This window comes from Aquarana catesbeiana, linkage group LG04 (genome assembly GCF_042186555.1).
Source record: "Aquarana catesbeiana isolate 2022-GZ linkage group LG04, ASM4218655v1, whole genome shotgun sequence".
Taxonomy (NCBI): Eukaryota; Metazoa; Chordata; class Amphibia; order Anura; family Ranidae; genus Aquarana; species Aquarana catesbeiana.
In genome coordinates, this window is record NC_133327.1 from 43773803 (window position 1) to 43917981 (window position 144179).

Sequence of the window (144179 nt, forward strand, 5' to 3'; positions counted from 1 at the left end):
GTAAATTCAGGTCCCAACACTTCTCTAAGCAAACTTGGCCTCACTCACACAGTGCAGTTTGAAATGTCTTGCAAATGACAGAATCTTCTGACTAGAAACTTTAGTCCCACATAGCTAGCAGCACTGGCAGAAAAGAATCATATAAAGTAAATTGAGTGGACTTAAAGTGTACTTGTGAGTGTAAAGCTGGATATTGGTTTGGAAAGCTGGTATCTCCAGGTGCCTGAATTTAGTTTCTTTCTGAATCCAAATCCCGGGATACATTATAATGGAAATTGCAGACTGAGCATGCATTCTCATTGTGCATATCACCCCTCTGCCACCTGTACCTTTCTGTTGGCTAGTGAGGTCACCACTTGCAGTTGCTGGCTAATAGGATGGTGCAAGCTGTGGAACAGGTAAGGCAATATAGCAGCCATTCAGGCCCTCAGATATAGAGTTCCTCCTTGGAATTTAGAGCTCTTGAGGCACTCTTATAGTTTTTAAGGCATGGGAAAGGTTAAAAAAAAATCTGCCTTATTTTAATTTCTCTTTGTGTTCTTGTAGGATATATTATCTTCACTGGTCACTGTGGTCAATAGTATAGGAAGTGAGATGAAATCCTCCCAGACAGAGCCAAGACAGTATTAAAATCATTTGTGCCTGGGGGTCATTGCTAAAAATAAAAAGCTTAGAAATGCACACAAGGTCATAGCCTACCAGTTGTGTAGCTTTTCACCTGGGCATTGCTGCAGTAAAACTTCCCAGTGCCCACCCGATACCATTTTTGGCAATCTGTTAGTCTGGGAACCTCTTTTGCCTGCCTGTTTGTAATGCAGGCGAGATATTCACAAATACACCAAATCCAGGCCCAGTCACATACAGAAAGCCTTGTGGATCAAAGTGTCAGTGCTAAGTCCAGCATAGCCACTTCATCACAACCACCAGTCAGATTTAAACCAACCTTGGAGGTTTAATCAGATTGATGATACAGAGAGAGAGGAGATGTACAGCAATATTTTTTTTAACAGTTCATTGGTTCACTGGTTTGGCTTTATTCATGACCAGACTTGTTCTTTAAATTAGAATTTTATTGTAGACTAACCTTGATCCTCACATAAAGACAGCTTGTTGATCGTATCATGCTCTGGTGCATATGACCATAAGAAGTCTATATATGGTTTCCTTCAAGAAAATGTATTATTGTTATTATAGAACCATGGGAATTAACTTAAATAGAAATGAAATGAAGTGTTACTGGGATGTATGGTTGAGGACCTGGCCCATGTTTAACGTATAATGAACTGTCATTTGCTGTATTCTACATTTCATAGAATGTTTGTGTAAAGTAAATAATTGACATGAACAGGCACTATGGAATTTCAGATGTATTCTTCTGTATTTATGATGGAACTGTAGCATAGTACTTAAATGTTAAAACCACATAGATCATAAAGATGAATGTCAATTTTGTAGTAAATACATAACTTATATATTAAGAGTGTCATCTCTTCCTCATACCTTTGACTTGCTTTGCTCCCTTCTAACCTAAGCATTCCTCCATCTTTATGATTGCTTGCTCCCTCTTCCCTAAGTACATTTCAGAGGCTGGTCTTCTCCTGCTATGTCATTTCATATGACTAGGTCTTGTGTGACCATCAGAGGAGGAAGGACTGTGCTACTGAAGTGCCTATCATGGCACCTTGAAGATTTTGAAAGACAGCAGGACTCAACAAGGTGAGGTCCAAAAAATGCCTAAAGCAGGACACAGCATAACTTTTGTCCCTGCAACAACTCAATAACTGTACATTTTATAACATTTCGTTTTATTGAAAATGAAAGTATAAACATACATAGCAATAAAAGCACATTGCTTAGCAATTAAGTTACAATTGTAAATATGCAATCAAAGCAGTAGATGATATTACAGCGACTGGTAAATAATTATTATCAGGGCACAATTACTGAAGGAATAGAATCACAAGAACTAAGTGAGAAGTTAACTGAGCATTTTCATTCCTGACGTTAGTCATAAGACAAACATAAGATCCCGTGCTATAGCTTAGGTAGAAATAATTACAGCGCTTCAAAAACTAAGCAGCAAACATTGTAACAATCTTCAATGGGTAACTTGTTTTGTCATCTTTTATAAAGAATACTTTCATCTTAATGTAGAAAATAAGAGAAAAAAGAGAGAGAGAAAAACAAACAAAAAAAAAAAAAAAGGGAGATGAAAAAAGGAAGAAAAAAGAGTAAAAGAGGGGAAAAGAAAAAAAAGAATGAGAGGTAGAAGGAAAAGAAAGGGGGGGGGTTTGAAGAAATATATTTAAGTCCCTTGATCTCAACCGAACTCTGATGGACTTTGGGGCAGGACCCCCATAAGTAAAGTGACCAAAAGGCATCAAGCAGAATCCTGTGACATGGTGACATTGAAATCCTGTGAATATTTAAAGGTGAACCATGGTTGCCAGGTCCTATGGAACCTTTCGATATGGCCCCTGTCCTGTGCCAGCGTGTCCTCCATTTCGCAAATATCCCCTACTCTATGCAGCCAGTCTGCTGTAGAAGGTACTCTCGTGGAGTTCCAATGTAGTGGGATCAAGGATTTGGCCGCATTAAGAAGATGCTTAGTCAAAGAGTGCTTATAGCGTTTAAATGAAAGATTCGTTACATGTAAAAGACAGCAAGCTGCAGTCAGGTTTATTCTGGTTTCTGTAATTTTTTTAATCAGGTCCCTGATTTTAGACCAAAAGTTTGGAGAACGTGACATGTGCCTTATTCGGGAAGTACACGTTTGCCAAGGTCACTGGGGTGTCTCCTAAAGATCCCTTTAGGAAAATGAACCTATCTTCGGGGTCAGAAATTTGGTCAGTCAATTCAAAAGGCGTATTTTTGCTGATTAGTATTGAAACTCCCTTGGACCTGGATTCATTATTAGTAGCGTGGAACGCCCTCGTAAAATATAAATTTGTAAGTTTAGGGACATGATGCGTCTTAAAGTGTGTTTCCTGCAAATAAACAATTTGCGGCCTACCTTTTTGGAGTTCTCTCAAGAGGGAGGTGCGTCGTCCAGGAACGTTCAGTCCTCTGATGTTGTGGGAGATTACCAGAGGATTTTTCCCCAGCGATGAGTAGGTCATGCTGAGGGGTCAGGAGGAGGTGGTCACGAGAACACTCTGTAAGGAGACAACTACAAAAAGTTGGTTAAACAACTTGCCAGTATCAAAGGGTCCTAGTCTTAGACTCAGTTGGAGCAAGTCTTGGGAGATCTAGGTAAGGGGTTGAGAGAGAGAGATAGACAGAAAGAGAGAAAGAGGTAGAGGAAGAAAGAGAGAAAGTTAGATAAGGAAAAGAAAGAGAAAAAATAAATAAGTAAATTGAGGGAGCAAATAAAATACTGGGGGATCCCTCACCAGGAAGTGTTCCCACTGCCCAGGAGGGGGAGCCCACTGGGTATATTAGTGAGCCCCGAGACCTGTGGCCACTCTGTGGGGGAGAAGGGAGTCGTCAACGACCAAGTGGGGACACACTAATTACTTAAGTAAGTGTGTAGAACTGGGTATTAAAGAGAACTCAGTGGAGTCACACACAGCCTTAATGAATTTAACTCAATGAAAACAAAAAAAAAAAAAACTGAACCAATGTATACCCGACCCAATTAGTAATCGTAAGTTCAGGTAAAAGTGGTAGGAGGTCCTACACAGCAGGAGCTGAGTACAGTTATAAATTTCTGTGCTAGGGTCCTCCTTAAGCAGACAGACAACTTCATGTGAAGCTCTAAAGGTGCTGTCCTCTGTCACGGAGAATCAGAACTCAAATCTTGTAGAGGCATCAAACCATAACTTATAACTTAGAGTGAACAGTTAAAGCAGATACAACTGGGGTATTTTAGAACTGCACAACGGTGCAGAAGGCCTCACATTTTGAGGGCGGAGGGGATTGTCCATCAAGTCAGTTCCATGGAGGAACTGTAAGGTGCAGGAGGTCGGCAAAGTGCACATGAATTAGGTATCAATGAGAACGCTGGTAAGCACTAAAAACAGATTAAAGTGCAAGTAGCGAGTTATTCAGCCTCCTGGTTTCTGGCATTATCTGCCTGTCTTCTCGGGGTTCCCAGTTTGGGGTTTCCATTTCTACTATATTTGGATTTCTTGGAAAGCCTCTTGTCAGGTGTGGAGAGAGGTGAGCTTGGTGGGCTTCTTTCGATTGGTGTCTGTAGAAAATCTGCGTACCACTCTGGTAGGTCAATCTGATCCAAATCCAGTGCACTGCAGAAATCAGGTAGGTCAGTAGGCGTGCACAAAGTGTGTTGGTGACCATTATATGAGACCAAAAAACAAAGAGGTGGGGGTTTTTGGGACTTTAAATGAGACATGCAGCTGGGAAGGTGACACAACATGGTAATGATATGAATGTCTGATAATTGCACCATAAATGCGACCGCATCGTATTGCATAGTAATAAATACATAAACAGTAAATTAAAATAAATCAAGGAAACTTTATTTCATAATAAGGTATATATTGTTGAGACATCATAAAACAACATAATGGCATAGCAGCCTATTATGGTCATCATGGTACCATAGTAAGAATTCATCAGACTAATATTTGCATACGACTGCATCATAGTAATAATAATGTCTGGTGAATGGACCACATTAGTGACCAAATAGCTTGCATGTATACAGAGTAAGAGAGTATGACATATAAATGAATATTCCATGAGTATGAACCAAAATGGCAAGGTGACCCATCAACATAGCAGCACGATGTGGAACGCGATGGTGAGATAAAAACAATTACATTTTGAAGTTGTGTGTCTTCACAGTAATATAATAACATAGCAATTGGTGGAATCCAAACGGCATAATCTGGTAGAAATGTGGAAGGGCTGTTAATGTGAATAGCATCTAAAGGGCGACTTTGTGAGGAATTGTAGAAAGTGAAAATCACATCTTCATGTTCTAAAGGGATAAGAAAACTAAAAGTGACTATAGAAATAAATAAATATGAAGTAGAATATTTAGCGTTGGGAAAGTGTGTGTGAATACCAGACTAAACCAATAGGTATAGCGGTTGCAGTATTGAGAAAAAGCAGAGGGAACAGTGAAAATTGTACAAATGAGTGGTAATGTAATGACCAAACAGGGAGGAATATAGTCAGGAGAAATAGAGTTAGAGTGCCGCCAAAAGCTGTCACCCTTCTTTATTTTAGCCGCCCACGTGGCGTTGGCGGTTACCTATTGGCGGCACTCTAGTCTATATCTATTCCCCCTAATTGGATACACATTCCCCGCTAAACACTTTCTACCGGTGGCCACTTAGTTGGCATTTTGGTGTTCTGGGAATCTCAGGTAATACTATGGCTTCTTTTGGCCTCCACTATTGTTGTTACATTTTTTCCTTTGGCACAGGCATATACATGCAACTCTATTTCTCCTGACTATATTCCTCCCTGTTTGGTCATTACATTACCACTCATTTGTACAATTTTCACTGTTCCCTCTGCTTTTTCTCAATACTGCAACCGCTATACCTATTGGTTTAGTCTGGTATTCACACACACTTTCCCAACGCTAAATATTCTACTTCATATTTATTTATTTCTATAGTCACTTTTAGTTTTCTTATCCCTTTAGAACATGAAGATGTGATTTTCACTTTCTACAATTCCTCACAAAGTCGCCCTTTAGGTACCGCCTCAGCTCCCGGGGTTGTTTGATCTTTATCCCTGACAGGCTCACACCCTCGGTGCCCTCCACCCATCTACATAGGTTCTTTGTAAGTAACCTTTTATGGTTTTTAACCATCACTGCTACTTTAAGATCATATTACAACAATTTTCTCTACCTGCCCTGTGATCAGCCCCTGAGAATTTCTTTAATATCTTTTATAGACAATTACATTGCATCTGCTCCTGAAGATTGGAAAGATCCATGAAACGCGTAGAGCTCTTAGATGCTATTCACATTAACAGCCCTTCCACATTTCTACCAGATTATGCTGTTTGGATTCCACCAATTGCTATGTTATTATATTACTGTGAAGACACACAACTTCAAAATGTAATTGTTTTTATCTCACCATCGCGTTCCACATCGTGCTGCTATGTTGATGGGTCACCTTGCCATTTTGGTTCATACTCATGGAATATTCATTTATATGTCATACTCTCTTACTCTGTATACATGCAAGCTATTTGGTCACTAATGTGGTCCATTCACCAGACATTATTATTACTATGATGCAGTCGTATGCAAATATTAGTCTGATGAATTCTTACTATGGTACCATGATGACCATAATAGGCTGCTATGCCATTATGTTGTTTTATGATGTCTCAACAATATATACCTTATTATGAAATAAAGTTTCCTTGATTTATTTTAATTTACTGTTTATGTATTTATTACTATGCAATACGATGCGGTCGCATTTATGGTGCAATTATCAGACATTCATATCATTACCATGTTGTGTCACCTTCCCAGCTGCATGTCTCATTTAAAGTCCCAAAAACCCCCACCTCTTTGTTTTTTGCATGCAATTTGGGGATGGAGGTACATTTTTGTAAATGTCCTCATATAAAGTCCCATTTAGTTAGTTTTCCTTTTTTTCATTATATGAGACCATCAGATCAAAAGGGAATTGCCATGAGTAGCTGAGATCTTTTTCCCGGAGTTTCTCCAGCAGGGGGCGCAGAGCGCGTCTATTTTGCAAAGTAATCTGAGATAAGTCTTGAAATAGCATGATCGTTGCTCCATTAAAGACAATTCTCTCATTTCTCCTTGCTTTTCGCATTATCTCTTCTTTTAGAACAAAACTTTGTAAGCAGCAGATACTATCCCTTGGTGGGGCTGCGTCCGGACCTTTCGGTCTAAGGGCTCTATGTGCTCTGACAAAGTCAATTTCCATGTCCTCGGGTCTGTCTAATAGGCTATTGAAAACCCTCTGGAGGGCAGGGGTTATTTGATCATGTTTGACCGATTCCGGGATCCCCCTCACCCTGATATTGCACCGTCTGCCCCTGTTATCGAGGTCTTCAATGTGTCTATTCATGGTTATTAGATGCTGGGATTGCGTCAGTGAGGCCTTCTCTAGTCTGCCTATGGCCTTGTCCCTGTGTCTTCCTGCTGTTTCAGCCGCCGTCATCTTCTCATTGATAACCACCATGCTAGTCTTTAAGTCAGTGATAGCGGCTGAAAATGTGGCTTAAATGTCTGCGGCTATCATGGACATATCTGCGTATGTTAAGGGGTGGTCTGGCCTAGACTTACCCCTGCCTAAGTCCTCCGGAGCCGACTGGGAGTCTTCACTATACTCCTCCTCGTTGTGAGCCGGCGCCATTGGGTCTCGTTTTGCTGCCGCTGGCAAGTGGTTTAGTTTTAAAGATATCCGCTATGTTAGAGGCCGAATGGGACACCGATCCACGTCTCGGGCGAGATTTGGGTGTGTAATATAGCTTCTTACCCGACATCTGGTAGCTCTGGGTCGGGTATTAGGTTGCGAGCAGCTGTGTGTGCTGAGGAGCTCTGTTAGTGTGCGGCCATCCTCGTCGCGCGCCAAGCCACGCCCCCAATAACTGTACATTTTATGATACCCTTTAAATCACTGTAAAATGTCTACACTTTCACTTTAAAGAAAAAAATATGTAAAATATAGAAAACTCCTTTTAGTGCACATATGTGATCCTTCAAAAGCCATAAAAATGTTTGTTTTCTGTGGTGTTAGCAGGCCTTTTTTTCTCAAACAATAGGTGCTGGAACTCAACCATGACCCACCAAAACCCCTCCACCCACACACACCTTCCAAATCACATCAAATAGTGGGTGTGGTCAGTCAAATTTCACGAACAGTAGGAAGGCCTTAAAGGGGCATTAAATAACAGGATTGTATTACATACAGAGTGCAGAGTTCAGGGGAGTTACACACAGAGTGCAGAGCTGTCACATGTAAACACAGAAACCAGACTTCTGTGTTTAAAAGTGATTGTGGTGAGCACGCCCCCCTCCCCCCAAGGGTATAAGCCAGAGGTGGGGGAACTGAGTTCCAACTCAGTTCCCCCACCTCTGAAAGTTCCCCCTGAAAAAAAGCCCTGGGTGTTAGAATATCTACTTGATGCATATCTGGTCCCACACACCAGAAAAAAAAATCCATAAACCAGACTTGCAATAAGAGTGGCTGCTCTTAAAGGCTAAGGAAAATTTTGAAGACATTTCTCTCAAAGTTTCACACTCTTCCCCTCTTCCAAAGCTTCATACTTGTCTAATTATGGTACCCTGTCTTGTTGTGATTTATCTTCAGCTGTCTGGTCCTTTACTTTCTGGGTCTTCTCCAGAAAGATCAAAGAAATCCCCATGGAGGTCTATGGGTTCTATTATGCTGTGTAGGCAGTGGGAGGACAAAGAAAATCTTGTGGCTGTGTACACGGCCAGGCCCAGCTGCAGCACACTCCCAAATGCCATGCAGGCGTGTGGAATGAGAGGGAGGCGCTTGTGTGGCGTTTGGGAGTGTGCTGCAGCTGTGCCCATATAGGTCTCATTCTCTTGTGGCTGATCTATCCTGCTTTCTTTTCCTTGGACAACATGCACCACTTCGGACTACAGCTTTTCACATCCCAGCATCAGGTAGCACTCTGGCTTATGGTATTCACCAATAGTCTTTCCTGGTACACAGTGTAATCGGTTTTATCAGTTTCTCTTGGTGGCATAGTCCCTCATCTTTCACTATTTTTCTTTTATCCTCCACTTCTTTCTGTTTGGGCTTCACTGACACTACTATGTGTACAATTGCACTAACCCTGCTGTATTGTTGAGTGCAGGATAGATTTTACATTATGTACCAATACACATATCAATATTTTTCACAGAAGTTCTTTCATGACGGTTCTGTCAATATCCATGGTCACCTATGGGGATCACTATTCTATGGATATCTGTCCTCCTTTGATGTTGCCTTGTGTTGGGCTGTGCATGCAGTTCACACTGCCACGGCTCCCGGTAATGATGCCCCTAGGGGGTTTTCCAGTTCTCAGTGCTACACACAGCTGTTTTGTAAGTAACCTAGAGAATGGGGACCCCCCAGCTCATTTTTTTTCCTTCTTTTTTCTTTGACAATGTCAGATTATATATAAATCCATCTATTTCATCACATATATACACCATGTGCACCTGCCACGTACCTGCTCCTAAAGAGTGGATCAATGCACGAAACGCGTCTAGATTTTTCGTATGCCGTGCTTTAAACCATCATGTGTTTAGTAGATTATATGCAACCTCTCATTACATTAATCATGTGGTTTTAAGATCCTACATTAATTTTTTGTAACTATGCTATTTATACTCAATGATTTCTGACACTTAACAGAGAATTCAATAGGTTACGTATCTACAACTTCTTCAACTGTTATGCGTTATCAGGTTTTATATGCATGTATATACAGTATCTCACAAAAGTGAGTACACCCTCACATTTTTGTAAATATTTTATTATATCTTTTCATGTGACAACACTGAAGAAATGACACTTTGCTACAATGTAAAGTAGTGAATGTACAGCTTGTATAACAGTGTAAATTTGCTGTCCCCTCAAAATAACTCAACACACATCCATTAATGTCTAAACCGCTGGCAACAAAAGTGAGTACACCCCTAAGTGAAAATGTCCAACGTGGGCCCAATTAGCCATTTTCCCTCTCTGGTGTCATGTGACTCATTAGTGTTACAAGGTCTCAGGTGTGAATGGGGAGCAGGTGTGTTAAATTTGGTGTTATCGCTCCCACTCTCTCATACTAGTCACTGGAAGATCAACATGGCACCTCATGGCAAAGAACTCTCTGAGGATCTGAAAAAAAAGAATTGTTGCTCTACATAAAGATGGCCTAGGCTATAAGAAGATTACCAAGACCCTGAAACTGAGCTCCAGCACGGTGGCCAAGACCATACAGCGGATTAACAGGACAGGTTCCACTCAGAACAGGCCTCGTCATGGTCAACCAAAGAGGTTGAGTGCACGTGCTCAGCGTCATATACAGAGGTTGAGTAAGCGCTCCGCAAGAGTGTGAAACGCGTCAACTGATTACCTGTACATTCTATCCATGGTGTCTTGTACATGATTTGATCCTGATTTTACAATAAAGAAATTTCGTTGGATTATATTCTCCTGGTGTGCGGCTGTCCGGATTTTTTCCTCCACCTATATACAGAGGTTGTCTTTGGGAAATAGACGAATTAGTGCTGCCAGCATTGCTGCAGAGGTTGAAGGTGTGGGGGGTCAGCCTGTCAGTGCTTAGACCATATGCCGCACACTGCATCAAATTGGTCAGCATGGCTGTCATCCCAGAAGGAAGATGATGAACAAGAAAGCCTGCAGTTTGCTGAAGACAAGCAGACTAAGGACATAGAATACTGGAACCATTTCCTGTGGCCTGATGAGTCCAAGATAAACTTATTTGGTTCAGATGGTGTCAAACATGTGTGGCGGCAACCAAGTGAGCAGCACAAAGACACTTAAGTGTGTCTTGCCTACAGTCAAGCATGGTGGTGGGAGTGTCATGGTCTGGGGCTGCATGAGTGCTGCAAGCACTGGGGAGCTGCAGTTCATTGAGGGAACCATGAATGCCAACATTTACTGTGACATACTGAAGTAGAGCATGATCCCCTCCCTTCGGAGACTGGGCCGCAAGGCAGTATTCCAACAGGATAACGACCCCAAACACACCTCCAAGATGACCACTGCCTTGCTAAAGAAGCTGAGGCTAAAGGTGATGGACTGGCCAAGCATGTCTCCAGACCTAAACCCTATTGAACATCTGTGGGGCATCCTCAAATGGAAGGTGGAGGAGAGCAAGGTCTCTAACATCCACCAGATCCATGATGTCGCCATGGAGGAGTGGAAGAGGACTTCAGTGGCAACCTGTGAAGCTCTGGTGAACTCAAATATTGACACTTTGGGCCCAATTTGGACATTTTCACTTAGGGGTGTACTCACTTTTGTTGCCAGCGGTTTAGACATTAATGGCTGTGTTGAGTTATTTTGAGGGGACAGCAAATTTACACTGTTATACAAGCTGTACACTCACTACTTTACATTGTAGCAAAGTGTCATTTCTTCAGTGTTGTCACATGAAAAGATAGAAGAAAATATTTACAAAGATGTGAGGGGTGTACTCACTTTTGTGAGATATTGTATATGAATTCTACTGGGATACTTATTATTATTATTATTGTTATTATTATGTATTGCCATTTATACTCTGATATACTGTACTATACATCCAATTTTGACCTTTTTATTTAACTGCATGCTTCATTTAAAGTCCCACCCCCTCCTCTTTCTTCATATTGACAGGGATGGAGGCATATCACCTTACTAGGTCACCCGTCTCTTTTACCAGCTATTTATTTGCTTATGATGCAAATTAGTACATTTTAACAGATATGTGTTTGTGGTGCCATCCTTTTTTCGCTAATCAAATATTACTGGACTTAGGATGAGGCGCAGCCTATTAGGTTGTATCCATAGTACCACCATAAAAATCGACTTCCCCATATACCGGATCCTTTTTATTTGTGTCAGCTGTGTATAAATCTATTTGGTGGGAATGGACCCACACAGACTGAATCAGTGGCATCACTTGCAAGGAGTATGCAGTGTATGGCCACCATAATACAAAGCTGACACTATAGGGTTGTTCTACTAAAGGGAAATAGACTCATTTTTTCCAGAACTTAGTGAATGTGGTGAAGCTCTGCTGATTTCCATCATCCAATCATGTGCAAGCAAAAATGCATTTGTTTTGTTTTCCTTGGACCTGATTGGGAATTGTTTACCAAGTGGAGCTTCAGCACATTTCACTAAGCTCTGTGAAGAATGAGTGCAACTCTAAAGTGCACAGTCTATTTTCCTTTAGTTGATCAATACCTATATGTGCATCACAGCTTTTTGCCCACATTTTAAGTTGGTTTTATGGCCTCTGCCTGGCATTAAGTGCCATGTTTTTAAATTTGATATTATTTCCAAGCCTCTTTACCAATGCTATAATTAAAACAGTCGTCTTTGATCTTTGAATGCACTTTTTTTTTTTTTTATTTAACACGCACAAACAATCATACATACATATTCTTAAAACGTTTTATAAAACAAGTTTAATTCTTACCATGTCTGATGAAAAATAAGTCTATTTTTTTCAACCATAATCAAAAGCACTTTTTTTTTTTTTTTTTTTTTTTTTACTTTTACACACAATTTAGCAAAAAATAAAAGCCACATAAAAAATACAAAAGAAAGCCCTCGAATGCTGGGAACACATGATTTTAATCATATGTTTCAGCAAAATGAAAATATCTATGGCCTATTTAAGAATATAAAATAAAAGGCATCGATTGGCAGTTCTGCAATGCTAAAGTTTAAAAGTAAACAATGTAATCCTACGATGTACCCCATAACATAGTCAAAAAGGTAATAGATTGTGCAAAAAATTCAAACATTGTGAACATTAAGAACAGAGAAAATGGATCACCAGCCTTTCTTAGTCAAAAGTTGCACAGATCTTCCAGATGCATCTTGGGAAATCAGTTTCCAAATCAAGGGCAGGACAGATTAGGGGAAAGATGCTCCTGGAAAGTCCAGGAAACTTCTAAGTCATGGGACCCCATACACCATTTGGTCCTCATTAAAGTATGTCATTTGTACAATGAAAAGGAAAGATAAGATATTTTCTTAAAGGGGTTTTCCAAAACTTCACAACCTGCTTACACGAGAAAGAAATTAATACTTAATTGGTTTTCAAACAGTGACACACTAATCAAATTTCAATCACTGTTTGGCCAGCTTTATCCTTGTCTTTATGGTGCCATCGGAATTTTGGTTAAGAGAAAATCACTTGAAAAATGGAAGACCCCTTTAAGAGTAAGTAAGGCCATAGATGATGCATTGTATGCTGGTCCAATAAAAAAAAAAAAAGTTTGATTCCCCCCCTTCAACACACTCTGTGTTGAGGGGGGAGTCCCTTCCATGGAGCTATTGTATTCTGATAGCAAAGAGAGTTCCCCGCCATCCGAATACAAAGAACAGGCCCATAACTAAAGGGAACCTGGGTGAAGGGCCAGCATGACTGGTGGGACAGCTGTGGGGTGAGCACAGGCAAGTTCCTGTAGGAAGTGGGATAGGTTAAAGGGGGGGGAGTTATGGTCATTGGTGATGGGGAGGAGTGGCCGTAGTTAATTTTGACCCCTGCAGAGGGAGGGGTCAACAACATAGGTAGGGAATCTTTCCCACCCTCCCTGTTGTTTGGCTGTATGGGGTGTACGGTTGTGTGTATTTGGGGTTATGTGGGCATGGGTCTCTGGTTCGTGAAGGTTGGAATGGTGGAAGGTAAATAGGATATGGTGGGGGGACGGGTTGGACCTATCTCGGTATGGGTACCCTCCCTATCTGGAAATAATGGGCTACCGGTCATCAGGCTGCAGTGGCAAGAAGGTGGCAATAGTTTGTCCCTGAGCTGGTGGGATCACGGCTAGGGGCCAGGATGCTGAGGTGGCGGTGGTGCAGCCGATGCGGTAGAATACCTTCCTTAACGAATCTCAGACAGAGCAGTAGTTTAAAAAGTTGGAGTTTTATATATGTGGTATATATATTTTCAAGTTTTTATATATATATATATATATATATATATATATATATATATATATATATATATAGTTATATTTAAATGGCGTTATTTTTATAAAATTTGTTATTTGTTAACAAAGGGGCTGGATGGCCATTTAATCCAGAAGGTGTGGTGTGCTTATTTTACTAAGTAAGGTAAGGTAAATAGTTGGAGGGTTATAGTTGTAGGTGGAGCATACGGGACATCAGCTATACACCAGTCATGATCAATACAAGAGATTAGCTTCTGTACAACCAGCTTGCCCATAGATGGATCGAAATTTGTCTGTTCCCTGCTGAAGCTGCTAAATTTCGATTCTTCTATGGCTAGCTTAAGACTAAAAACATTATTTAATAATAGTTTATATAATTGGATCTACACATACAGCCAATTTTGCTCATTGCATGGTTATTGCTATCACAAAGTGCTGCAGGGACCAAACTGCATTTGTACAATTACTGACTGTTATAAAACGTGATCAATATGGAAATTAAATTCTTGCAAGTCATAAAAACTACAATCATCCACTTTCTTATCAGTACAGTCTCATCAAACTTGAAAGTGTTAATTTAATTTTATTATGGTTTTGTGGACCCAATTGTGTCTGTTCAGTGTATCTATATTTTCCAAGTGGGATTTACCTAGTTTACTATAGCTGACTACCAGGTTACCTAAAGGCTAACACTGATCAGTTTTTTTTTTTTTCCATTTTTGGCTTAAACGATAAGTTCACCTTTCTAAAAAAAAAAAAAATAAATAAAAAATAAATGCACATTTATTTGCAGGTAAATAAAAATGCATTTATTATTTGGTAAATAATAGGATAAGGTTGACGCTATTTATACTCTATTATCATATGCATTTTTTATTTCTTTATTTTTCTTGTTAGGAAGCTGTAAAACAATGCACCCGTGATCAGCAGATCGCGGGTACAATCTCAGGCTTCTGCAGACTGTCTGTGTATCTATCTGCCCATACACGCTAATGCCCTGTACACACGATCGGACTTTCTGATGGAAAATGTGCGATCGGAGCTTGTTGTCGGAAATTCCGACCGTGTGTGGGCTCCATCGGACTTTTTCCATCGGAATTTCTGACACACAAAGTTTGGGAGCTGGCTCTAAAATTTTCCAACAACAAAATCCATTCCTGTAAATTCCAATCGTGTGTAGATTATTCCGACACACAAAGTGCCACGCATGCTCGGAATCAAGGAGAAGAGCCGCACTGGCTATTGGACTTCATTTTTCTCGGCTCGTCGTACATGTTGCACGTCACCGCGTTCTTGACGTTCGGAATTTCCGACCAACTTTGTGTGACCGTGTGTATGCAAGACAAGTTTGAGTCAACATCCGTTGGAAAAAATCCATGGTTTTGTTGTCGGAATGTGCGACCGTGTGTATGGGGCATTAGGCTGCATTCACACTTCAGTGTTTTGAGTCGCGGGCAGATTTCCTGCGATTCTGCCCGTGATTTGAAAGCGCCCGATGTGTGAATGACAAATCGCGGGAATCACATTTGAGATGCCATTCGTGACACCTAAAATCGTGGTGCGTGTCTGCGGTGATTGTCACGCAATAAATCATGCTGCAATCGCGGCAACCAGCATGGCGAGAAGCATGTTGCCCAAAAGTAACTCCTGAACTTTCTTTGAGCGACATGCTTCCCACGACGTGGGTTGCCGTGATTGCAGCGCAATTTATTGCGTGACAATCGCAGCAGACCTTCACTGTGATTTTAGGTGTCATTCATATTAATTTGTCATTCACACATCGGCGCTTTCAAATCGCGGGCAGAATCGCAGCAAACCTGCCCGCAATGCAAAACACTGAAGTGTGAATGCAGCCTAACTGAATGACAGGAAGAAACAATGATCTACTAGAGCGCTCACCAGCTACCTGGTAGTTCAATTAGAACTACAAGCCATCAGCCGCAAAATGCAGCGGAAACACGGCATAAACGCATATGTGTTTTTACCACATTTTTGCAACAGAGCAGTGGGAATGCAGCCTTGGAAACATGTTGCTATACAGCACCCCCCCCCCCCCCACTCCTGACAACGTGCAGGGGATCCTCTCTCCTCACCCACTGTCACATAAAAAATAATAAGTGCATATATTTTCACCTGCTAAAACATGTGCTATTATCTCATTTTTTTTTTTTTTTTTAAAGGCAAACTCATCCTTTAACTGCTTGCGGACCAGTGCATGACGATCGGCACAATGGCATGGCTGCGCAAATGGGCATACAAGTAAGTCCGCTTTAAGAAGCAGCATGCTCCGTGACCGTGCCCGCGGGTCCGCCGGTGTCCCGTGATCATCTCACAGAGCGGCAGAACGGGGAGATGCCTATGTAAACAAGGCATTTCCCCGTTCTGGTGTGAAATAGGGGGCGCTAGAGACCAAACAAACATATGCTTCTGCCATTAAGTGCACTCACTAACCAAATCAGTCTCAGTGGACTGGGTGGTGCTGATTGTGCTGAACTAGTGATACCACAAACACATGATTTATGCTACAAAAATAATATAAAATACAATGAAAAAATAATAATTAAAGAATCCAGTGAAAAGAATTTTTTGAACAAAATTAGTGCAAGTGAAATGAATAAATCGTGATGTCTAATAGTCCCAATCCATTGAAGAGATCAGAGCAAAGCAGTTGAAACCAACATCACAGCAGACACATGGATCCTCACAAATGCAACAATTTAAGCGTTGATATAAAGGTTCCGTCACCCAAGAGGAAAAACACCTGAAGGTAATAGATATCTGCTTACCAGATACCAATGACTTCTTTAACTAAAAAGAAAGTCATTAGTGCTTGTACAGGATTGTGCCTGTTCACATGAAGGCTGGAAGGCTGGATGGTACTTTAGGCATTGAACCCTCCCGTCCCATTCATTCAGGATAGGAAATATGAGAAACAAAAAGGAATCCTCATAGCGTAAAACCGTTTAATATATAGAATTAAAGAACAATAAAATAGCCAAATGGCCTCTTACATTTGGCGGTGCCTACCCGGCACTGGGACTGCTCGCATGTCAGGGTGAGTAGAGTCAGGAACCCTTCGCATCACATCGCACATGCGGCGTGCGTTCCACTCCGTTCCCCGTTCTGCCTAGTGACAAGACAGAGATCTACTGCTCCCTGTCATCGGGAGCAGTGATCGCTGTCATGTGAGTGGTAGCCCATCCCCCCACAGTTAGAATTACTCCCTAGGACACACTTAACCCCTTGATCGCCCCCTAGTGTTTAACCCCTTCCCTGCCAGTGTCATTTACACAGTAATCAGTGCATTTTAATAGCACTGATCACTGTATAAATGACAATGGACCCAAAATAGTGTCAAAAGTGTCCGATGTGTCCGCCATAATGTCGCAGTCACGATAAAAATCGCAGATCGCCGCCATTACTAATAAACAAAAAAATAAATAATTAAAATGCCATAAATCTATCCCCTATTTTGTAGACGCTATAACTTTTGCGCAAACCAATCAATATACGATTATTGCGATTTTTTTACCAAAAATATGTAGAATACATATCGGCCTAAACTGAGGAAAACATTTTTTTTTTTATATATATATTTTTTGGGGAAATTTATTATAGCAAAAAGTAAAAAATATTGCTTTTGTTTCAAAATTGTCGCTCCTTTTTGTTTATAGCGCAAAAAATAAAAACCGCAGAGGTGATCCAATACCACGAAAAGAAAGCTCTATTTGTGGGAAAAAAAAGACGTCAATTTTGTTTCGGTGCAACGTCGCACGACCGCGCAATTGTCAGTTAAAAGAGACGCAGTGCCGAATCGCAAAAAGTGCTCTGGTCAGGAAGGGGGTAAAATCTTCCGGGGCTGAAGTGATTAAAATCAATTTTATAGATCTAATATGTTCTGTTGTCCAGTAGGGGACTATTCAGGCAGGTTGAACAACACCGCTTGATATTTGAGTGTAGCAGAGGCAGCGTTGTGAGCTCAATACAGAAAGTTAGTTGGATTTCTGGGAGGATTAACAGGTATCTTTCCTGCACTTTTAAATAGACACGCATAAAGAAAATGTGTATGTATTGCTGTTTTATTTGCGTGGGCGGTGGGGGTTTATAGTTAGTCATTTCAAAAGACCCTATTGGTGATATCCCCAAATCTTCTATTAATGGATCATTTTAATTCACGGGTTCGGTCATAGGTTAGCTCGCTGCAATACTTTATATGGTTGTAACTTCAGATTTACAATGCAAAGCAATGAGTCAGGATTAGTGAAGGTATTTTTAAATGCTTCCATTGTGCCCCCGGCAATAAAGATCAGTACTTCCCCTAACGTTCCAGCTCTTCAGTAAGTAACAATGGCACAGCTTCTGTTTATAGAGAAAAATTCTTCCTAAAGGATTTCTAAACCCAAGAACAAAAAAAAAAAACAAAAACAAATAATTGATTGCAGTTTACCAATCCTTAAATTTGATGTCTATATTTGTTTTTTTTTTTCTTTTATCAGGCTAAGAACATTTTCTGCAAGTATGGATAAATATCTGCTTATCCCAACAAAGTTCCAGTGTCCTTGTAAGGCCCCTTACACACAGGGTGAGCTCCATTGGAGTCCTTCTGCTCAGCGGAGAATCTGTTCGCTGATCCCCACTGAGCAGGTGAATGTCAGGTCTGTGCCCATTCCGCTTATGCAGAGCAGACACAGACAGAGCCCGCTCTCCTCTGTGTGCGGTCGGATTTAAACGGACCATTTACACCCAACGGCCATCAGATCTGATCCACCAGATGGATGGGGAACGGATCCCCATCTGTCTGTTTTTAACAGATAGGATGGGTTTGAATGTTGGAGGGTGTCAACGGACACATGTCCATTGACACCCACCGCTCCATAGAGGGTGTGATCGGGTCCGCCTGAAAAGCTGACAGGTGGACCCGATTGGTCTGCTAGTGTGAAAGGGGCCTAACTGTCTGTATACTGAACTGAGATCTTAAAGTGATACTAAGCCCTAATGCACCTTTAACAAACTGCTGCAGGTGATTGTTTAGGGGTTAATAGCGAGCGCTTGCCTGCTCGTCTGCTGTGAGCGGAGTATCGGCTGAAAGTGATCGCTCAACTACATAGTTAAATACCGGGACGCTGCACTGTGAGGCCACACCCTTTGAAAAAGTCGTGATGACGAAACGCGGCGTCAGGGCGTGACCTTACGGCGACCGGATACTACGTCACAACGTTTTGCATTCCAAGGCCCAGGATATCAACCAGGAGGGAGGAAGTGCTGGATGCAGAGACCTACTGTCTACACCGGACTATACTCCTTCCCCTTTTTTGGAAAAACCTAGGGCAAGTGCGTGATAGTAAGCTCTTTAGCAAATGACCTTGAGCTACATAACCACAGTTGGACTGTCACGTCGTTGTGTTATTGGATTTTATTTAAATAACTTGAGTTTGCGAATAAATGTTAAAACGGAATTAGACTATGTGAAGTCTTTTTTATACACGAGGATTTCAGAGATGAGGCTGAACTACCATATTAGGACATCTAGATCTACAGTCCATAGGATGCTGTTTGGGGCCTGTTACCCTTTGGGTTCTGGTGAGTTTGAACCCCTTGCGGGTGTGTGGAGCACGCGGTGGTGAAGTGTTTGGTGAACGGTGCACTCATCAATCTACTACCAGTTACACCCTGTATACCCACTAGAGACTCTCTTTTCATTTCAGTTTTGTAATTTTGAGTGATTGCAAATTAATCTATCAGGTTTATAATATCTGCCTGATAGAAGCGCCGCTTTAATGTTTTAATTGTATCTCATTTGAGGTTTTAATCTTTACATCTTTTCTGATACTAAGCCCTCGTTCACATTGAATCGATTTCTCCAGTGGCGGCTGCTCCATTAGGGGCGCAGGGGTGCCACCCCCCCTAATCCATATGCCCGGCCCCTAATCTACATGCAGGGTGCCAGGCGCATGGATTTCAATAGGTTTTTATTTTTTTTTAAGCACATGATTAGAGCCTAAGGCTTCAAAAAAGGGTGGGGTCAGGGCGCAGAGCACTGCGCCCTGAGCCCACTCAGTTGTGTGACAATAGCGAATTAATAATCGATATTGTCCTCCTGCTTCTCCTCCTGGCCAATCAGGAAGCGGGCCTTAAGACCCGATTAGCCGAGAGGAGAAGCGCCCATATTGGCCGCTGAGGAGGAGAAGCAGGAGGAAGCTGCTGAAGCTGCCCACGACCTAGATGGAGTACGTGCAGGGCTGGTGGGCGGACGCATCCTATTGCCTGCAATGGCACCGTTTCAATCTGCATGAAGGTGCACAGATGTCTTTCAAGTAGCGCCTGAAATCGATGTAATAAACATGATCTGTAGTCCAGCCCATGTACACTTACGGTTGGGGGGCAGTTGCATTTTTACAAAGGCAGCGGCTGGGGGTGTACACATGTTGGGGTTGCGATGTTTGGTTCACAGACAAAATGTTATCCCTTTTGGACTACCATCTGCCAAACTTGATCTATTCAAATGAATGGGGCTGTGCTGCACCACCAAAGCAGTAGTGTGGCATTTAGGGGAATAAAACAGATGACAAGGAGGTGACATCACTTCCACACCACCCGTCAAATGCCTCTAAAAAAAACAACTGAGCGTGGATCACTTTTCAGAGGAGCAGCAGTCCTTGCTAATTGTGTAGATGAGCCCTAAGAGAGGAATTTATCTTACTTAGTATTGATTTCCTTTGGCTGCTTGTCGCTTTTCAAGAAAAGGATGTAAAGGGAAATCTCCCCAACGGGAGAAACACACCATAAAATAAACTGACCGAAGTTTAACCTATTCTTGCTCCGAAGATAAAAAAAAAAGTAAAAATTGTTTATGCATATACTTTAACAATATATGGAACCGTTAATTTCAAAGTTACAGAACCATATTTTTTATTAGTTTTTTTTCTAATTATAGAGAACAAAGTATGATCACCCAACGGAACCAGACCGCACATTTTTGCAGTTAAGAAAAGATTTCTGACTGGTTACCGTGGGCAAAATTGCTTTTCACATAATCTTAATGTATAATCCTGATTCCTTACAAGTAACGTGTGCTTATATCATATTATATAACGTGCTTTATGTGTTTTTGTGACCAATTATAGGGGAAGTCATAGTAGAATACCACAGTTACCCCTATGCTTTCACTTAAAGGAGTAATATTAATTTCCGATAGATTGGTTGGCTGGCTCATCCAATGACTTCTTATATTTCAGGAACTTCAGCTCTAAGAGCGTTGTATTTTTGTTCCCAGCTACTGTATGCCCACCTTCTGCAAGGATTATGAGAAGGTCTCACTCTCTTAGAAATACATTTACTCTATATCAGGGGTCTCCTAGCTACAGCCCACAGGCCACTTCCTGCTTTCTCTTTTTTTCTGGCCCACAGCTACAATCAGTGTGCAGAAGACTAAGGATTCGGGTCAGCAGATGCTGCCTATGGTCTCTACTTCAATCCCTACCCAGACTCTGTAAGGGATGACTTTAATGGGAACCCTGATGTAGGGGGACTTTGATGGGGATCCTGATGTAAGACATGAATCAGATATAAGGGGACACTCGGATGGGGACCCTGATGTAAGGGGGGCTTCAATGGGGACCTTGACATAAAGAGGATGCTAATGGTACCCTAATGTTTGGAGGAACTCTAATGTGACCTTAAAGTGGATGTAAACCCTCACATATACCCAGTGAAGTGAACAGCCTCAGATTATACACAGAGATTAAACTATTCTCCCTATATAAGTTTTACATGCATATCTGCTGTCTTCAACTTGCTATATTCTTTAGAAAGTTCATATTGTGTAAGAGATTTTCTCTTCCTGTTCAGCACTAAGTGTGAAGTCTGGGTACACAGCCAAGACAGCTGATTGGAGGAAAGGCACTCACCCCCACTCCACATAGGCAGAGACTCTCAGAGCTGTTCTGTAAATAGTTTAGCTGTCTGCTAATCTATTTATAGCAACCTCCCAGACACAAATTTCAGCCTGGTTTTATCTCAATTTACAGAGCTTGTCAGAAGTTATCATGCTGACAACAGAAGAACTGAGCAGGAGAAAGCCAGGGGATGAGTGCTTTGGAGAGAGATAAGAAAACACTGCAGATATATGTGTCCAGCTGAAATTTCATGAATTGGGTTTACCACCACTTTAATGTAGGGAGGAACTCTAATGAGAACCTTGATGTAAGGGGGAACTCTCCTGATGTAAAGGGGAACTCTAATGGGAACCTTGATGTAAGGAGGGAATCTAATGCGGATTGTAATTTGAAGGGGACGCGGATGGGGATTCTGAAGTAAAGGGGGGCTATAACGGGGATGTGGCCCTGAAAAGTTTGGATTCTGCTCTATATTATGGAGAAACTATTGGGGCCTGTGTCAATGGGCTTCTGTTTGCATCAAAACTTCAAAACTTGTCTCCATAAACAAATCTGTGGGGATGCAAACAAAACTTGGAGCAGGTTAAATGGAGGTCAGAAGGAGCTCAACTGCAGGTAAAATGCACCTGCAATGAATTCTGAAGGATCGGACCCACCAATATTCACCCAAAACAAACATATCACTTGCAGTTGGACTGACCCCTGGCAACTGAGCTTATGTGTAATGGAACTCTCTTTTAAATTCAAGTTGTCTTTGTTTCAAAATGATGCTCTTTTACTTTTAAAGGTATAGCTGATATCCTCTTCTATTAAACACAACACAAATACTTTCAATAAGCCATTAAGATTATATTCCATATCCACCATCGTGCTATGGAACTCCATCCATGTATGTGTCCTATCTTGATATTTATAACAGTAGATATGCACATGAAAGGTCCTCTTGAATAATTATGAACAACTGATTGTCCAGTTTGGTCAGTTTGGATTTGGGTTCACTGCCATGCATTGCTACATACTATGTGTCACTGGACACAGTGTCAAGATATGTGATTGGCTGGTGTTTATATAAGGCAGCAAAATATTATATCTGTGTTAATGTAGGAGCCACTGGAGAGCTTCCCAAGGATCTAGCAGAGGGAGAACCTCCGAGAATTGATGTTCATTTTGGTAACTCCAATAAGTTTCAGAGGAGTCGAGAGGCCAAAAGAGGACATCATGGGGAAGTCACAGAGCAGATCAGATAGCTCATCCCTCTCTTCCAGTTCATAGGTGGCATCATTCAACATTCTCCGATGAAGGTGACACGTCTGCTCGATCTTTAGCTTGTTGATGTCGCTTCGCAGCCTCATGAGCTGTCTGGCCAACTGCTGGTCCTGGAGACGCATTTCTGTCTAAAGTACAAAACAACAAAAAATATCTTGATTAAAAGCAAGCAGAAGCCTCTGAGGACCGACACAAAAATACAGGGAAGGGCCAGCAACCAATGGCCCTCCTCTTTAAAGCAACCATGACCAGGTTATCTGCAAAAGCAGGAGGTTAACAGACCACTGTATTTCCGGCAGATCAACAGGTATTCTAAGTACTTGCAGTGAGAGACAAAATGTGGGGAAATGCATGTATTGAGGAGATATAAATATATTTAGGAGATATAAATAGATATAAAATATATTTTTTCTATACAGATGCTTTAACAGTGAGTTGTCACCGTAGACTGGTGATCAAATTTACCGCTCAACTACAGTGAAGAAGTGGAAAAAAGAGTGGTCAGGGACCTGAATATGTTGTCAGGCACAACCACATATACTGTGCACACATATATACTGTATATATATATATATATATATATATATATTAGGGCTGCAGAAATTAACGATTAATTTCTTGATTAATCGTTAATTTTTTTGATTGATCAAAATTCTTTGGATCGGTACTCACCTCTCCACCGGGCTTCAGGGAGTTCCATCGGAGATCCGGTGACATCACGGACATCGACTTCACTGGACTCCTCCCCCCTTCCCCAAGTGCCTCTGCTAACGAAGGCCTGACAAACCAGAGCTGGTATGTGCTGGTTTGGTTTCAGAGATATTGCGCATTATAGTTGATGAAACCTCTCCCACTTTGCACCACGTTATTACATTTTAAATTATACAGTTTGTTTGTGCTGATTTGTGCCACAAAAACAAACTTTGAGATATTGGACATTCAATGTTAACCTAAAGCCCCGTCCACTTTGCACTATGTTATTACATTTAAAAAAAATATATACCATATTTATGCTGCATTGGCAGGAAAAATAAGCATACTGCTATAGTGTATTTTTTTTTTATATAGCACTCTCATTTTGTATCAGAAAGAGTGATTATGGGACTCATTTATGCTTTTTAGCCTGAGTTACCCTGAAAACCTAAAATATACCTTTGAAGTTTTTCAGAAGATCTTTTTAGAGCTAGATGTGGGGAATCTATCTTCAAAGGTTCACACTTTAACCACTTGCCGACCAGCCACCGTCATTATAATGAGAAAGGTCGGCTCTCCTGCGCAAACCGCCGCAGGTGTACGTTGGTCTTTGCACAGGAGATAGCGGGTGCGCGGGTACCTGCCTCGTGCCGTGGGAGCGTGCCCACAGGTCCGGCGGACTCGATGTCTGCTGGCGATCCACGATCGTGGTATACAGAGGCAGAACGGGGAACTACCTATGAAAACAAGGCGATTTGCCGTTTTGCCAGATGACATGTCAGCGATCTTCTGTTCCCAGTTCCACAGCTATCTCTGTCATGTCCCTGGTAGCCCACCCCCCCTAAAGTTAGAACACACCCAGGCAACACACTTAACCCCTTAGTGTTAACTCCTTCCCTGCCAGTGTCATTTATTCATTTACCAGTGCATTTTTATAGCACTGATCAATGTAATAATGTCACTGGTCCCCAAAAAGTGTCATTTGGGGTCAGATTTGTCCGCTGCAATGTTGCAGTCCTGCTAAAAATCGCAGATCGTCGCCATTACCAGTAAAAACAATTAAAAAAAAGAAAAAAACCTAAATCTATCCCTTAGATTAATGAATAAACGGTCCTTCTATGTGTAACGTCCTACATACACACAAACAACCACCACTGCGCCTCGGAGCAAATCAATTAAATGGTGATAAACATCAATTGGTAAAGCCTATCTAAAGCTGCCACTTAGTGTATAATAGTATCTAAAAAATATTTTTAAATCTTGTGACGTGATAATGATGTGTTGCAACCCACGTGAAGAATAAAAATGTGGCGCTATTCTAATCACTCTTTCCGTAATATTGCCATTACAAGTGAATATCCTAAATTCATAACCCTTTTGTTCAAAGGGTGTGAATCAAACACATAATTAGTGAAAAATAGTGATAATAAAAATCAGAAAATACAAACAAAAAAAAAAAAAAAAAAGAAAGAGTGATTATGGGACTCATTTATGCTTTTTAGCCTGAGTTACCCTGAAAACCTAAAATATACCTTTGAAGTTTTTCAGAAGATCTTTTTAGAGCTAGATGTGGGGAATCTATCTTCAAAGGTTCACACTTTAACCACTTGCCGACCAGCCACCGTCATTATAATGAGAAAGGTCGGCTCTCCTGCGCAAACCGCCGCAGGTGTACGTTGGTCTTTGCACAGGAGATAGCGGGTGCGCGGGTACCTGCCTCGTGCCGTGGGAGCGTGCCCACAGGTCCGGCGGACTCGATGTCTGCTGGCGATCCACGATCGTGGTATACAGAGGCAGAACGGGGAACTACCTATGAAAACAAGGCGATTTGCCGTTTTGCCAGATGACATGTCAGCGATCTTCTGTTCCCAGTTCCACAGCTATCTCTGTCATGTCCCTGGTAGCCCACCCCCCCTAAAGTTAGAACACACCCAGGCAACACACTTAACCCCTTAGTGTTAACTCCTTCCCTGCCAGTGTCATTTATTCATTTACCAGTGCATTTTTATAGCACTGATCAATGTAATAATGTCACTGGTCCCCAAAAAGTGTCATTTGGGGTCAGATTTGTCCGCTGCAATGTTGCAGTCCTGCTAAAAATCGCAGATCGTCGCCATTACCAGTAAAAACAATTAAAAAAAAGAAAAAAACCTAAATCTATCCCTTAGATTGTAGACGCGATAGCTTTTGCGCAAACCAATCAATATACGCCTATTGTGATATTTTTTACCAAAAATATGCAGAAGAATACATATCGGCCTAAGCTGATGAATAAATTAGTTTTTTTATATTTTTTTGGGATATGTAAAAGTAAAAAATGTTTTTATTTTTTTCAAAATTGTCAGTCTTTTTTGTTTATAGCTCAAAAAATAACAACCGCAGAGGTGATCAAATAGCACCAAAAGAAAGCTCTACTTGTGGGAAAAAAAGGACGTCAATTTTGTTTCTCTACAACGTCGCACCATCGCACAATTGTCAGTTAAAGTGACACAGTGGCTTAGTGAGCGAACAGGAAAAATCTAAATCAATTTAATATTTGGTGTGACTACCCTTCAAACCAGCATCAATTCTTACACTTGCACACTTTGTACACTTGCACAAAGTCAGGGATTTTGTAGGGTTAGAGTTAGGTGTATGATTAATCAATAACACCAAGCAGGTGCTAATGATCATCAAGTTCATATGTAGGATGAAACTCAGTCATTAAATTAATCAGAAAGAACTGTGTAGGAGGCTTAAAACTGGGCGAGGAACAGCCAAACTCTGCTACTAAGGTGAGGTTGTGGAAGACAGTAGCATGTCACAGGTTATACACAATGGCAAGAATGAACACCCGCAAGGTCTCTCCCAGGCAAAGACTTTAAAGCAGACTGGGGTTTCAAGATGTGCTGTTCAGGCTCTTTTGAGGAAGCACATAGAAACAAGCAATGTTGAGGACTGTAGACACTGTAGACACAGTGGTCAAGGAAACTTAATGCAGCAGATAAAAGACACATCATGCTTACTTCCCTACGACATCGGAAGATGTACAGCAGTGTAATCAGCACAGAATGAGGGGAAACCAGTGGGACCCAGGTACACCCATCTACTGTCTGGACAAATTTGGTCAGAAGTGGTCTTCATGGAAGAATTGCAGGCAAAAATCCATACCTTTGACGTGGAAACAAGGCTAAGCAACTCAACTATGCACAAAAACATAGGAACTGGGTGCAGAAAAATGGCAGCAGGCGCTCTCGACAGATGAGTTAAAATGTGAAATATTTGGCTGTAGGAGGAGGCAGTGTGTTGGCGAAGGGCTGGAGAGTGGTACAATGATGAGTGTCTGCAGGCAACAGTGAAGAATGGTGGAGGTTGCGTGTAAGTTTGAGGCTGCATTTCTGCAAATGGAGTTGGAGATTTGGTCAGGATCAATGGTGTCCTCAATGCTGAGAAATACAGGCAAACATGTATTGATCATGCCATACCGTAAGGGAGGAGTGCCATTGGCGGACAATTTAATTTGCAGCAGGACAGCGACCAAACATGCCCCAGTGTCAGTCCTGGAAGTGATGGTTTGGCCCTGATCTCATAATAATAGAGTCTGTCTGGGATTACAGGAAGAGACAGAAGGATTTGAGGCAGCCTACATCTACAGAAGATCTGTGGTTAGATCTCCAAGATGTTTGGAGCAATCTACCTGCTGAGTTCCTTCAACCTGCAAGTGTACCTAGAAGAATTGATGCTGTTTTGAAGGCAAAGGGTGGTCGCACCAAATATTGATTTGATTTGGGTTTTTCTTCTGTTCATATACTTTCTATTTTATTAATTGATAAAAAAATAAACTATTAACACTTCTATTTCTGAAAGTATTTTTCATTTACAGCATTTTTTCACATGTGTCTAAAATTTTTGCACAGTGCAGTGCATATATAATAAAACAACTTTGTCTGAAGTTTGGCTTTTCCCTAAACGAACAATTTTCTCATGCCTTAAGTTGAATTGCAATTTTTAGGGTGGTGTTTTAAGTGGAAGATAATCCTCTCCTTGGCCTGTACCCAGACATTCCCCATTTGAACAGAAGATGTGACAGTTCCATTCTTTGTGGGAAGGTCTGACTTGTGTTGCAGAGACGTCTCTTGGATCATCTAGACTCTGACATCAGATGCTGTTTCTTCTAAGAGATAGCAGAGAGCAGATTGCTGGATCCCCATCAATACAACAAACGTTGTCTGGAAAACCTTGCCAAGAAACCAGACCAAGGGAGGCAGCTGCACATAGAGCGCTCTGTTCACAAACTGACAGTGCAATTCATTAAAGGAGGAAAATACAGCCCCGACTTTGCTAAAAAAAAATAATGGGGCACCTGTATCATGAGTGTCTTTGTCTGCTGTAACTCCAGAGCAAAAGTAAAACCATTGACTAGACTGCTAAAGCTGTTCGAGAATCAAGGACAGTGCCAAAGTTAGGAAGTCCATTTACTTCCAAATTAAAGTATCTAAACACTAGAACTATTGTTTTATATCTTACCAGACCTTAGATTTGATGGGTGCATTCGTTTTCTTTTTTTCAGACTTTTTTTATTGCTTTATTTTCAACTGGTAATCCTGCCGGTAACATACTTTCTCTCCCAACGTGACAAAGTTCCATCACTGCTCTCTACCTATCAAAAAAGCACCATTGTCACCCAAGGACAGGATTACACAAACCTTCACAAATCATGTTTTTCCGAAATCTTACAGCCAATCAGGAAGACAAGGCCGAAAATTATTTCTCCGCTAGTTTTGAGCTGTCCTCTCTTATGACTCGACATATATATATATATATATATATATATATATATATATATATATATATATACTTAAATATTATTTCAAAAATAATTATTAAAATTGAATGTAACCAAAAATGTAAACTTAATAAATGAAATTTAATTCAAATTTAATAATACATTTATATTTTCATGGCGCGACTGGAGTCTTCCCCTTCACAACCTCCCCCTTCTTCCTTTTTTCCTCTTCTTCTTTTTCTCTTTTCTCCTTTCACTCTCTTCCTCTCCTTACTCATTTCTTTCTTTAACAGGCCAAAAAGGACCAAATAAAAAGACATTCATTGATAGGGAAATTCATTCCTCATATCTTTGAATTCAATATACCTATGACACTCTGTGGCCAGACCAGAGTTGGACTTTTAGTGTGCCTTGGGTGAAACTCCAGCCTTTTGTTTGCTGTTCTTTGCTGTACGTTCTTCTCAGTATTACACCTCCCTGCACAACTATAAAAAGGAATGCAATGGCAATGGTTTGCAACCACTTTGGGTTATGTCCCTTGTGCTGATTTTCCTGTTTTTTTTTTTATTTGGTTTGCACTTAGATTTTTTTTTCATTTTATTAAAAACTTGTTATTATTATTATTATTATTATTATTATTATTATTATTATTATTATTAATAAACAAATATATATATTTATATATATATATTTGTTTTATTTATTTTTTTGGTGCAGGTATTAACCACTTCAGCTCTGGAAGGTTTCACCCCCTTCATGACCAGTCCAATTTTTGCATTAACTGACAATTGCGCGGCCATGCGATGCTGTACGCAAATAAAATGTATTTTCTTTTTTTCCCGCAAATAGAGGTTTCTTTTGGTGGTATTAGATCACCTCTGCGGTTTTTATTTATTTATTTTTTAATTTTTATTTAATTTTTTTCACGCTATAAACAAAAAAAGACCAATGATTTTGAAGACGGAAAAAAACAATGTTTTTGGTATAAAACATATCAAATAAAAAAAATTAAAAAAAATACATTTCTTTATCAAGTTAGGCCAATATGTATTCTGCTACATATTTTTGGTAAAAAAAAATCCCAATAAGCGTATATTGATTGGTTCGTGCAAAAGGTATCACGTGTACAAACAATGGGATATTTTTATTTTTACTAGTAAGCAGCGATTTTTAGTGGGGCTGCAACAGTGCGGCGGACAAATCGGACAACACTAATGCCGTGTACACACGAGCGGACTTCTCGTACGTCTGAACGCCGAAGGACTTTTTCGACTAAGTTCCGACGGAGTTCCGACGAAACGGACTTGCCTACACATGATCACACCAAAGTCTAATCGTTTCGAACGTGATGACGTACGACCGGACTAGAATAAGTAAGTTCATAGCCAGTAGCCAATAGCTGCCCTAGCGTCATTTTCGGTCCGTCGGACTAGCATACAGACAAACATTTTTTTCTATAGGAATCGAGTCCGTTGGAAAGATTTGAAACATGTTCTATTTCTAGGTCCGTCTGAATTTTCCACAGAAAAGGTCCGATGAAGATCCGATGAAGCCCACACACGATCGTAATGTCCGACTGGATCGTTCCGTCGGACCTTTTCTGCCGGAAAGTCCGCTCGTGTGTACGCGGCATAAGTGACACTTTTTGTGGACCAGTGCTATCAGTGCTAAAAAAAATGCACTCTCACTGTACTAATGACACTGGCAGGGAAGGGGTCAACATCAGGGGCGATCAAAGGGTTAAGTGTGCTCCTAGGGAGTGTTTTCTATCTGTGGGGGGATGGCTTAACTGGAGGAAAATAGAGATCTTGTGTTTCTGCTTAGCAGAAACACAAGATCTCCATATTCCTCTCTGACAGAATTGCGGTCTGTCGGTGGGTCCCAGCAGACAATGCGTCTGATTGGCTCCCGCTGTGTCCAAACACAGCGGGAGCGGGTCGCCAGACAACGTACAGGTAAGTTGTTTCGCGCAGCTGGGCTGCCCTGCCGCAGTAAATGTGCTGTCTGAAAGCAGTTAAAATTTCTTAGCTTAACGCATTCTCTGAATTTAGGTAAAAAAATGTTCCAACAACAGTATCACCTTCCCCCTGTGGTAAAGACGGGCAGAATATCGGCTGGTATCGGCGGGTTCAAAAGAAACACCAGCTTGTCTGTAGGGATGGGCTTTATGTTCGGGTCGAACATGAGTTAGACTCGAACATTGGCTGTTCGCCCGTTCGCTGAATAGCGAACAATTTGGGCTGTTCGCGGCAAATGCGAAAGCCGCGGAACACCCTTTAAAAGTCTATGGGAGAAATCAAAAGTGCTAATTTTAAAGGCTTATATGCAAGTTATTGTCATAAAAAGTGTTTGAGGTCCCGGGTCCTGCCCCAGGGGACATGTATCAATGCATGCCAGGGGAGCAGTGATTTTAATAATGCTTAAAGTGAAACAATAAAAGTGTAATATTCCTTTAAATTTCGTACCTGTGGGGTGTCTATAGTATGGAGCATGTTTCCTGTGTTTAGAACAGTCTGACAGCAAAATTACATTTCTAAAGGAAAAAAAGTCATTTAAAACTACTCTATAATGAATTGTCGGTCCCGGCAATACAGATAAGAGTCATTGAAAAAAATGGCATGGGATTCCCCCACAAGGGAACCCCGAACCAAAATTAAAAACAAAAAATGCGTGATGGTCCCCCCAAATTCCATACCAGGCCCTTCAGGTCTGGTATGGATATTAAGGGGAACCCCGCGCCAAAATTTTTAAAAATAATGGCGTGGGGGCCCCCTCAAAATCCATGCCAGGCCTGAAGGGGAACCCCGTACCAATTTTTTTTTTTAAATGGCGTGGGGTCCCCCCAAAAATCCATACCAGACCCTTATCCCAGCATGCAACCTGGCAGGCCACAGGAAAAGAGGGGGGGACAAGAGAGCGCCCCCCTCCTGACCCGTGCCAGGCCACATGCCCTCAACATTGGGGGTTGTGGGGGTCTGCGGGTGGGGGGCTTATCGCCTTTTCACAAAAAAAGTGTCAAAAAGTGTCAAAAATTTTTCAAAGACAAGAGACGGTTTTTGACAATTCCTTTATTAATGTCTTCTTCTTTCCCCGCTTCTTCTTCCATTTTCTTCTGGTCTTCCTTCGGTGTTCTTCTTCTTCCTCCATCTTGTTCCTTCCCCGCTTCTTCCTCTATCTTCCTCCTCTTCTTCCTCCAGTCTTCTCATCTGGCATCTTCCTCCGGCTTCTTCTTCTCCCCTTTGTCCTCCGATCCGCCTCAATGGGAGTCTCCCACTGTGTGACGCTTCTGTTCAGGTGACAGCTCTTATATAATGTAGGGCGGGGCCCCCCAAGTGACCCCGCCCCCCTCTGACACACGGGGTCTTCCATATGGCTTTCCCCGTGGTGTCAGAGGGGGGCAGGGTCACCCATTTACTGGAATCAGACTGCCTGAAACCCGGACACATTATTCAGACTGGACTATGGCTTTTCAGCAGGGTTGCTGGCTGCAGTTGTCTAAGCTGAGAGTGTCTGTTACACTTTCTTTCATGCTGCCCAAAGCCAGCACTAACAATCCTCCCCAAGCACACATACAGATGGGAGAGGAGAGAGGGCTGGATCTGCACCTCTTCCTCCCACCCCTACCCCTCTGGGTCTGCACACACTCCTTAGAAAGGGAAAGTGCGGGCTGGAAACTTGAAGTTCAGCAGCCTCAGATACATCTGGATGAGAGGTGCTGACTGCCAGGGGGCGAGTGAGCTCACCATCCATCCCTGTCTGTGACTGAAGTCTCCCCCTTGTCTCTCCTGCCTCTGAGTGAGTACACTAAGGTAAATCAGAGTTCTCAGAGCACCCCTTACATCAGAGTTCCCCTTTACACCAGAGGCCACAGTGTTCCCCCTTACATCAGAGTTCTCTCTGTACATCAGAGTTCTCAATGTTCCCCCTTAAATCAGGGTTCCCAGAGCATCCCTTATGTTAGAGTCCCCAGAGTTCTCCCTTACATCAGAGTCCCCAGAGTTCTCCCTTACATCAGAGTCCCCAGAGTTCTCCCTTACATCAGAGTCCCCAGAGTTCTCCCTTACATCAGAGTCCCCAGAGTTCTCCCTTACATCAGAGTCCCCAGAGTTCTCCCTTACATCAGAGTCCCCAGAGTTCTCCCTTACATCAGAGTCCCCAGAGTTCTCCCTTACATCAGATTCTGCAGAGTCCCCCCTTACAGTGTAAGAGAACTCTGCAAGTTCAGATGTAAAAAGGTAACTCTGTGGCCTCTGATGTAAAGGGGGACTCTTGTTTTTAATTTCATATGATTAGAAATGTTCTTTAATAGCAAAATATATGTATAGTTTATACTAGAAAAAAAAATTGCTGTGTGCCGCTAAAGTGTTTGGGTTTGACTTGAAGAAAAGGTGGCAACCCTATATCTAATGGGCATGCTGGGATTCCTTCGTATGAGTTGACTAGATTTGTGACAGGTTCACTTTAGCGTTCCTAATTCAGAAAGGACAGCTCTGCCTCTGTCTGGTGGTTTTTTATAGGTTTTAGCTTAATACATTTCACAAGTAGTGGCATTTTATGTGTTGTGTCTGCAGTTTATATGAGCCGTTCCCAAGTAACAAATGGAATTCTGTCCACCTAGACATCTTCCAACTTAAGATCAGCAAGAATTTCTAAATTAGAAACAACTAGACAGGAAAAATAACCTCAATGTCGTTTTTTGAGGTTTAAAGCTGAACTCCTGACAAACAGCTAAATACACACATGAAATACATATAAGGAAGCTGTTTTTTTACCCACCTAAAGATTTCTATTTGTCCATGAAGTCTTGAGATTTACACAGCTCTGCCACACAGCACAGCCCTGTCCGGCAAAGCAAAACAAACTGATTTTTTACTGCTGCATTTAAAGGAGAAGAACAGCAAAAGCTCGCTTGTGGATTACTGAAGTGCAGTTTGTTCTGCACTCCTGTGACCCATTTTCAGCAGACAGCGGGCTGACGTCACAGTGCGGGTCCAGGCTCGGGAAATATTGCCACCATATGGTCGGGATCTGCCCACATGCCCTGATCAGTACCCAGCTCAGCCTCCCTTCCTGGCCTGTGATTGCACAATGAAAGGAGAAGCAGCAGACTGATGAGCTCACCTTTCTTTCACTCTGCTCTCTCCGCCTATCAGTATCCTCCATGCACTTCAGCACAACTGTTTGGTTTCTTCTATTGCTTCTCCCTCTCCCTGTATGGGCTCTGCTGTACATTACCTGCAAGAGGCTGATACCAGGTAAAAAAACTTAGGTATTTACGCTGCTTGCAATATACATTTAAATTGTTATCAAACCCACAACAGTAAAATCAGTCTGTATATGCCAGGGATATGCAATTAGCGGACCTCCAGCTGTTGCAAAACTACAAGTCCCATAATGCCTCTACCTCTGGGTGTCATGCTTGTGACTGTCAGAGTCTTGCTATGCCTCATGGGACTTGTAGTTCTGTAGCAGCTGGAGGTCCGCTAATTGCATATCCCTGGCATATGCAGTAAAGCACGCTTGTTATACTCACTGTGGAACCTAAGGGGTTAATCCTCTGCATTGTGTAAAAAGGCTGTTTGCTCCTGTCTTCTCTGATCCTCCCTTTCTTCCACAGTCCCCAATCCATCTCCTGATAGAACAGAGCCTTGGGGGACAAGCTGCACATGCTCAGTTTGGTGTGCATTGCTAGAGAGTTTTTTTTTTCTTTTCTTGGGAATGTGCATGTGATCAGCACAGGGCCAATCAGCACTGTCCAGACAGAGGCTCAGGGGTCCTGCAGCCTCGTAGGAAAATTAGAGGAGAATGGTAACTTCTCCTACAAGCTTTAACCAGACACTGATAGAAGTCACAAGACTGCCATATACTGCTGATGAGAAAAGGTATTTATCAGTCTATATTTACTAAAACAATTGCATTTCCATGTTTTGTGTACTGCGGGACACCAGATATAGTGAATGCAGGTTCCTGAGTTTAGTAACACTTTAACCACTTCAATACTGGGCTTTTTCACCCCCTTCCTGCCCAGGCCAATTTTCAGCTTTCAGCGCTGTCACATTTTGAATGACAATTGCGCGGTCATGCAACACTGTACCCATATGACATTTTGATCATTTTTTTCCCCACAAATAGAGCTTTTTTTGGTGGTATTTGATCACCTCTGCAGTCTTTATTTTTTGCGCTATAAACAAAAACAAAAAAACACAATATTTTTTACTTTTTCCTATAATAAATATTAAAAAAAAAAAAATGTCTTCCTCAGTTCAGGCCGATATGTATTCTTCTACATATTTTTGGGGAAAAAAAATAGCAATAAGCGTATATAGATTGGTTTGCACAAAAGTTATAGCGCCTACAAAATAGGGTATAGATTTACGGCATTTTTGTAACTTTTTTTTACTAGTAATGGCAGCGATCTGCGATATTGCGGCGGACAAATTGGACACTTTTGACACATTTTTTGGGACCATTGACAATTATATAGCGATCAGTGCTATAAATATGCACTGGTTACTGTATAAATGTCACTGGCAGGGAAGGGGTTAACACTGGGGGGGTGATCAAGGGGTTAAATGTGTTACCTAGGGAGTGATTCTAAGTGGGGGGAGGGGACTAACTTGGGGAGGTGACCGATCGGTGTATCTATATACAAGGAACACACGATCTGTCTCCTCTCCCCTGACAGGACGTGGATCTGTGTGTTTACACACACAGATCCACGTCCCTACTCTGTGACAAGCAATCGCAGGTGCCCGGCGGACGTCGCAGCTGCCGGACATGGGCATCGGCTCCCGAGTAATCTGGCGGCACACACGCGCCCCCTAGACTGCCAGGAAGCCGAGGAGGTCATATGACGGCCACCCAGGATGAGAGAGCCACCCTGCGGCCGTCATATTACTGTACGGGGGATGGGAAGTGGTTAAAGATAAATTCTAAGTATGGCAATTTTTACATAGTTATAGTCCAGCTTGCACCCTTGTAAATATATAAATAAATAAATAAATATATATATATATATATATATATATATATATATATATATATATATATATATACATATATATATACACACACAGTATCTCACAAAAGTGAGCACACCCCTCGAATTTTTGTAAATATTTTATTATATCTTTTCATGTAACAACACTGAAGAAATGACACTTTGCTACAATATAAATTAGTGAGTGTACAGCTTGTATAACAGTGTAAATTTGTTGTCCCCTCAAAATAACTCAACACACATCCATTAATGTCTAAACCACTGGCAACAAAAGTGGGTACACCCCTAAGTGAAAATGTACAAATTGTGCCCAATTAGCCATTTTCTCTCCCCGGTGTCATGTGACTCGTTAGTGTTACAAGGTCTCAGGTGTGAATGGGGAGCAGGTGTGTTAAATTTGGTGTTATCACTCTCACTTTCTCATACTGGTCACTGGAAGATCAACATGGCACCTCATGGCAAAGAATTCTCTGAGGATCTGAAAAAAAGAATTGTTGCTCTACATAAAGATGGCCTAGGCTATAAGAAGATTGCCAAGACCCTGCAGCACGGTGGCCAAGACCATACAGCGATATAACAGGACAGGTTACACTCAGAACAGGCCTCGCCATGGTCAACCAAAGAAGTTGAGTGCACCTGCTCAGCGTCATATCCAGAGGTTGTCTTTGGGAAATAGACATATTAGTGCTGCCAGCATTGCTGCAGAGGTTGAAGGGGTGGGGGGTCAGCCTGTCAGTGCTCAGACCATGCACCACACACTGCATCAAATTGGTCTGCATGGCCGTCGCCCCAGAAGGAAGCCTCTCCTAAAGATTTTGCACAAGAAAGCCCGCAAACAGTTTGCTGAAGACAAGCAGACTAAGGACATGGATTACTGGAACCATGTCCTGTGGTCTGATGAGACCAAGATAAACTTACTTGGTTCAGATGGTGTCAAGCCTGTGTGGCGGTACCAGGTGAGGAGTACAAAGACAAGTGTGTCTTGCCTACAGTCAAGCATGGTGGTGGGAGTGTCATGGTCTGGGGCTGCATGAGTGCTGCCGGCACTGGGGAGCTACAGTTAATTGAGGGAACCATGAATTCCAACATGTACTGTGACATACTGAAGCAGAGCATGATTCCCTCCCTTCGGAGGCTGGGCTGCAGGGCAGTATTCCAACATGATAACGACCCCAAACACACCTCCAAGACGACCACTGCCTTGCTAAAGAAGCTGAGGGTAAAGGTGATGGACTGGCCAAGCATGTCTCCAGACCTAAACCCTATTGAGCATCTGTGGGGCATCCTCAAACGGAAGGTGGAGGAGCGCAAGGTCTCTAACATCCACCAGCTCCTGATGTTGTCATGGAGAAGTGGAAGAGAATTCCAGTGGCAACCTGTGAAGCTCTGGTGAACTCCATGCCCAAGAGGGTTAAGGCAGGGCTGGAAAATAAAGGTGGCCACACAAAATATTGACACTTTGGGCCCAAATTGGACATTTTAACTTAGGGATGTACTCACTTTTGGTGCCAGTGGTTTAGACATGCAGCAAAGTGTCATTTCTTCAGTGTTGTCACATGAAAAGATATAATAAAATATTTACAAAAATGTGAGGGGTGTACTCACTTTTGTGAGATACTGTAATATATATATATATATATATATATATATATATATATATATATAATCACCATACCTGCGGGATCCCCATGGAAGCTGGGAATTGCTGTAGTATGCACCACTACCCTGTGATCTCCACTTGCTTCTGGGTCCTATTCTGAGCGGCTGCATTGTGGAGGTTACTCGTTCGGCATGGGCGCCATTTAGGGAACACTTTGCATTTTGACTGCGTTGGGGGGAGGGGGTGGGTGATGCCCGGATCTCCACATGGTCCAATCGGAGAACACTTTGCATTCACTGAAAAAATGCAAAGAATTCTCTGAATTGTGCTCAATGGGGACTAAATATAGACAATTAAAAATGTTACCTTGCCATGAGGGAAGAAGGTCATCTAAAAATTTGAAGTTACTGAGTTAGTATAGGAGCCAGCCCGTGTCCCAATTGGAGAGATTTGCCCTGACTTCCTGTCCAGACAGGAAGTGATGGGAAGTCTTTTTAACAGGGACAAAACAAATATACATTTTTAGTAAAGTGAGGGAGGGTTAGAACTTCCAACAATGTTTTTATTGTTGTCTGTGCCTTCCTGTCCCAGCGACAATTACTCCTCTCCATTTCTTCTGCGGATGTCACAAGGACAGGAAGTATGGGAATATCCCTCCTCCATAGAGAAATAGAAACCTCTCCATTCAAACCTAATAAAATGTGCCTGGAGTCATCCTTTAACACGGGCCCATTGAATCAGTCACGCTTTTTTCTTGTTAATCATCTTTTCAGCCTGTGAAGCAATCTTTCGCTTTTCTACATTATTAATAGAACCTCATAACCATTAACAGCAGGAATAGAACAGCAGGGAATATTGGCTTGATTTAGTCTAATTGAAAATACATAATTCATAAACGGACAGAAATGGATGTATAGTGGTATTATGATGAAATGGTATAGCTAGGTATTTACTGGAATGGCTGGTAAAAATAAAAGTTATTACCAATATGTTAATAATATGAAATTTATTATAAGGTTTTCTTTTATGCTTTCTTTGTTTCCAGTTATGCCTCGCCACCCTCCCTATCCATGCGTCCTGCCCCTTTCAGGACGCCGGGCGCGTAAATTTTTTTTTGAAGCACCTGATTAGAGCCAGAGGCTCTAACAGGCTTCATAATAGGGTCGGCTCGGGACGCAGAGCATCTGGAGCCCACCCAGTTGTGTTGCAACAGCAAATGAATATTCGCTGTTGCAACACTGATCTTCCTCCCGGCCAATCAATTAATAAAGAGGGTATTTGGGGATTTTGAATGAGGTTCAAGACATGGAGAAGTGTTTATTGACATGGAAAGTGTATGAATATATGGGTCATAGGATTGCGCATAGGTACAAATATAGCATGAACATAAGAGACATATAATCATATCAACTTGGAAACTCATGACAATATGGCAGTGCATATATCTAACATGGTACATCAAGGATGCGAAATGATGTCAACCTACAAATACATGACAATAATGAAGATCAGTGAGCAATTTCCATGAGTCCATATATATAACACATTAGTAGAAGCGGCATAATGCATTGAAATGGCATGATATCAATAGGTAAAAACACAATTGTTTGGACTTGGTTAGTTGCTGGTGGTGATGTGTGTCGGCATCCTAGATTGACCGACGCGTTTCGTGTTTACACACTCATCAGGGGCGGATGCTCCCAAGTATCTAAAGAAATTAGAATATTCAATCTAGTAAAGCACTAGTGATAGCAAGCAAAGGCAATTGAGCCCATCCTAAGTACTTACATATAGAGAATAATGAACAATGGGGGTTTGTTGCATATGGGACCAGGGCCAACAGAAAGGTGTCCGTCCCGGAAGCTGGAGTATTGTGGGGCTGCGTGTAGCGGCGTATTGCACAGAGCTTCCCAGAGAGAGGTGAACCACTCTACATCATGTGCCATGGTGAAGAGAAGGTGCGAGAAACTACCATAGGATCTAAATTGAATGGATAAGAATCTAAGTTAGGTATTGTAATACCGCTAAATAAACCTGATACCCGTCACCCGATTGGCTGAAAGGACATGAGATCCTATTGGACGCCCAGGAGGAGGGGAGGAGATGCATGGTGGAAGCGAGAAGGAGAAGAGCCGCTGGCCAATGCCTGGGTGCCTGGATCTCTGCCGCTCCTCAGATGCCCGATCCCTGACGCTCCTCGAAAGCCCGATCCTAGCCGCTGCTCTTTAAATGCCTGCCGATGCCCGATCCCCGCCGATGCCCACTACCTAGATGGGGTAAGTGCCGGTGGGCCGCCTGGCAGACAGTGGGGGGGGAATGGGGGGGTTGTTTGCCGCCCCCCAAAACAAAAAACCACCAGCCGCCACTGGTCCTGACCTCAACCCAATAGAACACCTTTGGGATGAATTCGAGCGGAGACTGCGAGCCAGGCCTTCTCATCCAATATCAGTGCCTGACCTCAAAAATGCGCTTCTGGAAGAATGGTCAAACATTCCCATAGACACACTCCTAAACCTTGTGGACAGAAGTGAAGCTGTTATAGCTGCTAAGGGTGGACCAACTAAATATATCGAACCCTACAGACTAATGCCATGTACACACAAGCAAACTTTCCGGCGGACTAGGTCCGACGGGATTAGTCCGGCGGACAATGCGATAGTGTGTGGGCTAGACCCATAGCTTTTCGGGATAAAAATCAGACGGAACTAGAAATAGAACATGTTTAAAATCTGTCCGACGGACTCAAAGTCCGACGGACTAAAATTGGGAAAACTGTTCGTCTGTGTGGTCCGACGGACCAAATACAACGCAAGAGAAGCTATTGGCTACTGGCTATTGAACTTCCTTTTTTAGTCCTGTTTACGTCATCATGTTCAAACCGAACGGACTTAGTCCTATCGTGTGTGGCCACGTCCGTTGTTTCGGAAAGACCTTCCGACCCAGTCAGAAAGTCCGCCGGAAAGTCCGCTCGTGTGTACGCGGCATAAGAGTGGGATGCCATTAAAGTTCATGTGCGTGTAAGGGCAGGCGTCACAAAACTTTTGACAATATAGTGTAGATGTGAACAAGCTCTAAAGGTGCACCCAAGATTAAATACTCAATTAAGCTGCTCAGGTGACATTTTGGAGGCGACAAAAAAGTAATTCAATTTTCACTTGAAACGGTAGGAAACCGCAAACTAAAAATTTATTATATTGCAGCTTACCAATCATTAGACGTGATGGCTACATTCTTTTTCCATTTTTAGGCTTTTTCCCTCCCTGCACCTCCTGTATTACTGAGACACCACTGGATTTATGAGCCCAGCAAGCAAAGCAGACAGCAGCATTGTCAGTCTGGGGAGGGGGGATAGCATTAGATGCATTAGCAGATTTAGATATGCTAACAAATTGGAGCCAAACTCCAGCTAAAACTTTATAAGCAGTAGGGATGAGGCCGATGTTCGAGCCGAATAGCAAACAATTGGGGGGTGTTTGTGGCAAATTCAAAAGCGGGTGCCTCCCATGGAGGCAGATCGGTGGCGGCGTGCGGCTTTTTTTTTTATTTTCTTTTTCGGTCCATCGGAGCGAGAAAAGAAGAAGATGAATGGACTTCGTGGGACACTTATTTTTTTTTTAAAAGACTTGTCTCAAGCCATGTCTTGTGTTTTTTACCATTTTCACACATTTCTTGTGAAATGGTAGGGGTACATTTGTACCCCGTTACCATTTCACACAGGGGGGGCCGGGATCTGGGGTTCCCCTTAGCTTCCAGATTCGGATAAGCCCCCCCACCCACAGACCCCCACAACCACCGGGCAAGGGTTGTGGGGATGAGGCCCTTCTCCCCATCAACATGGGGAAAAGGTGCTTTGGGGGGGCGCTACCCCAAAGCACCCTCCCCATGTTGAGGGCATGTGGCCTGGTACGGTTCAGGAGGGGGGTGCACTCTTGCCCCCTCTCTTTTCCTGCGGCCTGCCAGGTTGCGTGCTCGGATAAGGGTCTGGTATGGATTTTGAGGGGGTCCCCCACACATTTTTTTTTTAAATTTTGGTTTGGGGTTCCCCTTAATATTCATACCAGACCCAAAGGTGGGGGAATCCCAGGCCGTTTTTTTCAATGACTTTTATCTGTATTGCCGGACCAACAATTCATTATAGCTGCGAGTAGTTTTAAATGACTTTTTCTCCTTTAGAAATGTCATTTTGCTCTCGGACTGTTCTAAACACGGAAACATGCGCCACTTTACAGGCATACTATAGACACCCCCCAGGTATGATATTTAAAGGAATATTTCACTTTTATTGTTTCACTTTAAGCATTATTAAAATCACTGCTCCTGAAAAAAACGTCTGTTTTTAAAACTTTTTTTGCATTGATCCATGTCCCCTGGGGCAGGACCCGGGTCCCCAAACACTTTTTATGACAATAACTTGCATATAAGCCTTTAAAAGTAGCACTTTTGATTTTTCATGTTAGTGTCCCATAGACTTTAACGGTGTTCACGTGTTCGAACAAATTTTTTGCCTGTTCGCATGTTCTGCTGCGAACCGAACCGGGGGGTGTTCGGCTCATCCCTAATAAGCAGTTACAGCAAACCTTTTTCTTTTCCTTTTGGGATAAAGGTTTTACATGAATAAATAAAAGCTGACCGTTGTAAGCACCCCTGCAAGCGTTAAATGGTTTGTCTCGGTAACTGATACATTCTGCTGGAAAGACTTACTGACCAGATCACCAAAATAGAAAAAATGAAGTCTAAAAAAGAAAACTAACGCAGCCATCACAGCTAAGGAGAAAAGAAAATTTGGTCGAATTCAGTTGGCTTTTCTTCCAGGACTGGTCATACTTTTCAATGAAAGTGATTGTTTACTGATCAAAAGCATTGGTTAAAATTCATCTAAATTCAAAAACAAAACATTTATAAATTGTAGCTTACCAGTCCTAGATGTGGTGGCTGCATGGATTTTCTTTTTTTTTTTTATTTATTGTCACCTGTAATGTCACTATGTAATGTTGCAAATAACACACTCCCTGTCCCTTTCTGTCTACACCAGCGTTCCTCAATCTCCTAGATGGAATTAACTTCATATCAGAAGCCCCCATTCACATCAGAGGTCTACCCTTCACATCAGAGTCTCTCATTCTTGTCAAAGTAACCCCTTCACATTAGAGTCCTCCCTTCATGTCAGAGGCCCCCATTATGTCAGAGTTCCCCCTATACATTAGAGACATCCTATACATGAGAGTAGCCCACATGACAGAGTCCATCCATCACATCAGAGCCCCCCATTACCACATAGTCCCTCCATCACAGAGTCCTCTCATAACATCAGAGTCCCCTATCACAGAGCCCTCCAATCACACAGTCTGCCCCCATCACAAACCCACCCCAGTCACATAATTTTCCTATTCCCCCATCACAGGGTCCCCCAATCAAACAATCCACCCATCCCAAAGCCCTTTAATCACACAATCTTCCCATCACAGAGCCCCTCCATCACACAATCCCCCCATCAGAGAGCCCCCCAGTCACATAATTCCCCCATCACAAAGCCCCCAATCACACATCCCCTAATCACACAATCCGCCCGTCACAGAGGCCCCAATAACACAATCCCCCCGCCATAGAGCCCTCCAATCACACAACCCCACATCAGAGAGCCTCCCCTGTCACACATTCCTCCATCACAGAACCCCCAATCACACATCCCCAATCACACAATCCCCCATCACAGAGCTTCCCAATAAGATAATTCCCCCATCACAGATCCCCAATCACACAATCATCCCATCACAGAGCCCTCCAATCACACAATGCCCCCATCACAGACCCCTCCAATCACACAACCCCCAATCACACATTACAGAGCCCCCCAATCACACAATTCCCCCATCACAGACCACTCTAATCACACAACCTCCCAATCACACAATCACCCCATCACAGAGCCCTCCAATTGCACAATCCCCCCACCACAGATCCCTCCAATCACACAATCCCCCCACCACAGATTCCTCCAATCACACAATACCCCCTTCACAGAGCCCTCCAATCACACAATCCCCACATCAGAGAGCCTCCCCTGTCACACATTCCTCCATCACAGAACCCCCAATCACACATCCCCAATCACACAATCCCCCATCACAGAGCTCCCCAATAAGATAATTCCCCCATCACAGCACCCCATCACAGAGCCCTCCAATCACACAATGCCCCCATCACAGAGCCCCGCAATCACACATTACAGAGCCCCCCAATCACACAATTCCCCCATCACAGACCCCTCCAATCACACAACCCCCCAATCACACAATCACCCCATCACAGAGCCCACCAATCACATAATCCCCCATCACAGATCCCTCCAATCACACAAGCCCCCATTATAGATCCCTTCAATCACACAGCCCCCCCCCATCACAGTGTCCCCCAATCACACAGTCCCCATAATCATTGATCCTCCCATTCACACAGTCCCCTGATCACATCAGAGCCCTGCCTTTAGACTCTATCAGAACAGCTAAGGGCAGGAGGAGAAGGTCTGGAGGAGGTGGACGTCCATCCTCTCCTGAATACTGGGAACGGCCCTGCATGCTACCTGCCTCGGTTAAGTGTAATGAGCTGCTATTGGGTACATAGTTACATAGTTACATAGTTAGTAAGGTTGAATGAATGAATGAATGAATGAATGATTTGTAAAGCGCTGCAAATGCGAACTGAATCGCCTCAAGGAGCTGATGCGTTGTGTTGTCAGCTTCATTAGAAGAGGTAAGTCTTGAGTTTTTTCCTGAATGCCAGATGGTTTTCTTCCATGCGGATGTGAGTCGGAAGAGAGTTCCATAGCCGAGGTCCCTGGACTGCAAATCTTCGTTCTTCCCTTGCTTTGTAGCGGTATTTGGGAACGAGGAGGAGGTTTTGGCTAGATGATCGTAGATTGCGATTCGGTGTGTAATGTTTTATTTTCTCTAGGAGGTATTGAGGGGTGTTTCCATGTATGCATTTGTGGGTGAGACAGAGGGTCTTGAAAGTGATCCGATTCTTTACTGTTAGTCAATGTAGCCTCCTCAGCGATGGGGAGATGGACTCCCAGGGTTTTTTTCCTGTTATTAGTCTTGCCGCCACGTTTTGAATGGCCTGTAGGCACGTAAGCTGATATTGGGGTAGTCCTATGTAGAGTGAGTTTGCATAGTCGAGACGGGAATTGATGATTGTTCCAACTACTGCTGCTTTGTCATCTTCTGCGATGAAGGGAATGAGTCTGCGTAACTTGCGGAGGAGATGGTGCGATCCACTAACTACTGATCCTATTTGTGCATGTATTGTCATTTCTGGGTCAAAGATAACTCCAAGACTTTTTGCCTTGGTGCTCGGAGAAATGGTCTGTCCAAAGATGGCGGGGGGTGTCCATGGGGTCTTGGTTTTGGGATTTTGGTTAGCGTGTAGGTGGAGAAGTTCTGTTTTTGATCCGTTGAGTTTGAGGGAACTAATGGTCATCCAGTCATCTATTGAAGTGAGGCATTTCTCTAGTTGCTGATGGTGGTCTTTTTGTCCGGTGATCCGAAAGTAGATTTGGGTATGGTCTGCGTATGAGTGGAAGCAGAGGTCTGATTTTTTGATGATATTGAGGAGAGGGTGGATGTAAATGTTGAATAGCACTGGCGACAAGGGGGAGCCCTGAGGGACTCCACAGGAGATTGCCCGGGTTTCCGAGGGAAATGCTCCTAGTTTCACTGTCTGCGAGCGATTCTCTAAGAAGGATGCGAACCATTTTAGACTAGAATCTGTGGCTCCTGCTACTTCTGTGAGCCGGACAAGTAGAGTATTGTGCTCCACTGTGTCAAATGCTGCACTGAGGTCTAACAGTACCAGGAGACATGATTCGTCGTCCGTCGTCTGCTGCTTCGAGTGCATCGTCCCATATTTTTAGAAGTGCAGTTTCCGTACTATGGCCTGGGCGGAAACCTGATTGTAGAGTGTCCAAAAGTTGATGCGTGTCAAGGTGGCGTTGTAGCTGTTGTACTACCGCTTTCTCCATAATCTTGGAGACGGTGTTGAGGTTTGTTGGTGGGTAGGTGGGCCGGCCACAACGCTATAGCAATGAATGACTTAGTGCATCACGGCCCTGGAACATCGCTAGTTGTTACGGTGCTGGTGGCCTGCCCACCCATGCCATGGCAACTTACGGCGCTGATCCAGGGCAAACTAGGTCTCCTACACATGGAACCCTTGGAAAAGAAATGGCACCCCGCTTGAGAAACACATTTACTTTTCCATGATATCTATGGAAGGAGTAATGGTTGTCACAGAGGCTGGACTTCAAACAGTTCTCACTTAGTTCATCTATATAACAGCTATAGTTCATCACCTGTATATTACATGGTGGATTCATTAAAGTAGTAGTTTACAATAAGGGATAACATTGTTATGTCTTTCAGTGTATTGTTACACCCCACAGGAAGTGACAAGGACGCTGCATTCTTGGCAAGGTCAACGGGTATTTTCCATACTTGCAGACAATGCACTTGGCCTGAAAATGAAGAAACTAGTGGAGCCACCACATCTACACTGGCAAGCTACAAAATGTTATATTTTTTGGGAGGGTTCAGATACATTTTAAACACAATTGATTTGATAGATATGAACCTTTCGTAAAGGCAATTATTATATTGGATGATCGTATTGTTATTTGCATGGCCAGCATAACACAAGCAAAGCCTTCTTGCGTTACTTTGGAAAATTGCAGACAATCACACATATACAACCCACTGGAATGGTGCAATACATAGCACAAACACCTTCAGTGCACACAGACATGTCATTAAAAAAAGTTAAATGCTGGCTTATGCAAGGCTTAATAAGCTTTGTGCTAACAAACTGGTTTTACTTTGTAATACAGTATCATAAATGTTTACTTCGGCTGCTGAGTTGCTGGCTTATTTTCAAAAGACGTGGGAAAAATTTGACAAGCCATTTTTAGTAACCACTATTTATACAACTTAAAATCGTAATTTGAGAATAATTTGCGATGCAAAATGTAAACAGGGTGTAAGGTTCATTGTTCTGATCAATATTATGGATTATGCATATGAAATTCAACCAAACTAATGTGCAAAGTATGTGACCCAATGCACAATGCCCTTCCTAAGCAATGTTATCCTCTCATTTCCAGCAATAGACAATTGATTTATTCATTACATTTCCTACTGTGGTTTCAGTAAATAAGAAAAACACTTACCAGCTCCTTCCTTAGCCAGATAAGGGCTTCATCAATACTGTCAAAGCCATGTATTTTCTTTGACTCCAAAGAGTTCTGCTTTGGGGTACCCAAGCTTTTCTGAATCTGTTTTATCTCTAGTGGTTGGAATGTCCCATCATCACCTTGGCTGGTTTCCTGAACTTCTTGTTCCAAGGGAGCTTCTGGGTTCTTCCATGGCTGATCCTCGAGCTTTGCCCTCCATTCTAGGTAAGATGGCCTGCGAGTTTCTAACCTCAGCTTCTCTGTCAGGGCCTTCAAGTTCCTTAGATGGTCGTCACCTGGTGGGATGGAGCTGCTATCTGCTTCATCATTAGCTTCCTCCACCTGGATCTTTGGTAATGACATGACAATAATTCTCACGAAGCCCAGTGGTGATAAGAATTAGTTATACGGTCCTCATGGTGCTTTTGGCTGGTCTCACAAACCATCTGTTTCTCCCAATTTGAAATATCTACTGCTGACTCATAAACTTGACTGTAACACCTAAAATAACAAAACATCAAGTGATTTAATTAAAGCATAACTCATTCAAAAAAGAAAATTACACACATGACAGAACAATAATCATACAGTGATTAGAGAAAGACAATTAATGCTACACTGTTTCTCATTTTAAGATAAACAGAATTATATGAAATATATACAAGCTAGTCAGCGTGCAATGACATGTTTGATATGTTACAGACACAACCTGGAAAGGGATAGAGTTGCTGGAGTATTCTGATGAGCAATGGGTACTTTTTTTAATTTTTTATTTCCACAGTAATAAATATATAGTATACTGTTGAGATTCCACTCTCCGGTGGGGCAAAATGTTAATGTGAAAACTCAATAAATCAGAAATGCATTGTAGGCAAAGGTATGAGTATCAAGTTATCGAATTTCTAAAAAGACATATGAAGCGCTAATAGTCTTCATGATACACTATGTTACCAAAAGTATTGGGACACCTGCCTTTCCACGCACATGAACTTTAATGACATCCCAATCTTAGTCCGTAGGGTTCAATATTGAGTCGAACCACCCTTTGCATCTACAACAGCTTCAACTCTTCTGGGAAGGAGCAAAAAAGGTCCATAAAGACATGGATGAGTGAGTTTGGGGTGGAGGAACTTGACTGGCCTGCATAGAGTCCTGACCTCAACCCGATAGAACACCAGGCCTTCCCGTGCACATCAGTGCCTGACCTCGCAAATGCGCTTCTGGAAAAATGGTAAAACATTCTCATCGACACACTTCTAAACCTTGTGGACAGCCTTCCCAGAGGAGTTGAAGCTGTTATAGTGGCAAAGGGTGGGCCAACTCAATATTGAACCCTACGGACTAAGACTGGGATGCCATTCATTCATGTGCGTGTAAAGGCAGGTGTCCCAATACTTTTGGTAATATAGTTTATATATACAGTATATATTAAGAAAATTGTGTGTTGGCAGGCACCAAAGATGCTTGCACAAACCTTTTATTAATTTAAAGTACAAGTCATAAAACTGGATACAGTGCCAACATGAATGAAAATGCACTCTAAGGTGTCTGAACTTATCTTTCAACAGCTTGCTGAGTTTCTCAGAAGACCTGAAACCCTTGATGCTCTAATAAGTAAATGTCAACTTTGAGTGCTGGCATGCCCTCCAGCCTCTGCCACCACTCCCTCTGCTGCATCCGCCAGGAAAAATACCTTCTGGGTGTAGATGAGCGTGTAGCTTCCTCCCATTGGACAGCGCTTGAGTCTTGTAACAAGGCCCTGAGAACTTTCACATGTCTGAGGGAGTGATGTCACTGCTGCTCCTCATGGCAAACATTACCCAACGCTGGAGATGTTTGTGCCAGCTGCCATGGAGGACAGAGCACTGGTAAATTGAGTTAAGGGGTCAGGAGGGCACCCTTTACTATTCCGGTTGAAAGTTACAGTGTCTCTTTAAACATAATAAAGGACTTCAGCAACTAATAGTGAGTCCCCAAGAGGTACGCCCAAAGTATTTAACTTTGTTTTATTCATATTTTAGAACATCCAGTTTTTGTGGCGCCCGAGGCACAAAAAAGTTGCTGGAACCTTAGCACACCTGAATTGCATTAATGCTTCTCTTTATCTAGCTCTTAATCCTGACAGGTTTACTTTGGCAACAAAATTATGGCCATCATTAAGTCCTTCCAGAGCAACTGCCGAGTATGAACTTTCCATAACAATGAACAGAGATTGCAGACACATGTGCAGAAGGAGTCGGAACCAGCAGTAAAGATTTTGAATGGAGACTGTGCAGTGATGCAGAATCTACACAGTGGAGAAAATCTGGTCATACATGGCTCGAAACTTAGCCACTTCCTGCAGACCTGGTGGTCCTGACAACACCACCTGGCTCACCTAAAGCTGATTTAACTGACTTAGCCAAGTGGGAAATTGTTGGCTAAACGTTGACTGCATCCTGTCGGATGCAGTAACTGTTCGTTATTCAGGCAGCTGCAAGTGCGACTGTCTAACTACAATAGCTGGCACTGGAGATTCCTCCACCAATATTGTTTAGAGTGGATGGAGAAATCTATGTAAGTATTGCTTGCTTTAATATTAGATTTGGTGGGGGGTTGAAGATGGTCATCACATCCCAATTACTGTAACTGCACTAAAGTGCAGTTACACTTTAGGCTGGTACTTATGTTAAATATTGGGCTCCTGAAGATGCCAACACTGGAATTTCCATGACTATGTCACCCATGCTCCAGGAAGTACAGTAGATGTTGCCAGTGGCTGCCTGCACAGAGATGGCACCAGCCTTCTGGGAGGAATTCAGGGGAAGTATTGTGATCTCTATAGGAGGTAATAAATACCTGGAAGAGTTACACTTGCAATCACTTATGGCCCATACACACGATCAGAAAATCATATGAAAAATACTGCTTTTGAAGCAATCCTACGATAATCTGATCATTAGTACACAACTTTCGAGAGTCGATCACGACTGTTCATCCCATATTATCTGATGGGACAAGCACGACAATTTTTCTTGTATGATACCAGATCGTATGATTTTTGTTTAATCCCCAAATAGCAAGAATAACTTGCCACAATTTTGTGGCAGTGTTGAACTGTAATGCCCCGTACACACGGTCGGATTTTCAGACGGAAAATGTGTGATAGGACCTTGTTGTCGGAAATTCCGACCGTGTGTAGGCTCCATCACACATTTTCCATCGGATTTTCCGACACACAAAGTTTGAGAGCAGGACAACAAAATCCATTGTCGGAAATTCCGATCGTGTGTACACAAATCCGACGGACAAAGTGCCACGCATGCTCAGAATAAATAAAGAGATGAAAGCTATTGGCCACTGCCCCGTTTATAGTCCAGACGTACGTGTTTTACGTCACCACGTTCAGAACGATCGGATTTTCCGTCAACTTTGTGTGACCGTGTGTATGCAAGACAAGTTTGAGCCAACATCCATCGGAAAAAATCCTAGGATTTTGTTGTCGGAATGTGCGAACAAAGTCCGACCGTGTGTACGGGGCATAGGTCTGTTAACTTGTTGCACATTTTCACTGGCAAGTTGTACGCTTGCAGAACACTTGAAGCTCTGAAGTTATTGAAGTTCTATTTAACATTTTTCCAATTTTCAGCAAATTTACGTGGCAAGTCTCTAGCGAGAGCCAAGTTGCAGTGGTGAGTCTACAGCCAGAGCTCTGCAGGTCTACAGCATGAAAATTCAGTCACAGTGACCCCTGTTGGTGGGATGACTATTGCACAACATAACTGAACCAGAATTTGCAGCAGACTTGCAGAATGTTTGCAAAGAAAGTGGATCTGGAGTCATGCAATGTGGACTTGCTACAATTGTGCAACAAACTTGTGAAGCCTGGGAAGTCTAGCAATAGTTTAGCAAACCATTTTCAAGCTTGCAGCACAATTGCTTGCTATCTGAGTCAGTACAGCTGTCGTTGAAAAATACAATACAAATACACTCTTATGCCCTGTACATACGGTCAGATTTTCCGACGGAAAATGTGTGATAGGACCTTGTTGTCGGAAATTCCGACCGTGTGTAGGCTCCAGCACACATTTTCCATCGGAAATTCCGACACACAAAGTTTGAGAGCAGGCTATAAAATTTTCCGACAACAAAATCCGTTGTCGGAAATTCCGATAGTGTGTACACAAATCCGACACACAAAGTGCCACGCATGCTCAGAATAAATTAAGAGACGAATTCTATTGGCTACTGCCCCGTTTATAGTCCTGACATATGTGTTTTACGTCACTGCGTTTAGAACGATCGGATTTTCCGACAACTTTGTGTGACCATGTGTATGCAAGACAAGTTTGAGCCAACATCGGTCGGAAAAAATGCATGGATTTAGTTGTCGGAATGTCCGATCAATGTCCGACCGTGTCTACGGGGCATAACACACTACATCACTTTCGAATTTTTATTCTGTCGTACGAGAATTTTCATAACTTTAATAAACTCATTTTCGATATGAGATTAGCATGCAAAAAAAAACAGATGATCATTCACCTGATAAACTCATTAAGTGTACCAGGCATTAGCATGTATGCATTTAACATAGATAAATATACCAGCTTTGAAGAGTGACAACAAATGTACACACTATCAGTACTGTACGTGAGATAAACAGGTTTACACAAGGAGGACTTGGTAATTATAAGATGTTTTAAAAAACATGAAGAATGTGGAGAACACCTATTCTATACGGCGTGCTTTCATCCTGGAACACATGTCCATACAGTTTATTTTCCATATGACATTGGGTAAACATGACAATATGTGAAGAAAGACTCGACCAAGTTAATCATTATAGCACAGTACATTTGCTCACATGTAATATTTTCCATCAGTGCCACTTTATACCAAACACACCAAAGACACAAATAGCAGTCAAAGTTCAATAAAAGAATTTAGAATGCATTTTGTAATAATAACCAAGGAAGAGATAACTGAGATTGAGCCTGGCTCATGAGTTTCCAGGTATAGGCCCATCTTTCATTTTTTGATTCTTTATTTATTATTATACCAGATTTATATAGTGCCAACAGTTTGCGCCATCAAAATAATGGGGGACAGTACAATTACAATGCAGTTCAATACAGAAGGAATAGGGGGGCCCTGCTCATGGAGCTTACAATCTAAAGGGAGGGGGAGATGGTACAAAAGGTAATAGCTGCAGGGGATGATCTGATGGAGGTGGCTTGGGTTCAGTTCTTAGGTGGAGTTGGGGTAGACTTCCCTAAATAAGTGAGTTTTCAAGGATTGCCTAAAGGTGGACAGGGTAGGAGCTGACTGGGCATACTGTGGTAGGGAGTTCCAGAGGATGGGAGAGGTTCTAGAGAAGTCTTGGAGGTGAGCATGGGTGGAGGTAACAAGGGAGCTAGAGAGCAGGAGGTCTTGGGAGGATCGGTGAGGATGATTTGGGCGATAACTGCAGATGAGGTTGGTGATGTAGCTGGGGGTGTGGCTGGCTTTGTATGTTGTGGTCAGTATTTAGAATTTTATACGGTGGGGTAGGGGAAGCTAGTAATACGATGGGCTGATTGGCAGAGAGGAGCAGCAGTCACAGATCTGATAGTGAGGTGTATTAGCCTAGCAGCAGCATTCATAATAGACTGAAGGGGGGATAGCCTGTGTAGAGGTAAGCCAGTGAGGAGGGAGTTGCAGGAGTCAAGGCGGAATATAATCAAGGAGTGAATAAGTTGCTTTGTGGTGTTGTTAGTCAGGCCGGGGCAAGTTCTAGAAATATTGCAGAGGTTAAAGGGGTTGTAAAGGTAAATTTTTTTTTTTTTTTTAAATAACAAACATGTTATACTTACCTTCACTGTGCAGCTCGTTCTGCACAGAGTGGCCCAGAACCTGGTCTTCTGGGGTCCCTCGGTGGCTGTTTCAGCTCCTCCCCGCAAGCATTAACCACCTTAATGTGAGCTCCCTCGCATGGTGGTGAGTGCTTGCGGGCGCGCTCCCGTGATACAGCCGGCGGCTATAGCCGCTCGCTGTATCACTCGGCCCCGCCCCCCGGAGCGCCGCGTCATCGGATGTGATTGACAGCAGCGCGAGCCAATGGCTGCGCTGCTTTCAATCCATCCACTGCAGCCAATCAGCGACCAGGCTGAGCTGCAATGGAGATGACGAGAACGAGCAGCGGAGATTCGAGGCGTCAGGTAAGTAAAACGGGGGGGCTGGGGGCGGCGGTATTGTCAAAAGTTTTTTCACCTTAATGCATAGAATGCATTAAGGTGAAAAAATGTTTACCTTTACAACCCCTTTAAGGCATCAAGATTTAGCCAGTGATTGGATGTGGGGGCCAAATGAGAGGTCTGAATTTAGGATTACACCCAGCACCCTGGCATGTGTGGAGGGACCAAATGTTGTGCTTTTGATCTCAATGGTAAAGTCATGGGGAGAGGGTAGGGGGGGGGATTGGGGAGTAAGGAATATTGCAAGCTCGGTTTTAGAAAGATTGAGTATTTCCAATAATATAGACAAAGCAGTATTGATTCAAGTATATAAAAATATATGTGATGTTGAAGAATCTGATAGAACAGACCCTAGGGGGTACATATTACAAAAAAAAAAGTAAATAAAAGAAACATAACATTGTTTTTTTTTTTAAAGTAAAGGGGAATTGGATTTTGCAACTTTTTCACTTGTGAGTTAGCCTCCCTGGCGGTATGATTATTTCGGATTTTAGGTGCTGAAAGCGGTACAATTATTTTGCATAGAAATTTGGCGTTTTATATTGTAGGCCTGTAATTCTTAGATATCCCGGGTATGATAAAGTTTGAAACACAAAATTGTAAATTATAATATAATAAATAAATATAAATAATTATAAAAAATAATAATATAATAATAATAAAATTAATTTCCCCACAATTCACTATCGCTCAATTCTGCAAGTGTTCTAATTTACTATCGCTGTTTTCTAGCTGGTCTAAAACCACCTTTGACATAAAGGGACACTTTTTGGTTGCTATGGACAATCTCCAGTTTCCAGGCAGAAAGAACAGTATATATCATATAAAACTGCATGTAGGGCACTGGACAAACCACTAGGGACAAAAGGGATGTGAAATAATTTCATACAGCAATGTAATCTGTTAGATTACCGTGTACTGTATGTGTTATGATTTTTACAATTTTTGAATTTTCCGCCAGGCTCCGCCCCCGCGTGTCGCGATGCTCGCAGGGAATGGAGCCCGGTGCACAGAGCATTGGGCGGAGGACAGAGCCCGCAGACACAGCGGGGGGACATCGCAGGATCCTGGGGACAAGGTAAGTACACCGCACCTGGATCCTGCAATGCAATCCCGAGTGTGGCTCGGGGTTACCGCTAATGGTACTGAAATTGAACCCCGAGCCACACTCGGGAAAACCGCCAGGGAGGTTAAAGGGGTTGTAAACCCTCGTTTTTTTATTTACTAACAAACATATCATACTTACCTCCACTGTGCAGTTCGTCTTGCACAGTGTGGCCCAATCATCATCTTCTGGGGTCCCCCGATGGCGCTCGCGGCTCCTCCCCTCATCGGTAAACCCCCTAGGAGAAGCGCTCTCCCTGAGGGTTACCTTGCGGCGCGCTCCCGAGTCCATCATTTGCGTCCATAGACACAGAATGCTGGACTCCGCCCTGCCCCCAGGCACCCACGTCATTGGTTTTGATTGACAGCAGCAGGAGCCAATGGCTGCGCTGCTATCAATCTTTCCAATCAAGAGCCAGGAACCCTGGGCAGAGGGGTACAATGTGTCTCCACGAGGGAACAAACGGGCTCAGGTGAGTGAAATGGGGGGGCTGGGGGGCCGGTCAGTGTCAGAAGTTTTTTTACCTTAATGCATAGGATGCATAAAGGTGAACAAACATGAGGGTTTACAACCCCTTTAAAGATGAATTCTAGGTATGGGTATTATATACATGGTCCAGTTACAAAGCATTTCATGAATGGTGCCCATGCCATGCAGTCAACTACAAGCTTTAACCAGACACTGATAGAACCAAACACAGATAGAAGTCACAAGACTGCTATATACCGCTGATGAGAAAAGATATATAGCAGTTTATATTTACTAAAACTATTGCATTTCCATGTTCTGTGTACTGTGGGAGACCAGATATAGTGAATGAAGGGTCATGGGTTTAGTAACACTTTAAGTAAAAGATCGACTTGCGCATTCCTAAGCTCACAAAGGAAGTATTATATGGATGTGCAGGGAAAAATAAAACTGTATATTCTACAATGAATATCAGTGTATGCTTGGATTCAGGGACAATCCACATCTATGTTTAGCAAAGACTTTTACCTCTCCCAATCTAATGAGAACCTTCAAGGCCAAAGACAGCTGTTATCCCTCAATATGTAGTGGGTTGTGAGGCATAGTGGGTGCAAAGATGGTGAAAGTCATTGGGCGCCAGACACTTCTCGGATGCAAAAGAGGTTTTATTTCTTTTAACAGTCCTTTTTATATTTTGTAAGGGAAAGAGGGTTAGGGCCAGGACACCCTTCAATAGTTAAAATTTCAATTGGCAGACTCCGAGACTTCAATAGGAGAACAGACGTACAGGGAAAGGCCCCAGCAAGGTGCCACTTCTGCGCGTGCAGGTTTGCTGTGTCCTATGGAAACAGTATCTAACAGTTCCTAATACAAAGTTCAACAGTTCTCTCAGCTTCACTACAATGTCCACTTGTAGCTCTTCAGCCCCTTGAGCTCCTGGTCTCTCACTGGACTCTCTGATTCACTGACTCTGAATCCCGTGAGCTCCTCAAGGCTTTTGCGGTGGCATCTCCCTCAAGCGTCAGCCACGCTTCCCTGTTGGGTGACTAGCTTGGCACTCCCATTACCTTGAAAGCTTCATCCCTGCTAACCGGCTCGGTCCCTGGCTTGACACACAAGGCTGCTCTGCAACCGTCACCTCCTCTGGTTGGGTCCCTGACTTGATGACCGCCTGAAGTTTCCAGATTCTCCACCGTGCCCGTTCGGTGAGAATACTGCTCCGGTACTTGATTCAGTTACTCAATGTGGTCCCTGGTAAAGGTGGTTGGTCCCTTAGTGGCCACATCTTCCCTTCTACCTCCGACCACTACAGGTTCTCCGACCGGCAGAACTGTCAATTTTGGTTGGACTGCAAGCCGCAGTCCCAACCCTGCTCTGCCCTCTTACTTCTGGATAGGCCCCCACACAGCCTGGCAGCCTGATGCCCCCAGTATAGGCCCAATCTCCAGCCTAGCAGCCCGGGCGTATGACACACGTCCACCCAGACTGCGGTCCGGGTGGCAAAGAACATAGATCACCTGACCTCACCTGAATATATAGGTTCTCCCAGCAGGCTAAGAGATTCAAAGAAAACGTCTGCCCATTGGCTGAGATATCCCATATACCCATAACTCAACCTTGAAATGTCCTTCACACACCTATTGCCACCAAGTGCCCAGCAACCTAGTGGCAGAAGAGAAAAGTACAACAAAGCCAAACTTATGGAGAAACCAATGGATCTCTAACAACTATCTACAGTAGCTACTCCTGACAAGGAATTTGATGAGGAGCTCCCTGACTAAACCCCAGGGCGCTACATATGCATTGTACGTTACGTGCATTGACACATTGGGGTGCCATTCCTTTTGAATGGCACCCTAACACTCTAAGGCACATGCCATAAAATTTTGTATCACGCCTAATTTTTTTCTATTATTTCAATGGGCTGATTTAATGTTAACACGCAACATAATGCGTAATATTGCATTTGCATCAACGCACCACACAAAAGTAAATGGACCCTCGGGGTCCTCATTGCTCCCTCAGGAATGATTTATCTCTGTTCTTGTTAATTTTGGTGGAACAGTCTGGAAAATTTGCTTTGCCTGACTGCGATGGGTTAACATGATAAAAATCGATTGTAAAAAGAGCCCCTTCTCTAAGTCCCATTTGTCCTTTACTAAAAGCTCTGCGTTGTGCGATCACCTTTCAGCGGTACAATAACAATGTGTGCTGAGAAGACCCCGCGTTCTCCCTTTTTTTCCCTGTACAGAATGAAGCGCTCAATCTTTTATCTGCTCCACAGTAAGGAGAGGACAGTCTGTCTCGTCTCCGCATACAACCGCTGTGGGAATTATCTCGGCACAATGACGAGAAAATGTTGGGGAGGTTCACAGATCCTTTGAATTAGAACAGATAAAAATAGACGGTACAGGTAAAGACACTTCACACACATTAGTCACTTTGTAGTCAGTTCCATATAGAATGAAGGACAGGGGAATGACCTTATCAAGTCTGGGCGTCACACCCAAACCTATTGTTCTGCTCTGGAATTGAAAGTTACCATAGAACTTTTTTAACGGTACATATGTGATCAGCTGATTGCAAATATGTATCAATGCGTGACACTTTGCAAATCGTTATATTTGTTAGATATACATTTGAAAAAATCAACTTAACCACTTGCTGACCGGTCTATAGTAGATTTACTGCTACAGGGCAGCCGTAGCTAATCACTAGCAACAGCGTCGCGTTGGTGTGTCCCCTACTCAGAAGTGCAGAATCAGGTATATACACTATATTGTCAAAAGTATTGGGGTGTTGGCTTTTACACGCACATGAACTTTAATGGCATCCCAGTCTTAGTCCGTACGGTTCAATATTGAGTTACATAGTAGGTAAGGTTGAATAAAGACAATAGTCCATGCAGTTCAACCTGTGTAGGTGTACGTGTGTGTCAGTATCTATAATTATTTCCCATATCCCTGTATGTTGTGCTCTTTAAGATGCACATCCAAGAGTCTTTTAAAAATATCAATACTCCCCGCTGACACCACCAATTGTGGAAGAGAGTTCCACATCCTTATAATAGATGTTTGATTCCTTTTAAATGCCATTGTTCTGCTTATAAGATTAGATTAGTGAGAACCAAGCAAACAGACTTATTTGGTCTCTCTGCTCTCCATCCTGTTGGCTCATTTGCATATGAAAAGCCCTTACTCATTGATATGCTGTTTCCATGACTACTATTAGTATATAACCCTACCTTCACCCAGTATCCATACCCTTGAAAAAGTCACGTGTGGTGTGACGTAACGCGTAGGGAGGAGCCGGGTGACGTCACTTCCGGTTACGGCCGTGACCGGAAGTTCCTGTGTTTGGCACGTTTTTGCTGTTGCCGTTTTTTGTTGTTTTAAACCGTTATGATACTTTATATTTTTAAATAAAACAAGCTATTTTTAACTACTACACTATGGCGGCTCTTCTTTTCTACCCTATGGTCTTGGAGACAATGCTTTAAAGGTGCTGGTCGTGGATTCTATGGAGACACAGCCTTGATATTGCAGTGATCATTTGTCCAGGATATACCCACGGAGGAGGAAAAGAACATATCGGTGTTATACATCTGTTGATGCACGACTAGACCCATTTGGGGTCTATCTTTAAGGTGAGAGGCTAGCACACACAGGGTGTGGATTGAAGAAGGATATCTACAAGCTATCATATTTTATCTACAATTGGACTCTTTTCCCTCTCCCTTTTTTCACTTTTTTGCACATATTTTTATTTATTTATACACCCAAAAGAGACTATTATGTCGCGTACACACGGTCGGACTTTTCGGCTACAAAAGTCCGACAGCCCGTCCGACAGACTTTCGACGGACATATGGCGGACTTTTGGCGGACTTGAGGCAGACTTTCTAACGAACGGACTTGCCTACATACGATCACACAAAAGTCCAACGGATTCGTACGTGATGACGTACACTGGACTAAAATAAGGAAGTTCATAGCCAGTAGCCAATAGCTGCCCTAGCATGGGTTTTTGTCCGTCGGACCAGCATACAGACAAGCGGATTTCTGGGTCCGGCGTAGTTACGACGTAAAGATTTGAAGCATGTTTCAAATCTAAAGTCCGTCAGATTTGCGGCTGGAAAAGTCCGCTGAAAGTCCGGGGAAGCCCACACACGATCGGATTGTCAGCCGGCTTTAGTCCGTCGGCGTCCGTCGGACTTTTGTAGACGAAAAGTCCGACCGTGTGTACGCGGCATTACTTTTTGATACTTTGGATACATTTTATTATTGGATCACCTATCCTTGTACTGATCTGTTGGCTCAATTTCTTTGATGTCATTGTATTGCACTGTGTTGCACATTGGGAAGTGAGCTTTTTGCATATTATTAGCCCCTTATTATTAGCACTTTATATTTTAGTATTGTTTTATTAGTTATTTAGTGCTGCTTCACTATATTTTAGATTTCCACATCCTTATCGCCCTGACAGTGAAAAAAACCCCAATGCAGCTTAAGGTTAAACCACTTCTCTTCCAATCTCATTGTGTGGCTCCGTGTCCTCTTACATCCCTTGAGATTGAATAGCTTTTTTTTCCTATGCTGGGATCACCATTGAGGTATTTGTAAATCACCATCATGTCCCCTCTCAAGAGTCACTTCTCCAGGGAGAATAAACTTTGTGCTTGTAATTGTTCCTCGTAATTGAGGTCCTCCAGCCCCCTTTTTATCTTTATTAATTTTTTATCGTGCTTGCGACATTGCGGTGGACACATTGGACACTTTTGACATCGGACACTAGTGTGGGACCAGTGACATTTATACAGCGATCAGTGCTACAAAAATGCACTGATTACTGTGTAAATGACACTGGCAGGGAAAGGGTTAAACACTAGGGGGCGATCAAGGGGTTAACTGTGTTCCCTCACCGTGTTTTAACTGTAGGGGGATGGGCTCACTGGAACATGACAGATCGCTGCTCCCGATCACTAGGAGCAGTAGATCCCTGTTTACATCTCCCCATTCTGCCTCTCCGTGTCACGATCGCGGGCCACCGGCAGACATCGAGTCTGCAGGACCAGCGGGCACGCCCACTAGCCCGCGATTTAAAGGGGACGTACAGGTACGCCCATTTGCGCAGCCGTGCCATTGTGTCAACGTACATCGTCGTGCGCTGGTCGGCAAGCGGTTATGCATGCTAAAATTCTGCCGGCTTTGGTAGCTGCAGCTTGACATTGCATGTGATTGCTCAGTCTGTTTTCTACTAGGGCACCCAGATCTTTCCCCATCTTTGACTCCCCAGAGGTTCTCCCCCTAGTGAGTACTTTGTGTTTATGTTTTTAGCCCCCCAAGTGCATTCATTTACATTTTGCCACATTAAACCTCATTTGCCATGCAGTTGGCCAGTCCATTATTTTGTTCAGGTCCTACTGTAAAATTTCTATATCCTGATGTGAAGTTATTGCCCTAGTTATTTTTGTGTCCTCCACAAAAACTGGGATTGAGCTATTTATCCTGTTTCCTATAACATTTATGAATAAATTAAACAGAATTGGTACCAAGACAGAGTCTTGGGGTACCCCACTTACCACTCCAGGCCAGTCTGATTACACATTATGTATCACAAGTTGACCCACCCTTTGGAGCCATAACAGCTTCAACTCTTCTGGGAAGGCTGTCCACAAGGTTTAGGAGTGTGTCTATGGGAATGTTTGACCATTCTTCCAGATGTGCATTTGTGAGGCCAGGCACTGATGTTGGATGAGAAGGCATGGCTCACATTCTCCGCTCTAATTCATCCCAAAGGTGTTCTATCGGGTTAAGGTCAGGACTCCGTGCAGTCCAGTCAAGTTCCTCCACCCCAAACTTGCTCATTCATGTCTTTATGTGTATATTTGTGCACTGGTCCAAATCATTTGGTGGAGGGGGGATTATGGTTTGGGGTTGTTTTTCAGGGGTTGGGTTTGGCCCCTTAGTTCCAGTGAAGGGATCAGCATACCAAGACATTTTGGACAATTTCATTCTCCCAACTTTGTGGGAACAGTTTGGGGATGGCCCCTTCCTGTTCCATAATGACTGAGCACCAGTGTACAAAGCAAGGTCCATAAAGACATAGATGAGCGAGTATGAGGTGGAGGAACTTGACTGGCCTGCAGTCCTGACCTCAACCCGATAGAACACCGTTGCGATGAATTAGAGCGGAGACTGAGAGCCAGGCCTTCTCGTTCAACATCCCCACTGACAGGACAGAGCTCTGTATTGTTAATGTAGGCAGAGCTCCATCCTGCCTTCCTCCTTACCGATCAGCTGGTGGAGGCGGTCATCCATTGGCCAGCACCCGTTAATTGGCTTATGCAGTGTCTCAGGCGATGCACACACCCCCTACCTAGAAGTGCCATAACACGTACACATACAATAGTATGTAAACTCTTGGAGGGGATGATAAGGGACTATATACAAGATTTTAGTAATAAGAATGATATCATTAGCAGTAATCAGCATGGATTCATGAAGAATCGTTCTTGCCAAACCAATCTATTAACCTTCTATGAGGAGGTGAGTTGCCATCTAGATAAAGGAAGGCCCGTAGACGTGGTGTATCTGGATTTTGCAAAAGCATTTGACACAGTTCCCCATAAACGTTTACTGTACAAAATAAGGTGCGTTGGCATGGACCATAGGGTGAGTACATGGATTGAAAACTGGCTACAAGGGCGTGTTCAGAGGGTGGTGATAAATGGGGAGTTCTCAGAATGGTCAGGGGTGGGTAGTGGGGTTCCCCAGGGTTCTGTGCTGGGACCAATCCTATTTAATTTGTTCATAAACGACCTGGAGGATGGGATAAACAGTTCAATCTCTGTATTTGCAGACGATACTAAGCTAAGCAGGGCAATAACTTCTCCGCAGGATGTGGAAACCTTGCAAAAAAGACCTGAACAAATTAATGGGGTGGGCGACTACATGGCAAATGAGGTTCAATGTAGAAAAATGTAAAATAATGCATTTGGGTGGCAAAAATATGAATGCAATCTATACACTGGGGGGAGAACCTCTGGGGGAATCTAGGATGGAAAAGGACCTGGGGGTCCTAGTAGATGACAGGCTCAGCAATGGCATGCAATGCCAAGCTGCTGCTAATAAGGCAAACAGAATATTGGCATGCATTAAAAAGGGATCAACTCCAGAGATAAAACGATAATTTTCCCACTCTACAAGACTCTGGTCCGGCCGCACCTGGAGTATGCTGTGCAGTTCTGGGCACCAGTCCTCAGGAAGGATGTACTGGAAATGGAACGAGTACAAAGAAGGGCAACAAAGCTAATAAAGGGTCTGGAGGATCTTAGTTATGAGGAAAGGTTGCGAGCACTGAACTTATTCTCTCTGGAGAAGAGACGCTTGAGAGGGGATATGATTTCAATTTACAAATACTGTACTGGTGACCCCACAATAGGGATAAAACTTTTTCGCAGAAGAGAGTTTAATAAGACATGTGGCCACTCATTACAATTAGAAGAAAAGAGGTTTAACCTTAAACTACGTAGAGGGTTCTTTACTGTAAGAGCGGCAAGGATGTGGAATTCCCTTCCACAGGCGGTGGTCTCAGCGGGGAGCATTGATAGCTTCAAGAAACTATTAGATAATCACCTGAATGACCGCAATATACAGGTATATGTAATGTAATACTGACACATAATCACACACATAGGTTGGACTTGATGGACTTGTGTCTTTTTTCAACCTCACCTACTATGTAACTATGTAACTATGTATGTGATCCAGCACAGAAGAGCCACTTTTCCGCCGTTAATAAACAGTTGTAAATATATGTGTTGAATTATTACTGTCTCCCATTATTGTGTGTGTTTAATCCGCCTAACAGTCAAAAGTTAATAAACCCCAATAGTCATCTATATTACAAACATTCCTTGGCTTAATTACATGATCCACATTGTCCTGGTAATTGGCCATTGGCAATGCAGATCATATAACTGAGCTAAGGAATGTTTGTGATATACAGTATATGACTGTTGGGATTTATTAACTTTTGCATGCTATATGGTGAGTAAACACGCACAATAATAGGGGACAGAAAAGATTTAACACATTTATTTACAACTATTTGTTAAGGCAAGGTATTTAATTAGTATAAAGCCTTGTACACACGATCGGATTTTCTGCAGACAAAACCCCAGACTTTTGTCCGAAGGGCGTTGTCCCCAAACTTGTCTTGCATACAAATGGCACACAATTGTCGGCCAACAAACACCAACGTAGTGACGTACTACGTGGTTTTTCAGCTCTTTAGCGCCACCTTTGGGCTCCTTCTGCTAATTTCGTGTTAGTAGAAGTTTGGTGGGTGTTGATTCGCGCTTTTCATTTTGCACTTTTCATTTCGCGCTTTTTAGTTAGTTTCTGAACGGCCGTTCGTCAACCAGACATGTTGCGGAATCGGAGGAGATAACGTGTTATTTATTATTGGCCTTGGAGTTAAGTCCAGTCCAGGAACAGGAGGAGGAGGAGTTCTTGGACCAAAAATTGGTTGCTTTATTAATCATGACCAATTATGTCATATGCCTTTGCTGGGGGAGCTCCATCTTGAGTCTGTGTAGAATATAATTTCCGCCCTTTCATGTTTCTCGCCATAATCTCGTGCATGCGCGATCTGACGTTACTGCACCGCCACTCATACCCGGAGGAGAGGGCAGTCAGTGCCGCTGGGAGAGGAAATCCCATTCACGGCACCCTGTCAATGGACCGACCTCGCACATAGCGTGAATGAGGGGAAGGGAAGCGCATGCGCCGGTGACGTCAGTAAACCTAACAGAACGGATTACAGCAAAACTGAACAGGTAAGGAGACATTTGCCAGCAGCAATCATTCGTGTTTTTTTTTTATGAGGATTACCATACAGTAAAGTTGTGTGGGAGGGTTTACAAACACTTTAAAGTGCTTGGAGCACTACGCTGTATCTGGGCACCACAAACTAAAAACACTATTTAATTCATTATAAGGCCTCATGCACACTGGACGTTAAAATAACGTTATGAAAACACCAGTAGCTTTGCAGTGAGTTTTTTTTAAACTTTTTTCAGCTTTTTTTCAACGTTTTTGCAATAGCGTTTTTTTAGCGTTTATTGGCGTTTTTTAGCATTTTCCCACGTTAGCGTTTTTTAGCGTTTTTTTTTTTTTTTTCAATGGATCAAAAACATTAAAAACCGTTGGTGAGAGACGTTTTTGAGCATTTATCAACGTTTATCAGCGTTAGAGCATTTTTACAGCTGCAAAACGTCTCTCAGAACCCACTAGTTTTTTTGTTTTTTTTTTACAGCTTAAAAACGCCTATGCCATTTGCAGCTCAAAAACGCCTAGGTGGGCATGAAGCCATAGACTAACATAGACAGGCGTTTTTAAGCTGCAAAAAAACGCTCAAAAATGCGGCTGTAAAAACGTCCCTGTGCATGAGGCTTTAATTCTCAAAGCAAACTCTCCCATCCATCCATGTCTCTATGTTTTATTCTGCTGAGAAATCACTTTGTAAACACAGCCCCTAGCATTTCTGGCAGTGGCCATCTTGAGTAAGGGCGGGTGATTCTTGTAGCATTTACCTTCTGGAATCCATCTTCCCTTAGCTCAGGCATGCAGACAGGAGGGTGTGCTTAGCTGAGAAAACCCTTCCTCTTCTCCTGAAGACTCCTTCCCTCTCCTCCCCGATGCTGGGCCCACTAATTGAGTTGATGTGTAAGTAGTAAGGCATATATTTATCTATTTATTCATTTTTTACCCATTCATTTATTTTTTATCTATTTATTTTTAATTAATTAATTAATTGATTAACTTATTTTTTTTAGATTATTATATATAATTTTTTTTCTTAGATGAATTTCTGCATCAAACTCCTGATGAGTGGACCCTAGTGAGATCCACGAAACGCGTAGAGATCCATAGATGCTACAATACATTTACTCATTTACAAGCCAATTGTGCATTTTGTTGTGATATCTTCATGATTATTTATATACGTACAGTGTCTCATCATATATGGATCTTTTTACTGCTAATGTTTATACAACTCTTTGCATAGATATAATACATATTTTTGACTTTTTTGTATACCATGAATTTATAACAAAGTGTCAATTGTGTCCTAGTTGTGCCTAGTCTGTGACCCACCCCATTCAAAGTCCCATGGCCACTCCTTTTTGTCTTTATATGTATAATCCGGGATGGAAGTGGGCTACGGTGTATGTTCCAGATCTTTTTTTTTTTTTTTCTTGTGTTTCTAAAATGTATGACATAATTTGCCTAGACATGGAAAGCAGGAAGTAACCAAAGAGATGTGAAAAAAAGGGTTTAAAACAAGCAAATATAATACACTTTCCTATCAATTTTACTAATGATTGAGAGAGTGAAGTTCCACTTTAAAAAAATGAAGGCTTAATATCACTGGGCACATTGGAGAACACTGCAATCAGCAAAAGCTCATAGAGCTCTGAATCAGCTGAGGGCATGTCGGTCCTCTGCAGAGAGACCACTGCTTCCATTCGGAGAGCAAGGGACCTTCTTTGCAGCATACTGGCAGGGGAATGGCTTTTCTACTCAGGTTGTGGATTTTGTTTTGATACACCTAGAAAGCTAATGGGCAGTAAAGCTAATTTCCAGGCAGCCATAAAATATGCAAATAAAAAATGTATTTATTGATATGTATTTCACTGCCCAGAAGGGACAGGCCTACTACCAGCAGCATGTTATAATTAATGACAGACTGAAATATGAAGTGGCTCTATGATGTTCCGAACAGGACTCATGTACAGGCCACATGCTTACAGAGTCATAGGTCCTGAAAGCAGACTTTTTGCAGCCGCTGCATATTTCAGCCTGTCATTAACCACTTGCAGACCAGCGCACGCTGATGTACATCGGCAGAACAGCGCTGGTAGGCAAAAGGGCGTACAGGTACGCCCCCTTTAAGAAGCGGTGTCGCGGGCGCAGTCGCGACACCGCTTCTCCCTGACCATGACCGCCGCAGTCTCCTTGACCATGACCGCAGGTCCCGCGGACTTGATGTCCGCCGGGTGCCCACAATCATGTCACGGAGAGGAAGAACGGGGAGATGCTTTTGTAAACAAAGCATTTCCCCATTCTGCCCAGTGACAGAACAGAGATCACTGCTCTCTGTCATCGTGAACGCTGTCATGTGTGTCCCCCTCACAGTTAGAATCACTCCCTAGGACACACTTAACCCCTACCCAGCCTCCCCCCAGTGGTTAACCCCTTCACTGCCAGTGTCATTTACACATTAATCAATGCATTTTTATAGCACTGATCGCTGTATAAATGACAATGGTCCCAAAATAGTGTAAAAGATGTCCGATGTGTCCGCCATAATGTCGCAGTCCCGATAAAAATCGCAGATCGCCGCCATTACTAATAAAAAAAAAAATTTTAAATAAAAATGCCACAAAACTATCCCCTATTTTGTAGACGCTATAAATTTTGCGCAAACCAATCGCTTATTGCGATTTTTTTTTTTTACCAAAAATATGTAGAAGAATACGTATCGGCCTAAACTGAGGAAAAAACATTTTTTTTATATATTTTTTGGGGATATTTATTATAGCAAAAAGTAAAAAATAATGCGTTTTTTTTTCAAAATCGTTGCTCTTTTTTTGTTTATAGCGCAAAAAATAAAAACCACAGAGGCGATCAAATACCACCAAAAGAAAGCTCTATTTGTGGGGAAAAAAGGACGTCAATTTTATTTGGGTACAACGTCGCACGACCGCGCAATTGTCAGTTAAAGAGACGCAGTGCCGAATCGCAAAAAGTGCCCTGGTCAGGAAGGGGGTAAAATCCGGGGCTGAAATGGTTAATGATAACAGGCAGCTTACTGTGGGCTGTACACTGTGCCTGTCCCTCCCGGGCACTGGAATACACTGAGTCTTTAAGGACAAAGGTAGGGGCAAAAGGAACAAGTGCCCTGGGCGCAGTTTTGATAGGTGGGGGAGCTTCGATTGCTATGTTCTCTGGTACCTTACTGATAGGAAGGACTACGAGAGGGAGGATTTTGCTCTCTCTTTTCTCCAATAGCAGCCTACTGTGGGGAAATAGAAGCAAGTGCCTGCTGAAAATACTACAGTCTCTGTGAGGCATCCCTGGAGAGTGAGAACAGCCGGCCCTTTAGTTTGAGGCACCCAACAGAGCCCACCTCCTAGCTCCTCAACTCTCCTTCATCCCACAGACGTACAAAGCAGTCCTCCTCAGATGCAGCGTCATTTTTTCCTCACTGATACCGATGCAGCTACATTTTTTCTCTTAGCGACACCCCTGACACAAGGGCATTTTTCTCTTCCAGTGACACCACTGATGCAAAGATTTTTTTTTGTTTCCAGTGACACCACTAACACAGGGATATGTTTCTCCTTCTAGGAACACAATCGACACAGGGACATTGTTTTCCTTCAAGAGACACCACTGATGCAGGGTTTTTTTTTCCTCCCAGTGACACCACTGACACAGTGACATTTTTTTTCTTCCAGTGACACCACTGACACAGGGGCATTTTTTGCTTTCAGTGACACCACTGACGCAGGGGCATTTTTTGCTTTCAGTGACACCACTGACGCAGGGACATTTTTTGCTTCCTGTAATACCACTGACACAGGGGCATTTTTTTCTTCCAGTGACACCACTGACACAGGGGCATTTTTTTTCCTCCAGTGACACCACTGACACAGGGACATTTTTTTTCTTCCACTAACACCACTGACACAAGGGCATTTTTTTCTTCCAGTGACACCACTGACACAGGGACATTTTTTGCTTCCTGTAATACCACTGACACAAGGGCATTTTTTTCTTCCAGTGACACCACTGACACAGGGACATTTTTTGCTTCCTGTAATACCACTGACACAGGGGCATTTTTTTTTCTTCCAGTGACACCACTGACACATGGGCATTTTTTTCTTCCAGTGACACCACTGACACAGGGGCATTTTTTTTCTTCCAGTGACACCACTGACGCAGGGGCATTTTTTTCTTCCAGTGACACCACTGACACAGGGGCATTTTTTGCTTCCTGTAATACCACTGACACAGGGGCATTTTTTGTTTTCAGTGACACCACAGACGCAGGGGCATTTTTTTCTTCCAGTGAAGCAACCTTCGCAGGGACAATTTGTCCTTCCAGAGACACCACTGACAGAGGGACATTTTTTTCTTTCAATGAAACCACCAGTGCAGGGACATTTTTTCCTTCCAGGGAAACCATCGACATAAAGACATTTTTTCTTTCAGTTTCATTACCACTGCAGTGACATTTTTTCTTTTCAGTGACACCACTGATGCAGGGACATTTTTCCTCTTAGCAACATCACTGACACAGGGACATTTTTTCCTTCCAGAGACAAAACTGACACAGGGACATTTTTTTTTCTTTCTTTCAGTGACACCACCTGTAGCACCCTCTACCTTTAGGTAGGTGCTAGTGTAGTGGGTTTTGGTGTATACTGCCAGTTCAGGTAAATTTAGGCAGGCCTAGCTGTGAGCTAGGCCTGTTTGTTTTGATCTGGGGGCAGGGGAGTGGTTTTAGTGTAGCAGCAGGTGACTGACATGTGCCTCAGCTCTTGGGTGCCTCCTCTGTTTCCAGGGAGAAGGTTCTGAAAAAGAGGCAGGGCAGAGAGCTGGAGTGACATGGGGTGCATGTGGGAGCCCTGACCAATCCCCAACTAGGATTGGCAGGGGGCAGGCCTCCTGTATATACCCATGATCAGCCTGTTGTGAGAGGAGTTGTTGGGTGGATGAACTGAATGATGGAGTGTTAGACTGCTGTGGTCTGAGGGAACCCCCTTTCTGGGGGGGGTATGCCTCAGATCGGGAGATGGGAGGGAGCCTCTTTCTACACTGTCATTACTGGGTGTAACAGGAGCAGGAAAGAGGACAGTTGGGAGCACTGCCAGGCAAGTCACTCAGGAGGGATCCATGCCGGGGTCAGTGAGTGAAAAGCACAGTGGAAAGCTCTGGAAGAGACATGCCAGGAGTTGGATGTGGTGCCAGAGGGAGAGACTGTAGGGTTGTGATGAAGTCAAGTCATTGCAGCCAGGAGGGCTGGCAAGATTTGCATTGGACGTGCTGGGATCAGTAGTCCACCAAGTGGCAGTTAGCACATCTATTCTTCTCATCCATAATGGTTGCTACCTCAAAGGGGACTGCAGACCCCTGTCTGTAATGGGCCATCAGGAAAACTTTAGGACTTTCATTTCTTCCAGTGACACCATCATTGCAGGGACCTTTTTCCTTCCAAAGATACCACCATCGCAGGGCCATTTTTTTCCCCACTAAAACTAGTGCAGTGACATTTTTACTGTTTGCAACACCACTGTCACAGGAACTTTCTTCCCTTCCAGTGACACCACCAACACAGAAACATTTTTTTTTTTCTTTCCAGTGACTCCTATTCAGAGGCATTTTTTCTTTCCAGCGTCAGGACCGTCGCAGGGACACTTAGGGACACTTTTTCCTTCCGGAGACACCACTGACACAGGGAAATGATTTTCCTTCCAGTGACACCACCCATGCAGGGACATTTTTTTGCCTTCACCACGGTTAGCCCCCTGTGCAACGATATTTACAAAGATAGGGTTGAGCAGTAGGCCATCTTCGCCCCTTGGCAGTAGAAGACCTTTTCCTGGAACTGTTTACACTGTATGGGCATGAGGCCCACCATGACCATCATGCTATCATAGTACCAGTAGACCTTTAAACTTTTCCTGGAAACTTTGTATCTGAAGTGAAGGATCCGTGTGATATGGTCACTTTTTTCCTTCCGGAGACACCACTGACGCAGGGAAATGTTTTTCCTTCCAGTGACACCACCCATGCAGGGACATTTTTTGCCTTCACCACAGTTAGCCCCACATCTGTGCAACGATATTCATGAAGGTGGGGTTGAGCAGTTGGCCATCTTCGCCCCTTGACAGTAGAAGACCTTTTCCTGGAACTGTTTACACTGTATGGGCATGAGGCCCACCATGACCATCATGCTATCATAGTACCAGTAGACCATCAAACTTTTCCTGGAAACTTTGTATCTGAAGTGAAGGATCCGTGTGATATGGTCAGTGTAGCTGTGAGCCTTGCCTAGAGGAGTCTGCAGTGATGCATGGCATGCATTCATAGAAGCAAACATTCCACAAAGCAATGTGCACAAAGGGTCCCGGGTTTGCATTGTTCTGGCTGTCATGCACAGTAAAGCAGGGCATACACATTCAGTTTTTTTTTTTTTTTCGTTCAACCAGCGGAATGAACATTGCAGACAGTTTTCTAATAATGAGCAGAGCAGAAAATCATTAAGTCGGCTTTACTGAAAGATTTAAGAATGTTCACACAATAAATTGTTTGCATATTAACTTCAATTATCCAATTATGTGAAAAAATGTCCTGCTTACCTATTTCCTTTGCACATGATTGGATGATTGAAGGGAAAATTCACACAATTTATTGCGTGAAATTCTTTTATTCTTTGGTAAATCAGCCCTATTGTGTCTAAGAGGGAAATGAGGAGGCGGAGGTATGGGAGTCTAGTAATGCTACCTGCAGCTGAGATCATCTGTCAAAAACCACCTTTAAGATTTACAGCAGAGCGACATGTCTGCACCTGCACAGTCCAGACACCGGCTGCACCGACTAGGTGTGTTCATGGAAGCAGATGTCTTCAAGGGAAAGTATCATTTTTGACTATACACATTGTATATATACTGTATATTCATTCCAAAAGAGATATGACACCGTACAATGTATCTATAAACGTTTTTTTTTTTTTTATGGTGATTGGATAGAGAGGGGAAGGATTAGAACTCCTGTCATATTTTATTGCCGTCAGATGCTCCATTGGAGGAATTCCTTCACCTTCTTTCTGGTATAAAAGGTTGTCCCCAGGACAAGAAGTAAGGCTCCATTCACACTTGTGTGACTTGTCATGCAACTTTCGACATCAAAGTGGCATGACAAGTCGTTAACCAATGTTTTCCAATGACAACCATTCATACAGTGCCTTGAAAAAGTATTCATATCCTTTGAAATTTTCAAAATGTTGTCATGTTACAGCCAAAAACGTAAATGTATATTATTGATAGACCAACACAAAGTGGCACAATTGTGAAGTGGAAAGAAAATGATAAATGGTTTTCAAACTTATTTACGAATACATATCTGAAAAGTGTGGCGTGCATTTGTATTCAACCCCCTTTACTCTGATACCCTAATCTAGTGGAACCAATTGCCTTCAGAAGTCACCTAATTAGTAAATAGAATCCACCTGTGTGTAATTTAATCTCAGTATAATACAGCTGTTCTGTGAAGCCCTCTGAGGTTCGTTAGAAAACCTTAGTGAACAAACAGCATCATGAAGACCAAGGAACACACTAGACAGGTCAGGGATAAAGTTGTGGAGAAGTTTAAAGCAGGGTTAGGTTATAAAAAAAATATCCCAAGCTTTGAACATCTCACAGAGCATTGTTCAATCCATCATCTGAAAATGGAAAGAGTATGACACAACTGCAAACCTACCAAGACATGGCCGTCTACCTAAACTGACAGGCCGGGCAAGGAGAGCATTAATCAGAAGCAGCCAAAAGGCCCATGGTAACTTCGGAGGAGCTGCAGAGATCCACAGCTCAGGTGGGAGAATCTGTCCACAGGACAACTATTAGTCATGCACTCCACAAATCTGGCCTTTATGGAAGAGTGGCAGGAAGAAAGCCATCGTCGAAAGAAAGCCATAAGAAGTCCTGCTTGCAGTTTGCGGGAACCCATGTGGGGGACACAGAAAACATGTGGAAGAAGGTGCTCTGGTCAGATGAGACCAAAATTGAACTTTTTGGCCTAAAAGCAAAATACTGTGTGTGGCAGAAAACTAACACTGCACATCACCCTGAACACGCCATCCCCACCATGAAACATGGTATTGGCAGCATCATGTTGTGGGGATGCTTTTCTTCAGCAGGGACAGGGAAGCTGGTCAGAATTGATTGGAAGATGGATTGAGCCAAATACAGGGCAATCTTAGAAGAAAACCTGTTATGCCGCGTACACACGATCGGAAATGCCGCCAGCAAAACTCTGATGAGAGCTTTTTGTCGGAAAATGCGACCGTGTGTATGCTCCATCGGTCTTTTGCCTGCAAAATTCCAGCCAGCAAAAGATTGAGAGCATGTTCTCTATTTTTCGGTCGGGAAAAGTTTCTATCCGAAAATGCGTTTGTCTGTATGCAATTCGGCCGCGCAAAAAATCACGCATGCTCGGAAACAATTTGATGCATGCTCGGAAGTATTGAACTTCATTTTATCGGCTCGTCGTAGTGTTGTTGTACGTCACCGCTTTTTTGATGGTCGAAAGTTCAGAGAACTTTTGTGTAACCGTGTGTATGCAAGGCATGTTTTTTCTGACGGAAATTCCGATCGTGTGTACGCGGCATTAGAGTCTGCAAAAGACTTGAGACTGGGAGTTAGGTTCACCTTCCAGCAGGACAACGACCCTAAACATACAGCCAGAGCTACAATGGAATGGTTTAGATCAAAGCATATTAATGTATTAGAATGGCCCAGTCAAATTCCAGATCTAAATCAAATTGAGAATCTGTGGCAAGACTTGAAAATTGCCGTTCACAGACGCTCTCCATCCAATCTGACAGAGCTTGAAGTATTTTGCTAAGAATAATGGGCAAAAATGTCACTCTCTAGATGTGTAAAGCTGGTAGAGACATCCCCAAAAAGACTTTCAGCTGTAATTGCAGTGAAAGGTGGTTCTACAAAGTATTGACTCCGGGGGGCTGAATACAAATGCACACCACACTTTGCATATATTTATTTGAAAAAAAAAATGCTTTGTGTTGTTCTATCACATAAAATCCCCCAAAAATACATTTATGCTTTTGTTGTAACATGACAAAATGTGGAAAATTTCAAGGGGTATGAATACTTTCTCAAGACACTCTAAGTAGAATACACAGAATTATACAAGCCAGCTAGGATACCAAAGAATAGCTGCAAAAGCTGCTAGCACAATATAGTAGGGGAACTATATAACACAAATAAAACATAGTTACATAGTTGGTAAGGCTGAAAAAAGACACTAGTCCATCCACTTCAACATACACAGTGCAATGCTAAAAAGACATTACCTACTATAGGTCTCAAAATATAACAGCTTTACATAACAAATACTTTCCAACCAAAACATTGATATAGAGTATAAAAAGGAGGCAAAGTCTACCAAAAAAGATATATATATATATATAAATATATATATATATATATATATATATATATATATATATATATATATATATATATATATATATATATTGACTTGAAAGTGCTCAGGTGATGAAGCACAGAAGAGGGAGACCCATCGCCTTCACCCCATCAAACAGCCTCTTACCACAACAAATTGACTCTCCCAAAGGAAAGTTCAAATAGCGCAGTTAGATTATCCTCCAGCGTTGATGGTCCTCCTGCTTCTTCCCACAACAGCACTCCCTCAAAGTGTGTGTGTATATATATATATATATATATATATATATATATATATATATATATATACAGTGGGGACGGAAAGTATTCAGACCTTAAAATTTTTCACTCTTTGTTATATTGCAGCCATTTGCTAAAATCATTTAAGTTCATTTTTTTTCCTCATTAATGTACACACAGCACCCCATATTGACAGAAAAACACAGAATTGTTGACATTTTTGCAGATTTATTAAAAAAGAAAAACTGAAATATCACATGGTCCTAAGTATTCAGACCCTTTGCTGTGACACTTATATATTTAACTCAGGTGCTGTCCATTTCTTCTGATCATCCTTGAGATGGTTCTACACCTTCATTTGAGTCCAGCTGTGTTTGATTATACTGATTGGACTTGATTAGGAAAGCCACTCACCTGTCTATATAAGACCTTACAGCTCACAGTGCATGTCAGAGCAAATGAGAATCATGAGGTCAAAGGAACTGCCTTAAGAGCTCAGAAACAGAAATTGTGGCAAGGCACAGATCTGGCCAAGGTCACAAAAAATTTCTGCTGCACTTAAGGTTCCTAAGATCACAGTGGCCTCCATAATCCTTAAATGGAAGACGTTTGGGATGACCAGAACCCTTCCTAGGACTGGCCGTCCAGCCAAACTGAGCTATCGGGGGAGAATAGCCAAAGATCACTGTGGCTGAGCTCCAGAGATACAGTCGGGAGATGGAAGAAAGTTGTAGAAAGTCAACCATCACTGCAGCCCTCCACCAGTCGGGGCTTTATGGCATAGTGGCGCGACAGAAGCCTCTCCTCAGTACAAGACACATGAAAGCCCGCATGGAGTTTGCTAAAAAACACCTGAAGGACTCCAAGATGGTGAGAAATAAGATTCTCTGGTCTGATGAGACCAAGATAGAACTTTTTGGCATTAATTCTAAGCGGAATGTGTGGAGAAAACCAGGCACTGCTCATCACCTGTCCAATACAGTCCCAACAGTGAAGCATGGTGGTGGTAGCATCATGCTGTGGGGGTGTTTTTCAGCTGCAGGGACAGGACGACTGGTTGCAATCGAGGGAAAGATGAATGCGACCAAGTACAGGGATATCCTGGACGAAAACCTTCTACAGAGTGCTCAGGACCTCAGACTGGGCCGAAGGTTTACCTTCCAACAAGACAATAACCCTAAGCACACAGCTAAAATAACGAAGGAGTGGCTTTACAACAACTCCGTGACTGTTCTTGAATGGCCCAGCCAGAACCCTGACTTAAACCCAATTGAGCATCTCTGGAGAGACCTAAAAATGGCTGTCCACCAACGTACAGAGACCAGGAGCAAATATCTCATCAATGGTGGGGTGATTGTGGGTGAAAGGGGGGACCCATGAGTTTGCTCAGTTGATAGGTCGAGCCATAGGGTCTTTTGGAAGGCGTGAGGTGCAGGTGTTGATTAGGGGGAGTGCTCCTGGGGTCCATATGTGCCCTTTTAAAGAAGTTTCAACTAGCGGTCAGGGGTGGGAGGGAGGTTAGAGTAGATAAGGGAAGGAAGCGGTGGGGTAAGGGAGTGGGAAGAGATCAGGGTAATTAGGGGTGGGCGGGGCTGTGTAAAATATAAATGGACCCAAGGGTCAGGTTAAGCAGCTGGTGTCATGATGCAGATGTAGAGGGAGTAGCAAAAGGTCCAACTGGCCTTCAACCGTGGAGGCCGAGCGTCCAGGGCATGGGGAAGGAGGGTGGAGCCTCTTCAGCTAATATGGAGTAATCACCAGAGCGTGTGTGAAGGTGAAAAAGGGAAACAGCTCACAGTTGAGGAGGGGGTTCTTCAGTCCATGGAGTCCTCTTGAGCAGGTGTAGGCGAGATGAAGCGTCCAGGCTTATGAGTTCCTGGGGGTTGCTTGGAGTCAGGAGAGGAGTGGAGCTTCTGTAGAGAGCGGGATGCAGAGCAGCATCTGGAGTTTTCGGGTGGTGGGTCGGCCGGGAGCAGATGAAGGTCATTTAAAGCGTAACTCCAGTTTTGTTGAGAAAAAACATTCCCCCCTTTGTTGCAGATTCCAACCTTTTGTTATTCTGAAGAAATCCATGTGTTTGTCTGTGTCTCTGTTCTAAGTGGGTCTAATGGGAGTGGTTTCATAATTAACTGTCAGGTGTGCAGCTGGAAAGCACTAATGAGGAAATCTGCTGGACCTGCATCCCTTTAGACGTGCTCTTATTGAAAGTATCTCTCCAAAAATAACATTTTTGTTGCAGGTGATGCCTGAAATCTGACTTGTATCTTAGGCAGACTTCTGTGAAAATTGTTGAGCCAATCACACAAACAGGAAATTATGTTATTGGGGAGTGGTCAGTACACACTGAATGGCTACCTGGCTACACACAGTATGGATACCTGGAGTTGTTCTGTACTGTGTAGTGGGAAGAGATACTGTGTACAGAGCAACTCCAGGTAGCCATATTGCAATGCATTTTCAGAAAATTACATTAGCTGCAGATTGAAAAGGAAAGGTAATTTTTAATAACATTCAATTACAATATGATTAGTGTCGCAATTATATGCGCTATATTATTTTTTCTTCATTTGCTATTTTTCCCCACGAAAGTGGAGTTACCCTTTAAGGTTGCTTGAAGGTCTCCCGTGGACCGGCATGTATAGTGGGTTTTGTGGAAAGAGAAAATGACTGAGAAGGGGAAACCCCCCCTGTATGTGATATGATGTTGCTGTAGGGCTTGCAGATGGGGCTTCATGGCATGCCTCTTAGATATGGTCAGAGGGGAGAGATCCTGGAATAGTTGGAACGAGTGACCTTGAAAAGTGAGGGTATCTTTGTTGTGGGCGGCTGACATGAGCTGCTCTTTGGTTTGAAAATAATGGAGCTTAGCAATAATGCCCCAAGGGAGGACCCTCCAGTTTTTGTGGGGCCAGGGCCCTATGCACTCTATCTATCTCCAGACAATCAAAAGGAATGGAGGGGGCTAGCTCTTGGAACAGTGCGGTGACCTTAGCCCGTAGGTCTACAATGGTTTCAGGGAGGCCGCGGATGCAGAGATTTGAGTGGCGGCCCTATTCTCAAATCGCTCAAGACAAGTTTGGAGGATATTTTCATTGGGTATTTTCATTGCGGAGGGCTTCAGTTTCTTCCGTGTGATTTTCCAGCCCAATTTCCAGCTCATCTGTCCGTTGTTCTAGGGCTTCTGTGTGGTTGCCCAATTCGCGGATTTCCCGTGATAATCGCCCAGTGATGTGGTCGGAGGTTTGTTTTAATGCCTTATTGAGCATCCGTTCAAATTGGTGTAGTAGGTCAGGTTGGTAGGCTTCTGAGCGGAGGGCTAGGGGGGGTGAGACCAGATTCTGTGTCAGACTCACCCTCTGCATCTACCGTCTGTGTTGTTTGCTTCTGCAGGCGGGCTGCTAGTTGTGGCACGACGCGGCAGGTGAGAGGGGGATTGCCGGGTGCCAGTGTTGAGCGGCTGTGGGAGTCTATGAGGAAACGGAGCTCTAGTCAGGCATGTCCTGCTAGGTCGGCTCCGCACATCCGCTCTCGCACTCCCTCAAAGTCACAATCCGATCCGATATAAAGATCAACCAAGCTCAATGGATAATCAAAAAGGAAGCATCTCACAGTACAGTAAATTTGTAACACCATTTATTAATAAAAGTACTACACTCACATAAGCAGAGATAAAACCAGCATGTCAAAATATACCATCGATGTTTCCAACCAACAAAATGGCCACTACGTCCTGGTGCGCAATGAGGTCACATGCCGTGACTCCACCCTGCGCATTTCCTCCTCAATGAGTAGTAGTGGAAGCAGCAGTACTTATAATAATAGCAGTAGTAGTAGTAGTAGAGGTATAATTAGTAGTACTAACAGTAGTAGAAGTATTAGTTGAAGAAATAGCAGTAGTGTAAATTGTAGAAGAATTATTTGTGGTAATGGCAGTAGTACAAGAAGCAGTAGTAGTAAAAGTACTATTAAACGCAATAGTAGCATTAGTAGAAGTGGCAGTACTTATAATAATAGCAGTAGTAGTAGAAGTATAAACAGTAGCAGTAGTAGTATCTGCATGAAAAGATTCATGGAATAGGCTGCGCTCTTTCCTATGTATATTTTAGCAAATGGGCTGCCGATTGTATGTCCTGGTGATGTCCACACTGCCAATTGTATTCTTCTCTGGATACTCCTGTGCCAAGCCGTGTAGCATGACACCCAGATATAGTTGAGAAAGCTTACCGCTCACAGGTAATTACCTCTCCTAGGTTCAGCTGTCTCCACAATCAAGCAGGGTGCAGACTTTGTTTGCAACAGGAGTGATAGGAAAAATAACTTAGTGTCTTCTTTCTAGTAAAAATTATTTTATTTTTATATGCTTTGATATATAGTTTCTCCAGTGGGGGGCACTCTTTCGTTCAGTGGTGATTATGTAGATTTTAGATGCTCACAGGAGTTTTCAACTCGACCACTAATGGTACACATGTTTTGGCCATTAGGTTAAATTGTATATATGTGTCTGTTTGTATATGTAGCATCTAGCTATGATTAAGCACCGTGCCTGATGTGAAACGCGTCAATGGCTGTACAGTTAGTCTGTACCCATTTGTGATGCTTTGATTTTTATTCAATAAAGGTGAATTTTTGGAGTGCGGCTATCCAGCGATTTATTTTTCCTACCCCGATATGGTTGTCATTCCAAATTGTCACCATCCTGATCTTTAAAATGACACAACTCTTCAAGAGAGATGTTCTTCCCTTGATCTCTCCGGTAATTAAATTATTAGGGTAATTAGAGAACTGACTGGGTTTAAGGCTTGTGAAATTGTGCTGAGTGACAGTTTGCTAAACACATAAAGATTAGATTATGACTATTCATAGTACAATGGCTTATTTATGTTCAGCAAGCATGTACTTACAGGTAACCACACCCAGGGAGATCCCCCTGCTTATCTGAATATAGAGGCTGCAGAACATCACTGCACCCAGCGAGATCCCCCTACTTATCTGGATATAGAGGCTGAAGCAGAACATCACTGCACCCAGCGAGATCCCCCTACTTATCTGGATATAGAGGCTGAAGCAGAACATCACTGCACCCAGCGAGATCCCCCTACTTATCTGGATATAGAGGCTGAAGCAGAACATCACTGCACCCAGCGAGATCCCCCTGCTTATCTGGGTATAGAGGCTGAAGCAGAACATCATTGCAATGTCGGGGGGATCCCATTTAAACATTTTACAACAGGATAAAAGACAAAACATACTTAATACTGTATATCAAGGATTATCCAATAAGAAGAACTTTCACTTCACTGTTTAAATTACCATTTCGGTGGTAGAGAGTACCAAGAGGACCTCATGTGATGGACTACATAAAGCAGTGATAAGACTGGTGTCAGGAAGATAGATGACTTACAGATTCTGAATAATGGTGTGGCTGTAGTGGCAGGGGTATGTTCATCATCACTTTGGCAAAGCAGAATAGCACATACTTTAGCATCTAAATGCCGCACACATCTACACTTTGTGCTATGGTCAATTAGCTGCGGTCAGTTTATGTGCGGTCAGAATTCCACAAGTACACGAACCCTGGACGCACATTGTCCAACGTCATTCAGAGGCTCTATTTTCATGTAAGTGCAGGGACAGCGACAGCCATTGGTTTGTAGAGAATTGACTGATTTGTGATTTATTTTTATTTTTTAATTACTATATTTTTGTATTATTACTATTATTATTAATAATAATATTTTTTGTATTATTTTATTTAGTATTTTTAAGTATTAATATTATTTTATTTGCATTTTATAATTGATATTGTATTGGTTGATTTGTACAGAGCCATTGATTTGCTCTGATTTGTACACATGCTTGGGTGGAACTTAATTTGTTTTACATTATTTAATCTTTTCACTAAACTTTATTTTTTTATTTTTCATCACAAAGTCCCCTACGTGATTTTTTTTTGGTGACAGATTCCCTTTAATGAGACATCAGGCTACTAGAAAAAACCCTGATATCTCACCTGTCCTCCAGTGAAGTGACTGGATTGCATCCATTAGCTCCTTCCCCAGCCAGTATGGCACCAAGAACCGGAAGTGATGTTTTACGCATAATTAGCAGGAAACAGATGTTCACTGATCTCTCTCCCCTCTACCTGCCAGCTGAAGGGCACGCGGAGGCCAGGAAACATGGCGGGAGTGCATGCAGGGACATAAACTGTAAAGCCTCGTACATTTTCCGCAGGCAAAACCTCAGACTTTTGTCCGAAGGCGTGTGCCTGGATTTTGTCTTGCATACAAACGGTAAGGAATTGTCGTACTACGTGGTTTTTCAGCTCTTTAGCACCACCCTTTGGGCTCCTTCTGCTAATTTCGTGTTAGTAGAAGTTTGGTGAGGGTTGATTCGCGCTTTTCATTTTACGCTTTTCATTTAGCGCTTTTCAGTTCGCGCTTTTCAGTTCGTTTCTGAAAACCCGTTTGTCAACCAGCCATGTTGCGGAATCAGAGGAGATAACGTGTTATTTATTATTGCCCTTGGAGTTATTGCTTTGACCCAAGTCAAGTCCAGGAACAGGAGGAGGAGTTCTTGGACCAAAAATTGGTTGCTTTATTAATTGTGACCAATTATGTCATATGCCTTTACTGCGGGAGCTCCAGGAGAATAATCCAGATGATTTTTGGAATTATCTCCGGATGAGGGACCCCTGCTTTTACCAACTCTTGGCATTATTGACCCCCTATATTAAGAAGCAGGACACATGCATGAGGTTTTATTTTTTTTTTGGTTGAATAATAATGATTTGATTTGTTATATTTTCTATATTTTTGGATGCATAGAATGCATTTTTTGGTTAAGTTCTATTGGCAGATAGCATGTCTAATTGTATTTGTTTTCTTTTTTTAATGCACTATACAATAAATTGTGGAGAATAATACTTGGCTATGTATTTTACTTCAAATGACAGTTTGGGAGTAGGCAGTTACATTTTAAAAAATACAATGTAAAATTGACAAGGGACACCAACATAGTTGTATCTTTGATCTTAAAAACTACGGGATAATGGTGTTGTGGTAACTTGCCAAAATAAAAAAAAAACATAATATTATTCTTGATATCACTAGAAAAAAAAGCCTTTGAAAATGTGTTTGCCATAACTCCATCAGTATCACCAGCAAAGCAGCTTTATTATTATCCCATTAAAGAAGAGAATTGTGCGCTGCATTTCGAGATTTCATAATTTGCCACGTCACGAATGTCAATTCTCCATTACAAACGCTCGTTTACAAGAACGACTGCTTCTGGCTCGTCCTTGCTTCCGAGGATACGTGTTTGTACTTTGGACTTTTTGTCTGACGGACTTGTGTACACACGCTCGGAAAATCCGACAACAGACATTTGTCCGCGGAAAATTTGAAAACCTGCCATCCAACATTTGTCCACGGAAAATCCGACAGCAATTGTCCGATGGAGCGTACACACAGTCGGATTTTCTGCTAACAGCCTGTCATCACACATTTCCCGTCTGAAAATCTGATCGTGTGTACGAGGCTTACGTGTAATTTAACTGCAGCAGGGAAAAATCGGGTCTCCTGCCCTTCCAGAGAGGGCTGTGCTGTGTGGCAGAGCTGTGTAAATCTCACGACTGGATTGACCTTCGTCAGGTAAAACAGATGCCTTATATGTATTTCGTCTTTGTATCTAGCCGTTGACATGGAGTCAAGTTTTCGCATTTATTTTCCCCAATAGGCAATCAAGTAGACTGTCACATACAACATCACACAGAGGATGCAATTGTCAAAAAAGTCTCCCTGCACAGCTGGGACTTCCTCACTCCCTCCACCACCGCTCTGGGAGAAACACATTTATACTCTAGTGGGGTCTTCTAGGGCTATAGATACAAAAGGCGTCCTGGGCCATCCGGAATGCTGTATGTATTCATAGCACCATTAAATGTTTCAGCCTGGTGGAAGAGGAATCTGATTATGATTGGTCTTATTATTGTTCGTACCCCCAGGGCTAAACACTAAGCCCTCTTCTACAATTCAGTCCAATAGAGAACGCACCATGCCCATTAACATTTCAATACCCTCCCAAGAACACAGGGGCCTGTTGTAAAATGTACTATTATCCCAGGCTTGGTGAGAAATCGGCTCATAAATGGAGAGTCCATCCCACCTCCAGAGTGGAAAAAAATACCCTGAATTCCTTCGGGGAATGTTTAAAGACAAGCCTCAAATTTGTATCGTTACAATTTAACAGAGTCATTGAGGTTCATTTCAATATGTTACATTGGAAACAAAAACGCCTACACACGGCGATTAGTTGACGAGTAATAAAAAATATATTCCCATTGAAGTTAAAGTTAAACTCCCAGGTGCTCTCAGTGTTAATCTGGAAGTTCAAGAAAAATACTTTTTCCATATCTTATAACCTGTGCAAGGAAATTGTTTTAGATGTAGCTGTTACGTCATACACCACATACTACCTCTATGTCCAGCCATCAAGTGGAGGGATCTGTGAGATGCCAATCAAGTGCGGCAAGTTAGAGTGTGATTAGGACCTGCTAGTGCAAACTTCCATCTTCCTTGAAACTTGTTTAAAGTGAGGTGACCACTGACCAGATGTCCCTAGTTTTTTGGGACAGTCCATGATTTGAGAAGGTTGTCCCAAGTGCCAAGTGTCATTGATTTGGTCTCCAAGTCATCCCAGTTTCAAATATGGCATTCTCTTTTTAAGTATGTGGTGGTGGTGCAAAAACTTAAAATGGAAAAACCATTAAGTGAACAAAAAACGTGCATGTGAAACACACACTAAAAAGCACACTTACGGGTGTGCTTTAGTCCACCCCCCCCAAAGGAGTAGGATCTGTACCCTGATCCCCTGGGGAGCAAGGCTTCTGACGGGGACAAAGGGTTTCCATGGTTAAAAGGCCTGGCAGGTTACTCTCTAGCTGGGTGGGGACGTGAACCTGAACTAAGAGCGATCGTCCTCCTCATCCTATCAACGATCATCAGTGTCCCGGCTGCCACAATGGCTCTCCTAAAGGTGACCTCCCTTAATGTACGGGGTCTCAATATCCCGGAGAGGCGTTCCCAGCTCCTGGCTGACCTTCGCAGAACTAAAACCCAAATTGCCTTTCTACAGGAAACCCACTTTCATGGTGAGCATATTCCCAAACTGACTAACAATCTGTTCCCGACGGCATACCACAGTATCTCACCTATCTCCAAATCTAAGGGGGTTAGCATTCTAGTGGCAAAATCTGTACCTTGGGAGTTTGGGGCGCAGCAGGCGGACCCCCAGGGCCGCTTTCTCCTGATTAAGGGAAAGGTATTTGACGTTCAGGTCACTCTTGCCAATATCTATTTCCCCAACGCCGACCATGCACAGTTCCTGCGTGGGCTGATACCCAAATTGCTTGAGTTTACGGAGGGGATGCTCATTTTTGGGGGTGATATGAACTTTGCGATGGACCCCCTGTTGGATACCTCGCGGGGTGCTTCCCATCTCTCATACGCCCGCCTTAAACGAATCAAATCTGATCTTCACTCACTGCGTTTGATGGACCCCTGGCGCCTTTCACACCCCAGGGACAGGGATTATTCGTACTTCTCACAAGTACATCATTCGTACTCAAGACTAGATTACCTGCTCCTTTCCCATAAGGACCTGCCGAGGGTAGTGGACTCATCCATAGATGTCATCTCCTTTTCTGACCATGCCCCAATACACCTGACGCTCCAAATGGGACCAAGGTCTAAATCCCCACCCTCATGGAGACTGAACGAGTCTCTGCTTCAATCTGCGGAGACTCGCGCTGAGATTCAAGCCAAACTACAGGAATACTTTGCACTCAATGAAGCCTCGGTCCCCAACCCCTTGGTGATGTGGGAGGCTCACAAGCCAGTTATCAGGGGCATCTTAATAGGCATTGGGGCACGTCTCAAGAGGGAAAGAACCCGTAGAACTGAAGAACTTCTTCTTCAGATCAAGACCCTTGAATGTACACATAAGGCCAGCCTAGCTCGCTCCGTATACCAGGAGTTACTTAAAGCACGTGAGGAGCTTCGCTCGCTTCTGTTGCATAAAACTAAAGAGAGGTTAGCATGGTCCCGCCGCACAATGTACGAATTCTCTAACAAACCTGGCTCCCTCCTAGCCAGAGCTCTACGCGGACCCCGCACCAAAACTTTCATCCCCCACATTCTGACCCCTTCGGGTCGGAGGGTCTCTACCTCAACAGAAATGGCGGAAGAATTCCGCTCATTCTACAGCGGCCTCTATAATCTAGATAGACCCTCTCCTGATGCCCCTGGCCCCTCTGGGGGACCCACCCCACACGAATATCTAGCCTCCTCTGGCATGCCATCTCTATCGGCCGACATCTCGGAAGAACTGGAAGACCCCATTACGGTGGAGGAGCTAGGGGTAGCACTGGCGAGTTCCAAGCCCAAGAAAGCCCCAGGCCCTGATGGCCTTACTCCAATTTATTTCAAAACCTTTTTTGAGACGCTCTCTAAACCGCTAGTGGATGCACTTAACTCAATCACGCAAGGTAACTCCTTCCCCATAGATTCCCTTAGGGCCTACATTTCTCTCATCCCTAAAGAGGGAAAGGACCTACTCCGGTGTGGAAACTACCGACCGATAGCTTTGCTAAACACCGACTTGAAACTGTTTGCCAAGATCCTGGCGAACAGATTGCTCCCACACATACCAAACCTAATTCACAAAGACCAAGCGGGCTTTGTCCCCCAACGGGAACCACGTGACAACACCATTAGGGTGCTGAACCTCATACATGCCGCCAGGACCACGCGACGACCCCTTCTCCTGCTGTCAACTGACGCGGAGAAGGCTTTCGACCGTGTAGACTGGACATTTGTTAGAGCTACTCTCGAACACATTGGCCTCCGGATGTCGATGCTAAGCTGGATCCTATCTCTCTACTCCAGCCCCACAGCGGCGGTTAGGGTCAACGAAACCAGGTCGGGTTATTTTAACATTCGAAATGGTACCAGACAGGGTTGTCCCCTGTCTCCTCTAATCTTTATTCTTTCTTTGGAACCTCTGCTCTGTAAGATACGGGCCAACCCCCAAATAGAGGGCTTTCGTAAAACATCTGGAGCCCACAAGGTCGCCGCTTTCGCGGATGACCTTATCTTCTTCTTGGCTGACCCCATTGCCTCACTCCCCGCCTTGCTTCATTCCTTGAGGGAGTACGGAGCTTTGTCCCTATTTAAAATAAACATGTCTAAATCCTCCATGCTTAATATCACATTGAGCTCACAAAATATCCGACAATTGCGCCTGAACTACAAGTTCCACTGGGCAGCCGATACCATTCCGTACCTAGGAGTGGCCATCACCGCGGACCCCGCCGACCTCTACCAAGCAAACTTTGCCACTCTTCTACACAGACTTAAAACAGACCTACAACATTGGCACTCCCTCACTCTAACGTGGTTTGGACGCTGTAATGCCATCAAGATGACAGCTCTCCCGAGGATACTCTATCTCCTGCAGGCCCTCCCCATACATCTCCCGCCCTCCTTCTTCAAGCGACTCGACGCACTTTTCCGAGATTTTGTCTGGTCGCGCAGGCAGCCTCGCATCAAATTACAACTACTCTATATGACAAAACGTAGGGGTGGGGTGGGACTACCAGACGTAAAAGCCTACTACAGGGCAACACATCTTACCAGACTGATAGACTGGTACTGCCACTCAGAAGCCAAACAATGGGTCAATATGGAGTTGGAGGACTCCGATGGTACGGCTAGGAGTTGGCCGTGGCTTTCCACTCCGATCCCGAAGATCATCGCCGAACACCCGACTCTGGGAAACACACTAAGAGTGGCCAGAGAAACCTTTCGTAAAACCCTGATATCACCTATTCCTTCCCCTATGGTGCCGGTACTGGGCAACCCTGATTTCTTGCCGGGCTGCCAGGGACCGATCTATAGAGCCCTATCGGAGGGAGATAGATGGCCACACCTCCACGACTTCCTAGATGCCGGTGGCCGGCTCCGGTCGGCCGCGGGAATAGAGGACTTGGACACGCCATTGGATTTCCTGAGTGGTCTCCAACTGCGTAATTTTCTACGCCGAAGTGCTCAGACTTTAGGTCCCCCACGCCCACTCACGGAATTGGAACGTGTCTGCCACCGCAGAGAGCCCGTACGCCACTCTCTGTCCTCGATCTACCTCTCCCTGATTGCCCCGACTGAAGGCTTTGTGCCCCCCTTCCTCACTAAATGGGAGATAGAATTAGGAGTGCATTTTAATGAAGCACAAAGGGAAAAGATCTTACATTTTGCCCAAAAATCCTCTCTAGCCACAAGGGTCCAAGAGACATGCTACAAGATTGTGACCAGATGGTACAAGGTACCATCCACTCTCCACAGGTTCCTCCCGCAGGTACCAAGTATATGTTGGCGCTGTGGAACAGGAGAAGGAACGATGTTGCACATTTTCTGGGACTGTCCCAAGATTAAACCTTTTTGGAAAGAGGTGACAGACACGATCGAACGTTTAACGGGCGTCGCACTGGGGGGAGATCCCGGGGCCTGTTTGCTGCACCTATCTAGCAGACCAATTAAGAAATATAAAGCCTCACTCACTATACAACTACTTAATGCGGCTAAGGCCTGTATCCCTCTATTTTGGACATCGGAAACCCCACCAACGAAGATCCAGTGGTATGCCAGGGTTAACGAACTGCGCGACATGGAAGATCTTACGGCCACGCTGCATGACAGGGAGGAAGCCTTTCGGGAGACCTGGCGCCCCTGGCAACACTTCATCTACTCCGAGGCTTACCTCCGGGAGATGTCTTAACGTGGACACCCCCCGTTATGAGGGCTCCGCCTGGCTGGAGGGTGGCACCACCACCCTCCTCTCTTTACCTCTCTTTACCCCCCTTCCTTACCTTCTTCCCCTCCCACTCCATCTCTCCTCTCTATTATCCTTACCCCTCCCTCCCTATTGTCTCCCGCTTTTTTACCTCTTCCCTCCCCCCCCCCCCACCCTTCCCAGTCCTCACACAATCCCCTATACTCTTCCGGCTTAGGGAAGATCTGATCAGATATAATGAATATCATGGTCTACATTACTTTATGTTAGTTGCCCTTTGCCGGACTCTACTGATCGACAAGGATTATCTCCACCCCCGATCAGTGGAGAGTTTCTCTCTTTGTTATTTTAGTTCACCCTTTTACCTATAGATAAAGGATAATTACACGAGTTACCAGTTTACACAAGGCATGTCTCAGGGAAATGCTTGCAAATGGACACTAAGATAATCATCACATTAGACCCTCCCATGCACACAGGTTCCGCCTTCACCATACAGATTGTGTAAACGAGAGGATTGTTTATGTGTTACACCTCTAGTCGACGACAGTTCCTGTTAAAATCCTCTTCCTACCACTGTTTTATATTATCCATTAAATGTTATAGAACTTGACAATATGTACTTCAAACTGTAACACGTTTTCTTGAAAATAAAATAAAGGAATTTAAAAAAAAAAAATAAATAAAAGGCCTGGCAGACCCCGTTCTTCTAGGTCAGCCGAAGCCAACCATCAAATACTTGGTCGAGGGGCTCTCCCGAAGAGAGATCCCCCTAGGGGCAGGGGAGGAATGAACCTGAGGGCCACACATCCCCTCCCTAGAAGTCAGGGCAAGCCTGAGGATTCACACCCTTCATCCAGTGAGAAAACACACACAAAACTGAAAGCCGTGATAAACAGTGGGAGAAAAATAAATAAGTGGCCGTGCAATAGTACACTGGCCAGGACCTGAGGCCTGGAAGGCAAAAATTGCCCTGGACTTAGCCAAAAGTCCCAGTCCTAAAAGGGAAGAAAACAAGCATTTGGTGAAAAACCATGTGCCTGTTCACACAGTGGGGTCCCACACCTAAGTGTTGGAAGAACCCCTAGGGCGAACACTCCCAGGGGACACAGACACCACAGACTCTCTGCCTTATCAGCCAATGGCCAGACAAGGTACATCGTTCAAATCAGGAGGTACTGGGCTCTTCCAGCTTTCTTGAGGGGGATTACTCTTGTGCCCCAACTGCCCGTGGGCGCCCCCTGATTCCCTCCAGCTGGTACTAACCATCCAAGCCCCCATCACTCCAGCAGAAGTACATAGCCACCACTCCAGCCCTTGTGTTTCGATTGCTGCCTGCAGGAGTAGGGGAAGGGAGGGGTACGTGCATTACCTCCTGTCATTTGTCATTTGTCATGATGTCAGTGCCTACTTCTATTGGTCACCTGGCATCATGTGATTGACTTTCCCTGCCTCCTGCACTCTGTGCGATATGCACTCTTGACCTAGAGCAGAGTGGGCTCAGGTCTTATTTAACCATAACCCCTTTAAGCCCCTCCCACTGTCAGCACAATTTGGTCAAGCCCACCTTTTACCGCAGCATGCTTTGTGTGCCGCTATTAGCCCCACTCTTGCCCCACCACTGTCCCACCCCATTCAAAGTTGATATGGTCAGTAGGGTGTGTGATTTTGAAAATCTGGTCACCTTAGTTTAAAGGGTTGGCTCACCTTCATCAAAAATACCCCACGTAATCCCTAAATACCTGTCAGGCTTCAGTCATAGTGAGTCCTTGTATAATGCCAAACTAGAGTTCTCCAGGGTGCAGAGTCTAAGCCTGAGCCTGCTTCTTCACCAGGGCCCAGGGCCGGTGCAAGGATTTTTGTCTACATAGGTGAAGGTTCATTTTGCTTTGTTTTTCAGGGGTTGGACTTGGCCCCTTAGTTCCAGTAAGGCGTCAGCATACCAAAACATTTTGGACAATTTCATGCTCCCAACTTTGTGGGAACAGTTTGGGGATGGCCTCTTCCTGTTCCTACATGACTGCACACCAGTGCACAAAGCAAGGTCCATAAAGACCAGCACAGGGCCAATCAGCACTGTCCAGACAGAGGGTCAGGGTCCTGCAGCCTCATAGGACAATCAGAGGAGAATGAAAACTCCTCCTACAAGCTTTAACCAGACACTGATAGAAGTCACAAGATTACTATATACTGCTGATGAAAAAAGGTATTTACTAAAATAATTGCATTTCCTTGTTCTGTGTACTGTGGGGTCCCGGTTTTAGTAACACATTCATTGTTTTTTGTTATGCTGCCTCCCTGTGGCCAGTGCATTAACTTCACTCATTTTCTGTAATCCTTTTGTATCATTTAGCTTCCTTCTTTCCTCACTGTGCGTTTGCTACTATTATATTGCAATACACTTGTTAGAACTCCTGCACACAGTTACTTTAAAAACCCAATACAGCATAAGCTTTATTTAACTGTGGGGTTTATTTTGCAGAACTCTTAACAGATGTCAGTTTTTAACTGAGAACATTTTTACAGCCCCCCCCCCATGGCCACACCATTTATTTTGCTATACGTCACTGCTTTACTTGAACTGACAATTGCGTGGCCATGCAACTCTGTACATAAATGACATTTTTGACATTTTTTTCCCACAAATAGCGCTTTCTTTTGGTGGTATTTGATCACCACAGCGGTTTTTATTTTTTGCTTTATTTTTTTAAATAAAAAAAAGACAGAAAATTTTTGTTTTTCCTTTCTGCTATAAAACATATCCAAAAAAAAAAATATCAATATCATAGCATTTACAAAATATGGTATATATTTACATATACCGTACCCATACCATACTCCATACTATGCCCCATACCATACCCCTTTCACCCCAGGCCCCATGGTAGCTGCGTGGACTGCTGTAGCTATTGGTAAGTCACTTGGGTTGATTTACTAAAGGGAAAAAAGACTGTGCACTTTTCAAAGTGCAGCTGCTCTCTGCAAATGCAATTGCTCCAAAGCTTAGTAAATGATCTGCTGACTTCCACCCTCCAATCATATGCAAGAAAAAATGCGTTTTTTTTATTTATCTTGCACGTGATTGGGTACTCTTTGCAAAATGAAGCCCTACCTCGTTTAGCAACTGCACTTGCAGAGGACAGCTTCACTTTGCAAAGTGCACAGCCTATTTGCCTTTAGTAAACCATCCCCACTGTATCTAAAGTTTTGCTTAGACTTGCGAGACTTGGAGGCGAAAAAAATGCGTGATTGAGCCACGTTTTTACGAAACAAGAATTGTCACCAGCACCAGGGGTCTCCAAAAATGGGTCCAATGTTTTAATAGTGATCACATCGTTACAGGCATGTGACCACAAGCCTGATGAAGGGGTCCTGCGTGGCTCCGAAACGTTGCTTTCTGCTGTAACGATGTGATCACTGGTGTGCTGGTGTCATTTTTTTTGTTTTGACTTTAAACGGTTCCAGCCGTTGGTCACCACAGCACCCATTCAATTGCACAGCCATTTCAACAGGAACATGTGCGTTGGGATTAGTACACTTGAGCTACGTTTTTGCCTCCTGCCAACAGCCTCCTTCCTCTTCCATATTTGAGGCGTCTTTTTTTTTGAGGGGCAGCGGGTACCTGGATTTCATAGGTACCTGCTCCCAGTTTTGGTCAGATTTCTGCGGTGATCCGAGCGGAAGTTCAGCCCCCTCCTTCCTCCTTACAGCATTCTGGGACACATCACAAGTGGCGGGCCCATTCACAAAGTGCAGCGTGGCTTGCACATGCGCAGTGGGAGGCTGACTATGAAGCCGCAAGCAGTCAAAGTGAACATGACCCAAAGACGGCCGAAAGGCCGGTGTTCTATCGAATAGTGCAGATCATCGGATAATGCCTCTGGTGATCTGCGCATGCGCAGTACGTAACGTCACTCCAGCTGATCTGCCAATCAGCTGGCGTGACGTCAACACTGAGCATGCGCAGATTATCGGAGGCATTATCCAACGATCAGCAAAGCACAGAGGTAATTGGCAGAACATCAGTATAATCCAGCTCCTCGCCACTCTCCGTTGTCAGCAGAGGACAGCGGCTGAGCCTGCATTCTTATTGGTGGTTGAGTGAAGAGGTTCTATTGGTTGGGTGGGTAGGAATGCAGGCGGCAGGGAAGTGTTGTCCCCGGTTACCAGTATACAGCTGTCGGGTTACGCTGTAATCCTCTGTGTTCGGTGTTCTGTCTATTACTGCTGATCGTCAGATAATGCCTCCGACGATCTGCGCATGTGCGGTGTTGATGTCACGCCAGGTGATCAGCAGATCTACTGGGGTGACGTCATGTACTGCGCATGCGCAGATCACCGGCGGCATAATCCGACAATCAGCACTATTCAATAGCGCACCGGCTTGGATGAGGACGGCTCCTTGGACAGGTAAGTGTCCTATTATTAAAAGTCAGCAGCTGCAGTATTTGTATATTTTCAGGGTGAAGAACTGCTTTGAGTCTAGGTTCACATCTATGCGGCTGCGCTTGATGTGTTTTTCAGGCACGTTTCGCAGTGCGTTTTGCATTTTAAACCTGTTTTTATGCGTTTTTGCATGCAGTTTTTGCATTTTGCGTTTTCCTTTTTTCTTTTTTTTCTCTTTAAACCCACTGTAAACACATTGTATAGTTGATTTCTAGGCAGGGGCAACCAATGAGTCATCAGCTGTCAGCCGAATGTAAAAAAATGTAAAAAAATTTGGCGTTGGGTCCCCCCTCTCCAGGTTCATACCAGGCCCTTCGGTTTTTAAATGGCGTAGGTCCCCCCCCCCCCAAAAAAAAAATCCATACCAGACCCTTATCTGAGCATGCCGCCCTCCTGAGCTAAACCATACCAGGATGCATGGCATCAACCCCAAAGAGCCATCTTCTCCCGGAACCTTAAGCTGTCTTTCTCCGTTGTGATGTCCCCGCTGTCCAGCACCTCTTATATAGGCATGGGGCGTGGCCATCCAATGATGCCGGCCAGAGAGCCTAATGTACCCGATACCCATTCACGGGGGTGGGGGCAGGATTTGGGGGCCCCCTTGTTAATGGGGGCTTCCAGATTCCGATAAGCCCCCCGTCTGCAGACCCCGACCACCACCATCCAGGGTTGTCGGGAAGAGGCCCTTGTCCTCATCAACATGGGGGCAAGGTGCTTTGGGGTGTGGGGGGGCGCAAAGCCCCCCCTGCCCCAAAGCACCCACCCCCCCAGGTTAAGGGCATGCGGCCTGGTATGGTTCGGGGGGCGCTCGCTCGTCTCCTCCCTTTCCTGACCTACCGGGTGGCATGTTCGGATAAGGGTCTGCTATGGATTTTGGGGGTACCCCGCCCCATTTTTTCATTTTTTTTGGGCGTGGGGTGTCCCCTCCAAATCCATTCTAGACCCGAAGGGCCTGGTATGGACCACACCATTTATTTTACAAATTTTCTTGCCACCAATTTTTTTTTTTTTTTTTTACAATTAGCTTTCAGTGGGGAAGCCCGCTGACAGCTCTTGACTCATCAGTTGTTAAGGATGCGGGGGCCGGCTCCCCGGCCCCCTGCTTAGCAACCAACTAGATACAGTGTTAACATGAAAAAACACAAAACACATAAAAAATCGCATAACAAACACAACACCTGGCGGTAAGTCGTCGAACGCTACACATACAAGTCAATGGGGAAGTGCCGCAAATGCCCCGCAACCACAGGTGATGCACATGGTCGCTATGCGTTTGTTGGCAAAAATTTGGTTTAAAGAGGCAGTGAGGTGTCACATGGCTTCCTCATTGGCTGCCAGTAGCCCCTCAAGTGTGATCTGAGTGCAGAGGAAACGGAGATTCAGAGGCATATCTAAATCTATCCTTCTAGAAAATGATTGGCCATCATAGTAGTATTGTAGAGCTATAAAGAATTTCAGATCCATAAACTCTAGAGATCATTTACCTAGATAAGTAGTAGAGTATATCTGTCTGGAGTTGGTTCACACCCTCTGATCATATACCAATAAACTTTACCCTCAGCACTCACTTTCAACATTTTTTCTTTTTTAAAGGACAGAAAACCTAAATCAGCATGTGCTTCATATAAAAGAGGTATAACATGGATAGTCCTCCCTTACATCCAGGTCCCCATCAGAGTCCTACCTTACATTAGAGTCCCCATCAGAGTCCCCCCCCCTCTTACATCAGAGTCCCCCTTACATCTAGGTCCCTATCAGATTCCCACCTTACATCAGGGTCCCCATCAAAGTCCCCCCCCCTTACATTGAGGTCCCCATCAGAGTCCTACCTTACATCAGGGTCCCCATCAGAGTCCTCCCTTACCTCCAGGTCCCCATCAGAGTCCCCCCTTACCTCCAGGTCCCCATCAGAGTCCCCCCTTACCTCCAGGTCCCCATCAGAGTCCCCACCTTACATCAGGGTCCCCATCCAAGTCCCCCCCTTACATCAGGGTCCCCATCAGAGCCCCCTTACATTAGGGGTCCCCATCAGAGTCCCCCCTTACATTAGAGTCCCCATCAGAGTCCCCCCTTACATTAGAGTCCCCATCAGAGTCCTCCCCTTACATTGGGGTCCCCATCAGAGTCCCCCCTTACCTCAAGGTCCCCATCAGAGTCCCCCCCTTACATCGGGATCCCCATCAGAGTCCCCCCCCTTACATTGAGGTCCCCATCAGAGTGCTACCTTACATCAGGGTCCCCATCAGAGTCCCCCTTACCTCCAGGTCCCCATCAGAGTCCCCCCCTTACATCAGGGTCCCCATCCGAGTCCCCCTTACATTAGGGTCCCCATCAGAGTCCCCCCCTTACATTAGAGTCCCCATCAGAGTCCCCCCCTTACATTGGGGTCCCCATCAGAGTCCCCCTTACCTCAAGGTCCTCATCAGAGTCCCCCCCTTACATCAGGGTCTCCATCAGAGTCCCCTCTTACATCAGGGTCCCAATCAGAGTCCCCTCTTAGAGCAGGGTGACCATCAGAGCCCCCCTTACCTCAAGGTCACCATAAGAGTCCCCCCTTACATCAGGGTCCCTATCAGAGTCCCCCCTTACATCAGGATCCCCATCAGAGTCCCCCCTTACATTTGGGTCCCCATCGGAGTCCCACCTTACATTAGGGTCCCCATCAGAGTCCCCCCTTACCTCAAGGTCCCCATCAGAGTCCCCCCTTACATCAGGGTCCCCATCAGAGTCCCCCACTTACATCAGGGTCCCCATCAGAGTCCCCCCCTTACATTGACATCCCCATCAGAGTCCTACCTTACATCAGGGTCCCCATCGGAGTTCCCCCTCTTACATCAGGGTCCCCATCAGAGTCCCCCCCCCTATATTGATGTCCCCATCAGAGTCCTACCTTACATCAGGGTCCCCATCGGAGTCCCCCCTCTTACATCAGGGTCCCCATCAGAGTCCCCCCCTTATATTGACATCCCCATCAGAGTCCTACCTTACATCAGGGTCCCCATCGGAGTCCCCCCTCTTACATCAGGGTCCCCATCAGTGTCCCCGCCCTATATTGACGTCCCCATCAGAGTCCTACCTTACATCAGGGTCCCCATCGGAGTCCCTCCTTACATCTCTAGCCATCTCTGTCTCTTCTTCTCTCTCCCTCTCTCTATAAATTCATCTATCTGATCTATCTGTCTTTCTAGCTATCTATGTATCTGTCTCTCCCCATCTCTCTCGATTTGCGCTCATTTTTAAAATACCTTTAGAAATAAAAAATATACGATTTAAAAATATTTCAATGCAATAGTTTACAATAGTTTTTTTTTTTTACAAAACAAAATACATTGTTTAGTAAATACGATCTAGACAAGGTCCAGCATAGGCATCAGACTGTTGATATTGAATGCCTTTGGCTTGGTTCACACTGCTGCAACAGCAAAATCGTACGGCTTTGCCTGAGACTTCCTTCAGACTTGTTCCAACCTGGATGTGATTTAGGAGCCTGTACAAGAGCTGGAATTGCACCCAAGTCGGACCAAAGCAGTGCAGGAATATTTTCTAAAGTCGCAGCAAGTTGTGTAGTATCAGTTTGGATCAGGGTTGCCAACCTCCCGCAGCATTTTTTACTGACAAAACATGGAAAATTTACTGGCGGAGCACTTTTTTTTTTACTGGCAACCTGAGAAATTACAGAACTCCTATTGAAAACTAACACAGTAAATATTTGAACAGTATAAACATGATATGGAAACACTGACAATACCTAGAACAAAGTAATTTGCTTGATTTACACTTAAAAAGTCAAAACAGCATGAAATGATCAGCCCCTGGTATTTACTGGCAGTTGTAAAAAAAATCATTTATTTTTCCAAACTGTCAGTAAATTTACTGGCGGTTGGCAACCCTGGTTGTGACATCTCTCATTGGGAAACATAGATTTTGACATGTCATGCGACTTGGGGTCTCACAAGTCGGATCCTATGTCGCAGCAATGTGAACCGAGCCACTTTGTACTGATTTGTTCATGTCTGGTAGATGCTTGTCGGAGGGACACCTAGCGACTTTGCTCATCTCTCATGCTCTCCAGTGAGATTCCTTCCCCTTTACCATTAAAATAGATCCCATCCCAATAGCCAAAACTTTTATTCATCTCATCTTTATGGATCTGCAGCTTTCATTCAAATAAAACCTGGTGATCCTGCCATAAAGGACCTTGTCTCAGGCATGGTGGGTCATTGTCACCATCAACATTGGGCATCCAACACTTGAGTAAATCAATACAGATAGGCAGTGGCTGAAAAGTCTACAGGAGATCAGCAGCACTGAGATGCAAAAAAAGAAAAAAGAAAAAAAAAGACAATTATTTATCATATATAGTGGTTAGCAAACGAAATGTTATGCAGGTTTGGATCTACTGCTGTGGCCGCTGCATGTGAATATCACAGAATATAAAGATATACAGATATACATAACTCTCTATAAATTTCTAAGACGAAAATCCCCCCCCCCCCCCCAAAAAAAAAAAAAAAAAAAATATATATATATATATATATATATATATATATATATATAAAAATAAAAAAAGGTCCATGGATACAATAATAGCATGCATGCTACAGGTTGATCATGCTTCCAGAGACTTGATAAATAGAAGTACCTGGTAGGTGATTCCAGTCTCCAGCATCTGCACAAATAATAATTGGATTGGGTGGACAGATCCTTGAAGGGGAACTGTCAGTCGGTCAATCAGAGAACACAATAGATAATAGTTGCGGAGTTACGTCCATAGAATACAGAATTGCATTAAAGGAAGCGAGTCTGCTACCTCTCTGTGTCTCGGCTGGCTTTCATTGCCACAGTACGAGCAGCCTGTCCTTTAAGTGTCAGATAGCCCCTCCCACTCTGTCTGACAGGACACGCCCACTCATAAGTAAATAAGAGCAGCTAATCTGCCTCTGTGCCATTCTGAATAGAGACATTGCTGCACTCAACATCTCCGGCAGAAATAATTACGTAGAGACATTGTAGCCGGTGAAGCCTGCTTTACTATCAATGAAGAGATCAGTGAAAAGATGTTGTTTTATTGTTTAACAAAGAGCTTATGTTTATACATCCTTGTACATGTAACCAGTGGACTTTCATTTTATTGTGCAATCAATAAACCTTTTTGACAAGGAAAAAAAAAAGACATTTTAATAAAAGGAGCTGTCTTCTAACCAGTTAAAGGGCCACTCTGACAAAAACTGATTTTTTTTTTACAATTTTTCTCCTTGTCATCTCTACAGCCGAGGCCAAAAGTTTTGAGAATTACACAAATTATTATTATTATTATTATAATACGAGATTTATATAGCGCCAACAGTTTACGCAGCGCTTTACAATGTATAAGGGGGACAACACAATTACAGTACAGTTCAATACAAAAGGTACAGGAGGGCCCTGCTCATAGAGCTTACATTCTAAAGGGAGGGGGTGGTGGTACAAAAGGTAATAGCTGCAAAGAATGATTTGATGGGGGTGGCTCAGGGACAGTTATGTGGGTGTGGGATAGGCTTCCCTGAATAAATGAGTTTTTAGGGATCTCCTAAAGGTGGACAGGGTAGGGGCTGATCGGACATACTGGGGCAGGGAATTCCAGAGGATGGGAGAGGCTCTGGAGAAGTCCTGAAGAATTCTCACAAAGTCTGCTGCTTTGGCATTTTTAGATCTTTTTGTCAGATGTTACTATGGTATACTGAAGTATAATTACAAGCATTTCATAAGTGTTAAAGACTTTCATTGACAATTACATTATATGCAAAGAGTCAATATTTGCAGTGTTTGAACCTTTTTTTTCAAGACATCTGCAATTCGCCCTGGAATGCTGTCAGTCAACTTCTGGGCCACATCCTGACTGATGGAAGCCTATTCTTTCATTATCGATGCTTGGAGTTTTTCAGAATTTGTGGGGTTTTTTTATTTACCTCAAGTTCTCAATGGGGATCTCAAAGGTCTGGGGAGTTTCCTGGCCATGGACCCAAAATTTCCATGTTTTGTTCCTCAAGCCACTTAGTTATCACTTTTGCCTTATAGCAAGGTGCTCCATCATGCTATGAATGGCATTGTTCCTCACCAAACTTTTCTTGGATGGTTGGGAGAAGTTGCTCTCAGAGGATGTTTTTGTACCATTCTTTATTAATGGCTGTGTTCTTAGGCAAAATTGTGAGCCCACTCCCTTGGCTGAGAAGCAACCCCACACATGAATGGTCTGAGGATGCTTTACTGTTGGCATAACACAGGACTGATGGTAGCGATCACCTGATCTTCTCTGGACAAGGTTTTTCCAGATGCCCCAAGCAGTGGCGGCTGGTGCTCAAAATTTTTTTTTGGGGGGGGGGCGCAAACAAACTGAAAAATTCGGAAAAATATTTAAAAAAAATTCCGCCACTTTGCCCATCAAATACAGCCACTGTGCCATCAATTGCAGCCACTGTGCCCAGCAAATGCAGCCACTGTGCCATCAAATGCAGCCACTGTGCCCATCAAATACAGCCACTGTGCCCATCAAATGCAGCCACTGTGCCTATCAAATGCAGCCACTGTGCCCATCATATACAACCGCTGTGCCCATCAAATGCAGCCACTGTGCCTAACAAATACAGCCACTGTGCCCATCATATGCAGCCACTGTGCCTAACAAATACAGCCACTTTGCCATCAAATGCAGCCACTGTGCCCATCAAATACAGCCACTGTGCCCATTAAATGCAGCCACTGTGCCCATCAAATGCAGCCACTGTGCCCATCATATGCAGTCACTGTGCCTATCAAATGCAGCCACTGTGCCCATCATATACAGCCACTGTGCCCATCAAATGCAGCCACTGTGCCCAACAAATACAACCACTGTGCCCATCATATGCAGCCACTGTGCCCAACAAATACAGCCACTTTGCCATCAAATGTAGCCCCTCTACCCATCATGTGCAGCCACTGTGCCCACCAAATACAGTCACTGTGTCCATCATATGCAACCACTTTGCCCACCGACCCCCCCACTCGCGGGGCTCGTGGCTCTGGCAGCACCCCCAACTCCCACGTGCGTGGCTCTGACAGACCCCCTGGCACTTATCGCCAGGCAGCGGATCCTCTCCAAGTGCACCAGAGCGGCGGCGACCTCCGCTCCAGCATGTGTCTCCTCTTCTCCTCTTCCTAAGCCCCAGGCATCCAATAGGGTGGCCTGGCGCTTTGGCCAATCAGGAAACAGGTCTGACTCCCTGCCTCCTGATTGGCGGGGAGGGAGGTTAGTGCGAAACTAGCGGAAATGTATTCGCTATCATCACACAATTGGGTGGGATCAGGGCGCACTCTCTGTGCCCCCGAGCCCACCCTATTTTGAAGCCTATTAGGGCCTTTGGCTCTAATCAGGTGCTTCAAAAAGTACACCCCCCCGCCATAGGAATCCAAGCGTTCCGCGTCCTGAAAGGGGCTGGGCGTATGGATTGGGGGGTGGTGCCCGTGCGCCCACAATGAACGGGCCGCCACTGGCCCCAAGCAATTGGAAAGGGGATTTGTCAGAGAAAATGACTTTACCCCAGTCCTCAGAAGTCCAATCCCTGTACCTTTTGCAGAATATCAGTCTATCTCTGTTTTATCTGGAGAGAAGTGGCTTCTTTGCTGCCCTTCTTCACACCAGGCCATCCTCCAAAAGTCTTCTCCTCCCTGAGCGTTCAAATGCCTTCACACCTGACTGCTGTCATTCCTAAGCAAGCTCTGCACTGGTGGTGCCCCGATCCCGCTGCTCAGTTAACTGTAGGAGACGATCCTGGCACTTGCTGGACTTTCTTGGTTGCCCTGAAGCCTTCTTCACAAATGCAGTAGAAATGTTTTTTTTTATGGGATTAAGTTCATTTTCGTGGCAAAGAGGAAATTTGCAATCAATCGCAATTCATCTGATCACTCTTCATAACATTCTGGAGTATATGCAAATTGCCATCATAGAAACCGAGGCAGCAGATTTTGTGAAAATTAATATTTGTGTCATTCTCAAAACTTTTGGCAACTGCTGTAGGTCTAGGTATTAAGAAGAGGTATACTGATAAGGATTTCTGACACTCGTTTACAGCATGCTTGTTCCATATTTGTGACTCCAAACTAAACTAATATTAGGCAGCGCCTAAGGCGGTATCAAGCCCAAAAATGTAATATATTGCATCTTATCAATCATTAGATGTGGTGGCTGCATTCGTTTTTTGGCTTTTTTCTCTCTGTTCTCACCTGGTGATCTGGCCAGGAACACACCACCTGTATTAGAGTGCCTACACTCTGGATGAGGGAGCACAGGGGGCACAGCAGACAGCAGCATTGTCAGTTTTGGGGGGGGGGCTAGTATTAAATGTACTATCAAGTTTAAATACACTAACAAATTGAAGCCAAACTCCAGCTAATACTTTATAACCAATTATAGTAAACAATTTTTACATTCTCTATCTTTTTATTAAAATTTGGACCTTTTTAAGAAGGAATGAAATGACCACGCATCATTGACTGTACCCAGAGTCTAGCGAGTGTTTCAAACTTTTTTTCTTTTGTTATAAAGGTTTAACATAAATAAATAAAAGCTGATCATTGTAAGCACCCCTGCCAGTGTTAAGTGGTTTGTCTCATCTCTGTAGCTGCAAGAGAGCTTGTTTTGTTGAAAAAGCAACAGACTTATTCGCTGGATCACCAGATGAAAATAAAAGAAAGAAAGCCTAAAAAAGAAAACTAAAGCAGGACTCCAGGAATATATGGACATAATTGACCAGCTGTGGGCCAGCTTGGTTCAATCTGATTCTCCATATGCTGTAGCTGTATGACAGCTGGGGGTGCCACAATGCATCTTAGAAGTATTGGCTACATACAGTAAGCCTTATCTTCCTGAAGAGCAGGAGTGACTTCCCTCTGCTGCCAGAAACAAAAGAGTGTTGGCCAGGGGTCTCAAACTGGCAGCCCTCCAGCTGTTGCAGAACTACAATTCCCATGAGGCATTGCAAGGCTGAGGGTTACAAGCATTACTCCCATAGACAGAGGCATGATGGGACTTGAAGTTCCGCAACAGCTTGAGGGCCGCCAGTTTGATACCCCTAGTGTTGGTGTTCCCGTCCCTCCACCACATAGGAACCACCTTCTATTTTTGTCAATCAGTACTAGGTGGACTCTAATGACATCGTAGCCTCCACCCCATCCAATCAGACCCACCTGGTATTCATTGACAAAAATACAGGGTGGTTCCTATGTGGCGGTGGGATGGGAGTGCCAACGCTCTTTTGTTTTGAGCCGCAGAGGGAAGTCACTTTCACCCCTCCAGAAGATGACAATACCAGTGGACCATTCAGTTATTGTATGTGGAGCATTGGACTGAACCAGAATGGTCCATGCTGAGTCATTGATGTGTATATATTTCTGAAGTTCGACTTTAACCCCCGTCTCACCCAGCCCCTTTAATAGGGTCTGTACCCTCAGAAAGGGGGGAAGGTCAGCGATCAAGCGACCTCTGTGATTGGCTTTTACAGTGGTCACATGATCGGGGAGCTACTCCTGCTAGGAAACGAGAGTTGTCTTTGACAGCTTGGCCTCTGTGTTGGAAGTGCACAGTGAGCGTGCTCTCAGCATAGAGATTAGGTGGGTGGCAACAAGCCACGTCTGGACCACCCACTGTATATATACGTCATTACTTTGAAGCTATATACCGTGGCTATGGCAGCAGATAGCTGCCATAACCCCAGTATTTTTTTAAACAGTGGCAATCTTCTTTTACATAAAAGTGTAAAAGTGGGCCTAGTGGTGGATTCGCCACGGGATCACCTTTATGAGCAGCGGGAGAGGTACCCCCCCCCCCACTCCCGCTGCTTCCTGGTCATTTTCCTGCTTACTGGAGCCGTCGGTAGCGGCAAAAATAATCCGATCCTGTGGAGCGATGGGCAGGAAGTCGCGTGAGGTCAAGATGGCCCCACTCAATTCTATGCCCCTGGAGGACCGGAGCGACGCCTGACGTCACTTCCACCTAAAGAGGAAGTAAGCCCCGATGGGTTTCACTTCCTCTTTTGCCCCCTGCAAGGCCTGCAAATGAAAAGAATAGGCTAGTAACGGCACGGTGGTCCGATTTTCACAGCACATGTGCACGTTTAGGAGATATTTCCACTACCTATAGGTAAGCCTTATTCTAGGCTTATCTATAGGTAAAAGTCAACAAAAATGGTTTACAACCACTTTAAAGGGACAATTTTTATTTAATTAGAAATTTATTAGAAAAAGTAAAATTACATTATTTTTTTCTCTTTTAAGTGTAAATGTGAAATCTGAGGTCTTTTTGGCCCCAGATCTCGCAATAAAGAGGACCTGTCATGCTTATTTCTATTACAAGGGATGTTTACATTTCTTGTAATAGAAATAAAAGTGATCATCAAAAAAAAACATTTTCTAAAAGGGACAGTGTAAAAATAAAAAATAAAACATAAAATAAATAAGTAAAAAAAAAAATTGAAGTGCTCACGCACAGTAGCAAACACAAACGTATACAGTGTTCAAATCACACATGTGAGCTATTGTCGCAATTGTTAGAGCGAGAGCAATACTTCTAGCACTAGACCTCCAAATAAAACTCAAAAAAGGTAACCTGTAAAAATGTTTAAAGGGTCGCCTATGGAGATTTTTAAGTACCGTCGTTTATCGCCATTCCACAAGCATGCACAATTTCGAAGAATGTTAGGTTTCAATTTACTCGGCGTAACATCATCTTTCACATTATACAAAAAAAAATTGGGCTAACTTTATTGTTTTGTTTTTTTTTAATTCATGAAAGTGTATTTTTTTTTTTAAATTGTGTTTGAAAGACTGCTGTGCAAATGCAGTGTGACATAAAATATTGTGACGACCGCCATTTTATTCTCTAGGGCAGTGGTGGCGAACCTTGGCACCCCAGATGTTTTCGAACTACATTTCCCATGATGCTCAACTACACTGCAAAGTGTATGAGCATCATGGGAAATGTAGTTCCAAAACATCTGGGGTGCCAAGGTTCTCTATCACTGCTCTAGAGTCTCTGCTAAAAAAAAATATACAGTATATAATGTTTGGGGGTTGTAAGTAATTTTCTAGCAAAAAATACAAATTTAAACTTGTAAACAATAAATGACAGAAAAAGGCCTGGTCCTTAGTGAGTGTCACAGTCTGGATATAATTAATACAAAGAAGATCTTGTAGAATCTACTGGAGTCATTTATTACGTATATTAGTTTCTACTGCAACAGCTTATTGGTGGCACACCTTGGACTGCTATATACAGTACATTGTTTCTTTTATGGAGGTTTGATATTCGTTTTTGACACATGGTTAAAAAAAAATAAAAATTGCAACAGCTTATTGGTGGCACACCTTGGACTGCTATATACATTGTTTCTTTTATGGAGGTTTAATATTAGTTTGTGACACATGTTAAAAAAAAAAAGTTGCATAGCTGGTTGCCCAGCGAAACTGGACATTCATTCTGTTCAAATTAGGTAAAATATTCTATTTCCTCTACAGGTTAAATGTTATACATTTATTAAAAGGGTTGTTTGGGAAAATACTGCATTATGGCCACCAAATGGAGCTCATGATCATAGGAAATAGATACATTTTTTTTTCTATAAATGAATAACATTCCACCCCTAGAGGAAATAGATGAGATTTAATTTTGCCTTGAATTGCTGTGCAACTTTTTATATAAGTACACCACATTGTATTGTTATTTGAGCACTGTCTATTATTAGATTTCATTATTTACTATTAAGGTAGGCTACTCACATTGGGCTATTGTTGCTGGGTTGGTTGCGCAATGCTGGGGTTATATTGCGATTCAAAGGTACTGCAGAAAGACTCAGCCAGGTAATTAGCATTTTTAATGCGCTTCTCAATAGATATGCCATTGAAATTAGTAGCTAGTGATATTATAAGGTGGTCGTTTTTATGCATTGATTTTACATACAGAATGTTGCCAAAATCAATAGTATAATGTGTATATGGTAAATTCAGTGGATCTGTGCTATGGAGCCTTTCATTCATTCATTCATTCATTAAAGACATTTTTTTAGATCTTTAAAAATGTGCAAATTACACACAGTAATAATTATAACACATAGTAATAATATAACACACAATAATAATATAACACAGTAATAAATATAACACACAGTAATAATATAACACAGTAAAAAATATAACACACAGTAATAATATAACGCAGTAATAAATATAACACACAGTAATAATACAACACAGTAATAAATATAACACACAATAATAATATAATGCAGTAATAAAAATAACACACAGTAATAATATAACACAGTAATAAATATAACACATGGTAATAATATACCACACAGTAATGCAGAACTGACCCCAGTGTTTCTCACATTCTAACACCAGTACAAAGGAACAGAATGTTTTTAAAGGGCACTTCCACTTTTGTGGGGGAAAAAATAACAAATAAAAAAATAACATAGTATATACAATTGCAACAGCAGTCATAGCATAATTGATTGGTATTAAAAATTACCTTTCCTTTTCAATCTGCAGTGCTGTAATTTTCTGTCGAGGGCAATATGGCTACCTGGAGGCGTTCTGTACACAGATGATGTACAGAATGCCCCCTAAAAAAACAAATTTCCTGCTTGCATGATTGGCTCACTGATTTTCCCAGAAGTCTGCACTATACAAAATCAATTTTGTGCATCCCCTGCAACAAAAATTTCATTTTTGGTGAGATATTACCAAAGGAAATCACGTCTAAAGGGATGCAGACCCTGCAATTGTCCTTATTAGAGCCCTGCAGGTGCAGCAGATGATTGATAAATACAAAACCACTCCCATACAGATGCTCATGGACACAGACAAACAAACAGCTATTTATCCCGAGTATTAAAAGATAGCAATCGGCAACAAAGTTTGTTAAAATCCTTGCAGTGTACATAGATCACCCAGAAGGAAATATTTTTTCTCTTTAAGGGCTTTTTACATATATGAGTATCTAGCAATGCACGTTTATGATGTTATGGTTCTGCATTGATAATTTGAAGCATTTTATTCTTCTTTTACAATTTTTTTTTTAATTATATGAAAAGAATACCTCCTGCTCCCCCATGTGAACTGGAAAAGGGGTCACCCGAACACATTGTGTTCCTGCAGGGATCCTCCATTCCCCATCAGGCTATTCACATACACACACATTTCCTATACATGAAACTGCATAGACAGAAATAAAATAATGGATCACATTTGTATTTTCTGCTTTTGTATTTTCTGCATTTGTATTCTAACTGTGAATGCTGGCTCTTCAGAGTTCTGATAGCTCTTCAGATGTATTCTGTTTTCTGTTTAGCTCAGTCCTTTACCTTGGGTCCCCTTCACACTTATGTGCTGAAGTAACTTGCAATGTGTTAGTGCAATGAATGGTAAAAGACAACACTCGTTTATTTAGAATGGCACTCCGAGGCACAGTACAGACAGAAGGTGCTGAAGGACCTACAGAGAACAACAATGTATATTTTGAGTGTTGCTGCATTAAAAAAAAGGTGCGGGTCTATGTTCTATTACCACACATTAGCAACCCATTCAAAATGCCTGGACTGCTGTAACAGAACACATGTTATGATGAAAAATACCACATAATATTAGAACAAGTTGAGTTCCCTACTAGATTGAGACTAATGACTTTTTTTTAACTTGATGACCCCAAATGTGGCTAGGAACCCATGATATTCTGGTGGGGGGGTACAGGCCAACACAACCCCCACACGAGCTGGGGTCTTCATGTTACTCCCAACTCCCCTTCCACTACCCCAACTTTACTCTTAAACCTCTCCACTCTCCTTACTCCTCTCTGCCCTTCCCTTCTACCCTTGTTCACTCCCATTCCCTCCCTCCTGACCCAACGTTGCTGTTCTTCCTTCCTACCTTCTACAGTGGCAGACCTCCAGGGGTACAGAGAGACATGGCAAGGCCACTTTGTGGTGGATACCTACCTAGGCACTATACTTTACAGAGAAATACACTATATTGTCAAAAGTATTGGGTAGCCTGTCTTTACACACACATGAACTTTGATGGCTTCCCAGTCTTAGTCCATAGGGTTCAATATTGAGTTGGCCCACCCTTTGCAGCTATAACAGCTTCAACTCTTCTGGGAAGGCTGTCCACAAGGTTTAGGAGCGTGTCTATGGGAATGTTTGACCATTCTTCCAGAAGCACATTTGTGAGGTCAGGTACTGATGTTGGACGAGAAGTCCTGGCTCGCAGTCTCCGCTCTAATTCTTCCCAAAGGTGTTCTATCGGGTTGAGGTGCAGGTCTGTCAAGTTCCCCCACCCAAAACTCGCTTGTTCATGTCTTTATGGACCTTGCTTTGTGCAATGGTGCGCAGTCATTGTTCCCACAAAGTTGGGCGCATTAAATTGTCCAAAATGTCTTGGTATGCTGATGCCTTAAGAGTTCCCTTCACTGGAACTAAGGGGCCAAACCCAACCCCTGAAAAACAACCCCTCATCATAACCCCCCTCCACCAAATGATTTAGACCAGTGTACAAAGCAAGGTCCATAAAGACATGGATGAGTGAGTTTGGGGTGGAAGAACTTGACTGGCCTGTACAGTGTCCTGACCTCAACCTGATAGAACACCTTTGGGATGAATTATGCCATGTACACACGGACAGACTTTTTGACCGGACTGGTCCGACAGGACGAATCTGTCGGACAATCCGACCGTGTGTGGGCTTCATCGGACCTGCAGCGGACTTTTTCGTTCGAAAATCAGACAAACTTTAGATTTAGAACATGTTTCAAATTTTTCCGATGGACTCTAGTCCGGTCGAAAAATCTGTTCGTCTGTATGCTAGTCCGATGGACGAAAACCGACGCTAGGGCAGCTATTGGCTACTGGCTATGAACTTCCTTATTTTAGTCCAGTGTACGTCATCACGTACGAATCCGTCGGACTTTGGTGTGATCGTGTGTGGGCAAGTCCGTTCGCTCAAAAGTCCGTCGGCAAGACCGTCGGACCTTTGATACCGAAAAGTCCGCCTGTGTTTACACGGCATTTGAGTGGAGACTGTGAGCCAGGCCTTCTTGTCCAACATCAGTGCCTGACCTCACAAATGCGCTTCTGGAAGAATGGTCAAACATTCCCATAGACACACTCCTAAACCTTGTGAACCCCCTTGGGGACCCCTAAACCCCCAAACATTATATATTTTTTTTTAGCAGACACCCTAGAGAATAAAATGGAGATCGTTGCAATACTTAATGTCACATCGTATTTGCATAGCAATTTTTTGGGGAAAAAATACACTTTTGTGAATTAAAGAATAAGAAAGCAGTAAAGTTAGCCCAATTATTTTCTATGATGTGAAAGATGATGTTACGCTGAGTAAATTGATACCTAACGCTCGTGGAATGGCGACATACTTTGGCACTTAAAAATCTCCATAGGCGACGTTTAAAAATGTCTACAGGTTGCCACTTTTGAGTTACAGAGGAGATCTTGGACTAGAATTATTGCTCTCACTGTAAGAATCGCTGTGATACCTCACATGTGTGGTTTGAACACTGTTTACATATGTAGGTGTGACTTGTGTATGCGTTCACTTCTGCGCGTGAACTCGGAGGGATGGGACGCTTTCAGTTTTTGCTTTTTATTATTATTTTATTTTTCTTTTTTTTTTTTTACACTGTCCCTTAAAAAAAAAAATTGGATCACTTTTATTCCTATTACAAGTAATCTAAACATCCCTTATAATAGAGAAAAAAGCATGACAGGGCCTCTTTAATGTGATATCTGGGGTCAAAAAGACCTCAGATCTCATATTTACCCTTAAAAGCAATAAAAGAAATGTAAAAAATTTTCCCTTTAAGGCTGGGGGGCGGAAGTGACTTTTGCCCTCACTCAACTTCCTGCCCATCCAACCCGGCGATCGGATGGTTTCTGCCGCTTCCATCGGCACCAGTAAGCAGCAGAGGAGGCGGGTGGGGGGCACCTCTCATAAAACACATAAACCACACATAAAAGTGATTTTGTGGCGAATCCGCCTCTGAGACCACTTTGATGTGAAAGAGTACCGCCGGCCGTAAATAAAAATACTGGGGTTATGGCAGCTATCTGCTGTCATAACAACGGTATTCAACGTCAAATTAGTGACGTATATCCACGGTGGGCGGTCCGGAAGTAAAACGTGGACAGTGTCAGTAGGGCAGTGGATGGTGTCAGTAGAGCAAAGATTGGTGTCAGTTGAGCAGTGTCAGTAGTTTTTTAGTTTTATTTTTTTATTTTTTTAACTATATTTTTTATTTACAATTTTTTTAGGAGCCCCACTGGGGACTTTGGTGAAATATCAGGGATCTAAACAGACACCTGATGTCTCACTTTTGCAACAGAGAAAATGGCTGAGCACAGAGATTTCCCCCGTCCCTTTCTCTGCAGCCTCAGCTACACTGGACAGTGAATGGATGGGATGTGCTCTGTACTGAGCGGCTTCCTGTTCATTTACAAACTGAGGCCTAGTAAACACAGTTTACTATGCTTCAGCTATGAATGAACACAGTGAGCAATCTGTACCAATCGCTCACTGTGCTCAGTCAGAAAAATAAGTGGTGAGTAAATGAAATGGGCCCAAGCAGCAGGGGGAATGTATGCCACACAGGGGTGATTAGGGTGTGCCCAGGCTCACCTGGTGCACCCCCTGTGCACGCCTATGGTCAATACTTTAACATCTTCAGATCCGCGCTATAGCCTAATGACGGCTACAGCGCGGACCTACTTTGTTGGGAGACGTCGATAGACGTTCCTCCCGTTCCCGAGCGGCCTGTGCGCCCCCTGCAGGGCGTACGCGGCACGCTCTGTGATCAGCGAGTCTATGAGACTCGGCTGATCACAAATCGGAGTAAGGGGTTGATTCCGACCCCTTACCATGTGATCAGCTGTCAGCCAATGACAGCTGATCATGTGATATAAACAGAGCCAGTAGTCGGCTATTTTTTCTCCTCACGCTGATAGCGTGAGGAGAAAAAAAAAAAGCCGATCACCGGCGGCTCTCAGAGGGACATCAGTCCAGATCAAGGAGAGCTGCCGCCAGATCATCTGTGCCACCTACCAGTGCACAACAGTGCTGCCTACCAGTGCCCACCAGCGCCACCTACCAGTGCCCACAGTGCCACACATCAGTGCCCACAGTGCCACCTATCAGTGTCACCAATCAGTGCCTCATCAACAGTGCTGCCCATCAGCGTCACCTACCAATGCCACCTATCAATGCCCATCAGTACCACCCATCAGTGTTAACCGTCAGGGCCCATCAGTGCCATCTTATCAGTGGCCATCAGTGCCGCCTTATCTGTCCCCATCAGTGCCGCCTTATCTGTGCCTCATCAGCGCATATCAATGAAGGAGAAAAATTACCTGTTTGCAAAATTTTATAACAAACTATGAAACATGATTTTTTTTTTTAAATGTTCCATCTTTTTTGTTTGTTTTGTAGCAAAAAATAAAAACTCTATTAGTGATTAAATACCACCAAAAGAAAGCTCTATTTGTGTGAAAAAAATGATAAAAATTTCATTTGTGTACAGAGTAGCATGACCGCGCAATTGTCATTCAAAGTGCGTCAGCGCTGAAAGCTGAGGAGGGGGGTTTAAGTGCCCAGTAAGCAAGCGGTTAATGTGCATAGTCTGGGCACAGGTTCACTAAGCTACCTATCACCAGCACAGCCTTTTCTTTTTTTTTTTTTTCATGTTTTGATGTGTGAAAACAGGGGGATCTCTCATCTTCATCAAGCCCTGTCCAGTAGCCAGCAAAGGTACAGCTTGCAATCAAAATCTGACATACAAGATCAGCAATCTGTCATGTACATCCATTATTACAAACTATCACTATGAACTGTTTCCTATCCAATGCACACCAACTGGAGTTTCAAATCAGGCTTACGTTGGGATTGACAGCAATGGCTGATAAAAACAGAAAGAAACCAGAGATCAGAGAGCTGTATTGGTGACCTTTTATTTTAGAATAAGGTTAACCCAAAGACATACCAAACCTTGACAGTCCCATGTATCACAAACCTGTTATGTATCTGAGATCGGAAAGAGACATGTCTCAGCTAAAAGCACACCCTTGTCACAGCCCCATCATATAATTCCTAATAAAGGTTGTGGAGCTATGGCGTCAGAAACAAGATGAATTATTTAATAGGAAAATATACTGTATTATCAGTAAACACACATTGTGACTTATTATCCACTTGAGTGCCCAGTTATTTTTCCCTATAACACATTTCAGTCCCGCTGTTTTTTTTTTTTTTTTTTCTGGTGATGTCTCAGCTTCACACTTTATTTTTGTAGTCTACCCTAACATATCAAACATCGTTTTTCTTGGGACAGGTTGAGCTTTGATTTGATAGCAGATTTGGCTACATATATTTGTATTTTCTAGGTTTTAATTAGAAAGAAATAGGGAAAAATGTGTAAAAAATGTATTTTCCGCTAATTTGTTTTAAAACTATTTTCACATAATAAGAGCAGCTCCACATATACATATACCCCAAAATATTGAAGCCTCAAAGTCTGCAGTTTAATCACTTGTGGACCGTCCCATGAACATATACAGCTAAGGGACGGCCGTTTTAGGCTGGATCACATACACTTCCGGCGGGCAACTGGCCTCAGGATGAGGCGTGGAACGCACGCCGAGCGGCCATTTTGCCCGAATACCGGAAGTGTCATCTGTACACAATGTGGAGTTGCCCCTCATCAACAGTATTACTCCCTCTATATATATCTTGCTGGCTGCAGTGGGGGGACCCCCCAGACGATGTCTATGAGGACAATACGCGTCGGGTAGGACCCCACTGCCGCCATACTTTTACAAGCGCTGATTTTACATAGACTTACATATGAGTGTACCTTTTACTTTTAATACATTTTGACATTTGTTTTATGGAATTACGCTATGTGGCCTTTTTCCTTTTTACTTCATATCACCACCATCTACTCCTTACCCTGAGGGACATAAAAGTCCATGGTTTATTCTTGGATGTCCATTTTCACCATCTTTCACCATTTCACAGTACAGAGTACAGGCTCTGTACTGTGATTCGCTAAGCCAATCATTGAGTGGGAACGGCTGTCTGACTTGTGCTATACTGAATCACAATAAAACAAGAATATGTGTAGCGCTAAAAACTGGAAAGTTCAATTTAGAGACAATGAAGTCTACCTGTTAGTGAAAAAACATTTGAGAGAAGAGGAAAAAATAGGAAAAAATCCTCATATCTATATGACTCACGGGAAATAATAGTCCATACAAATGTAGTGACTTGGTGTAAAAAAACAGTTCAAATGCGTGACATCCAAAGTGAAGATAAGAGAGGCCCACCACCACCAAAAATGGGAAGGCTTACCAGATATCGTGGACCCAGGGGGGCATACGCCCAGGTGGGTCAAATCAGGCTTTATAGAAGAGTGCCAAGAAGAAAGCCATTGTTGAAACAAAGTCATAAGAAGTCCCATTTCCTGCTTGCAAGAAGCCATGTGAGGGACACAGCAAACATGTGCAAGAAGGTGCTCTGGTCAGATGAGATGAAATTTTTACTTTTTGGCCTAAAAGCAAAATGCTATGTGTGGCGGAAAACTAACACTGCACATCACCCTGAACACACCATCTCCACCGTGAAACATGGTGGTGGCAGTATCATGTTGTGGGGATGCTTTTCTTCAGTAGGGACAGGGAAGCTGGTCAGAGTTGATGGGAAGATGGATGGAGCCAAATACAGGGCAATCTTTGAAGAAAACCTGTTTGAGTCTGCAAAAGACTTGAGATTGGGGAGGAGGTTCACCTTCCAGCAGGACAATAACCCTAAACATACAACCAGAGCTACAATGGAATGGTTTAGATCAAAGCATATTTATGTGTTAGACTGGCCCAGTCAATGTCCAGACCTAAATCCAATTGAGAATCTGTAGCAAGACTTTAAAATTCCTGTTCACAGACGCTCTCCATCCAATCTGACAGAGCTTGAGCTATTTCGCAAAGAAGAATGGGCAACAATGTCACTCTCTAGAAGTGCAAAGCTGGTAGAGACATCCCAAAAAGACTTGCAGCTGTATTTGCAGCGAAAGGTGGTTCTACAAAGTATACACTCAGGGGTTTGTAAAAACTTTTGAAAACCATTTATCATTTTCATTTTTTTCACAATTATGTGCCACTTTGTGTTGGTCTATCACATAAAATCTCAATAAAATTGCAAGGGGTGAGAATACTTTTTCAAGGCACTGTATATTCAGTATGATCCATTATTCATATAGGTTCCAAATGTTTTAATATTTTACTAATTTGGGGATTGCATTCTTAATTATTAATCTTTTTTTACATTTATTACATAGATTATAATACCATTTTATAATTTTGTATCATTATTATTATTATTTTGTTATTTATATTATTCATTTATATATATATATATATATATATATATATATATATATATATATATATATATATATATATATATATATATATATATATATATATATATATATATATATTATATGATAACACTATATTATATAAATTATTATTATTATTATTATATTAATATTGACAATATTGCTAATATCATTAGTAAGTAAGATGATTGCCATGTCATGAGTAAGCTGATTCATTTTACTATAATCTTCATTTTTTTAAAACCAATATTATTAACAATGTAGTATCCTTTTATTTTTTTATTTTACCCCTATTGCAATTTGGTGATTTTGTCACTTGGCTTTTACTATCATGTTACTTTGATGTATAAAAATAGTTATTTTTATGTATTTTTAATTTTTACGTTGCATTTAGCTCTGATGAAGTGAGTTACAGCCCCCAAAACGTGTTTGCTCTATAAATATTTCATCAATAATAAACTTGTATCTGGACTTGAGTGTAGTGCAACTCTAAATTCACCAGGAGATAATATAAAAATATAATATAAAAATACCCAATCTACGCATATATATATATATATATATATATATATATATATATATATATATATATATACACATATATATACATATAAATATGTAATAAATTCATGCATATACACATAATACAATATATATATATATATATATATATATATATGTGTGCAGTTCTGTCTAACATAATAGACTTTTGATGTCTGTCTGTGAGTAATGTCTGAGCGCTGACTCAGCACCAGGAACGCTCTCTATTACACCTCTGTATACAGAGCACACAATGGAGGATTTACCGTATTTGCCTTCTAAGTAAGGCGGGCTCTTTCATGTCAGTAGAGACCTAAACGTGTTTTATTGATCCAAGCCAGAAGCACACAGGAAGCCAAACTGAATGAGTGCCACAATATTACTGTGTTAGGTTATAATTAGCCTTATAATGGGCTTTCAAAGCAAAACAGGTGCAGCATACCTTCATAGATGGCTTTTCTTAAAGGATCTTCAGATCCACACAGCTGGCAAAACCACAAAGTCACAGCGGACAGAACTAGTGACATACTGTAAATCATCAAAAATGAACGTACTAAAACTAAAGTGGTTCAAAAGTAGTCAGAAAGTGCGATAGAGGTCATAACCTCCAAGGAGCACCATCCCAAGGAGAATTCTTCCAATCTTTACTCATTCATACCAACCAAATGAAAGGATCAGATGGTGGACATGGATGCTCATGGTGCTGTAACTGTTATCAGATAGGATGGATGATAAAAAAATTTTTTCTGCACTGCATGCAATATTTAATGGAGAACTCCAGGCAAAACAGTACTTATTCAATTATACATAAGTGTAGCGCCCTCTAGGTAAGTAGGTGCTAGAGATAATAGTTTGTAGGATAGGTAAATTTAGGCAGGCCTGGCTGGCAGCCTGGCCTGTTTGTTTTTATCTGATCTGGGCTGGGAGTGGCTCAGGGTAGCAGCTGGTGACTCACAGGCAGCATCACTAAGACCTCCCACTTTTTTCTAGAGTTTCCTGGAAAGATCTGAAAAGTGAGGAGAGGAGAGGTGGAGCTGCCTGGGGTGTTTTAGGGAGCCCTGACCAATCCCCAACCTGGATTGGCAGGGGGCAGGCCTCCTTAAAGTGTTTGTAAAGGCTTTTTTTGTTTTTTTAAATAACAAACATGTTATACTTAACTCCTCTGTGCATTTGGTTTTGCACAGAGCAGCCTGGATCCTCCTCTTCTCTGATCCCTCTTTGCTATTCCTAGCCCCTCCCTCCTTTGAATGCCCCTCAGCCAGCAGCTTGCTACAAGGGGCACCCAAGCCGAGTCAGAGCTCCGTGTATACATTCAGACACAGAGTCCCGACCTGGCCCCACCCCCTTTCTGATTGGCTGACTGACTTTGATTGACAGCTGCGGGAGCCAATGGAGCCGCTGCTCTGTCTCAGCCAATCAGGAGGAGTGTCCTGGATGGCTGAGGGAATCATGGACATTTCTGGAGAGAGAAGGGGCTCGGGTAGGTAATTAGGGGGGTGCTGGGGAGGCTGCTACACAAAGAAGGTTTTTTTATCTTAATGCATAGAATGCATTAAGATTAAAAAAAAACTTCTGCCTTTACAACTCCTTTAAATACCCAGGGTCAGCCCAGCTGGGGAGGAGTGTGGACGGGACCCTCGTACAAACCATAGGGGTGTCCTGGAAAGGAGGCACAGGAGGAGCAGGAGAGGACAGCGAGAGAGAGCACTGCCGGGCAAGTCTCCAGGGAGAGGAACAACTGGTCGCAGCCGGGAGGGCTGGTGAGCGACATGCACAGGCCTGAGACGACTGGGGAGGCACACCTGAGTGGACTGGGAGGATGCAGTCTGGGATGGGAGCAGAACCAGCGGTGTGGACTGTGGTGTCATGAGCAATGCAGAAGGGCAGCTGCAGCCAGGAGGGCAGGCAGGGCCTGAAGATGTGTTCAGTAGCCACATGTAGAACAGCTAGCAGCAGAGACTTTCTATTTTCTTGCTACACTATAGGGGCCCATGGTCCCTGCCTGCAAAGGGTGAATGCTAGTGCCTGGCTGAGCCAGTGTCAGGCCCAACCACTTTATACTAGCTGTGCCTGAAGATTAGAGAGGAAGCGATGTGCAGGAGAAGAAATGGAGTGTATATACTGAAATGTATATAGTTGTCTCAAGCAAGTTCTACCAATTCCATTGGGCATCCCATGCTTCCCTTACCCCATCCAAGTTCAATCCCCTCAGTAAAACATAAAAACAAATTGCATGGACTGTTCTATGTCTCTGAATGTCTGAGAGGTGAATGCTGGGCTGGGCAGGGTGACAGGTGGGCCATAAAACTTAGCAGGGGGTACCGCTACATACCGCTACAAAATAATACATCATTTACTTTTTCGGGTTCATCGTTGCAAGAACAAACAACATTCTCCAAACCTTTGGACCCGCACTAGGCCATAAAGTCTTTCTTAAGCACTGCCTTTTCCTTCTAGATTCCTCATGCCTTAGTAAGACAACATTTCTAGCGTATGGCAGCTAAACTCCAGCAGATATGAGGTAAGCATCATTGGGGACATTTAAAAAAAAATAATAATAATAATAAATAATAAAACCTAGAAGCTGATTGGTTACTATGCACAGCTGCACAAGATTCTGTGTGCACCAGGTTTAGAAAATCTCCTCCGCGTAATCTATATATGACTAAGCTACTTCATTGTCCAGTCACAGGCTGAGTAGGATGCTGGACCAGATTGAATTGCTTAACTGCAGTGTGGATTGCAAGAAAGTTACAGACCTTGCTGTGCCTTCTGACAGGGGTGCCTGATTGTAAGACTGGCTGAACTGGATCCGCTATATTTATTACAGCTGTACAGAATTGCTTAATATATCTTTGTTTTACTGTAAAAGGTTGAGATTTGTGGTTGTAACAATAATGGCTAATTCCTGATAAAAGCCTCTAGCCACTTCACTAGTGAATTGATAGCAATGTTATTGAGAATAGTTATGTCACCAATCCCTAATGAAATGAAGGTGATGCCACTAGCACATATTGGAATGATAATAATCTCCCCAACCCCTAATGGAATTTAATTGACATCCCCCATTCACGAGTAAACTGATACTGATGTCACTAAACACAAGGGAACTGATGTTAATGCCACCAATTCGTGAACTGACAGCAATGTCACCAACTAGTTAACTAACACTAATGTCACCAATCCCTAGAGAACTGACAGTGATGTCACCAACCACTAGTGAACTGATATCAATGTCTCAATCCATAGTGAACGGACAGTGATATTGCCAACTAATGGAATGACAGTGATGTCACCAATCTCAAATGGACTAATATTGATGTCAGCTGTATATATCCTTGTTTTATTGCAAAAGGTTGAGATTTGTGGTTTTAACAATAATGGCTAATTCCTGATGAAAGCCTCTAGCCACTTCGCTAGTGAATTGATAGTGATGTTACAGACAATGAAGTGATGGTGATGCCTCTAACACATATTGAATTGGTACTAAACTCCCCAACTCCTAATGAAATTTAATTGATGCCCCCATTCACTAGTGAACTGATACTGATGTCACCAAACACAAGGAAACTGATACTCTGATATCACCAACTAGTGAACTGACAACTATGTCACCAACAACTAGTTAACTGACACTGATGTCACCAGTCCCTAGAGAACTGACAGTGATGTCACCAACCACTAGTGAACTGATCCCGATGTCTCAAGCCATAGTGAATCGACAGTAATGTTGCCAACTAAAGCAACAACAGTGATGTAACCAACTACTAATGAACTGATACAGATGTTACCAATCCATAGTGAATTGACAGTGATGTCACCAACCTCTAGTGAACTGATATTGATATCACCAATCTATAGTGAATTGACAGTGATGTTACCAAGTAGTGAAGCAACAGTGATGTCACCAACCACGAGTGAACTGGTATTGATGTCACCAATCCCTTGTCAACTCATAGAGGTATCTACAATATCTAGTCAACTGACAAACTACATTCCCCTAACCTTTGGACCTGTAGCAGGAAATAAAGTCCGTTCTCAAGTGATGTTGTCACCAATCCCTATTGAAGTGATAATTATTTCATCAATCTTCAGTGAACTGATAGCAATTTTATCAATCCCTGCTGAACAATTAGTAAGGTTACCCATTGTTAATGAAATAATAATTACATCACCAGCCTCTTTTGACCTGATGGTGATGTCACCAGCCTCTTTTGACCTGATGGTGATGTCACCAGCCTCTTGTGAACTGATAGTGATGTCACTAGTTCCTAGTGGACTAACAGTGATACCACCAGTCCTTTGTAATTCCCTAGTACAGCCATTCTCAAGTTGGGTTCCTCCAGAGCAGGTTTTCTCAAGGCTTCCTCCAGATGTTGCTAGAGGTTCCTTGAGCAGGTTCTGTCTCTCAGATAAGTTCCCACTAACATCATTGATCTTCTTAGCTATTGTAAGGGGGTAATTCTTCCCAATGGCAACAAGTTGCATTCTTCCCTCCAACCATCACACTAATGTAGTATGAGTTGTAAATAAAGTCATTTGTTAGCAGGGGTATCCTGGGACTAGAAAGTTATTTCAAGGGTTCTTCCATGTTGAAACGATTTTAAAAAGCTGCTCCAGAGGTTGCTAAAAGTCCCTTGAGCTGTGGCTGCTTGACTTCCCATCTGATGGTACCTGCATATTTCCAGATGCAACACCACTTGGCAGAGAGATCTTTTTAGCTAACTATGGGGTGGCAGTTGGACCCACCACCATAAGCAGGGGGCTTTCTTCCCAATGACTGCCCATGTAAGGTGCATTTTCCTACTGACACTCAATGAATTGATTTTAGCAGGAATAGCCAAAGACAAAGAAAAAAACTATTGCAAGGGTTCCTCTGGGGCTAAAAGGTTAATAATGGCTAATCTAGTGAATATATGGACCACATTCTTTATATTAGAAGCTGTTCAGGTACAATAGCACAACACAAGTTATTTTATAAAGCAAGAGTGACATCCAAAGCTTGGTAACCTATACCAACCATATAGTACCGTATCTGTCACAGAGCTGACCACAATGAGGTGCTAGGTGATTGGTGTCTCTGTGCACTTTGAACATTACGGCTGCTCTGTTCGTGAATACTATCCTTGGATCTCATGACGATTACTATAACAATGCATGACCTGGCCTCTATGACTGTCATACACATGCATGGAATAAACAGGCCAGACAACACATACCAGAAAGGGTCAGACAGGGAGACTCACCCAACCAGTCCTAGCTTCTGTTTCTTGTGGTCTTCTTGCTGCACAGATGTTACTGTCTGCATCTCCTCCCAACCTGCAGGTCATTGTGCATACTGGCTGCTGTGTCTTGTCTGCATTCACTCTGGGCTGTGCCTCCCCATTTTCTCTGTCCCTCTCTTTTTTTTCCTTTTTTCCAAATGACTTTTTTGTTGCGTCAGGACAGTTGCCAGGAGACGACAGAGCTATTCCAGCACAGCTTCTCTCTCCTTTTCATCCACAGGGCTGAGGACACATCTAGGCTACCTTCCTGCAGGGGCAGGGGATGCAAGGGTCCTATGGCCCGCCATGTTTGCTTGTCTGTCTTAAAGAAGAACTCAAGTCTACGCGGACGCTCTTCTCTAAATCCCTAAATCAAGGAGTTTTGATATCTAAATATTAACCAGTTCTCCCCCTAGAGCAAATTTTTTAATTTTTTGCACTCATGTAAAAATCCGAATTTTTGGCTATAAAATTACTTAAACCCTCCCCAGAACATTATACATTTTCAGAAAGAAGAAAACATGAAGAATAAAAAGATAGTAGTTCTCATTTTTTATTTTGCACAATATTTGTACAACTGTTTATGAAATGCAAATTATCAGGAATAAATAAACAAAATTAATTTATTGCAAGCACACACAAAATAATACCCTATAGTTTGTTAAAACATAAAAGATAGGGTTGCATTGAGTAAATAGGTGCCAAACATGTCAAGCCTTAAAATAGCTTGCGCCCGGGATATCACAAAAAACGATGGTACCCAAAAATCTCCATAGGCAACACTCAAAAAGCATTTACTGCTCATCATTTTAGAGTTAACTGTGAGCTATGGTGCTACACTTATTTCTCTCACTCCGGCATTCGTGGTGATACCTCCAATATTTGGTGTGTACACAGTACATACACATGTGCACACCTTTGCCTTTGTGGGTGTGTGCAGGGCAAAGGAGATTGCATTGAATTTTTTGTTTGTTTGTGTAGCACCCTTGTAGTAGGCAGGGTTGCTAACAAATTTAGCTTGCTAGGTGGTAACTAGCCTGGCTGATTGATAGGGGATTCACTGGCTTTTCCCTAACTCTGGATTTAATGCACCTCTCTCTCCTGTCACTAGGTGGCATTGTTGCCTGTGGCATTAGAATGACAAGGGCATTGTGAATTTAGACTAGGAGTGGATGGATTGTCTCAGTCAATTGGCAAAGGTTTCTTTAGTCCCTTGGCCTGCTGGGAGAGCCTATTTATTTGGGAGGAGTCAGGTGATTCTGTGCCACCTGGATGGCTGTCTGGGTGGACGCATGTCACAAGGCTACTAGGCCAGAAGCCTGAGGCCTATCCTGGGAGCACCTGGCTGCCAGGCTGTCTGAGGCCTATCCAGGTTTGAGAGAAGCAGCACAGGGTTAGGGATGGAAGCCCAAACAAGTTGCAGAGGTTCCGCCGGATGGGGGAACTGGATCATTGCCAGCGGTGAGGGAGAAGCAGTTGCCAGAAGGGACAATCACTCCTGTCACCAGGGGCAAGCGATGATCAAGGCCAGAGGTAAACGGAGGAATAGTTGCCAGCAAGGGACAACCATTTCTGTTATCAGAGGTCAGTGTATGGAAGTCCGAAGAAGTACCAGAGCAGCCTTTTCACCAGCCTGGGACGGTGAAGAAGTGGGAAAGCTTCAGCAGAGTGCCAAGCCAAGGAACCAGCGGGTTAGCATGGGTGAAGCTTGAGGAGTTTACAGTGTGTCAGATGTGGAAGAACTCAGGGGATCCAAAGACGACTGGGATCTTGAAGTGTAGTGAGAGACCGGGAGCTCAGTGAGTGAAGATATACAGTAGGATACTGTGAGATGTGAGAGAAGATCTATAACAGGTTACTGTGACTTACGTGTATGGATCTCTATTGACTGTTCAAAGTTCAGTTGCCATAGGAGACAGCAGTTCTACAAATACAGTTGCTGCATCCAGCTTTAAGGTCCTCTACCTGTATCACTATCTGCCTATTTTTGTCTCGGAGTCTGCCAATTACTATTGCATCTGCCTAAGAGTGTCCTGGCCCTAACCCTCTCTCCAGTTCTGTTTAAGAGACAATAAATCTCTTTTTTTTTCTGCATTCCAAAAGTAACTGGCGCTGATGTTTCCAGCTTGCAATCAACCCACCATGCCTAATAACCCACACTACAAGGAAGGATGTCAGCTCTCCCTGACTCTGGAGGTCACCATTAGGCCTTTGGAGGTCGGGGATGCTGCTACATTTGTTTTTTTAATATATGTTGATATATTTTATTTTTTAAACTTTATGTATTTATTTTTAATTTAACTTTATTGCAATCACAAATGGGTTAACAATCTCCCATGTGATAGCACTGGGCAGGTGACAGGTATTCTATATGGAGACATAGGGGGGCCTATTAGACTCCAATGTTCCCTCTGCCCTCCAAAGCAGCTAACCAGACACAGATCATGCTTGGTTGGCTGCTCTATCAGCCAGGGAATGACAGCTCTGAAAGTGATGAAATCATCATTGCTTATGGCTGCACTCACTGAATTGGGGATGGATGTTCCTTGATCTCCTCCAGCTCTCCATCCTGGAGCCTCTGATGTTGTCCCAGGCTTGGTAAGAGCGAGAGAGCGTGGTAACTGAGGGGGAGTTGCACAGCCTGCACTGTAAAGTGATCAAGCAACTATACAGCTGCCTGAATCACTTTTTAAAGTGAGTCAGGGCTTGGCTGAACAAAACGAACACAAGCTTTTGCCTGCTACTGCATACTACGTAGGTCCAAAGAGTTGAAGTGGATAAAGTGAACTTAACATCTGTTTGACTGCACAAAATGGTAAGTGTAATCACCTTCAGCTGTATACAATGTAATGAGCCCCAGACAGATTTCATGCACCTCATTTGGGGTTGTCAGAAAATATCTGACTTCTGACAGCAAGAGGTTACTGTAAACTACATATAGCGTAATGGATGTAACATAAATTACTCACTAACATGTCAACCCCATAAAGAGATAATATCTTTACAACTTTTATTACCCTCCATTAAATTAACAATAAAACCATAATTTATTTGTGTGTGGCTTTGATACACTCACCGGGCCACTTTATTAGGTACACCTGTTCAATTGCTTGGTAACACAAATTGCTGATCAGCCAATCACATGGCAGCAACTCAATGCATTTAGGCATCTAGACGTGGTGAAGATGACTTGCTGAAGTTCAAACTGAGCATTAGAATGAGGAAGAAAGGGGATTTAAGTGACTTTGAACGTGGCATGGTTGTTGGTGCCAGACAGGCTGGTCTGAGCATTTCAAAAACTGCTGATCTACTGGGATTTTCACACACAACCATCTCTCGGGTTTACCCAGATGTCAGAGGTCAGAGGAGAATGGGCAGACTGGTTTGAGATGATAGAAAGGCAACAGTAACTTAAATAACCACTCGCTACAACCAAGGTATGCAGAATATTATCTCTGAATGCACAACACAAGCAGATGGGCTTCATCAGCAGAAGACCACACCGGGTGCCATTACTGGCAGCTAAGAACAGGAAATTGAGGCTACAATTTGCACAGGCTCACCAAAATTTAACAATAGAAGATTGGAAAAGCATTACCTGGTCTGATGAGTCTCGATTTCAGCTGGGACATTCAGATGGTAGGGTTAGAATTTGGCTTAAACAATATAAAAGCATGGATCCATCCTGACTTGTATCAACAGTTCAGGCTGGTGGTGGTGTAATGGTGTGGGGGTATTTTCTTGCCACACTTTGCGCCACTTTAGTACCAACTGAGCATTGTTTAAACAGTACCTGAGTATTGTTGCTGACCATGTCCATCCCTTTATGACTACAGTGTACACATCTTCCGATGGCTCCTTCCAGCAGGATAATGCACCATGTCACAAAGATCAAATCATCTCACCACTGCTTTCTTGAACATGACAATGAGGTCACTGTACTCCAATGGCCTCCATAGTCACCAGATCTCAGTCCAATATAGCACCTTTGGGATGTAGTGGAACAGCCGACAAATCTGCACCAACTGCGTGATGCTATCATGTCAATATGGACCAAAATCTCAGAGGAAAGTTTCCAATCTCTTGTTGAATCTATGCCATGAAGAATCAAGGCAGTTCTGAAGGCAAAAGGGGATCCAACCCAGTATTAGCAAGGTGTAATAAAGTGGCCGGTGAGTGTTATATTGCACCTAAAATATTTAGAGAGGGACCCAAAGCTTAGGGTGTGAAGCTAAATGGTATATCCAGAGGAAATGGAACAGGAAGGTTGTTACCTGGATTGGAGCAGCAGGGGTGAGACTTTGCTGTTGAAGAATGTCCTAGAGAGCTGGGTAGAAGCTATTGCCAATGGACATTACAAGTTCTGGTGGCTCATCCAAGGTGTACCTTTGCTACCCTGAAGCTGCCGTATAGTCTGAAAAGTATAGAGTGCCAGTTTGGCTTGAGGGTCCTTTCTCTGTATTGACTGTGAGTCCCTGGGTTTATTGGTCCTAGCGCCAGTACAGGGTTGTCCAGCGCCCAGGGCAAAGATGAGATACTGCGCCACCCCTTCCCAACTGCTGATATAAGACATTGATGGGTGTACCACCCTGCATGCTCTGACACTCTTGCCCCCCCCCTTCCCTGAGCAAAGGGTAGAGAGCGCAGGATGTTATCAGCTCATTGGATTTCTGGTAGGATCAACAGGTATCAAACAAATATACATAAAATTGAAAGTGTTTTGTTATATTTAAAAGATCAAAAGGGAGCAAATACATTTTTTATTAGGGTTAACTTTTACCAATGTCTAAAAGATGAAGATCTGATTTCTTAAATTAGAATATGGGGACTTTCCAGAATACTAGAATTTATATCTCCCTAAAGTCCTGATTTCTGCAGAAGTGCTCTAGATTCTGACCTTTCTCCCAGTGTCCCTGTAGTCAGCCAAATACATCCCGCCACTCCAGACTTACTGGGAGTTGTAGGAGGAAGGCGAAGCAATGTGGTCCTTTCACCCCCTTTTGTTGAGAAATGCATTCTACAGAGAAGACTCATGAAAAGAGAAAATTCTTTACATGGCAAGGATTGCACAGAGCCAGAGCAAATGGAGCAAGCATTGAGAAAGACATGCAACTCATGGAAGAGCTGGCAGTAGGCTGATAGACCTAAGGAGATCTACGGAAGGGGGGGGGGGGCATTTTTAGAATCTGTGTTTTGCTTATACTGGGCAAACTAATTAGGTACACAATTCCCTCCCATCTCCATTAGGATATATTTACTTTTTTCCTTTCCCCCAGTGCTCCATTCAGATGCAGGTAGTGTGTGAAAGTTTAAGTTGGATTTCCAGCCTAAGGTTACACACAGATCCAATCACCAAGCCCTAGCATTGTCACATGACATGCGTCTGTTATTCATATCCTAAAGCAGGGGTAGGCAACCTTAAATAGGTGGAGATCTACCTGAACAACATGGGAGCAGTCAAAGATCACCGGGCACAGAGTCGCCTCCTCACACCCCATTTAAACCTCTAATTGCTGTACTACCGTGTCCAATCGCTTGCATTGTGTGGCAATCATGGGTTTTAACCACTTAACAACCGGCCCATAGCCAGATGAAGGCTACAGGGCGGTTGCCTAACTCTGGGAGGGCCTACAGTGACGTCCTCCCAGAATTCCGCTCTCGCGCACCCGAGAACATCCGTGAACTCCCGGTCCAGAGGACCCGGTGCATCACGGATCCCAGAAAATGCCCGCTAATCGCGGCCTTTTACCATGTGATCGCTCCGTCAAATGACAGAGCGATCACATGTAAATCCTCTCCTCCCCTCTCTGTACCGATCGGTACACTGTGAGCGGAGAGGGGGAGGGATCGGATGGCAGCAGCGCTGTGGGCTGGATCTGTAGTGCCCACAGTGCTGCTCTGTGACTACTGCCATCCATCCATCCATGCTCAGCCATCCCTCAATGCTCTGCAATACCCTGCACTACTCTGCAATGCCCTGCAATACTGTGCAATACTCTGCAATACCCCACAATACTGTGCAATACTCTGCAATACCCCACAATACTGAGCAATACTCTGCAATACCCTACAATACTGTGCAATACTCTGCAATACCCTGCAATACTCTGCAATACCCCACAATACTGTGCAATACTCTGCAATACCCCACAATACTGTGCAATACTCTGCAATACCCCAAAATACTCTGCAATACCCCAAAATACTCTGCAATACCCCGCAATACTCTGCAATACCCCACAATACTCTGCAATACCCCACAATACTCTGCAATACCCCCACAATACTCTGCAATACCCCGCAATACTCTGCAATACCCCACAATACTCTGCAATACCCCACAATACTCTGCAATACTCTGCAATACTCTGCAATACCCCACAATACTCTGCAATACTCTGCAATACTCTGCAATACCCCACAATACTGTGCAACACTCTGCAATACCCCAAAATACTCTGCAATACCCCAAAATACTCTGCAATACCCCACAATACTCTGCAATACTCTGCAATACCCTGCAATACTCTGCAATACCCTGCAATACCCTGCAATACTCTGCAATACCCTGCAATACTCTGCAATACCCTGCAATACCCCACAATACTCTACAATACTCTAAAATACCCCACAATACTCTACAATACCCCGCAATACTCTGCAATACCCCGCAATACTCTGTAATACCCTGCAATACCCTGCAATACTCTGCCATACCCCGCAATACTCTGCCATACCCAGCCATACTCTGCAATACTCTGTGATACCCAGCCATACTCTGCCATACCGAGCCATGCTCAGCCATACTCGGCAATACCCCGCCATACTCTGCAATACCCCGCAATACTCTGCCATACCCCGCAATACTCTGCCACACCCTGCCATACCCAGCCATACTCTGCAATACTCGGTGATACCCAGCCATACTCTGCCATACCCAGTCATACTCGGCGATACCCTGCAATACCCTGCCATACTCAGCCATACCCTGCCATACTCAGCCATACCCAGCCATACCCAGCCATACTAAGCCATGCTCAGCCATACTCAGCTGTACTCGCCCTCTGTATGTGGCCAGGCTGCGGAAGTCTCACACATGTGGTATCGCCGTACTCAGGAGGAGTAGGAGAATCTATTTTGGGGTGTCATTTTTGGTATGTACATGCTATGTGTTAGAAATATTGTATAAATGGACAATTTTGTGTTAAAAAAAAACTTTTAACCACTTCCCGCCCGCCGGCCGTCATACGACATCCTTGACTTTGTGCGGGGATATCTGAATGATGGGTGCAGCTACAGGCATCATTCAGATATCAGCTTTTTCAGCCAGCGATTCCCTACACCATAAGAACAATCATAGCGGCTGTTCCACTGCTTGATCGTTCTTACGGGAGGCGAGAGGGGACGTCCCCTCCTCCCGCCGCCCTCCGGTGCTTCTACCGACTCACCGCTATGATCGAAGCCAGGATCTTTTTTATTTTTTTTTATTTCAGGCTTTCCAGCCTAGAGGTGAGATGTGGGGTCTTATTGACCCCATATCTCACTGTAAAGAGGACCTGTCATGCCATATTCCTATTACAAGGGATGTTTACATTCCTTGTAATAGGAATAAAAGTGATCAAAAATTTTTTTTTTTTGGAAAAAAGCATCAAACTAAAATAAATAAAGTAAATTGAACAATAAAAAAAAAATTTTTTAAAGCGCCCCTGTCCCCGTGTGCTCGCATGCAGAATCGAACGCATATGTAAGTCCCGCCCACATATGAAAACAGTGTTCAAACCACACATGTAAGGTATCACTGCGATCAGTAGAGCGAGAGCAATAATGTTTGCCCTAGACCTCCTCTGTAACTCAAAACATGTAACCAGTAAAAAATTTTAAAGCGTCGCCTATGGGGATTTTTAAGTAGCGAAGTTTGGCGCCATTCCACAAACGTGTGCAATTTTGAAAGGTGAAAGGTGACATGAATCTCGTGTTTGCTCTGCGGCGTCTGTAATAGGAAGTACGATCTCCTGGGCTGCCATTGGATGACTGTTCTGTCTATCATAGGAGGCGGGGCTTTGTATTAAAGAGGCCGCGGAGTAAACAGGAAATTCCCCTGTATGTAATCTGTCGTCGCTTGTCCCGCCCCCTCCCTGTCCCCTCTGGGGCTGCAGATGTGCATGGATCAGGCTGCACTGATGGCAATGGTAAGGCTGCAATCATGGCACATGTAAGGCTGCATTCATGGTAATGGTGAGGCTGCATTCATGGCACATGTAAGGCTGCATTCATGGTAATGGTGAGGCTGCATTCATGGTAATGGTAAGGCTGCATTCATGGCATATGTGAGGCTGCATTCATGGTAATGGTAAGGCTGCATTCATGGCACATGTAAGGCTGCATTCATGGTAATGGTGAGGCTGCATTCATGGCAATGGTGAGGCTGCAGATGGGCACTGATTAGGTTGCATTGATGGGCACTGACCCTTATTTTACTTCACAGTTCTTTATTTAAAATTTAATTTTTTTCCTGAAACTTCCCTCTTAAAGTGAAGGTGCTATACGTGTTATACACAGATAAATATGATTAAATAAATATGGTATATCCAAATAACACATCCAAGTTCATCCTTAGTCCTGAGCTGCCCTCGGGAATTCGTTGGGGGGCCACAAAAGATATACAGTATCCCACAAAAATGAGTACACCCCTCACATTTTTGTAAATATTTTATTATATCTTTTCATGTGACAACACTGAAGAAATTACACTTTGCTACAATGTAAAGTAGTGAGTGTACAGCTTGTATAACAGTGTAAATTTGCTGTCCCCTCAAAATAACTCAATAAAAAATAATCAAAACACTGCGCATACTCAGTTAAATAGCAGTTCACACAACAAAACAAGGAAATTTGTAAAAAGAGTAGGTGCATATATAGTGTAGCGCTAATTATAACCAATAAGTTTTAAATTGAAATATTGCATACACAAAAAAACAATAAGAAAATGAATGCATATATCACAAATAATGGTGTGAGACACCTTAGCAGGTATCTATTGAATGTGAAAAAAAGGGTTTTGAAAAAAAGTTTATAGTCCCATAGAGATGATAATACTGTTCACCACGTGGATAACTGGTAAGGAAGTAACATAGGTATAGTGGATCCCCCGCATATAAGCAGTGCAGGCTTACCAGAAAGGTTGGACTCATATAAACATGTCTCATGAGTTAGTAAAGCTTGTATTGCCAACAGACAATGAAGTAGGGTCTCTTAGCCAAATGATATGAGGTCCAAATTGCATCAAGGACTCTAGACAGAGCTCTTCTACATGTGACTTGGTCTCGTTGAAATAGCCCATAAGGAATGAGAGAAGGGCCACATAGCGTAATAACGTTTGGTAAAATTAATTTATTTAAAAGTAAAACACTTACATTCTCCATAATAAAAAAGCGCTTATCATAAAATTGTGGCAGGCTGTGTAGTCTCCCGACGCGTTTCGTCTACTCAGACTTCATCTGACATCACGACTCCACCCACCGAGCGCCAGACAACAGACCCACCCACAGAATATGCAGTTTTTCGGATCTCATAACAGACAGAGGGGAGACATTTGACAGGTAAAGATACATGCAGGAGGCATGTATATCCTTATAGATAACCCCCATGGCAGTAGTTTAGAAAGGATGACATTGGGTTTACATTCACTTTAAAGCGGAGTTCCAGTCTCCTAGCCAAAATTATACTAATAACTTCATGAAGATGATTGTAATTCACTATAACCATGTACAGTATCTCACACAAGTGAGTACACCCCTCACATTTTTGTAAATATTTTATTATATCTTTTCATGTGACAACATGAAGTCCTAGTGGATGATAGGCTCAGCAATGGCATGCAATGCCAAGCTGCTGCTAATAAAGCAAACAGAATATTGGCATGCATTAAAAGGGGGATCAACTGCAGAGATAAAACGATAATTCTCCCGCTCTACAAGACTCTGGTCCGGCCGCACCTGGAGTATGCTGTCCAGTTCTGGGCACCAGTCCTCAGGAGGGACGTACTGGAAATGGAGCGAGTACAAAGAAGGGCAACAAAGCTAATAAAGGGTCTGGAGGATCTTAGTTATGAGGAAAGGTTGCGAGCACTGAACTTATTCTCTCTGGAGAAGAGACGCTTGAGAGGGGATATGATTTCAATTTACAAATACTGTACTGGTGACCCCACAATAGGGATAAAACTTTTTCGCAGAAGAGAGTTTAATAAGACTCGTGGCCACTCATTACAATTAGAAGAAAAGAGGTTTAACCTTAAACTACGTAGAGGGTTCTTTACTGTAAGAGCGGCAAGGATGTGGAATTCCCTTCCACAGGCGGTGGTCTCAGCGGGGAGCATTGATAGCTTCAAGAAACTATTAGATAATCACCTGAATGACCGCAATATACAGGGATATGTAATGTAATACTGACACATAATCACACACATAGGTTGGACTTGATGGACTTGTGTCTTTTTTCAACCTCACCTACTATGTAACTATGTAACTATGTAACACTGAAGAAATGACAGTTTGTTACAATGTAAAGTAGTGAGTGTCCCCTCAAGATAACTCAACACACAGCCATTAATGTCTAAACAACATAAGTGAGTACACCCCTAAGTGAAAATGTCCAAATTGGGCCCAATGTGTCAATATTTTGTGTGGCCACCATTATTTTCCAGCACTGCCTTAACCCTCTTGGGCATGGAGTTCACCAGAGCTTCACAGGTTGCCATTGAAGTCCTCTTCCACTCCTCCATGACGACATCACAGAGCTGGTGGATGTTAGAGACCTTGTGCTCCTCCACCATCCGTTTGAGGATGCCCCACAGATGCTCAATAGGGTTTAGGTCTGGAGACATGCTTGGCCAGTCCATCACCTTTACCCTCAGCTTCTTTAGCAAAGCTGTGGTCATCTTGGAGGTGTGTTTGGGGTCGTTATCATGCTGGAATACTGCCCTGCAGCCCAGTCTCCGAAGGGAGGGGATCATGCTCTGCTTCAGTATGTCACCGCACATGTTGGCATTCATGGTTCCCTCAATGAACTGTAGCTTCCCAGTGGTGGCAGCACTCATGCAGCCCCAGACTATGACACTCCCACCACCATGCTTGACTGTAGGCAAGACACACTTGTCTTTGTACTCCTCACCTGGTTGCCACCACACATGCTTAACACCATCTGAACCAAATAAGTTTATCTTGGTCTCATCAGACCGCAGGACATGGTTCCAGTAATCCATGTCCTTAGTCTGCTTGTCTTCAGCAAGCTGTTCGGCTTTCTTGTGCATCATCTTTAGAAGAGGCTTCCTTCAGCCATGCAGACGAATTTTATGCAGTGTGTGTGGCATATGGTCTGAGTACTGACAGGCTGACCCACACCCCTTCAACCTCTGCAGTGATGCTGGCAGCAACCATATGTCTATTTCTCAAAGACAACCTCTGGATATGACACTGAGCTTCAACTTCTTTGGTCGACCATGGCGAGTCATGTTCTGAGTGTAACCTGTCCTGTTAAACCGCTGTATGGTCTTGGCCACCGTGCTGCAGCTCAATTTCAGGGTCTTGGCAATCTTCTTATAGCCTAGGCCATCTTTATGTAGAGCAACATATCTTTTTTTCAGATCCTCAGAGAGTTCTTTGCCATGAGGTGCCATGTTGAACTTCCAGTGACCAGTTTGAGAGAGTGAGAGCGATAACACCAAATTTAACACACCTGCTCCCCATTCACACCTGAGACCTTGTAACACCAACGAGTCACATGACACCGGGGAGATAAAATGGCTAATTGGGCCCAATTTGGACATTTTCACTTAGGGGTGTACTCACTTTTGTTGCCAGCGGTTTTAAACATTAATGGCTGTGTGTTGAGTTATTATGAGTTATTATGACAGCAAATTTACACTGTTATACAAGCTGTACACTCACTACTTTACATTGTAGAAAAGTATCATTTCTTCAGTGTTGTCAAAGGCGAATGTTGGAAAACTTTTCTGCATGAGCAGCTGCAGCCTCTGATCAGTGTGCTCTGACAGTCCCCAGGTGCAGCTACCAGAATACAATGTCCCAGGAGGAAGGATTCCTCCATCCACCTAATTTTTGTGGATGGTGGAATCTGTTAGGTTTTTTTTTTTTTCTTGTTTGGCCTGCTGGCTGAATAATAATAATAATAATAAAATATTTGTGTACAGTGGTAACTCTAGGAACAATATATGGGGAGAGGCATATAAAAGATACCACAGTCAAAACTGGGGGGGACAATAATTTTCACAAATAAATCATACCACTGAAAAAAACTAAATAAATATATATAAAGATTACAAAATACGAGAGTAATGTGGTTTGAAATGATACCTTTTTATTGTACTAACCTAAAATTTAAAAGACAAGCTTTCAAGAGTTTTCCTTTATTCCTCAGGTATTGTTTCAGACCTGAGAAAGAGAGGAAAACTCTTAAAAGCTTTACTTTATAGTTTCAGATCAGAGACTGCAAACATGGCGCAAGAGGTAGTCAGAGACTGTGGACTTGACACAAGGGATGTTCAGAGACTGCGGACATAACACAAGAGATGGTCAGAGACTGCAGACATGGCACAAGGGATGGTCAGAGACTGGGGACATGGCACAAGGGATGGTCAGACACTGCGGACATGGCACAAGGGATGGTCAGACACTGCGGACATGGCACAAGGGATGGTCAGAGACTGCGGACATGGCACAAGGGATGGTCAGACACTGTGGACATGGCACAAGGGATGGTCAGAGACTGCGGACATGGCACAAGGGATGGTCAGACACTGTGGACATGGCACAAGGGATGGTCAGAGACTGAGGACATGGCACAAGGGATGGTCAGACACTGCGGACATGGCACAAGGGATGGTCAGAGACTGCGGACATGACTCAAGGGATGTTTAGAGACTGCGGACATAACACAAGAGACGGTAAGACTGTGGACATGATACAAGGGATGGTCAGAGACTGCAGACATGGCACAAGGGATGGTCAGAGACTGCGGACATGGCACAAGAGATGGTCAGAGACTGTGGACATGACATAAGGGATGGTCAGAGACCGCAGACATGGCACAAGGGATGGTCAGAGACTGTGGACATGACACAAGGGATGTTCAGAGACTGCGGACATAACACAAGAGACGGTCAGAGACTGAGGACATAACACAAGAGACGTTAGAGACTGAGGACATAACACAAGAGATGGTCAGAGACTGTGGACATGACACAAGGGATGGTCAGAGACTGCGGACATAACACAAGAGACGGTCAGAGATTGAATACATAACACAAGAGACGGTCAGAGACTGAGGACATAACACAAGAGATGGTCAGAGACTGCGGACATAACACAAGAGACAGTCAGAGATTGTGGACATGACACAAGGGATGTTCAGAGACTTCGGACATAACACAAGAGATAAAAGAAAACAAAAACACTGCCCTCTGAGATAATAGAAAGCAGCTGGCACTTACTAGACAAATCATGTAAACAGGTAAAATATAAATAATAATGCAGCACTCATGGTCTAAAAAGTGAAAAAATAATACCGTGCAATGAACAAGTATTAAATCAATAGGTATGACAATGAGGCCATAAAACTGTGAATATGCACACAAATAACAAACATAAAGTCCAACAACAAAATAAAATAGTGAATTCCGTGCTGTGATGAAACATGCAAAAATGATAAATGCATAAAATTCAATGACTTCAAAATAAAAGTTCAATGAAAGATAGTCCACCGAGAAATTGAAATCCCTGAGGTGAAGATGGAGATACCCATGTGAAGGCACTATAGAGAAAATACTTGTCACTGGTTTGTGCAATCCACCACCAAGGAGTAAAATGGGCACACTTACCAGTGTGGACTCATATACTGGTTTGTAATAAGTCAACCAAACATGAGTCACGAGTCAAGCAAACTCATGCGGCCCAACACATCTAAGACTCTGTAAACGGAAATATGTCAAATTTTTTTGGGGTTTAGATATGCTTGAAGGTAAACCGGGATTATGTTACTTTGATACCCCTGAAATCATCATAATGCCATAATACAATGTATAATACCAGTGGATGGTGTTGCTGGAACTTGCCTATCTAGTGGATACAAAGTCACACATCAGTACATCACACCATAACACAACGTATCCTTTGTTCATTCATCTAATCCCGGTCACTTGCACTCAGAACAATCTGGTTTGGTCTTTCTTGCTTTCTGCTAGTTATAGTTGGCTGTTTGATGATTTGCCTCATTACCTCTATAAATATTAAAACGCATATTTCTAATAAGAAGTTAATAAGTGATACAATTTGTCAGATATAAATAAGAGCTAGATTTTGTTGGAAAGATCCAGTCTGCGGTCCGCTATTGTGAAATATATTGTAATCTCATAACTGTATGTGATTAATGAGTGTAATTGTAGAATTCCATACAGTAAAGTATATGTTACCCCAACATTTCATATTCCTGATATGTGCCTGCTATATCATGTACTTATATGAAAATGATCCTGTTTTCCTTGTATTGCTTCTTTTGAGTGAAATCCCTGGTGTTCCTGTCAGTCACTCTGCGTTCCTATTAAAAACTTACCACATTAGGCATAAGAGCACAGCATGGTCAGTTCTCAAGTTGTGCTGTGAACTCAGCCTGTTCTCCTCCAATGATCAAACTTGTCCTGACAACTCCCCCCCCTCTTTACACACACACACACACACACACACACACACACACACACACACACAGATATTCACTTGGGGGACCAGTGTGCTGCTTTTTGTCCTTCCCCAGCTCTCTGAGCTCTGTATGCAGCTGAGAACAGTAGGTATGTAATCACTTATAAGGCAAAAATAAGATATTTAGAATTTTTTCTATATCTATATGTAGCCTTGTGTAGGGTTTGCTATTATAGTCATTATAGTTGAACAGTTCGTTGTTGTTTGCAAATTAGTTTGGCTCCCCCTAGTGTCTGTTGGACTCTGTTAGGATTTCTCCTTACTTGTTGAGAATAATGCAGCAAAGCATTGTGGGAGATGTAGTCTGGAGGAGGAAGTGACTCTGTTAGCTGAATCAGCCCTGGACTACAGGACAGACAATGCAAAGCGCGCAGAACTGCCTGCTGGGAGAAGTGATAAAAAGAAGAGGCGGGGCCTGTTTTCTGCCTCTCTGGACGCCATGCCAGCAGGAGGTCTGTGTGTGTGACCAGGAGTGAGAAACTGCAGCCTACACAGCGGAGAGCCAGATCGCCTGCCTCTGAGGGATCTTGGAAGACAGCCCTGCTAATCTAGCAAGCGGACCGTCCTGCGCTTCAGAGCAACTGGAAGCCACCTGCACTTCAGTCCATCGGGAGTTGCAGCACTGCACGGCTGCACCATCTTCCCCAGACGGAAACACCAGGAGGGGATTCCGGACGGAGCCTTACAGCCATTGGAGTCTATTGTGGTGAGCGGGCACCTGCCCATTCCAGTAGAGAGTACAATATTGCTGAGTGAGTTATTTTACAGACTGCTGGTGAGACTTGTAGTTCCACGGAGGTGAACCTACTTCTTTATAGGCATCATACAGCTGGACTTTGGGGCCTTGTCTTTTCCCCTGTGCTGTAAGGTCAGTATTGTATTGCACTCACATATAAAGAGGAATCTACAAGTGGTGATATTTCTTCAGTTAAGCAGTCAGCAGCACAACTTTTGTTCTACGGTCATTTATTTCCTTTTGTCTCTGTGGATTACAAATTACAAAAATATTCTACAGTTTAACTAGGGCTAGCTGAAGACATCTGGAGTTTAATGAACTTTCACAATCTTCTTCTTTTACTAAGCATTGGTGTTCTACTCACAAGTTGATCTCTGAATTGTAGCCTAGGGGGAGCCATTTGTGTATATGCTTCATTTTACACCGTGTTACTGAATGTAAAGATTATATATTGCATTTTGGTCTTTGTGTTGAGGCCTCAGTGGGAAGGTATTTAATACATGTGTTGAAGATATTGACTACCTATCCTCTTGTACCACTTTAGGTGATTATAAGGTTATATGTTCTGCATATGTGCATTAAGTGATAACTGTTGTCACATTTTGTGTTCATTCATGCTTTTCATTGTGTTCCATTACATATCTCAGTAAACTTTTCTAAGTGGTTCAGTGATATCGTGTGAGTTTCTTATTGCTAACATCACATTGCAGAATGGAACTCAAGGTGTCAGAGGTAAGAGAGGATCTACGGAGTCGGGGTAGCCAGTGGGGTATAGAGGCAATCAGCAGCCCCCATGGGGGTACCGCTACATATACACATATGTTTTGCCTTTCATTTCTATTTTAAACTAAATCAGTTGTTTTACAAGCTGCTCTTTTAAAAAAGGTGTAAAGTGTTACTAAACCCACAACAGTAAAATCAGTCTGTATATGCACTAAAACATGCTTGTTATACTCACTGTGGGACCTAAGGGGTTAATCCTCTGCATTGTGTAAAAAGGCTGTTTGACCCTGTCTCCATTAGATCATCTCCTTCTTCCACTGACTCCAATATAAATCCTGATGTTTAGACTCCTATTACACTGCGAGCGGCAGCCGCTTTTGCGCCGCTTTTCGCCCACGAGTGGAGTGCTTTTAATCCCAAAGAAGAGGTTAAAAACGCCTGTGTTGCGGCGCTTACGAAGCGCTTTTCAGGCCATTCATTTCAATGGGCAAAGATGCTGCTTGCAGGACTTTTCCTAACGTCCCGCAAGCACACTTCCCCAGTGTGAAAAGTCACACTGAAATGAATGGGAGGCGGTTTTCAGGCACTTTACAGGTGCTATTTCTAGCGCTAAAATGCCTGAAAACCGCCTCAGTGTAAAAGGGGGCTTACAGAGTCACAGGGGACAAGCTGCACATGCTCAGTTTGGTGTATTGCTAGAGAGTTATTTTGTTTTTTTCTTGGAAGAGTGCATGTGATCAGCACAGGGCCAATCAGCACTGTCCAGACAGAGGGTCGGGGGTCCTGCATTCTCAATCATAGGAGAATGAAAACTCCTCTTACAAGCTTTAACCAGACACTGGTAGAAGTCACAAGACTGCTCTAACTGTTTATGAAAAAAGGTATTTACCAGTTTATATTTACTAAAATAATTGTATTTCCATGTACTGTGGGAGACTAGATATAGTGAATGCAGGGTCCTGGGTTAAGTAGCACTTTAACCGCTTCAGCCCCGGAACATATGGCTGGCCAAAGAACAGAGCACTTTTTGCGATTCTGCACTGCGTCGCTTTAACTGACAATTGCGCGGTCGCGCGACGTGGCTCCCAAACAAAATTGACGTCCTTTTTTTCCCACAAATAGAGCTTTCTTTTGGTGGTATTTGATCGCCTCTGCAGTTTTTATTTCTTGCGCGATAAACAAAAAAAGAGCAACAATTTTGAAAAAAACGCATTGTTTTTTACTTTTTGCTATAATAATTATCCCCAAAAAATAAATAAAAACAATTTTTTTTCCTCAGTTTAGGCCGATACATATTCTTCTACAAATTTTTGGTAAAAAAAAATTGCAAAAAGCTTATATTGATTGGTTTGCGCAAAAGTTAGCGTCTACAAAATAGGGGATAGTTTTATGGCATTTTTATTAATAATTTTTTTTTTACTAGTAATGGTGGCAATCAGCGATTTTTTTCATGACTGCGACATTATGGCAGACACGTCGGACAATTTTGACACATTTTTGGGACCATTGTCATTAATACAGCAATTAGTGCGATTAAAAATGCATTGATTACTGTAAAAATGTCACTGGCAGTGAAGGGGTTAATGTGTGTCCTAGTTTGTGTTCTAACTGAAGGGGGAGGGGACTGTGCAGGGAAACTAAAAGATCGCTGTTCATACTCTGTATGAAGAGACAATCTGTCAGTTCTCTGCTCAGAGGACCGGAAACTGTGTGTTTACAGACACAGTTCCGGGTTTTCCGTGTGCCCCGAGCGATCGCGGGAGCCCGGCGGTGATCGAGACCGCCGGGCACTCGCATCGGCTCGGGGAGCAAGCGGGGGCGCGCCGGCGGCGCGTACGTGCCCCCTAGTGGCCACAGGGCGAAGTGACGCTACATAACGTCGTTTTGCCCAGCCGTGCCATTCTGCCGCAGTACAACTGCGGCGGCTGGTTCGGCATGCGGTTAAAGGACATTATTGAAAATATACAATTCCTTTAAAGAACATGCTTGGGAACCTGGGCATGAAGTGGCACATTGAAATGTACAAAAGAAAAAGGTGGGGCCCCATGCAAAAGAATAGCTAAGTGTCCCCCAAAATCAATACCAAACCCTTATCTGAGCATACATCCTGGTTGACCTCCTGAACCATACCAGGCCATATACCCTCAATTTGGCAGGAGGGGGGATCCTGGCCTGTTAGTGGGTCCTGAGGACAGGGTTGATGACCACTGCATTAGTACTTCATTTGAAGACCATTCTGTAATATCCTGGCTAATATATTTCAAGGCAGCACTTCTTCATCAGAGCCAACTCCAAGTCTCAGCCTTCCTTCTCATGGATGTACTGTAGTTCTAGGCCACATTTTGGCTACTGTTTCCATGCACATGTGACAGGTCCTCTTTAACAAACCTTTGAATCTTATCAAGGCCACTTACATAGGCGTGTTGATGGGAGAAAGGCAGGAAGGGAATTGTCTGGTTACAGAAGTGAAGAACTCAGACTACTTACAAAACTAATCTCTTTCAGTCTTCACTTCAATCAGAAATAATTATTTACTTAAGGCTAAGCGGAAAAGGTTATCTGGATTTAGAAGATCACTTATCTTTAAATACCTCTTGATCCCACAAGAAGTTTTGATGTATGTTCATAAAGAAGCCCGGTGCTGGGGATAACTGTACAGATCTTTGTTAGAACAAAAGAAGGATTTGATTCCAAAAGATGTCAAATGCTTAAAGAGGAACTGCAGTCTGCATAATTGGTAATAAAAACATCTTTGCCATTCTGAAGCTTCCCTCCAACCACTTTGCATATTATTTTATATATACTGTGATTCTGTACTGGCCAAATATGCTGCGGAAATCTCCCTCCACTGAGTCTGACTGCAGCCATTTTAACTGTGGGCAGCTGAAGCTGCTGCCTGTTCACTTCCTGGATTTACACAGACACACAGAGGCACACCTCCAGCTCTGGAGCTCTCATTCGCCCTTTTATGACTCATCCCCCCTCCCTTCCTGGTAAACTCTCATTAGAGTGAGAGAGAGCTGTGCATGATGTCATAAGCCTAGGCTTTTTTCCAGACAAGAAACAGGAAGTGGGCTGTATAAGTTATTGTAGCGCTGGTAGATTTTCAATCTACTGCTTATAGATAAATTTAGTGGGTTATCTGTTCATACATAGTCAGATTTGCCTCTGTTCCAGCTTGGCTGAGTTGCATGTAGTTTCACACTGTGCCTGTGGGTGTCGTTGTTACTATGGGCCGATGTTGGAAAGGCAACACGTTGAAGTGTATGAGTGCTCCTCTGTCCCGGAGATAACTCGGTGGAGGTGGTCCTCCAAGTTGCATTCTGGGGGAGGGTATTTATGGGACAGACGCCATGTTCTAGGGTTGGTCTTTTGTTCCACCAGCTGGCCCTCCTGGCCGACAGGTATGTGCTAAGAGTACCACCTCGCGGTCCTCCGATCTGGAGGCCCACGTCGCTGCAGCGTGTGGGTGAGCCCAGAAGCTTGTCTGGGGCCTACCACAGCGGCAGAGGAATGGTCCTGTGTTATCTATCCTGAGAGAAGAAGCTGGACAATTGAGGAGATCCCAGGGGAGGACCCGTCATGGAAGGATCATGCAAAGTGCTGGTCTGGAGAGGGGCCTGGTGACTCAGTTGGAGGACGTATCCTGAAGTAATCTTACCGCATAGTACTGCTGGGTCGGCTTAAAGGTTCTAGTGCTGTGTTTGCTGTTCATCGGAAAACAATTCCATCCTGTGGCAGAGGATCGTACGGGTTTCTATTCCAATCAAGTCTGTGGCAGAGATTTTTTGTTCGTGCTACGTCCTGGCTGCTAAGTTAGTGAGAGAAACCTATCCAGGAGGGCAAAGATTCAACTATACAGAGTGTATATTCATCTACAAGCTTTCAATTCCTAATACTACACTAAAAAAAGGTATTTGAGCTTCCTTCAATTTACGTTATTAAAGCATTGGAAAAGATACTCAAGTGTCCGGTGCCTACATTGTCTGGTGAGCAGTGATCGAGAGCAGTGATCGCTGTCATGTGAGTTGAAACCCATCCCCCCCCACAGTTAGAATCACTCCGTGGACACACTTAACCCCTTGATCGCCCCCTTAGTGTTTAACCCCTTCCCTGCCAGTGTCATTTACACAGTAATCAGTGCATTTTTATAGCACTGATCGCTGTATAAATGACAATGGTCCCAAAATAGTGTCAAAAGTGTCCGATGTGTCCGCCATAATGTCGCAGTCACGATAAAAAACGCAGATCGCATTACTGATAAAAAAAATTGAATAATAAAAATGCCATAAAACTATCCCCTATTTTGTAAGTTTTGCGCAAACCAATCAATATACACTTGTTGCGATTTTTTTTATACCAAAAACATGTAGAAGAATACATATCGGCCTAAACTGATGAAAAGATTTGTTTTTTTGTTTATAGTGCAAAAAATAAAAACCGCAGAGGTGATCAAATACCACCAAAAGAAAGCTCTATTTGTGGGGAAAAAAGGACGTCAATTTTTTTTGAGTACAACGACGCACAACCGCGAAATTGTCAGTTAAAGCGACGCAGTGCTGAATCGCAAAAAGTGCTCTGGTCAGGAAGGGGGCAAAATCTTCTGGGGCTGAAGCGGGTAAAGTAGCACAGTGCTGAATAGTAAACAACAATGCTCTGGTCATGAAGGGGATGAAACCATTCGGAGGTCAAGTGGTTAATGTGACTCCGAAAATAAAGTAAAGTTTTTTAAAGCGACCCTGTTAAATAGTCAATACTGCTGTAAGAAGACACAGATCCATCCAGTCTAATCTATGTGCAAGTGTAAGTGTGCGTATCAGTTTGTTTTCTAAGAATATACTGTTCTTGTATGTTGTGCTGAGCATGGAAGACAACTAGAAGTTTTTTGAATTTCTCAATACTTCTAAGTCATACCACCACTTGGGAAGAGAGTCCAGCATTTTTGCTACTCTGACTGTAAAGACTTCCCTCCGCAAGTTCAGTTTAAACCTCCTTTCCTCCAGTCCTCAATTGTGACCACGTGTCCTCATCAGGGACCTAGGATTATACAAGTTGTTATTGGCTTTACAGTCAGCATTACTTAATTTGTAGTAGATAGTGATTATGTCTCGTCTTGTCTTAAGCGCTTCCTCTCTAAGTTAAATTACTTTAATTTACTTAAAGGGCAACTAAAGCTTTGGTTTTTTTTTTGTTTTTTCTTAGAGCTGCACGATTAATCGCCAAGAATCGTTATCGCGTTTTTTTCCCTGTTGCGATCTTGACAAAAGTGTTTCACGATTCTTAAAATGCAAAGAATTCTCTCTGCTCTTCTGAAACCGCAGCCGTCAAGAGAAAGGAAGAAAAAAAACAGGCAGTCTGCCAAGAATCACAACATTCTTTAGGGTTCTTTCACACTGAGGCGGTTTGCAGGCGCTATTGCGCTAATAATAGCGCCTGCAAACCGACCCGAAAGTGGCGCTGCTTAGATTCCAGTGTGAAAGCCCCGAGGGCTTTCACACTGGAGCGGTGCGCTGGCAGGACGGTAAAAAAAAGTCCTGCTAGCAGCATCTTCGGAGCGGTGAAGGAGCGGAGTGTATACCGCTCCTTTACCGCTCCTGCCCATTGAAATCAATGGGACGGCGCGGCTATACCGCCAGCAAAGCGCCTCTGCAGAGGCGCTTTATGGTGGTTTTTAACCCTTTCTCGGTCGCTAGCGCGGGGTAAAACCGACCCGCTAGCGGCTGCATACCAACGGTAAAACGCCGCTTACAATAGCGGCGCTTTACCACCGACGCCGCCCAGTGTGAAAGGGCCCTTAGCAGTGAAACTTAAATATAAATATTGTAACAATTTGTCAATGGAATAGACTTTGTGTGTAAATGAGGAAAGTTTTCTGACATTTGTTGGTTTCAAGTTATATATATATATATATATATATATATATATATATATATATATATATATATATATATATATATATATTTTTTTTTTTTATAATATATATATATTTTTTAGTAGAGACCCTAGAGAATAAAATGGTGGTTGTTGCAATATTTTATGTCACACTGTATTTGTGCAGCGGTCTTTCAAATGCAATTTTTTTGGAAATATTTACTTTAATGAATTAAAAAAAAACTAACCAGTAAAGTTAGCCCAATTTTTTTGTATAGTGTGAAAGATTTTACGTTGCGAGAATCGTGAGAGAATCGTGATCTTTTTTATTCTAAGCAAAAAAATTGTGATTCTCATTTTGGCCAGAATCGTGTCATACTTACCTCCTCTGTGTAGTTGGTTTTGTACAGAGTGGCCCGATCCTCCTCTTTTGGGGTCCCTCAGCAGCACTCCTGGTTCCTCCTCTTCTTGAGTGCCCCATTGAGAGCCGCACTCCCTCGGGGCGCACGTGCGGGCGCGCTCCCGTGGCCTGCTGCTGTGTCTATTGACACAGACAGCAGGGCTCGGCCACGCCCCCGGCTCCCACGACATTGGATTTGATTGATAGCAGTGGGGGCCAATGGCTGCTCTGTTATCAATCTATCCAATCAGGACCTGAGACACAGGCTGGAGCTGGTGTGCTCATCACCGTCGCTGGAAAAACCGGGTTCAGGTAAGTAAAAGGGGGGCTCTGGGGGGCTGCTGCATCACAGGAGGTTTTTTCACTTTATTGCATAGAATGCATTAAGGTGAAAAAACTTGAGGGTTTACAACCCCTTTAAGCTGGCATAAATAAAGAGAGAGTTTGAGTGGTTCAGCATTGACCGGTCAAATTTGATCTAACAATCAACTTCTGTCAATGGGCTAAAACCTTTGATCAGTGTATTCTGACAGCAGAGAGTCTCCACTGTAAAAATAGAATGTCTCAGTTGGGAAGATTCATCTATAAACCTCAATGGTGTGGATAAAGAAATTCATTTACTTTTTTCGTTCAGCCCGCTAACCGTAAACCCTGGTATAGAGCATCCTTTATAAACCTTTTTAGAATGGAGGAAATAACTTTTTGATCTTAGGGAACCCTGCTTATAATTGCTACACCTACAGCTTATGGCAGGGCTCCACAAACCCCAGGCCCCAGGTCGCCATTGCGACTAGAAAATGCTGCCTGGCGCCTGGGCTGTTGTCAGCTCCAGTGGCTAGCATGGGGGGTGGGACAGGCTCACCATTGCCGGGGGGGCGGCAGGAACATGTGTTTTCTGATGCCAAGGGTGGGGCAGCACTGTGAAGCCATGTTAAAGGACGAGAGGGGCAGGACTGTGAAGGTCGGGTTAAAGCAAATGCGGGACTGTAAGATAGTAGGAAGGGCGGTTTGGGGTAGGAGCTGAGCTGACAAGGTCAGAGGAGCCCCTGGCAGAAAGTATCCGCTGTGCGGCTCTCTGCTCCCTCCTGCTGGGTGTACTCCCTGGAGCAGAAATCAATGGCTCTAAATGAGCTCAGCAATGGCCCGAGCCAGACACCACCTTGCAGGGATCCCCCCACAGCCCCCTACCCCCTAGACAGCCGGTGTGGCCACCTATTAGTGCTCTGCTCATCAGTGCAATCTCCTCAGTGCAGCCTCATCAGTGCAGCCTTATCAGTGCCCCATCAGTGCCGGCTCATCAATGTCCCTATCAGTGTCCCTACTTAAAGTAACTGAATATGCAGCATGGCGGGGGGGAGGGGGGTAGGGGTAAATCTGTACTGTAAATGTACTGCCACTGGTCATGGTTAAATTATTCATCAGTTACCATGGCCAGTGGCATTAAATTAATAATTGACCAGTGGCATTAAATTAATAATTGACCAGTGGCATTAAATTAATATTAATGCCACAGTGGCATTAATATTAATTTAATGCCACTGGTCAATTATTAATTTAATGCCACTGACCACGGTAACTGATGAATAATTTAATGCCACTGGTCAATTATTAATTTAATGCCACTAGTCAATTATTAATTAATGCCACTGGCCACGGTAACTGATGAATAATTTAATGCCACTGGTCACGGTAACTGATTAGTAATTTAATGTCACTGGTCATGGTAATTGATGGATAATTTAATGCCACTGGTCACGGTAACTGCGGTAACTGATTAGTAATTTAATGTCACTGGTCATGGTAACTGATTAATAATTTAATATCACAAGTCATGGTAACTGTTTAATAATTTAATGTCATTGGTCATGGTAAATGATTAATAATTTAATGTCACTGGTCACGGTAAATGATTAATAATTTAATGTCACTGGTCACGGTAAATGATTAATTTAATGCCACTGGTCTCTGTAACTGATGAATAATTTAATGCCACTGGTGAATTAATTTACTGCCACTGGTCACGGTAACTGATGAATGAATTTACTAGTGCCACTGCTGATCATGGTGACTGATGAATGAATTTACTAGTGCCACTGCTGGTCATGGTCACTGATTAATGAATTTGCGGCCACTGGTCATGGTCACTGATGAATTAATGTACTGCCACTGGTAGTCATGGTCACTGATGAATTAATATACTGTAACTGCTGGTCATGATCACTGATGATGAATGAATGTACTGCCACTGGTCACTGATGAATTAATGACTGACCACTGGTCAGCCATTAATTCATCAGTGACCAGTAGCAGTACATTCATTCATCAGTGACCAGTGGCAGTACATTCATTCATCAGTGACCAGTAGCAGTACATTCATTCATCAGTGACCAGTGGCAGTACATTCATTCATCAGTGACCAGTAGCAGTACATTCATTCATCAGTGACCAGTGGCAGTACATGAGTTCATCAGTGACCAGTGGCAGTACATGAGTTCATCAGTGACCAGTGGCAGTACTGGCATTCTTGGCAGCAGCACTGCTTGGGGAATCATTGCTGGGTTGGCTGAGAGCTCTGCTGAAGTGCTCATCCACCAATGAGCTGATATCTCCCTAGAAATATGTGAACAGGACACTTCTGGAGGCCTCTCCTTCTCTGGGCTGCAGAGCAGAGATTTTTTGCGCAATTGCGTATAGTTTATATACTGTTTTTGTGTGTGTTTGGAAAATTAAAGTGGGCCGGTCTGGATGAAGTCCAGGGCCAAATTTTTGTCCCAGTCCAGCCCTGACTAGGCCCAAGCACACAAACATAATATAATCCCTATATGTACAAGTATTGTGTAAAACAGAAAAATTGCAACTTCCATTGTTTTATTCTAAATGTTCTCTTCTTTTAGAAAATACATATAATTTGGGGGATTTAAGGGTTTTGTAAGCCTAAGGTTTTAACCACAGCATGTGTGTGAGCAGCCTTTGCATTATCCCTTTAAAACATCTACACATACTGTAATATCCTATTTCAACCTTATTAACATATTTAAAGTAAAAAAAAATTGCCTACCATTGCCCCTGCCTGGTATGTACATCGTCTGAATTTCCTGTGTAAGGTGTATTTTGGAATGGGAATATTTGCTGACCTAACATCCTGGATATAGAGAGATTATGTCCTGCCTTCATGTTGTCCTTACTGTCTCCGCAGTTCAGACTTCAGACATGAAGAGATCAGGGCTAGGATGGAAGCTGACAATATAGAATATTTATTCATTTAGCACAGGTATTTATATAGCACCGTTAATTTACACAGCACTTTACATCTATATTGTACATTCACATCAGTCCCTACCCTCAAGGATCTTACAATCTAAGGTCCCTAACTCACATTCATAGATTAGATGTAATAGGACATATTTACAAACCTGTGTTTCTCTTCCCACTGGTAGGAAAATCAGCTCATTCACTTACCCTTTGTGCAACACTTCGTTCATGACTGCATGCTGCTTGAACCTAAACTGTGAAAAAAACGATTTTTTGGAAATTTGCATTGTAAAAATAAATCCACTTAAGGACCGAGCCTCTTTTTGAGATTTTTTGTTTACAAGTTAAAAACAGGTTTTTTTTTGCTAGAAAATTACTTAGAACCCCTAAACATTATACATTTTTTTTTCTAACACCCTAGAGAATAAAATGGCGGCTGTTCCAATACTTTCTATCGCACCGTATTTACGCAGAGGTTATACAAGCGCACTTTTTTTGGAAAAAATACCGTTTTTTGAATTAAAAAATAAGACAATAGTAAAGTTAGCCCAATTTTTTTTTTTAAATGTGAAAGATAATGTTACGCCGAGTAAATTGATACCCAACATGTCACGCTTCAAAATTGTACCCGCTTGTGGAATGGCGACAAACTTTTACCTTTAAAAATCTCCATAGGCGACGTTTAAAAAATTCTCAAGGTTGCATGTTTTGAGTTACAGAGGAGGTCTAGGGCTAGAATTATTGCTCTCACTCTACCTCACATGTGTGGTTTGAACACCGTTTTCATATGCGGGCGCTACTCACGTATGTGTTCGCTTCTGCACGTGAGCTCGGGTGGATGGGGCGCGTTTGAAATTTTTTTTTTTTATTATTTATTTTACCTTCTATTTTTTATTTTTACACTGTTCATTTAAAAAAAAATGTGTCCCTTTCATTCCTATTACAAGGAATGTAAACATCCCTTGTAATAGAAAAAAAACCATGACAGGACCTCTTAAATATGAGATCTGGGGTCAAAAAGACCTCAGATCTCATATTTACACAAAAATGCAATAAAAAAATAAAAATAATTTTGTCATAAAAAAAAAAATGGCCCTTTAAGAGCTCAAAACATCACTTCCGCCCTGTAATGGTATGGAGTCGGGTGCAGCAAGGGAGAAGATCCGATCGCCTCCGCCGCTGCCGACGGCTCCGGTAAGCGGCGGAGTGCACCGGAGCGCAGTGGGAGAGGGGGGCCCTCTCCCGCCGCCTATAAAAGTGATCTCGCAGTGAATCCGCCGCAGAGACCACTATTATCAGAAAGCGGACCACCAGCCAAAGAAGAGCCAGCTGCTGCCATAACAACGATATCCCTCTTCAAAGTTTAGACGTATATAGGCGTACGGCGGTCCGTAAGTGGTTAAACCTAAACTGAAAAAAAGGATTTTTTGGAAATTTGCATTGTAAAAATAAATTGCCTCTAATGATGAGTGTCTCATGTGTGGCTGGTGCTGTGTTGGGTAAATCTATTTGCATTCATCCTAGACACTTCTGTAAGTGCTGAACTTCCTATGCTAAAACTGACAGATCTGGCTCTAGTACAGTGAATGGTAGTGGGTTGCTAGCTCCCCACCTTCCTCTCCACTCGTTTTTACAATACAAGGAATTCTGTGAATAGTCAAGGGGGAAGAAGTGGCAGATAAACATCACAATCTCCTCTCATCCACTCACAGAACGCTTTAAGACAAGACTACGTTTTGTGAATTGACCAGGAAGAAGATGGTGTTGAGCGAGCCACCAACTATCCTTCAAGTTATGAGAATCTGTATGTTCTGTACTTTGCTAAAGCCTCGTACACACGATCGGATTGTTGGCCAACAAAACCGTGGACTTTTGTCCAAAGGGCGTTGGCCCAAACTTGTCTTGCATACAAACGGCAATGAATTGTCGACCAACAAAAACGAACGCAGTGACGTACTACGTGGTTTTTCAGCTCTTTAGCACCACCCTTTGGGCTCCTTCTGCTAATTTCGTGTTAGGAGAAGTTTGGCGAGTGTTGATTTGCTCTTTTCATTTCGCACTTTTCATTTCACGCTTTTCGGTTCGTTTCTGAACGGCCGTTCGTCAGCCAGTCATGTTACGGAATCGGAAGAGACGTGTTATTAAATAACGTGTTATTTATTATTGGCCTTGGAGTTATTGCTTTGACATTATTTTTTTTGGTTGAATAATGATTTGATTTGGTATATTTTCTATATTTTTGGATGCATAGAATGCACTTTTTGGTTAAGTTCTATTGGCAGATAGCATGTCTAATTTTATTTGTTTTCTTTTTTTAATGCACAATAAAAAAATTGTGTAGAATAATACTTGGCTATGTGTTTTACTTCAAATGACAGTTTGGGAGTAGGCAGTTATATTTTAAAAAAAATACAATGTAAAATTGACAAGGGACACCAACAAAGTTGTATCTTTGATCTTAAAAACTACGGGATAATGGTGTTGTGGTA

General features: G+C 43.2%; 1 protein-coding gene across 2 annotated transcripts; it reads right to left on the reverse strand.

Annotated features, from left to right (window-relative positions):
• Positions 1-12368: 12368 nt before the first annotated feature.
• On the reverse strand, positions 12369-116276 carry FAM167A (family with sequence similarity 167 member A). Of its 2 annotated transcripts, none has more exons than XM_073625133.1 (3): positions 115923-116276; positions 46061-46564; positions 12369-22913 (listed from the first exon to the last, which is right to left on the reverse strand). In XM_073625133.1, the coding sequence occupies exons 2-3, from the start codon at positions 46424-46426 to the stop codon at positions 22650-22652; spliced, it is 630 nt and encodes a 209-aa protein (XP_073481234.1). In that variant the 5' UTR covers positions 46427-46564; positions 115923-116276; the 3' UTR covers positions 12369-22649. The 2 variants fall into 2 exon arrangements, with proteins under 2 accessions (XP_073481234.1, XP_073481235.1); XM_073625134.1 differs by lacking the exon at positions 115923-116276 and adding an exon at positions 94306-94504.
• Between the last annotated feature and the right edge of the window lie 27903 nt (positions 116277-144179).

What these genes read in the sequence shown, in the direction of transcription:
- FAM167A (XM_073625133.1), bottom strand. Translation starts at nt 46,426, where the DNA reads ATGTCATTACCAAAGATCCAGGTGGAGGAAGCTAATGATGAAGCAGAT. An exon ending in TCTGGCTAAGGAAGGAGCTG is followed by an intron (nt 22,914 to 46,060) that starts GTAAGTGTTTTT and finishes TTTGTACTTTAG; the next exon opens with ACAGAAATGCGTCTCCAGGA.